Raw genomic sequence first — 144,179 nt, forward strand, 5'->3', positions numbered from 1 at the left:
CATGCAGAGCTGTTAGCTCCCACATTTTTTTCTCCTCCTATCGTATCACTATTTATGTTTAGACAACAGAGCCCAATGGCCATCCGTTGACTAGCACTCTGCATCTGCCTAAATATAGTCAGCCCTAAAGCTTCTTAGTGGGAGAACCCTCTTATAAGTTCCTTTCCTTGAATAGTAGCTGAGTATAGGCCACACAAATATACTTAAGCGAAAATCCCTTGCAGGTATTTAATTCTAAATGAGTAATTACTGGGTTGTCAGTGCATCTTGGTCTGCAGGTGCATGCGTCTTAGTGGCTCATTCGCGCCTTGGCTTCAAAGCGAGTAGCACACAAACGCACTGACCACTGGCAATAGCATCTTCTAGCCTGATAGAGCAGTGTGCGGAGCTTCAATTTCTCTTGGGCGAGTAACTTGACACAGCCGCCAAAATGTGTGACATGGGGGGACTTGATAATTTGGTGGCCAACACGGCCTACCTGAAAGCCCAAGGGGGTGATGACAAGGAGATGAAGAAACGTCGCCGAAGTCTGTCTCTGCCCAAGGCGGAACAATGTGCGGCACTCAGGACGAGTCTGGACTTGGACTTCGAGTCCCTCTGTGAAAAGCAGCCAATAGGTAAGAAGATGTTCCGCCAGTACCTCGATCAAGGGGGGCCAGAGTGCTCCACTGCTGCAGAATTTATGGATGATCTGTACGATTGGGAATTGTCTGAGACTGCTGCCAAAGACAAGGCCCGTACAAATATCATCAACAAGTTCTGCAAAGAGGGTTCCAAGACCTCCCTCACCTTCCTGACTGGAGATGTAGCAACCAAGTGCAAGGCGGTTACTGACAAAGATTTCGATGAGGTGATGGCACAGGTGAAGGAGGCCACCAAAGAATACTTAAAAGGCAAACCGTTTACAGATTACCAGACAAGCCAATTCTTCGAAAAGTTTCTGCAGTGGAAAGAGTATGAGAAACAGCCAATCACAGACAAGTACTTCTACGAATTCAGGACACTCGGAAAGGGTGGATTCGGAGAGGTAGGTTCTATTCATTAAGTGCAACCCATTAGCATGCATTTTAGATGATGAGTACACGTCTCGAAACAAAGAAATTATGATGTAGTCTCTCAAACTTGACCATGTTGACATTTACACTTTCAGGTGTGTGCAGTGCAGGTAAAGAACACTGGCCAGATGTACGCTTGCAAGAAGCTCTGCAAGAAGCGTCTCAAGAAGAAACATGGTGAGAAAATGGCCCTTCTGGAGAAGAAGATCTTGGAGAAGGTCAACAGCCTGTTCATTGTCACCCTGGCATATGCTTACGACACCAAAACCCATCTCTGCCTGGTCATGAGCTTGATGAATGGAGGTGATCTCAAGTATCACATCTATAACATTGGTGAGAAGGGTATCGAAATGGATCGAATCATCTATTATACAGCTCAGATTTCAACTGGGATCCTGCAACTGCATGCCATGGACATTGTGTACCGTGACATGAAGCCGGAAAACGTGCTCTTAGATAGCCTGGGCCAGTGCCGTCTTTCAGATCTTGGTCTTGCTGTGGAGCTTCCTGCGGGAAAGACCATTACCCAAAAGGTGAGTTGATCATCTCTATGCTGTGATTAGTGTGGGTAAAGGCATCGGATAGCACTTGTGTGAGATGAGAATGGAAGTATGGAGAGTGGTTCTCAAACTTCTTCAGGAGGTGGATATATATACATACATATATATTATAATAAACAAGACTGGATTAGACTACACTATCTGAAATTAGACTAAAAAAGAAAGAAAGAAAATAAATTAGCTAAAAAGCCTAAATAGACTATTCGCTAGCTAAGTTTGACCGAAGACTGACACAAACTTTGAGCTACATCATTGAAGTGAGAAAACAGCCAGTCAACATGTGGAACACTTGGATTTGAGACCACCGTTTAGTTGAAATCTTTAAGTTTAGCAGTCTTTATATGCCACCAGGACTTTAAAGATTTTCAGTAACACTATTAGCGACCTTGGATTGTTCGTCTTTTACACTGGATTACTGCTCTGTTAGTGACGTGCTCTGTACCTGTTATATAATTCCTAGTGATCTTCATCACCTTTAGTACAGCTATACCAGAAAACAGACCTAAAGACAGCATGCAGAAGCAATACAAGGATCAGTTAACTGCTGTGTCCTTAACTGCACCCTTGGCTCATTGTCTTTTTTAACTTTCCAATTTGTGGGCAACAGATCATTGTGACTGAGGGCTTCTTGAAATGTATTTTAATTAATTAAACTCTCCTATAGATTCCAACTAAACCATGCTAAAAATGGTTCTATGACACAACAATTCGATTTCAGAAGGCCCACAAGTGCTTCACCTCTACCCAAAATCACGACTGGGTCTCTATCTCACGCCAATAAAACAGTGTTATACAAAATAACCTGAAATCTTTTGCTATTGTGATGTTTTATTAACATAGTGCAGCATCAGTGATGGCAAAATGACAATACACCATTAGCAACTGGGAAGCTTCTGATAAATCCAAACATCAGGAGCATTTTTACTATTGAATTATATGAAACACTAAGTGAGTTTTTTTTTTTGTCTCAGCGGGGATTTGCGGAAGTATTTTCCCAATAAAATGTTCAGTTAATCAAACCTTTAACCTATTTCCAGGTTTAAAGGCATTTTAGAAAGTGGTTATCTAAACGCTGTTAAGACAGTTTACATTTGCAAAGATTCATTGTTGTTGATAAATATTATGAGGAATATACTAACTTCATCATGTCTTTCCTGAACTTTACCTTTTTTTTTGTTTGGTTTGGTTTTTTGCTTGTGGTAGTGTAAGCCACCCATTCATATTTTTCTCACTCACATTTGTGGACAAAAAGAGGTTGCATACTCAATGCTTCCCCACATGATGACTTGTTCATTTTTGATATATGTCAAATGTCAAAATGAACAAACACTAATGCAGTGAGCCTAAGCTTATTATCCAGTGCCCTTCTTGAGTCCTCAGTGCAGGTTGAAGCCCAAGCTGAACCCCCGGGGGTTTGGCTGGCTTTACACTCCTGATCCTCTTAGGGAGAATTACACAAATCTGTCTCTGATCAGGCAGCCAAAGGCAGAGGGAGAGGGATGCATTTTATATTTGTTTTATATTTTGACTATTATAAGACTCTGTGGTTATCACTGCTCTTTGCAGTCATTTATGTTTTTAATGAACATTTTATTGACTGTTATTAGAGCCTTAATCTTCTGGAGGTTGTACAACTTTAAAGCCATGGCCCAGCAGTTTGATTTATGTAACTACACTATATGCACCAACTATATCTTCAGTGGTCTCAAGGTCTAAGTCATTCTAGCTTAGGTAAACTGATTATGTTAACCTAGCACCATGATCTTTCCATGCAATCATTACATTTTAGCTTGACTGAGACTAACCCTGTCAATTACTATGTCTTGTTATAGTTCTTTGCATTTCAGGAGGGCTTTCTACTTGGACTAAGCCAGATGAATTACCAGTGTCTTAAGAATTCAACACAGTTTCTACTAAGCATTACTCTAGGATAAAACATTGTATACGATTATTTAGCCGATCTTAGTTTTTTAATATGATTGTGTTGTAATTATTATTGTGGTTTAAAACCAATTAAATAGGGTTTTTAAGTGCCCATAGTGATCAGTCTTAGAGCCATGCAAGTAAACTGAAGAGTTACAGTTGCTCAGGTGTTGAATTAGCCGTATAGTTATTAATGAATGACTCTAGGTGTAAGCATGTCTGTACGCAAAAGGTGCACATGTCCATTTGAACCTAAGAATGGTTGTCTTTATATAAGTCCACTTCATCACAGTGGATCGGCACATGACACCTGACAGGTAGTAGAGGATTAAGATTAAGCTTCCTCTTTCTGGCAAAGAGAGGAAGTGAGGTACGAGCAATAGATTGTTCTATTGTGGTTAAAATGCTCTACTACTACAGTCCTTAATCTGATGAACAAACTACACAAACCCTCAGAGTTTCATAAAAAGGAAACATTTTGCATCTTATCTAACCAGTTTCCACACAAGAAATAAAAAATTTACTTTTGAAATGTCTCTTTTCACAGGCTGGAACGGGTGCATATATGGCACCTGAAATCCTCACTGATGTCCCATACAGGACATCAGTGGACTGGTGGGCCCTGGGCTGCAGTATCTATGAAATGGTGGCTGGCTACACCCCCTTCAAAGGCCCTGATGCCAAGAAGGAGAAAGTGGAGAAGGAGGAGGTACAGAGGCGCATCATCAATGAGGAACCCAAGTTTGAGCACAAGAACTTTGACGCTGCCACTATAGACATCATCAAGCAGTTTCTCAAGAAAAAGATTGATGAACGTCTTGGCTGCAAGTAAGTCCCTCTATCCCTCTTAACCTCCTGATTCTTCAGAGTGATCAGAGGTGTTAAAGCAGGATTTTTGGACCCTAACCTATATGAAATCTGTCATCACAGTATCCTATCAGTCAAAGCTATTGTAGCAAATTTGTATGACTTGGCGAAGATGATTATCTAGGTCTTTTTGAGAATAAAATCTTATATGGTCAACATACTGGATATCTCTTCATTTGGGCCAAGTGTAATAATGACCAAAAGCTTTGATTTTTCTTGAACATGAAGGCAATATTGTGAAATGCATCAAACTCCTTTTCCCACGTGGTCAGGATGTATAATTGTTATTTGTACTATTTCCATAGGGATGATGATCCAAGGAAACACGAGTGGTTCAAGTCCATCAACTTTGCTCGCTTGGAGGCCGGCCTTATCGATCCACCCTGGGTGCCCAAACCCAACGTTGTCTATGCAAAGGATACAGGTGACATTGCTGAGTTTTCTGAAATCAAGGGTATTGAGTTTGATGCGAAGGATGATCAATTCTTCAAGGAGTTTAGCACAGGTGCTGTGCCCATTGCCTGGCAACAGGAGATGATAGAAACAGGACTCTTTGATGAGCTCAACGACCCCAACCGGAAAGAATCAGCCGGTGGTTCAGATGATGATAAGAAATCAGGCACTTGCACACTTCTGTGAGGGACCAATCCAGCCACCCAGCCCACTATTCACCAACAAATGCTTTCAGTGGCATTACTAAAATGATTGAAACTGTGCTATGTGTCGAAGAAGAGTGAAGTGTGATTGGAGAGAGATGGGACATTAGTCCATTGTAGCATAGAAGGACACTCTTATTGCTTCATCTGCACAGAAACATGGTCTGAGAATCACTCCATGAATCATCCATGATGTGGTGGCCTGAGCTTTGGACCAGTCAGGGAAGTTCTTCCCTGGAGTTCCTTTATGTCTAAGATAATAATAGACTAAGATTATTATGTAACTATAGCGACTCGATGTAATCGACAGCAGTTTGTGATCAGAAGGTGGAGATGTGTGGATATGCAACAAAAAAAAGAGTCATCCTCAAGAAGCAGTGCTTGCGTTCCAAACATCTCCTGCCTTGCCAAATCACAATTTATTTGTGGATTAGTTCACGGTGTACTAGTACACAATTGGCATCTACTGGATGCAAACCATAAGAGAGGCTATACTGAAGACCAGGCCCAGATGGATTCTGCGGAATACTATCTCAGAATTCAGAATTGGAATGTCCTACAATTAAATAAGACAAAATTTGTCCATCCATCCATCCATTTTCCAGACCGCTTGTCGTGTGTAGGATTGCGGGATGCTGGAACCTATTCCAGCGTCTTAAACCATAGGCAGGGAAACACCCTGGACAGATGGCTAGTCCATCCCAGATTAGCCAAAATATTTAATAAAATAAATGTGAAGGAAGCAAACATTTTGTGAACGATCGACGTTCCAATTCTGCGCAGCGTTCCATGCACACAGATTCCGTGTGGGCCTGCCTGTGACACAGGTAAACAGCTACATGCTAACAAAAGTGCATATGAATGAATTGTGTAACTGTCCAACAGAGCTCAAATGATCTCTGTTGTAGAAAGTCTTGCATGAATTGTTAACTCATGCTTGTGATCTTTGATAGCAGGTTATTTCTGATTTCACACCTAGATTTTGAAAGGATATATGTGTATAAATATGAAAATATAAATATGAATGAATAAATCGATATATATATATATATATGAATAGCTCTGAAATGAAATAAAATCAGAGCTTGATTATTTAGCATTTAAAGGTAACAATTCCTTTTATGTTTTGCTACTTCTTTACCTCACTGATATGATGGGATAGATGTACACAGCAGACAACCTTCCTTTACAGAAAAGTTCAGCTGAGTTCAATCTTCAAGGGCGCAAAGAAAGAGAGAGCTTTGGCACTGATACGTCTGCTCAATCCTCACTAGTTGAGCTACGTCACCAAGGTGCAGCTTGTGACCCCCCTTACAGTCTTCATTTGTGTTGCTTTTATAATGCTGAGCAAGAGCAAAAGAAAACTGGTTATTGTAAAAATAACAGTAAGTGACATAAAATGGACCAAACTACCTGTCTTCAAATGAATGATTTGATCTTTGTCTTTGCCAGTGTTGAGTTTTTACTTTTTGTCAGTTAAGTAATAATGGTTAAATGTAACTGTATATAAGGTTTGAGAATGATTCTAAATAGAAATGTCAGATATTCGAAATGGGTCAATAAAATGTCTCTTTCTTTTACAGATTTATTTCTGAGCTTTTTCCCCTCATAATACGGGTGCTTGGCGCTAATCAGTAAGCCTCTACTATCTTGGCCCTGATCAAATCACTAAATTTAAATGAAGAGTCACAGTTCACTTGCAGAGGTTAGTCGTCCATTATTTCAGGTTTTAATGTTTCCTTGGTTTTACTCATACATGTTCCTGAGATAACTGAATCTTAAGGTTAATCTCACACATAATGCTTGATGGAAATCTAACCGCACGTTGGTGCACGTAAAAAAAAACCCCACTGCAAGAGTCAAAACCTAAAAATATTCCCCAGATTAAGGAGTCAAATCACAAAGATCTGGGCTGAATTCAGTACACCACAGTTATCTTGTAAACCGATAATCTGGTTTACACTCACGTACTTAAATCAACCTCTAATCCTTGCAACCTCTAGTCTGATTTGCTAAACCAAGATGGCTCGCAACTCACCAGACTCACCAGTTTATGATCTCCGTTAAGATCATAGAATAGCAGTCTGTTTCAGCACACATGAAGGGGTCTGCTTCCTGCATTCAAAGACTGTTACATCACTCCTGAGCTTTATTAGGCAATGTACAAGTAGAGATGGTGAGCATAATACAGTTAAATATGTGCTCTGTTTATGACTGAGAATCCACAAGTAAGTTAGAAGCTGGAATTCTCCAGGTGGCAAAGCTAAAGACCCTGTTAAGACAAACAGATCCCCCTCCCCCTTATCCACTAATGCTTATGTGTGAAAGAAGAGTTAGTGAGAGTGTCAGGCAAAAGTGATCAAATTTTTTCCCCAACTATTAGAACGCAAAATTAAGCAGTAATAATAATAATAATAATAATAGTTATATTTGTCTTAAATTAACATGGTGTGACAAGTTTTTTAAATTTTTTCTTCATGAACCGCCCCAGTTTAAAGTCTCCAGGCTCTAACAAGTGACTTTAAGTTTCCCACAAACAGTATAATTGCAAAAGCTGGACATTCGAAAGTGTATACTAAACTTTCACAGGTGACTTTGCTACATTGGCCAGCTTAAAAGACCAACTATGTACATGTACAGACTGAAGCAGATTCTCGTCGCTGTGACTAAATGTGGTCAACTAATCAGTTGACGCAGACCGCTGATTTATTGATAGCTGCTGGCGGGAATACACAGTGCTATGTTTGGTTGAGCACTGTGACATGGTTAAGTTAAACAAATACAGCGTATGGCACCGTATGCATGTTTCAGTGCAGTAAGAGAATGGGTTCAAATGTAAATACAATCATGCTTGTATATTTCAAACAAATTGCTATTTAGCACAATTGTTGTCATTTTGAAGAAAGAAAAAGACAGGTTTATGTAACTCTATTTTTGTCTTGACGCCATCATGTGGTACATTCAGGATATAACAGACCATCTACAACCACTACTTTCATGTGTTTTCTTTTTATTTGTCAAAATAGCATTTTTTACCAAGGTGTTAAATGGCTCTGAAGGCATCTGCATGAATCAGGATCCATGCAGAGGTTACGGATATCATTTAGGTTAAAAATTTGGCTCCTTCCGTATTTCATATTTCAAAAACGTGTCAAATAATACCACTTTTTCAACAGTTATTACAGCAATATGACAATACGATCATTAAATATATTCACACAGAGCAACACAAACACAAAAAAACACCAACCAAGGATTAAGATAGCAACTAACCCGTCTCATCAAGTACAATGTAAACAAAATCCCTTTAAGGGTACAACGTAATGATGTTAAAGAATTCAAAACATCTAGGGAATGCAAGGCCCAGGGTTAAAATACAATTAAACGTTCAGAGACGCTCACGTCTTCAGCAGGAGGGGGTGCTTGGCAGGAGACTAAACGGGGATTCATTAACAAAAATCAATCAGTCATGCCTGTCTGTGGAGTGTTAAATTTAGGTCCTTTCAACCTGCTGAGGACCAGCAGGATGTACATGGGAGGGACAACAGGGAGTAAAGTAGTGCAAGTACCCCTTTATTGTCCTCATCAGCAACTGCTTTATTCGGTCACCAGGACCCGAAAGGTGACGCGGCCAAGAAACTTGTCACGCTCGTCGTTGTTCTTGAGGTTGGAGCCCTCTACCTTGCACTCTACAATCAGCTCAGAGTTATAGTCTTCCTTCTTAAGCAACAGCTTTACAGCAACCAGAGGCTGAACGTAACCCTTCTATTGATGATCGGAGACAGAAAAACAGAGGTGAAATAATGTGCACTTCACTACACACACACACACAATCAAATTAAGATCTAATACTATATTTTCTGAGAGAAATGTCATCATAACATAATTTAGAGTACCATCGTACTTGTCCATAATTCTTTCTTAAAAAAAACAAAAAAAACGAGGTTATGGTAAGACGATAAAGGGTTAGTTCACCCAAAAATACAATTTCTGTCATTAATTACTCACCCTCATGTCGTCCCAAACCCGTAGTTCATCTTCGAAACACAAATGAAGATCTTTTTGATGAAAAGCGTTCTGACCCCCCCTATAGACAGCTACGTTATTACCACTTTCAAGGCCCAGGAAAGTAGTAAAGACATTGTTAAAATAGTCCATTGTGACTTAGGGGTGGGAATCACGATTCGATTTGATTACGATTCAGAGGCCTGCGATGCTAAACCGATTATCGATGCATGTTTTTTTGTGTGTGTGTGACAACTCGGTACTTTTAAAGCAAAGTATTTATAATGACCCATAAAGAATTTACTTCCAATATATTTTATTAATAAAACAAATGGAAGTGATTTGGCAAGTCCACTGTAAGGTTACATTTGCCAGCATATGTCCCAACATTGCAAAGAACCAAGAGGAAAAGAAATGTGTGCCTGTGCTAGCAGCATACTTGTAGTAAATGAATACAAACTTCAGCATATTCTGAATCTCTAACATAAATAAAATAGACTTCTATCCAACATCCTCCTGTTATGTGCAATGAGCAATATAATCCTTCAGACAAAATAAAGAAATACATTTGCTTTAGCAAAATCACAAACAGCTTTCGTAGAAAAAAATATAGAATGATGTACCAGCAGCTCTCATACAAAAATAATGCTTGTGGACTTGCCAGCATATTCTGAATAATTAGTAACATACAAAGCTGCTCTTGTACACAAATAAATAATAAAGAGTCCAAGACTTATGACTTGAAATTGTTGCTGTATACCACAATCAAAAACAGCTTATACAAAAAAAGTAAATGAACATCTGCAGAGAGCACAGTCAAAATGTAACTTTTTGTGACTGGCATTGCACTGATACACACAGTGACTGTGGAGGGCAGTACAGTAAACCTACGTATAACGTACGTATAACAGATCTGTTTACATGCATCTAAGAATACATTTTTTCCCCCACCCCTATTGTGACTACAGTGGTTCAACTTTAATGTTATGAAGTGATGAGAATACTATTTTAACGATGTCTTTACTACCTTTCTGGGCCTTGAAAGTTGCATTGATGTTGCAGTCTATGGCTGGTTCAGAAACCGCTCGGATTTCATCAAAATATCTTCATTTGTGTTCCGAAGATGAACGAAGGTCTTACGGGTTTGGGACGGCACAAGTGTAAGTAATTAATGACAGAAATGTTATTTTTGGGAGAACTAACCCTTTAATAGGGCCAATTTTTGGAGGATTTAAAAGTAGAAATGTGAAGGGTGCTTAATAAAAGCACTTTTAAAAGGCACATTAATTCTTACACATAAACTTCTATATTTGATTACTTCAGGGTTTATGGCATTCCATTATGGCAATAAAGTTTTCCTTCTCAGGCGATTTCTTTTCACACAAAAATCATGTTAACACATTGTTTTGAACATTTTAACATTTATGAATTGACCCCATTCACTTCCATTGTATGTGCCTCACTGTAATCCATACTTTAACCTTCTTTCTTTTTTTTAAGAAAAGGACAGACAAGTGGAATTGTTTTAGTGGTATTCAATATTATGCTATAAATACTGTTAATAAAGCTTAGCTTGTATTGAACCTGGAATATTCCTTTAAGCATGTGCTGAGCGCCATACTTACATGTGTCTTTTTCCCATAGTAAGGGAAGTACATCCTATCAATAGTCCCCTCCTGGGGGAAATACTGCATCTGAAGAGGTTTCTCACTCTGAAGAGAAGCAGGAAAATACCATCAGACAACCGAAGACAGACTGTCACTGGGTGAGAGTGGATGATGCCATTTGATGTACACAAAAAATGGCTAAACGCTTTTAAATGGTCTTAACCACAAATGATTGGTCAGGAAATTAGAAAAGAAATAAGTAAATGCCTCAGAAAAACATCAAAGACAATTAAGTTTTTGGCAGAATAAGGGAAGTTGTGTGTGATGAATTACAATGACACACGAGTTGCATGGTGATGCTCCAGAGCGGTGTCTTCGAAAATCTGCTAAGAAATATAATAATAAATGCATCTCTACCACGGGAGCCTTTTTAGATGTGGCTTGAGAACAAGTCCATCAGGCTCATGTTTTGGCCTGGTCAGAGTCCAGATCTGAACCCTAGTGAATATTTGAACCCTAGTCTCACATTAAACTCAGTCGAACTGGGAGACATTTTTCAACTACTCATGAGCTGTTTGAACAACACTGACTCTTCTTCCTGTAAAAGCTGCCAGCAAGTTTACTCACACGGCTTAAAAATGTAAAGAAAACAAAGCGGAAGGCTATTCCATGCGGAGTTGCTTTATCTACAGTATTTGTGCAATACTTGTTCATTTCCTGACCAGTGATTAAAATGGTTAAGACCATTAAAAGGCCACTAAATAGTTTGCCATTTTTAGCTTTGCATCTCTAATATAAATCATCCATTTGACATATACAGCAGATGCGGCGTAATAACACATTTGAATGCAGTGCATAATTAATCCCAGCAGAAGAAGCAGACTCCTGCTTTGGAGAGAATAAGCGCTGAAAGACATGCTGCTGCGTTGCCATGCTAAATAAATTACAATTTGCCCCAGAATTAGGCATCCATCTTGATCAAAAGTAGCATTAGCAACTGATCTAAGAAAATATTCAAATGATAACTGCGAGAATGGTCATTTAATTGATTCTGATTAGGGATGCATGAGATATCAGCCGATATTACAGATTTTCTATTTATTTGAATTGGTTGATATTAGATATTTAATTGTGCACATCATTTCCTCTATTTTTACATGTAGATTACCTTTGCCACCATCTAACACGCACCTAAAGTTAATCTTTAAATCACTAATAATACAATAACAGTTCCCTAAATTCACCTGTAACATTTAAAATTATTGATCTTAGTTTTTAGTGGTTTATTTACAGTTCATTTTAGATCATATTTAACATATCGGCGCATCCCTAATTCTGACAAGATGTTATTTCTATGTTAAAGCTTGCAGAAATTCTGAAGTAAGGAATGACAGCATATACGTAAGAGACATGCTCAATCACATCGGTAGCAAACGACCGGGTGAATGAGAGAGACCATATATATACAGTGATCTTACCCATCACTTTACTAAGGAGTTCAACTGGCAGCATGCAATTGAGACATGAGAGGAAAAGAAAAAAACACACACACTTGAGAGAGGATGGACTAACAATTTGAAATTCAAGCAGGAGACACAACAACATTTAATCAAACCTTAAAGCTGAAATCCATAAGAAAACTGCAGAAAACACTGACAATTACAAACACCCAAGAGGTTCTGCTCCTACATTGGCTGCTTTGCAGAGCAATGAAACACCATAAAAGGGTTAGAGCTGTATGGGGACCAATCAGACATCTGCTTTGCTGACATCATACGCTATCATTGGTCACGTGATCTTTACCTTCTATAATAGCTTGGTGTGAGCGAACCGAAATGATTAATGATTAAGGAAAATGATTGGGTGGATAAGAAAGAAATTGTGTGACCAAGACCTAACAGGGAGGTCATTTGCAGGTTAAGTATGGACCTCTTTTAGTTCTTTAACTGTGATTGCACTGAGAAACAGCCAGCATGGGATTCTTAATATCTTTGGACATGGTTTGTGTTGAGGCATTTGTGCTTTTTTTAGTTCCATTTTCAAAATTTCTCTTTTAAATTGCAGCTTTAATCCACAAAAAACACCACAGATACAAACTTGTACATTTATGATCTTATATGGTCTACTATATCTTAATATCAGAAATGTAAATTCAATTCTTTAATCTACTTCCATATTAAACAGGTTTACAATTGTTACCTTTGATGTGCAGTTGATGTACGGATCTCCAGACGGCTTAAGACCAATGACCTGAGGGTTAAGAATAATACAGTATCAGCCTGATTCACCCTCAGTCAGTAAGTAGATATGAATACCTAGCCAATATGATAATGCATTCTTCATTTGGAATTAAATGTTTTGTATTCACCACCATTCAAATCTTTCACACTGATCCGCGAAAACGACTAAAAATGCTGTATTCTGCTGCCGGGCCATTAGATGGCGATGAAACACTACAGACTGAACACGTAATACGCACGTGCATGACGTCATAGTCTTCAGAGATTCGTGTTTTTGTTGTTTACACGGAGACCGTTTTCAAAAACATACACTTTGAAAACCGTTTTCAAAAGTTTTTGTTTTCAGGCACCCAAAACGCCATTGTTGTCTAAACGAACGTCCAAAACGCCGTTTTTAGTTGGAAACAATGTCGTGTAAACAGCCCCTAAATCCCAGTGTATCCCAATTGTCCCAGCGCTTCCAAGTCTGATAGTCCGGAGTCTAGTGGTCCCAGCGCACCCGAGTCCGGTGGTCTCGGAGGTCCTACCGCCATCGGCTACGTTTCCTGTAATGGCAGTCGCCATCTTATGTGTTTGGGCCATACACACATCTACAGCTCCTCCAGAGGCAGTGCCATCCACTCCAGCTCCTCCTGAAGAGGCGGCGTCCACTCTTGAACTTTCCATCTACCCTGACATGACCACAGAAGCCGTCCTTGAACTCACTGCCTGTCCTGTTACTGTCACAGAGGCTGTTCGTGACCTCTCTGTTACAGTTCTGCCTGATCTGCCATGGTGGGTTCCAGTTCCACCAGCTCCGCCTGGTCTGCCCTGGCTCTGATACTCCTCAATCTCCAGTACCACCACACTGGCCCTCCATAATAATTTGTTGCAAAAGCTGCTGCCTCTTGATTTCCAAATTTAGATCCATCTGTGTTAAATGGGATATGTTGTGGGAACATTGCTTTTATATCCAGAAATGGCTGGTGATAATCATTTGGATGAGTTTTTGATTTCTGGTTTCTTGCTAAATCCAGATGGATTTGGGGCTTTTTGAGATCCCATGGAGGAATTCATGGGAAAAAATGTGTCTGTTCCAAAATGTTTAAATCCACTTTCAGATTCTCCAGATGGGTTATATTGCATAGACCAAATGGACGGATGTAACTTGGCTTTCAATATTATTGAACGCTGAATTGAAAAACTGCTGAATAGGCTGGATTTTCCTAATTTGTTTTGAGGTTGGTGTGGTGGTTAAAACATTCATGGCTTTAAAACTTTTGTTTTTTAAAAAGTGTTTAATATGAGGAATAAAATACTGTTAGCTGTCAAGGGTGATTTGGAGCCAGGTCTCTTAAACAACTTTAATGGGGACTCCACATTACATCCACAAACAATTCTGGAACAACGAAGCTGACAAAAATGCACACAGATCGTTTTTGTTTATGAGTATTTGAAACAGTTCTGCATTGAACAGGACTGTATTTTGTTTATCTTCAGTTGGATTTTTCACTCCCTAGTATTCATGTATTTGTTTCTGTAGCAAATGCATTACTCCAGTCTTCAGTGTCACATGATCATTCTAGTAATATGCAGACTTTTGTCTGTACATTTTTTTTTTTTTATTAATATTATTATCATTAATTAAAACAGTGGTGCTGCTTAATATTTTTGTGGAAACTGTGATACATTTATTTTCAGGATTCTTAATGGATAGAAAGTACAAATGAACAGCATTTATTTGAAATAGACTAAACTGTCTTTAAACTGTCTTTACTGTCACTTTTTAACAATTGAATGCATCCATGCTGAATTAAAAATAATTAATTTCTTTTAAAAATTAAATTAAATAAAATCTTACGAACCTGAAACTTTTGAATGGTAGTGCATGTTAGGTTACTCACCCTATTCATCTTGACAATAAAACATGGCTGCCCTTTAGCATAGCCGAAAGTGGTGTCCTCCATCCCGGAGCAATGGTGGAGTAAACTCCTCTTAAACTGGCACACCTTCTTCTGAGGTTCCTCATCCTGCTCAGAGTACTGACCCGCCATACACAAGTCATTTTTGGCTTGCTCTGAGTCATTATACTCTGTAAAACGGAAAACAGACCAATTATAAATAAACAAGACTATAGTTTCCAAGTACTACTACGCAACCAGATGAGAATTTCTTAAAAAAGCAGAATGAGGGAAAGTGTAGAGCACTTACGATGCAGAAACGATTCTAGATGCTGAACGTACTTGCCATATTCAAGAGATTCTGATCTGTTAAAAACTATACTTAAAGAGTTTGGCCTGATAACCAATCCTGCGAAAAAGAAAAAGTTAGTTAAATATTAAATATATTAACTTTTTTAAAGGGGACCTTCTATGCCCCTTTTTACAAGATATTATATGTCTCAGGTGTCCCCAGAATGCATCTGTTAAGTTTCAGCTCAAAATACCCCACAGATCATTTATTTTACATTTATTATGTTGTAAATCCCCATTTTTGGGTGAAAGGAAAAACATACTGTTCTCGTGCATGTATCTTTAAATGCAAATGAGCTGCTGCTCCCCACCCACTTTTTCCAGAAGAGGGCGGAGCCTGTACGGCTACAGATACTCGAACTAACAAAACATCTGGGATTATCATTTCTATCCCGCTCACGTGACATTGCAGTTCTTCATCATCATGAAAGTTTATTATCTGCATGCGTCTTAAAGCCATTTCAGTCTAAACTTCAGATATGTGGTTTTCGTGTGAATATTAAGTTCACATTAACAGTCATTTTTATAGGGTGGTTGTGTACACACACTGTCGACACACATTCATGTTCAAACACCATGTAAAAGTGAATTTTGCATAATAGGTCCCTTTTAAATAATTCATAACTTGTAATATGTACATAATATGTACAGTAATGAGCATTTAATTTTCGCTTTTTAATTAACATTTACTGTCAAATTTACTAAAAATGTTATGTTGCACTATATACACAGTACAGCCTGATAATAAGAGCTACACACTGTCAAACTCACCCGGGGATGCGACACGATCTTGATACTTTGGCGTGTCGTCATTCAGCATCTGAAGCATCACCCACATAGTGAAGACAAACATGGCAGCCAAGAAGATATAGAAGACCAAGTAAAAGAGGAGGATGATGCCTGAAAGACAGTACCTTTGAAAATCATTTATTGCTAGGCAGAACTGAATTGATAAGACCCCTGTTAAAAAGCTTTAAAAATGTATATTTCATACATACATTTGAACAGTATAAAATATAAACATAACCAACCAATGCATTCATAACAGAACCAATCATATCATAACATTTTGCTGGGGTTTCATATAGAGCTCATTTTAATCTGACCGCATACATTACAAGCTTATCCAATTTCAATTTATTTCTCTCTCTGAGATACTTAATTCTGATTGGTCATTCACAGATTTTCAATTTTAGTCAATTATAGCTACACTATGCAGCTTTTTTTTAAATAATAATAAAACAAAGTTATGAGAGAGTCCAAAAATGCATTTTCCAAACCATGTCTTCACCCAAATATAGTTTGAAAACCCTATAATAAAGATTTGAGTCAAAATCTGCCAAGGGGCAATTAAATGTAACAAATATTTTATTTGAAAATGAAACAACATTTTTATCAGACTTTGATAATTGGCCAAGTTTTTTAAACAGCTTAGATTTTATACATTTTTATAAAAATCACCTGTCAAGTTTACAATATATATGTTAAATCAGCATATGAGAGTCAAATTGGATGACTACAGGGACTCATCTCAAGATCACGCATTTAACAGTTCATCTATTACCAAAATTATTGAAAATATTAAAATCATGAATGTCAGAATCAGAATGTGCATAAAAAATGTCCGTCAAAACCAACAAGTTAAACTAAATAATACTTCCATAGTATTTTTTTTTTCCTACTATGGAAGTCAACGGGGTCCATCAACTGTTTGGTTAAAGACATTTTTCTAAATATCTTCTTTTGTGTTCAGCAGAAAAAATAAATTCATACAGGTTTGAAACAACTTGAGGGTGAGTAAATGATGACAGAATTTTCATTTTTGGGTGAACTATCCCTTTAACCCGGCGAAGTATAAATTTATACTTGTGTGCGTTATGTATTATGCACGTTATTGTCTCTGACAGACAGCATGTTGAAGCCACTCAGGCTGCCATTTTCTCCCTCTTCTCGGAAAGCAATAAAGCATCAAAACATCTGGTAGTGTGGGTTTTACTGGAAACTAGTGTACTCGCTGGACCTCTCGCTGTAAATACTAACGTATATTGTGCACGTTATTTTTTGACAGACATCGATGTCGTGATATTCAAATTATGTGGATTTGAAAACAGATAGATTGTAAGGTAATACTTATTTTTTTCTTAGCCAGCAAGTATTCAGTGAAGTGACTGATTCCCATGAGTGTATTATGCCGATGTTTTTAGTTCTAATATTCCAACCGACAGCGAGCCTAAGTTTTGGACGGATGAGATAACGTGCATAAGGGAGGAACTATGTTTGATTTTTGGGTAATTATAAAACGTGCTAAAGACGTTCAAAATGCTTTTCACGTAGTTCATTATACTTTTTACGGAATGAAGTTTATTTCTTGGCTTAAATAAATTACATGTAACTCAGAGACTGACATGTCTGGCTTGTCACAATTGCTACATTCACTCTTATAACAAATATTGTTTATTTAAACTAGTGCTGTCAAATCAAAAGTCTGTGTTTATATAATATATGTGTATATATATAATATATACACATATACATGCATATATTTATATATATATATATATGTGTGTGTGTGTGTGTGTGCATGTATATACACACACACTCTGTATGTATATATATATATATATATATACACATACGCATACTTTAGTTTAACAAACTTTTATTTTAGAATCGATTAATCATGATTAATCGATTTGACAGCACTAATTTAAACCCATGAAAAATGCAGATCCTGTTGTAAATAATAGTGAAAAAACTTTTTTAAAACTGCTGTTTCATTACCCCTATGAAGATTTTGACTCATTTATATTTTAGGCTGTATGAATGGATTTTGTGAGAAACTGCGGTCAGTTGCGTGTCACAGCATTTTCCTACTCAGAGAAAAGTAGCTCTGGCTACTGTGGTGCTTGTATGGTGTAAGTGGCGTAAATTTCCCACGGATCATTCAAAACAGCAAACCTCCGGGGAGACACCAGCTGTAAAAACAAAAGCTGTGTCCCAAGTCAAGAGGCTTCATCCTTCGAAGGCTGCGTTAGAAGGCCAAATGTGTCACAGCAGAACGACAAAGGCTGTCCCAATTCAAAGGCTTCTTCAGATGCAGCCTTTAAATGAGTGGATTAGTGATGTTCAGTTAGTGAATGAATCAGTCTTTTGAGCCGGTTCTTTTTAGTGAACTGGTTGAACCAATTCACCAAACCAGACTGAACCATCTGAAACGGTTACGCAATCAAAAGTCACTCAATCAAAACTCACTTTCAGACACGGCAGACAGTCACTCTGACTCGAAATTAACCAATATCCAGGAGTGTATGTTCCTATGATGCCTAATTTTGCCAACCCATTCAGCACTCCAGTTAGTCCATCAGTACACAGTTTTTTTTTTTTTATAAGTAACTAGATAAGAACATTTGGGGTGTGAGTGTGCGCAGTTTACGTTGTAGAACGTCAAAGTGTTGTCAAGCTATGTTTACCACAGGCTTTATTTAACTCATAAAAAGAAAAAAATGATTTTAAAAGCCCATGGGAAAATCTCGAGAGAACCAGTGGTGAATTAGACTTCCGGGATTTTAAGTCATCCCTGCACCACGCTATTGGGACCATACTTCAAAGGACACAGTTAAAGAAATCATTATTTATGTGACCATCCGTTCTGATAAGATGTCCTGTGTCAGTGTGTACTCCGGTGCATCTTACCACATTCATCCAGAGCCGAAGCACAAGCAAAAGATTGCATGCCGTTCTGTTCAGAGCTTTAATTTAGAGATTTAAAATAAAGGTGAAAATAATTTAGTCATTTATTTAATATATATTCACATGTAGTAAAATAATGTTACAGTCCCATTCAGCCAGTGGCATACTGCACATCTGTGAGAAGAGAACACCCCCTCCCCTCCCCTCACACACACGTGCACGTGTGAGGCCCCTCCCACCAGCAGTGATGGCATGTATGAAAATCTGTTGTGCACCTCCTGCTCATGGCTGTCTCCCCCACTTACAGTAATTGATTTAATGGTATAAATATCTGATTTTGCACGCAGTGAATTATCATTGCATTGATGCATTCAAAGTTATTATTAATAACATTATATATAGGCCTTTTTTTGCTAAATAAAAATAATATAGCCTAATAATAATTATTATAAAAGTTGCCTCAGCAAAGACCAAGCCTAAAGACTGCATATTTTATTTAATCTATTTGTTAAAATAAGTTATTGGCACACTTCTGCAATAACGGCAACACAGCGCGTCAAGACCTGCGGGGCTGTCTATAGGCTACTTTACAAATGGACGACGAAAACAACTGTGACCTTATTTTTGGTATTTTAGCAATGTTTTCTATGATCCTCTGGGTTTTTTTTTTTGTTTGTTTTTTTTTTTGCTATTTTATTTTCATCTTTAGTCAATTGAGTTCAGTTCTAAAAAAAGAAAAAAAAAAAGAAAAAAAAAAGCAAACGCTACTGGTAAATAGGCCTAGATGTATCTGCGACATAGCCCATCATAGGATGGGGGCCCCCACACTGCATGGGCTGCGGGGGTGTCCCGTACGGCCAATCATTCAGCAGTTTATCTTTTTTCTTTCTTTTTTTTTTTTTTTTTTTTTGCCTGTACAAAAAATCAAAGGTGTCATTCGAACAGAAGGTTTAGTGAGGCGCAAAAACGGAAAGATTCCCCACAGGCCAGTCGACGTCACGGCGCTCAGCGACGACACTTTGATGTTACCGAGCGCTCTGACGTTGCCATTTAGGTCTATGATCTTCAAAATGAACGAGAATGAATGGGTTTTTGAATAGGGGTCATTATTTTGACTGACTGAAAGCGTCTAATCTCCTGCAGGCTTTTAATCATTTAGACGCGCACTGGTATCGTCAAGATAATCAGCTGAATTGACTAGGCATAATGGACCTTGGGTCAATAAGAACAAGAGTAGGTTAATCACACTCGCCTTTCTCTCGTTAAGCAGTGAACACATTGAGAGTTTATGTCAATCTCGTTATTTTTAAGACAAGTTATTTAATCAGCGCACAAAGGTTTTCGGTAGCTAAATAGTGTAAACATGAGCCTTGCTTTGATAAATAAACATGTACGTAGATTAAAACCACACTACTACAGTCTGGAATAAAAAGCTTATTTGGCCACTGAGCCAGTGTCTAATGACGTTTATTAGCATCAGGCTCCGTGAATTTTAACTGCGAAACACGGACGATCGTTTCGTTCCATTTTTAAACCTAAAAAAAATAAAAATACCAGGCATTAAAGAACTGCTGCCGCTTCTAATTTTTGTAACATTTAAATTCGCAACATCATTTTGTAACAAATATTGATTCCGAATCCAAAATGTTTGAGGGTTTTACCCGAGAAGACGTGCTATATAGGACCTGAAGATGTTGAGCATTGAGCAACATTATTTACACTGTAGATCATTCGAAACGCAGAGAGATGAGAAGACATTAAAATGCCACTGATGTCATCAGGGAACGAGTTGATGACATTAAGATGCCGGAATGCCTAAGATAACGATGCTTTCGTCATTTTCAATGCACACTCGTCTTCATTCATGACCCTAGGGGGTCTTCATGTTTAATAAGCTTTACAGTTTCCTTCTGTCAAAAAAAAATCTGCCCATAATGTATGCAAACTGCACATTTCATGAATGACGCCGTTAGGGTTTCTGTCAACTCACCCCAATTTCTACCAGTCCGACCGAAGAATTCTCCAGTTCTTGGATTGTAGATCACGTCTTTCCAGTTACTCTCAGGCTCTTTGCCCTCCGCTGGTTTTTCGCTCTTTTTAGACATTGTAATTTAGGCGCAACTTATGAAAATGACGCTGTGTGAGTGTGTGTGTGTGTGTGATGCGAGCTGTTTGGTGAGGCTGATGCGCTGGTGAAAGAGCGAAGAACCTCCGGCCTCTGACGTCTCCAAATGTTCCTGATTCTAAACTGGTCCAACAGACCTGGACCGACAGCAGCACGTTATGTTGTGGGGGAGGGAACGAAGGGGCAGCTGTTTCGCGCATGCGTACACAGTGCAACCCTGGAATTGTTACAAATTGATTGTGAATTTTATACTGGAGAATCTTGATGATCAGCGGCTCTATTGTATTATGCATGCTATGAGAAGGTCGTATCATGGTATTGAATTACCATATTCATATCCCATGCTTTTACATGCTATAAGTAGCCTACACAAGCTCATGGTGTTATGGTGCATGTTCAAATATATAGGCTATATATATATATATATGAAGAGTTAAGATGCAAAAGCCTCTAAGTGCCATCTGAAATTTTCTTCTAGAATGATCATTTTTATCAAGCTCGTATATTTAAGTTCAGTAATTTCACTTAAATGACAATAAATAGGTCATTTTCATTGCCATTTAAGTGAAATTACTGAATTTAAATATACGAGCTTGATAAAAATGATAATTCCAGAAGAAATTTTCAGATGGCACTTCGAGGCTTTTGCATCTGAACTCTTCATATATATATATATATATATATATATATATATATATATGGGTGATTCTTCAATTAGGGGAACTTTTATGTCCCCAGGTTATACATTCATGTTAAAAATACTATATTATAAAATAAATAGTTTAGTTCAAATAATATTTATTGCACCACCAAAAAATGTTATACACTAAAATCAGTATGATTTCCATTTTTAAAAATGTTTTCATCACTAATATTTGGCTACTCAGGCCTTGTCCCCAACCCAGACTTTAAAACTTATCTGCTCTGAAAATGTGATAAAATGTTATCAGTTCATTAAAAAATCACAATATATGTTTAAACAGTAACTTAAAAAGGCACTTGATGCATAATTCGGGTTCATATCTGTGCAATTTGTGAATATTTTTAACAATTTAGTATTGTCCACAACAATACTGTCATTACCGCGACAGTCTATGATTACAACAAGGATATTTTTGAGGGTAAGACTTGTTTATGCCGTAACCATGGAAATGAAGACTAGCAGGGGAGCACATGTCAGCCATGAAAGAACAGTGATATTTGATGTCTGAAAAAGTAAGTAATTTAATCATGAATTCCTTCTGATCATGGAGTAGACTTATTCAGCATCATTACCATAAATGCTGTAGCAGCAATATTTTGATTAAAAAAAAAATATATATATATATATTCACAAGATTTATGTGTATTTAAAGTTCTTTTTGTACTAGCTGTTGAGTGATGTTAGCAAATCCATGACCTAGCATCTTTTTTCCTGAAAAAAATAAAAAATGTCATTACCGCAACACGTCATTACCAACACACAACTTGTTGTACATATTTATATATATCTCCACATCTGTCCATTTCTTTCAACAACACTCACCAGAAGTCATTATTTAAGCCTTTAAATTTGCTTTATGTATCAGTGCACTTTTCATTTATGTCATTACCAAAACACTGTCATTACCAGAACAGTATGTCATTACCGCCACGTTGCTTAATTTACAGCAAACATACCTTTAAAACTGTTTTATGTTCAATCTTGAGGTGCTACATGAAAAGCCTAATGAAATACTCATCCACCTATTCAAAGAAAAACATCTCAAATTAATTTTCCAGAAATTAAACAAAAGTGTGCTTTGATGAACAAGAAAATATATGTAATTCGCTGAATGGAAACATTTTGTTTTTTTATACGTATTGTTGAAGGTTAACAATGTTTGCAAGATAAATGAGTTTAAATGATCTCCTTGATACATTCTTTGCATTATGAGACTTTTGGATGTTGTGATGGGAATGACGTTTTGCAGTGCCAGTTGGCAAATAGATATAAAATACTCAAATTATATTTAAGCTCAGTCGTGGCCATTATTATATCTTTACATCAAAGCATGTAAACATTGTCTTGACATAATTCTAACAAAATTCAACCAAATTTCATTCATCAAAATGTAAGATGGCAAAATAGCCCCCAATTGAAGAATCACCCATATATATATATAAATACACTAGCCTATTAATAACACCAGTAATACAAATTATAAATGTAGGTGTTGCGTGTTGGGATGTTTTTCATAATTGCCATTGCTGTGTGTTTAGTTTCTAATTTTAGTTTTCAGATAACATGGCACCAAATAAATGTTTACTCATGGGACTCAAGAATGGACAGACACTTATTCTGAGATTCTATAATGAAGAAATTCAACCAATGACTCCAACTGGCAAGATATATAACCTTTATGAATATGGTTTATTCCTAATAACAAGTGGGAAAGTTTTACACCTTTTAAAAACCAGTGCGCATGCATGTAAAGCTTTCATCTTTTGCACTTGGCTGATAAGCGGAATATTCACAAACCTGTACTAAATCAACCAGAACTTGATAGTAAAACCCCTTAAACACACAGGTAATAGATTGAGGTAAACCTCTAACGAGAATGGAAGAAATAAAAGGTAACAAAGTGAAGAACTGCAAAATGAATGCTATTCCCATCACTATTTTGTTCTGCTTTCTGAGCACAGCTGAGCTGTAATGAGGCTGTTAATTAGTGATGACCTCAGTAAACACAGATGACTTATGTAACACACACACACACACACACACACACACACACACACACACACACACACACACACACACACACACACACACACAAAATGAATTTGTTCAATGGGATGAATTATGAATTAAAAGCTAAAAAGTGTAATGCACTACATTTGTTAATTGAGGTTAGTTGAATAAAATCAGTCATTTCAGATCATTCAATTGAACAAATACTGCTTTTCATTCGTTTTTTTTTTTTTCAAATACCTGCCACCACATTTTTTTTACTTCATTGTGTGCTTCCGGAATGTTTGTTAGTGTTTAAGTTAAAAAAAAAAATAATAATAATCTCAAATCCTCAGAGCTCATCTTGCCTTATCAAATACTGCCACTTACTGGTCAATAGTTCAAGAAATGATGTGGGCAACAATGAATGCTACTGTAATGTCTTATTTTATATTGCTGTTTTTCAGTAGGCTATATTACTTTTTAACATCTTGAGTGCTTTACTGGTATTCTCATGGCTCCTATTGGCAAGAAAATACCTAAAAAGAACGGACAATTACTAAAATAACTCCTGTAGAAGATTTTTACCACATTCTATTTGGGTTAATCTCCCACATTTCATAACATTAAAGAGCATTTGAATATGGTTGACTGTTTTGGTTGTCTCCTTGATATGGTTGACTGTTGACTGTTGGATTTTTACTCTGCTAAGTAATATAGTAATAGTAATAATCGCATACTCTCTTGAGTAGTTATAGTTTTGAATAAGTATTACTTCACGACCACTAAAAAGGTAGGTATGAATGTGTGTATCATGAATGTATACTGGACGTACTACATTCGCCATGCTGTCATTATCATGTGACCTGCGTCAGTTACATCACTTCACTGCAATTCACAGCTCCTCTCCCGTGGCATCCTGGGATAGTAAAGTGTCCATGGAATGCAGATTTCAGAATATCGCCGGAAGTAGTCATCTGTACTTATTGCCGACTCTTTTATGAGTAGGCTACTGTGAATTCAGACACAGTAACTTTTATCACATACTGTTTTTTCGCCCAAGGTCTTCAGGATTAATAAGCAGGTGAGTTTGATCAAGGTTGGAGCTATACTAAAGTAGACCTCACGGGTCAGAGTTGAGAACTCTTGCTCTATATGGAGGAACACATGGGTAAACTGTTGGTACTGGTATTTTCTCCCAAGCTGATTTTTCCTTTAATCCTAAAACACAACACAATGCGTAATTCAAGGGTAAAACACTTAAAAATCAGTATGGAAAATTCAAAGTAACTGTCAAAGTTCATGTTTTTCCTTTATTTTACTTTGACTTCTTTAAAATGCCCTTCAACCTTCACTTTCCAATACAGATTTACAAACTGAATAATTATTTTTTAACTATGTGCAGTTTGTGTTTGCCAGAAAATGTGTTAGGTATTGTAATGATTTACAGGCATATGTGCAGCATAATGTTCTTGTTAAGGCAAAAAAAAAAAATTGGGTTTTAGACAAAATGAGCAAATACCATATTCAGCATTAGCCTGGGTTTCCCCATACTGCCTTGCTCGCAGCGCGATTTTATTCACGCTGCTAGGCAGTCTGGACACCATGGACCAGATTTTCCCCTGAAAAAGGGAACCAATCACAGAACGGGGAGAGAGCAACAAGACGATGACGACACTGAAGCAGTTTGTTTATATCTATGAATCCAACATGGCATCAGACTCGACGTTACCTTCTACCCTCATGTTTATCTTGCACAAACGGTAATATTCGCTAAACGCCATCGTGCACAAATAAATCTTTGACCCATCGTCTTTTTCCTCGTTGAATTTCTGTCACTCTACATACGTCATCTCATCTGGTATAATTGAAGCGATTGGTTATGAGCTACGTACAGGCGCATTTGATAGACATTCATAGCGCCCAATAAACGGCTCTGGGCATTCGTAAACCACGCCTCAAATACGAGAAAATGAACACGTGGTTCACAGACCAAGTCTCAAATGAGACTTGGTCTGACGTTAACCAGGCTAATTCAGCATAGTTGTTGTTAAATATATATTAATATTTTAATATAACACTAAAATTTCAGTACTTCGGGGAGAAAAAGCATATATGATTTGTATTTTATTAAAATGAAAGAATTTGAAATGTGAAGAGATTAGAAGTGTGTCATGTTTAAAATACTCCTAGGCTGAATCCTAAATCGCCCCCTATACTCTCAAATAGGGCGTTATTTGAGGGGACAGCCATTTGTAGTGGTGTCCAAAACCGTAGTGGACGTTATCGAGTGCACTTATTTAACCCCATATTGCACTTCAATAACGTGTGTACAGCCAACGTACACTCAACGGTTGTCCGAATTCGCTCACTCGTTTTCATTCACTCCTTCAAGTGAACAGTATAAGTGAACTAACATAGGGAATAGGGAATGAGGGTTTAGGGGGCCCCTAGTTGCTTCCAGGGGCATCTCTAGACCCTTTTTTGTTTTTGTTTTGCTGTGCCCCAGTAAAATTTTCCTGAAAAATCATTGTCTGATGAGGAGTAGGTAACATATATCTGAAAATAGGCTTTCCTATTCATTGAACATTATCATTTATATTATTTGAATTATTTAAAACTTTTTTATTTTAACAATTACTGTTGTTTCATTATTGAATGAGTTTGGGGTGTCCCCCTTGGTTGAAACTAGGGGGGCCCTAGAATCGTCACCACCTTTCTCCCAGTTAGCGACGACCCTGCTCTTAAAGGGGTGGTTGAGTATGATTTCACTTTTCTAACTTTAGTTAGTGTGTAATGTTGCTGTTTGAGCATAAACAACATCTGCAAAGTAACGCTCAAAGTTCAAAGCAAAGGGAGATATTTACTTTTAAAGAAATCGTTTTTTAAGGACTACAACAAATGGCTGGTAGGGACTACACGACATTCCTCCAGGGTTAGTGACATCACTAACCCTAAAATTCACATAAACCCCGCCCCCGGGAACACGCAGTCCATGTTGAGAAAAGGAAGAGTTGTTGTAGTCCAGCACATTTGTGAGTCCGCTCAAACTAGCATCCGTCTTTTCGTTTTCACATGCAATAGAAAGTCAAACTCACAACAGTTCCTATACGAGCGATTTATAGATTATCATGACAGAATATGCTAATTGAAGATAGTTAACTCCACATCAGCAACATAAATTCATCAACTAACCATTCAGAAACGTCATGTTGCTTTCTACATGTTGTCACTTCTTCTTGAGTCTCTCCATCTTTGTCTGACTCTGTTTAAACATAAAAGGCAGAACAGTTTCTGTCATTTTAGTGTGTGTTTGCGAGGTAATTGGAGCTTCTAACACACATGAGCTCTTGTAGCTCCGCCCTCTGTGCAGGGAACAGCAGCATATTTGCATTTAAAGGGCCAGACACAAAACGGTGCGTTTTTGCTAACCCTCAAAAAGTGACAACTTTAACATGCTATATAAAAATATCTGTGCGGTATTTTGAGCTAAAACTTCACACACACACACTCTGGGGACATCAGAGATTTATTTTACATCTTGTGAAAAGGGCATTATACCACCCCTTTAAACCATTAACCAAAAATATGCCCTGCTAAGTCACTGTTCTTTCACTCAGCTCATTCATCTAAACATTTGTAAATGTTGCAGCACTTCTTCTGTTACTGTCCTCTCAGGATGAATCACTTAACTCTTTATTTTTAAATAGCTTTGGATTAAAGTGTCTGTAATCTAAATGTAAACGTATATATACCAACAACAACAACAACAAAAACCTAAGAGCTTAAATGTGTCAAAGAGTATGTGCTATAAACTTCTACTGTCCTGAAAAAGACTGTAGACACCTATTATAAACAACCTTTGAGTTCATGGCTTCTCCAATGTTTGGGTCAAAGCAAAGGAGATTTTCAAGGGTGATATTCTTTCCATGGGAACAATGTGTTTTTAGGGATCTAGAACTTGCATGTCAAAGGTATTATCAGCTTCCATTTTTTTGCCATGACGTACATCATGCCATGTTATTATGAGTCCTATTTCTGTACATTGTTTAACATGGTTTCTGAAGGATTTTAAACCCTCTGCTCTTTCTTTTCAGCATAAATCCCTACCTCTACTTTTGTCTTTTGCCATATATGGTTATGCCTTGGTCCCACATACTCTCTCTGTTTTCTTAAATATGTAACTCAAAAGTTAAAAATGTCTTCATTTTAAAATAAACGCACAGATTAATTATTACCAGTTTCAGAAAATGGATTTTAACATATTATACTGATTGTCTTCCAAATGTTGCACCCAAAGATAGTTTGTTTTAAACTATTGCACATTATTTCCTGCTGTTGATGTGTGGGATTTCATAATACTCAATGAGATGAAGCTTTCGCTTTTAGTTTCCTATAGATAATTCGTGTCTGCTCTGCTCTTCTGGTCTTTGTTTACATTATCCTACCTCATCCCTGTTATTGTCATGTTTTTTCCATCACCGCCCTGGACTTGATAAAAAGTTTTCATTTCATGGACTATATGTTTAATATATGTTAAAGGAAAGAGCAACCCAAAATCAAAATGGTCAAAAAATATATATATTATAGGTATTTTTGCAGAATACGATGACATCGTCATTTTTGGGTGAACTGTCTCTTTAAATGCATAAATGTAAATGATTTGATTTATTTTCTTTTTCTTTCTTTCTTTTTCTGAATTCAAATGTGATGTAATATTTATCAGTCCCTGAACCTCTGGCTTTCTTCTCTGGTTTATGACCTTTCACTTTTGTATTTTGTAAGTAAATGTTTAATAAAAAATAAAAAAATGCATAAATGTGCGTGTGTGGTCTTATTTTGTTACACGATAGGCTACATAAAATCACAATCTATAACATTACAATGCTGGCATCTCACTTACTCTTGTAAATACAGTACAACAACAACAAAAAAAAACGTTTCCACTTCAACCACAGCAATGTTTTGAGTCGTTAAGATGGGAAAGTGACTAAACCGTCTCTCCAAGTAGGCTACAGATTCTATTCAGCATTTTTGTTTTTATAGCTGTAATGTCAACTTCAGGTCAGTGTTTGTATGTTATAGACTCTTTCCCCTGGAGTGACAATCCCTCCTCACATTTCCTCATTATACCAGCCAATGACAAGCAAGTGCTCTAGAGTCTATACAGTCTTCGACACGTTTTAAAGCCAAATTCCGGACGGTTTTTGCTTCGGCTCTTGCTTTTACACACTTCATCAGTTTAATAAAAACTGCGCAGTGTGAATGAGAATGACAAAAATAGAAACCGAGAGAAACAAACTGATACCATCGCCGCAGACATGCTCTTCATCGCCTTCGCGTCTCTTCTTGTAGCTTTATCAACGGCTCTTCCAAAGGGTAACGTTAAGTCTTTTATCCTGTTATACAGCATCCTTCCCAACTAATAATGTAGCCTATGTTTTGTTGTTCGTTTTTTTTTTTTTTTTTTTTTTTTACTCGCTGGATTATTCTCAAGCAATAAAGCCTCATATGTGTCTTGTTGTTAGATGCTCTGATTCAGTTCGAGCGCAGGGTGTTGGTGAACGGGACGGTCGTCGAGAGGATCCTTGTCAGTAATGCACATTTAAAGGAACAGTTCGACAACAAGCAACCTGTTGTCAGACCCATCCAAGATCAACTCCTGAAAATTATGGTGGAGAATGATCATCATACAGCAAGTAAAGAATATTAATGCAATGATTCATGTAGCTTTATCATCAACCGATAACGTCCATACTATACTTTTTTTCAGCGTTTTGACGCAATAGCTAAATAAATAATCAGTAGACTAAATTGCATCAATAAAAAGCATAAAGTGTAAAATAATTACATCGCAGTGTAAAAATGTAAAAAAATTAAAGGCTATTTATGCTAAGTAGACTTTAATCTAAACCCAATTAAAGCATTTTTTGTATAAACTAGCATACTCAAGCTTAAATGATTATTATATTAATTATTTGTCATTATTCATTCTATTCTATGTATTTATATCTAAAATATGCATGGGAATTTTTGTGATAAATATTGGTCTATCACAAATTTGCATGCAGCCACTCTGTGACAATAAATTCACCTTTATTTTTCAGGTTATGGCACATATACACGTTTAAGGGAATGCAAGATGCGAGGCTATCAGGTCCTGCAGCTGTACGACCGGTTTCAGCTCAACGGCAGAGACTGTCTGACCTTAGATCCTGAAACTGATACGTGGACCTTGTTGATGCCAGAGGCGCTGGATCTAAAGCAGTTATGGACGCTTGAGGCCGAGCATACAAGTCTAGAGAAGACTGACCTGAAAGAAGAATGTAAGGATTTCATCAAGCAGATGGATGACACCCAGAATCAAGAGGGTATGATGAATATTTGTTAGAATACTTTATTGAGACAACTCCATGAATGTCCTGCTGATTACAGTGCCCCTATTATGCTTTTTCAAATATTACCTTTCATGCAGTGTGTAATATAGCTGTTTGTATAATGTAAAACATCTGTGAAGTTTTAAAGATCAAAGTGCATGACAAATAAAGTTACTGCCTCCTAAATGAAACTGCTGAACTGTCATCAGCAATTCTAGTCTCACTTTCTGTTATATACCTACATAACAATGTCAAAGATTTGCATAAAAACAAATTGTCCTCAGACGTTCAAAGCAAAATGAGGAACTTTTAAAATAGCATTATAGAGGCACTTTAAATAGTGTATTAAATAGTGTAGAAAACCAGTTCTTGTCAGAATGAAGCATGACCACTCTTAGAAAAAAGGTTTTAATGGTTCTATATAAAGGCCTAGGGTTCTTGACTTAAATTTTTTCTAAAGAACTCTTTATGCATAAAAAGGTCCTATATAAGGAGAAATTTCTTAAATGAATAAAAAAAATGTTTAACAGTTGAAAAAATAATAATTCTAGTGATAAAGCATGTGTATGAGATGTTTAATTCATAAAATTAAATTAAGATTGAAAATTAATTAATACAAAATTAATTAATTAAAACTAAATCAATAAAATAATGCGATGATGGGAACCCCTAAAAGGTTCTATTATAGATATGTTCCATTGTTTCATTTTTTACAGTACATTGTCTACTTTTTACATTTTATAAATATTACATACTATTTGATAATAAATAACATACTATATAATATAATAATTTTAGATGATCAGATTATTAACTAAGAATATGGAGTTTATTTCATGTTTTTCAGGACGTGTTGGTGTGTTAAGAGTGATGGCTCCAGTTCTGGCCACTTTTCTCTTCATTGGATTTGTCTTTATAAGCCTCCTTATCTCCAAACGACACAGTAAGCATACTGCTGGAATCATGTGCTGTGTCACATGTGTGCTTGTGAATAAACACCAATGCTAACCAGTAAAGTCACTAGCAATGATTTTAAATGGATAAAAAATGAAATGATCACAATGAACATAAAATAATATGTTGTTTGTTCACTCTCCTTTCTTTGCCTTGCTCTTCCTCTTTTGTTTGATGCAGGTCAACAGCCAGGAGGTGAGATGTTTCACATTGTTTACCAAATGCATAATTGCTGCAATATAAATGCTGACAGAAGATTAAATATTGACGTTGGTATAGCTGTCCCTGTGGATTGGATGGCACTCAATGAACTAAGGTTCCCAGACACCCTAGTTAATAAGAAGTGAATTTCTGTTCACTTAACAGTACAACTTTGCTTGGTTTAGAAAATGCTGAATATTCATTTATTTAATTCAGAACTATTTAAGGGTGTATATTTAGCGTAAATGTTTGTAAATGCACTTTCACATTACAGTGTTACAGTGTGATTAAAAACATTGTGAAACTTTTAGTCAGATAGCACAAATATGTTTTATGTGATGTGATTATGTGATAACATCTAAATTAACATGTTTCATTTGTGTCAAAGAAATCATATCAACCTTACTTAAGGTTACTCTGGTTTCTGTAGATCTCACAGAGAGTAGATACAATCAATGAGCATTAAACTAACACCTAAATAAACCAAAAATAGAGAAGTCTTTGAAGTCTCATATCTGAAAAGATATTGGTAACATAGCCTACATTCCTTAAAAGATCAACACAGACAGACTAGCCCAGGTGGATATGCAAAAAAAACAAAAAAAAAACAATACAGACATACCAGACAGGTGCATCAGCTGGTTTTTTTTTTTTTTTTGTTTTTTTGCTGTTAAGCCTGTCAGATGTTGATAATTTCATGGCTTCCCTGTAGGTGTTATAGGCTCATTAATCCACTATTCAGCCCATCAATTTGATGTACCATTGGACGGACAAAGCCACAGGAACCGTACTGAAGAGTAATTGTTAGCAATCACCACCTAACCTCCCAGACCACATTAAGAATCAACTCTTTCTCCTGATTGCTGAAGTCTTTGGCTGATTTGTAAGTTCAGTAATACATTTGTTTCAATACTTTATATTCAGCGTATATAAGGAAATGTGTTTGCTCGAAATGATCTTGAAAGCTAACTATTCAAATTACTGTGATAATATTGTATGCACAAATTGTTAATGTTTTTGCACTGAGTAAACAATGGGTCTCATTCACTAAGCATGCTTACGCACAAATTTGTACGTGAAGTGTGCGTACTGTAAGAATTGATAAATTAGGAAATTCTGGACAGTCTGTTTCGGGGGTGACCAGACCCTGAGAGGACAAAAGGACCTCTCTGGAGATTACCATTTGAACTGGCCCTCGTGCACCATCGAGACGAAAGTCTCGCCTCCGAGTCATCCTAATCTACATCTCTTTCCCTCTCCCCTCACCCCCTCTCTCTCAGGCTCAGATGATCACCTGATTTCACCCAAGAAAATGTATAGTTTAATGTGAATGATTATTTATCACGGACTATTTTCATGTTTGGTATCATTTAAAATGTCACAGTGCGACTGGTACAGATGTCTCATTTCAGAATAAGTAAAACATAAGGTAATAAGGTTTTTAAGAGTTTATGGATAACTGACACAAAAAGGAAGATGGTCTCTCAAGCAAATGGTCACACACCCCCAAGAGGTGCTACCTCTGAATGCAAATTTCTATTGTTAGCACATGTTTCCAAGTGAAAGGTTTGTCTATATAAGGAAATGCAGCAGGGAGATCGAGGCCCTTTCTGTACTTCAGATTGGCCCGTGGTCACGTATTTCCTAAAGTTGGGTTTGCATCTTCTCTCTATTCCAGAGCATTTGATGTTTTGTATCGATTATCTTTGAATTGATTATGAAATTGCCATGATACATTTACCTGACATAATAAATTGTTACATTTGATTATTCTAACTGACTTTGACATTATTTTCATTGAAGAGTTGAAACGGAATAGTCAAACATTCGCTCACTTTTAGTGAGGCACAGATATTATTAAAACCTTTCATTTATGGAGTCAGATGAATTAACGAGTAAATACATATGATCAATGTATTACAAATTTAACCAACCAATACTTTGCATGAGTGAGGACAGAACACGTGATACCTTCCCCGTGTATTGGCGAACCGGCAGATTGGACCAATATAGCGGGCCTGACAAAATCGTACAAACGATTTTAAGAACAAATCACGATTCACCAAAATTTGCGTGATAAAATGTATTCTAAATTTATGGGGGGAAAAATAGGATCAAAAGAGATAAAAAGTGTTTATTGTGAGAACTGGTGAGGATGGCACACTTGCGAGAGAGAAAGGCTGTAAGGAAAGCGTTTGCAGAACCTTATATGGAGAAGGTTTGGGCGTGTTTATGCAAATGACTAACCTCGTGCACGCTGCCGCTCATTTAGAATACTCCGAATTCACTTACATCATAACGATGTTAAGAACAAATTCATGTGCGTATACGAACGTGTTGTGAATTAGGCAGAGATTTTTCGTGAGAAGTTCGCCTGCGGGTACAAATACGAAATAATCCACGCAATTTTTAGTGAATGAGACTTAAAGCCAGATTTACTAAACAGGGCAAATTAGCATGAGAGTGCAATTCCAAAAAAGCGCCGATGGGAGTGGATGCAGCCGGATAATTTCCATAATGACCAACACAATCTACCAAGAGCAGCGCAAATTAGCGTCTGGTTTAAAACGTGCTTCTTTTGGAGCAGTAAATAGTGGCGCAAATACCAGTAAATTGACTAGCGCAAACCTTAGTAAATCACCCTCCATGATTCCTTAGTTTAAAATATTCTCCTGCCAAAAATTTTGCATCTGAAAGGGAAACTCCTACAAATGCATATGCAATAAGGTCAGCCGCAAAAATAACTGTCTCCACGCCTTTTCAGCACAACATTTTTCACTGCAGTTTTTTAACGGCAAACAAAGGTTTGCGCTGGTGCAAGCTATTGGTAAATCTGGCCCCCAATGTCTTATGGTTGTTTTTAATGTAGTTGTGATTAATTGATATGCTACCCTTTTTTACATAAGAAAAACGAATTAATTGTCTGTAATGCCAGCTAGGCATACACATTTTTTTATGTTTGAAATGTTGTGCTTTTTACATTTTCCCTCATTGTGTAAAACAGCTTATATCATGTTTAAATGTATCTGTATACCAAAAGATTTTGTTGCATCTGACACTAGATGTAATTTTATTCTATATGAATATATTAAAATATTAATTAGTAATAGATTGAAATATATTGCCATTCCTTTTCAGAGATAAGCGAATAAATGTAAAATAAATAAATAAATGTATTTGTTTCTTGGACTACACACACCTCCACTGACATTGGAAAAGCACAACAACATCTTAATTTTCTGGGAAGATTAAAGAAAGCAAGTTTGCCTCAGACACTTCTTGAGAACCTTTATCGATGTGCAGCAGAGAGTGTACGGACATGGATCACATCCTGGTGTGGTAGTTGTGCAAGAGAAGAACAGAGAGCTCTGCAACGAGCTATAAAAAAAAAAAAAACTGCACACAGTAACCATCAATTGAGGACATTTATTTGTCCGGATGTCAGAGCAGAACCTCCAAAATTATTAGTGATCCCCACACACCTTGCACACTACCTCTTTGATCTCCTCCCTTCTGGTAGGAGATACAGGACAACTTACTCTCCTACAACAAGACTGAAAAATAGCTTTTTCTGCTAGAACTGTGCAAAGTACACTCCTCCTTGACTGGTTTCCATCTATAAATGATATTTCTAATTGCACTGTAAACTTTAAACGGTCTGCTGCTTTTTACTGTAGGCCTACTAATTGTTTTCTTATGTATCTTTTTTAACACTTTTAATCTATATTGACATTATTATCTTTATTGTTGTACTTTAGTCTATGTTTTGTGTTCTTTTTTATGCTGTTGTTTTATGTGAATGTTTGAGAACCTGGGATGCTATTGCTAACAAAACTGTTGTTTCGCACAGCAGTACAATGGCAATAAGGGCTTTAACATAACTTAATATGTTAGTATAATACTGTAGATTTACTATGATCAAACAATAGAAACCATCATACTAAAGGGCATTCAGAAGGAATATCAACTGTACGTTAAATGATTTGCAGAGGTTTTTAATGATTAGGGGTCTTTAATGCTTCTATTTCATATAACTGTCGCAGTAAGCACTAAAGGATTAGTTTCATTTACAGAATGTACTGGTGAACTACACTTAACATTGGTCAAGAGCATAGACTAAAAAAATAGGTCAAGAGAGACGGAATGTTGTCGTGTCAAATGCATAGGTCAAATGGCCTCTGTTTTTCTCACATTGCATCACAGCCCTAGTGGTAGATTTAGTTTCTACCGGAAGGGTGTGCTGGTCGTAAAGTTCTTGTTTATTTTCTTACAGTTATTAAAACGAGTTATCTATTGCTGTATAATTTTAAAGTTCTTGTACATTTTCAGATGACATATATTGTGCTAGTTACATGACGTTTATCTAATCTAATATTATGTCTCTATTGTTTTATGAGTATAGGAACGGTGTTACAAGATGTTACATCATGCGAGTTTCCACACGGACGTTTTTATTGGCTGGACAGTAACAGCTCATACAGAAACAAAACCGTCTAGCAAAATCCGTCTATGAAATTCTGCGTACATTGGCTTCTGCATAGGTTTTCTTTTCATTATTGTTATTTGAAGAGTTACACGGGAGGATGGGAGTGCCTAAATTTTATCGATGGATATCGGAGCGGTATCCGTGTCTGAGTGAAGTTGTCAAGGAGCATCAGGTGAGCTAGTTTGGCTAAATATAACAGGCCGCATAACGTTAGACCATTCACAGCTGTGTGAACAGAAGATCAAACCTGGCACAAAAAACCTTAGTTTTACTTTTCCCTCCACCATAAATATGTTATGTGTAGAGGAAAATTTATCTTTATGTTTTATCGGCATTGTATCTATGATGTACACTATGATGGTTGTGTCTTTAAATCTAATGAGCTGTGCTGTTTAGGCTAACTAGACACCAATTTAAGGATCGTAGGCGCTTTCGAACGAGCTACAAATGCTAAACATTCAGCTAACGTTAGCTGTGATGAGGAGTTACAGGTGCAAGTGATTCAAGTACCATTACCCAGTCTGCAACATTTCTGGACCTTTTTCGGAACGCCCCTTTGAAACCCAAATTTGTTCCCTATTTTTGGCAGCTCAATAGGTTTTGAATCACAACCTGTATTCTGCTAGTTACTAACAGCAATTGTTTTGTAATTTAATGCATTAATAATTTTGCATTTAATGTGACTAACTTAATAAAATGATAGCGGATTTGGGGACTTGTGACTTATTGGACTGTGTACAGTATATATATATAAAATCTGTTATTTATATGCTATTGTACTAGTATTCATTTTCAAAATGTAGCATTTATTTTTAGTTTTCATTTTTGATATAATTTAATTTGTAATAATTTTGTTATGTGCTTTTGTAATTTTTATGTTTATTTTGTAATTTTATATAGGCTATAGCTTTAACAAATTAATTTTTACTTAAGTTTTTGTAAGTTTAGAAGTTTAACTTAATTCAACTTAGGTTCTTCATCTAATATTTATATTTTATTTCACTTATCGAAAAACAGTTTTTAGTTTTAGATTAACAATTGAATTTATTATCTATCTATCTATCTATCTATCTATCTATCTACTTAAAGCTATTTCTGAAATTACATTATATTGTTCATGACATTAGTCATGTTTTGTCAAGTTTACACCAGCCAAATCGTGTTCTCTCCCTCATCGCAGATCCCAGAGTTTGACAACCTTTATTTAGATATGAATGGGATCATCCACCAGTGTTCCCACCCCAATGATGAGGATGTACACTTCCGTATTTCTGAAGAAAAAATATTCGCTGACATATTTCACTACCTGGAGGTGCTCTTTCGCATCATTAAGCCCAGGAAAGTGTTCTTCATGGCCGTCGATGGAGTCGCACCCAGGGCCAAGATGAACCAGCAGCGTGGGAGAAGATTCAGGTACAGCAAAAGACCCGTACAGAGCATATTTGTATATTGAATATAGAAGGCTGCTTTTACGATTTTTATTTACGGTTTAGTGACTGGTTATATAAAAGCATTTTTATTCAAATTCTTTTTGCATTGCTTTTTACATAGATTGATACTAGTGTACAACTAACTGACTGCTAGTGCAGATAAAGTTTGGGATTAGTAAGATTTAAAGAAAAAAGAAAATAAATAAAAAGCAAGGATGCATTAAATTGATCATAAGCAAAGCATGTGAGCTTCGCTCAAAATTCCGCTCTATACCAATGCTCTCCGCTCAATAGCTCTCCGCCCAAGTGAAAGCTCCACTTGTAATGAATTTCTTGAATACATGTCTCAATACAGAAGGCCTATAGATAAGTTACATGATGTTAAACTGCAGAGCTTGTGCAAACATAATCCACATCGACATGATCAGATGCTTTCTTAAAGGGATAGTTCACCCAAAAATGAAAATTATCATTTAATCACCCTCATGTCGTTCAAAACCCGCTAGACTTTTGTTTATCTTCAAAACACAAATGAAGATTTTTTTTTTTATGATGTTCACTAGCAGTATACTGGTATTTCAAACTTATTTTACTTATTTCTCCACGCTCCCATTCAATTTCATCTTCTTCTTTCTTAACTTTGATGTTAACTGTGCATTTGTGTATAAGGTTCAATATTTGAACTCCATTATCTTAGACCTACTGATTATTTCACAGATTCTCGAACCAGCATATCACAAAGGGCATTTTGGGTCAAGTGAGTGGCCCAGAGTGGACTGAGCGAATATTACCGCTCCGCTCACATGCTCTGAAAGACCTTTATAATTTGAAAAAAGATTTCTATTTCAAATAAGTGTTGTTTATAAGCTATATTATAATAAGAAATGTTTCTTGAGCACAGACTCAGTGTGAAAAGAATAATATGAAAATGTAATAACTTTTGTCTGTGTTTTAAAGGTCAGCGAAAGAAGCCGAGGATAAAATCAAGAAGGCCTTGGAAAAGGGTGAAGTTTTGCCCACAGAGGCCAGATTTGACTCTAACTGCATCACTCCTGGTTCGTGTGCATTTTTATCACTCTCATGCTGTTGTCTTATACATATCTTTATCGCTCTCATGCTATTGTGTCTCATGCTAGTGATGTTATATAGCATTATTTGTCTATCATTGTACAGGATGATACATAAGAACCTTAAAGGGATCAAATCAAGAAGATTAAGATCTAAATTTTATGTTGTGTTGGGTTTGAAATATGGATTGGTTGGTCTGGTGTTTTGTTATGGGAGGTTCACTGGTGGGCCCTGATCTGTAATGTTCTGAGAGATCTGTTTCTCTTGCTTGACCACTGTAGGAACGGATTTCATGGCCAGGCTACAGGAACAGCTTAAATATTTTGTTCACAACAAACTGTCCACAGACAAATCATGGCAGGGAGTGAACGTGTATTTGTCTGGTCATGAGGTGAGTTACAAGACTCCAGAGCTTTGTGTCGTGTGTGTTTCTGTGAAGTTCTTCTGATTCCCGTTTCATCACAGACCCCTGGTGAAGGAGAGCACAAGATCATGGAGTTCATTCGCTCTGAGAGCTCCAAACCGAGTCATAACCCGAACACAAGACACTGCCTTTATGGTCTGGATGCTGACCTGGTGAGCACAGTTGTGTATAATAGAGAGAATTCAGCCATAATCGTAACGATTTTGTTTGTATTGATTTTAAGCTGTTTCTTTTTTTTTTTGCTCTCTTTTTTTGTAGATAATGCTTGGCTTGACCAGCCACGAGCCTCATTTTTCTCTCCTCAGAGAGGAGGTGCGCTTCGGAGGCAAAAAGGCACAAAAGAGGTATGTGTGGCATTATTTTCACTGTGTCAAGATGAAAGTTTATTGTGTTCCTTCATAATGTGTTTTTCTGGTCTGTAGGATAACAGCTCCTGAGGAGACAACTTTTCACTTGCTCCATCTCTCCCTTATGAGGGAATACATTGACTATGAGTTTTCAGAGCTCAGGGTGAGAATATATATATATATATATATATATATACAACTCCTTTAGCGTGACGAGCACAAATCATGCCAAAACAAAGCTAAATGATTATGACAAGTCATCATAAACAACATACTGCCTCAGTTGGCAAGCTGTCAAGTGTAATATCCTGTGAAAATGACCTGCATTACGCTGAATCATGTCATCATTTATCATGTATTTCCATCAGAATAAGATCTCGTTTGAGTATGACCTGGAGCGGATCATAGACGACTGGGTTCTGATGGGTTTCCTGGTGGGGAATGACTTCATCCCTCATCTTCCTCACTTGCACATCAATCACGATGCTCTGCCGCTGCTCTATCGAACTTACATCAGCGTGCTGCCCAGTCTGGGGGGTGAGTCAGTCCACCAGCCAATCACAGCGCATGTGACTTTGTTATGGTACTGTAATACTAAAATAGTGCTGATCATTGTCGTCTCCATCAGGCTACCTGAATGAAAACGGTCATCTCAACCTTACCCACTTTGAGAAGTACCTCGAGAAGTTGTCAGAGGTGAGTGTTTGGTATTTTTTCCACAAAAGTGTCAATGTATTATCAGTAATGCACACCCAGTATTATTTTCACAGTGCAAGAAAAGACAAGTATTCTTACTATACCATATGATACTATATTGTGCTGTGTATATATATGCTGTAATATGCTCTAATAGGGCTGTGCGAGATCACGGAATCACGGAGATCGTGATCTTTTATGTCCTTCTAATAGCGGGACTTTTATTTTGATTGCTCTGAGAACGGCAGCGCCTGAGAACACAACGCTCTGCCTCACATTCTCCGTCTTCATTAGTTATGGTCTCTGTTTAACGGATTTGTCTTACTGGAAAGATCTGTTAAACAAAGAAAGGAAACTGTATACGAAAGAGTATCATGGCGTTTGCTTTTAAATTATAAGTAACAGAAAGGCAAACACTATTAATACTTTCCCATTTACCGTCAGCATTCAGCAAATGTGCATTTATATAATTTACAAATCTTTGAAAATCTAATAAACATTTAGCCTAGTTTCACAAACCTTGCAGACTTAGTTGAATCCAGCTGTCAGATATTCTGAAGTGTGCATTTGTAACCTGCATGAACATGTTACTCGTTATTCATATTTTTTCAAACAATTTCTTTATTTGTGAAACATACTATAATATGATTATAAAATCAAGAAGTTATAGAAATCTATATGTAATTTGAAAATAATATTATTGCATTAAACAATCAGTTGTCAAAACAGTCATTAAACTAGTGGTCGATTGTTTTTTGTTTGATGCCGATATCTTAAAGCGCACGGTGGCCAATATATATATATATATATATATATATATATATATATATATATATATATATATATATATAAACAACAACAACAATAATACAAATACAAAAAAAACCAGCCATTTCAGTTTTATGAAATATCATTGAAAGTAATTTATATTTTATGTGTTGCCCACCCTCTATGTTGTGCTACACACTACCATACTGTGTTGTATTGTGTTTTACTACACTATACTTGCACTGTACTACACATATTCCACTCTGTTAGGGAACACGACTAGACCTCATAAAGATACTAATATGCTGAAAAGTTGAAGTTCAAAAAGTTTTTCAAAAAGAGAGAGTTTACTGAAGACAAAGTTCTCCACACTTCCAAAGGCCGTAGAAATGAGTAAGAGGATCCAACCTTGAACTACTTATAGGCATTATGGATAATCAGTTGACTTCATTTCTACAGGTTCTGATTGATTAGCAATTCAGATAATTCTAGCATCTTCTGTTCTTTATGCTAATGTGGACATTATCTTTGACACACTATGTTCTACATTTGTAAGTGACTAACGTGGGTCAGACCCTCAGATGCCAAATACAGACATCGCCTGCCACATTAACACCAGACCAGATGCATCAGATTTAAGAAAATATAAAAAAAAGAGGAGGGGATTGTAAATCCACCTCTTCAGCTCTTACTCCATGTCATTATCCTCTTCTCTGTTCTCAGTTTGATCGTGAGCACTTCAGTGAGGTGTTCGTGGATCTGAAGTGGTTTGAAAGTAAGGTGGGGAACAAATACCTGAACGAAGCAGCCGGGCTGGCAGCCGAGGAGGCTGATGTCAAAGCCTTGAAGAAGAGAAAGGTGAATATTAGCAGCATGCAGCAGCCTGACGGATGGCACACCCAAACACACTGCCATGGTGTTTAAAGTAACCTTGCAGTAGAATAATGTGCTGCTCTGCTGCATTTGTCCCATGAGTCAAATGCCGCTGTTTCTGCTTTCACCACTTTTGTCTCCTCATGAATGGGGCTTTAATGAATGAGTGCTGACTGCTCTTTTCGGGTTTATTGTGTAGCTCTCTAGCTGATCCTTCCTTAATAACCATTTTTAAGAAAATGAATATTTGTTAACCTTTTACTGTAAGGTTCTATTTGCTAACATAAGTTAAAGGGTTAGTTCACCCAAAAATGAAAATTCTGTCAGTAATTACTCACCCTCATGTTGTTCCAACCCCGTAAGACCTTAGTTCATCTTCGGAACACAAATTAAGATATTTTTGATTAAATCTGAGAGCAGTCTCACTTCTCCATAGGCTTCTAAAGGAATGAAACTTGCTGGCCCAGAAAAGTTATTAAAGAGATCGTTTATATAGTCCAAGTGACTACAGTGGCTCAATCTTAAGTTTATCAAGCGACGAGAATACTTTTTGTGCGCAAAAAAACAACAAAAATAACGACTTTATTCCACTATTAATTTCCTTCTCTCTGGGCCTCGAGTCTTTTCATGTTGTGTTTTAGCGCAGCGCGTCTGTGTTGTAATTTCACACAAGAAAGAATGTCATACAGGTTTGAACAAGATGAGGATAAGTGTCAGAATAATAACAGTGTCATTTCTGAGTGTTTCCTTTGTTTTTAGTCTTCAGATGACTCTCTCTGTCTTTCCGCTCTTGATGGAGTCAGAGAATCTCACAGCACTCCAGGAAGAGGTACACAAACCCACACCCCAGATTCATTACTCTTAAAAATTGGTCTAGACACTGGTTAGCGCTTTATTTTATAGTCCTGTGTATGGACTTACTATAAAACCTAGGTACTAATCCTGAACCCAAACTTGAACCTAACCTTAACTCATAGTAATTACCTTATATTCCTCAGTACTGTACTGTACTGTACAGTACTGTAAAAGGACGTGCAAGCAGACATTTAAACACATTTTAAAGCATTGAGCTTCTAAATAAGGCTTAATATTTCCCACAATGCACTAGAAGGCACAGAGGAGGATGGTGAGGATGATGACATGTTTGAAACAGAGTTTCGACAGTATAAGCGCACCTACTACATGACCAAGATGGGTGTTGAAGTCGTCTCAGAGTGAGTCTCCATTCATTTTAAGTTTGGATAGGATGGAAGATGTATGATTTCTCTGTGCATTTGAAAATGGACGGTTCTGAAAAGTCTAATTTTCTCTGTGTTAATCTTGCAGTGAGTTTTTGGCCAATCAGGCTAAATGTTACGTGGAGGGAATCCAGTGGATCTTGCATTACTACTACCATGGAGTTCAGTCTTGGAGCTGGTGAGCTAAGAGAGAGTGAAAAAATGTAGTGAGTCGTGCTTAAAAGTAGTGCTGCACGATTTAGGTAATAAATCTTAATAGCAATTTTTTCCCCTGATAAATAATGGGATTTAAAATGCGATAATAAAAAAAAAAAAACAAGGAATAAATCAAAATAATCCAGGTTTATATATATATATATACACACACACACACACACACACACACACACACACACACACACACACACACACACACACACACACACATATATATATATATAGCTATAAAATAAAAATAATCAATAATTACAGCAACAATAATAATTATTCTTTTTTATAATTACTATTACTTAATAATAAATATACAAATTACTAAAACCAATATTTTAATAATTTTCTGTAAAATAAAAACTTTAAGAGAAATAATATAATAATAATTATTTTATTTTACTTTACAACTGTAAAATTACTATACTAATATTTATTCATTCTTATCTTAATATTTAAACGTGAAACCATCAAACCTTTATTTTGACAGAAAACCGCAGGGAGCCCTTTAAAGCTTCTCTTTTGATAAGTGCTTCTCATTACAAGTTTGGGAAGATGATGGGTGCATGTTGTGTTTCCAGTGTTATAAATGACCCATACTCAGAGATGAGTTTTTGTGGAGCAGAATTTACTGTAAACTGAACTGTTCTGAGACGCTGCAAACCCCGATAGTGATAAGGACATTATAAGGATAATTAGCTAATGAGCTGAATAATTCACAGCCTTTGCAATTTAACAATCGCACAAAGCCATATTGCGATTTCAATTTTATTTAGAATCTAAATTTTAGATTAATCATACAGTCCTACTTAAAAGTATTAGGGAACATGTATTCATGTCGGCATGAAACGGAAAAGTCTATTCAGATAGTCTATTATTTCCTGTTGTGATGTATATCCCAATGAAACGGCTTCCTGAACAAGAAAAAATGTAGGGGGGGGGGCTTGATTTTGTCCATTGGGAATTGATTGGATGGTTGTGGTTTGCTATTGGTGGATCTTTAATGTGAGTGACAGGTTGTCTCGCCCTCACACCAGTAAACACATCATCAGAGAAGAGAAGAGATGACGCTGCACGAGGGAGAGAAAGTTATTCTGATTAAAGATTATGAGGGAGGGCACATGAATTGTAAAAAAAAGTGTGCATGAATAAATCATTTATTATAAATACTGCAATATTCCATAAAAAAAGAGAGTGGTCAATTTTGATCTGTTGGCTTTAAAGGGAACTTAGTGCTCCTCTCGTATCTCTACAGGTATTATCCGTACCACTACGCTCCCTTCCTTTCTGATGTGAGAAACATCTCTAGTCTCAAGTTGACCTTTGATCTGGCCAAACCCTTCATGCCATTTGAGCAGCTCTTGGCCGTCCTGCCATCAGCCAGCAAAGACCTTCTTCCACAGGGTTACCAGGTGACACACACTTCACGTCCTCGTCACATTCATGTTTGTTTGAAACTTATCGTCATTCACTGACAGTATGTCCTTCACAGCATCTGATGACATCACTGAGCTCACCCATTGTTGAGTATTACCCACAAGACTTCAAAACGGACCTGAATGGCAAACAGCAGGAGTGGGAGGCCGTGGTGCTCATCCCGTTTATCGACGAGGTGCTTTAAACATCTGCATTCTCTGTGTATATTGCCATAACATCTGTGCTGTAAGTGCACTTTCATGATATGCATGTGTTTGCGTTCAGAAATGCTTATTAGCTGCTATGGAGCCCTACACTGATAAACTGACTCCATCGGAGAAAGCCAGGAACAGACATACTGAGTGTGCCGTCTACTGCTTTGATAAAGAGCTGGACTATGCCTACAGCTCCTCTCTGCCACAACTCTTCCCCAACATTGTTCACTGCCATGTCAGGTATGTCCTGTCGCCCACTCTGATGTTGAATCTGCAAGCCGAGGTTACACGCTTTTGTATTTGTGCTTTACACTTGACACTTTATTTTTACCATATTCTATTTATCATTTCTAATTATTATTTATTTATTTATTTATTATTACTGATAATAATAGTAATAAATGATGCATTCATTTTAGTATGGCACACTATTGTATTTACATTTACTCTTTTAACTTTACAATTAACAGATCAATTCTAGTTATTTATTTTGTAAATAATAATAATAAGCTATGCATTTAAATGTGATGTCACTTTTTTACACTTGATACTTTATAATTAACATACATTTTAATTATCATTATTTATTATTATGTCACCCTTTTGAATTAATTTACGTTTGAACATTTTCAAATTAATAGATACATTCTGATTATTTCTATTTATTATTTGTTAGATTCTATTGATTATTTTTGATGATGTTGATAATAATACTTATAATAAAATTATGCATTCTTTTTAAAATGGTGTTGCACTTGTATTTACATTTACACTTTACAATTAACAGATACATTCTAATTATTATTTATTATTACTGATAATAATAATAATAATAAAAACAGTCATGATCATTGCGTTCATTTTGATATGTCACATTATTGTACTGTATATACATTAAACTTTACAATTAACAGATAAATTCTAATTATTTGTAGTTATTTATTTTGTTAATAATAATACCTCATGCCTTCATTTTATTTGGTTTCACACTTTTGTATTTACATTTATACTTTACACAGTACAATTAACAAAATAAATAAATAATTCCTAATTAGTTTTTTTTATCATTGTTAATAATTGTAATAAAAATAATATAAATATTATTATTATTATTATTATTAATAATAATAATAAATGCATTACTAGTATTTTACTCCAGTTAAGACATCCGCTTCACATCAATTCACTCTTAACAATGTCGACACTTGACATATTTATTTGTTATCTTTTGGAAATCTCATCCACTGTGTTTGTGTTTTAGGCAAACACCAATCCCGATGAATGCTTGGCGTGTACCTCTGGATCACGTAGGGCGCAGGATTGACAGAGGAGCGCTTTACTTCTGCGGCTTCCCCACCTTACAGCACATCCGTCATAAAGTAAACAACCCTCAACCCCTCTGTCTGCAGCACTTATTATCCCAATAAGGGGATCATTGTCATGTCATCACAGGATTAATGCAGATGTCCTGCTGTATTTCTCACAGTTTTATAAGAAGAAGAGTGGAGTTTTGGTGTTTCAACAAAGCAGCAGAGGAGAGAACATGATTCTGGAGATTTTGGCCTGTCAGGAGATGGAGCAGGTGGGCAGTTTTTCCCCTCAGATGCCTTGTGTCGGACTGTCTCAGACACTGAACTACACTTTAAAGTTCTGTTATTTCATGGTTATGGTAATGTGGTAATATGTGTGTTTTTCTTTATTGCAGGTGGAAGATGTTTCAGCACTGGTTCTTGGAAAGTCTTTGTTTGTGAACTGGCCCCATTTGATGGAAGCTCGAGTTGTAGCTGTTTCAGATGGAGAAACAAAGTAAGTTTGTTTGTTTGTTGTGTTGATATTTCAAGATTATATGCTGTCAGATAAAGCTAACTCAAACTCTCCAAGTCTGTTAAGAGTGCGTCCCTCTTGGTCTGCAGGTTTTTTTTAGATGAACCCTCAGGATCACAGGTGTTGTATCTGGAGAACACTGTACCGCCTACTAAAGTGACCCATCTGACTGATAAAGAGCAGAAGGAGTGGGTCAAAGAAGTGCAAGGCCTCACAGAGCAGTATGCTGCCCCTTTTATTTTCATTATTTCTCATTTGTAATGAGTTTATTAACAAGAATATTGCGTAAGTAATGAAACTGATTCATTCATTGATCATATGATGTACATACTGGACACAGAAATGGCAATTGCCAAATCGTAAGAGATTAGCTGGCTGATATGTGACTTCCAGGTGTGAGCTTTTTATCAGTCTACCCAGAAACAAAGTATGGCACTGGAGAAGTTCTATACTCATCAGTGGATTTGCCCAAGTTAATTTGATTTAGATATTTGAAAGATGCACAGATTTTAGTTTGAGACTCTTAGTAGTAAGTAAACTAGATATCCATACAAAAATATCCATATAATAGGCAAAAGTCTGTCTCTGATAACTATACTGTATAAACTAATATTTTTCAGTAACAATATTAGCTTTGCATGTTCAGAGTCTTAGAAACATTAGCATTTTTTGAATTCTGTCAGGTTGAGCGTGAATGTGGTGTCCATCTGTAAAATATCTCTGTGTCTGGTTTACAGCTTCGGCAGACGTAAAGGCATTATGATCAAAGAGACTGAGGTGGTGGTTTACGTCCAGCTGCTGACAGGCAGGAAGTATGTCATTGGTCAGAACGGAACGGTCCATCTGGAGAAGCAGTTTGCAAAACAGGTCCTGCCCTTTCCATACCAGACCATTGTGAAGGTAAATATTCACACCAGCCCAAAAATATACAGTATATACACTAGTCAAAAGTTTGGAGTAATTAAGATTTTTTGTTTTTTATTAATTCTTATACTCACCAATTCACCAATAGTTAAATAGAATTCATTTGATTAAAAAAAAATAATAAAAAAATTTGTACAAACGGTAATATTGCGAAATATATAAAAATTCCCAATTATTCAGCTTTGCCATGACAGAATTAAATTAAATTTTTACAAATATTACAATTGAAAACAGGTATTTTTAATTATAATAACATTTCACAATTTTACTGTAAATTTGATCAAATAAATGCAGCCTTTGTGATCTCTAATGGCCTCTGATAGTATCTGTCTTGATGGGTTTTTTTGCACTCTAGGATATCAAAACCTTTGATTCGTCATTGGCGCGCTTCAAAACACTGGAGGAGCTGTTTCCCCTTGGAACCGCTGTCTTTATGGTTGGAAATCCATATTACGGTGCAATGGGAGATGTAAGTACAGTTCCTTTTGTGCTCTCCAGTCCAGACTATCTCCAGTAGTTAAATGCCAGTAATGAAGGATGTTTTGTTTGCTTAGGTGCAAGATTCTAGTGATGTCATCAGTGAGGGACGAGTCAGAGTGGTCTTTTCTGTACCATGTGAACCTCAACTGGATGCCTTAATACAGAACCAGCATGTAAGTCTTGAGTCTGTAAAGCTTCCCCACTCTCCACTCTACTCTCTGACTGAATCGTGTTGTTCTTTAGTTTATTTATATATTTAACACTGTACCTTTGGTCTAGGTCTTCGTACTGCTTTTATTTTCAGATTTTACCAATAGTCTTTTGTTTTCATTCAGAAATACTCGGTGAAGTACTGTCCCGGGTATGTGCTCGCCTCTCGCCTTGGTATCACCAGCTACCTCGTCTCAAGGTTCTCCGGTAGCATCTTCATCGGACGAGGATCCAAAAAAAAGTCAGTGGAATTCAGGTTTTGAAAAACAGTGCATACTTGGTAGTTTATATGTTATTTATTTCATAATACAGGGCTTTGCAAAAGTATCCAAATCTTTAACCAATTATAGATCCTAGGTTTACATTTAATATCTGCGTTATTTGTCAAGCAATTTTAGTTAATCAAAGCATCTGGGATTAGTTATCCATTAGATACATGCACACGCACACACACACAACATTTTTGACATTTAATTTGTGCAGCTCATTTCCCTTATTATTACATAGATGACCACTGATTTAATAACGCTGTTAAATGTAATCTTTAGCAGATCTCAAAATGAATATACATTTTTCACACTCTATAATATATCAATGTATGGTGTCTATATTGAGTTGCAGCATTTAAAAGGATTTTGGTTTTTAGTGTTTTATTATTTATTTCGACAATAGCATACAATTACAAAATCTGTCATTTTATTGGTTATCGATCACAATTTTAATATCCATCCACAGAATTGTATTTTCATTATTTAATTAACAATATAATACAATTTAGTCTAAAAATGAATGGCTTTTGAATGAATTTTGCACTTTTCAGTCCTCATGGAGAGCAGAAAGTCAATGTGGGCCTTAATCTCAAGTTCAACAAGAAGAACGAGGAAGTTCCTGGCTATACCAAGAGGACAGAGAAGGAGTGGCTGTACTCTGCTGCTGTAGAAGATCTCTTGGCTGAATACTTAGAGAGGTGTGTATGCGTATTTGAGGCCATGTGTGTGTGTGCCTGTGGTTGCATCTGTTTGAATACAATTTCTTGTCTTTGTCTCTCAGATTTTCAGAGGTGTTTGACTTCATAGCACGAAACAGTCACGATGACGTCTTTTACGAAGATGACATCTGGTCTGGAGCGGATGAGAATGGGTGGGGTTTTAATCTGTTTTAGACAAGCAGTAGTACTTACATTTTCAGAATGCCGGACTTGGTGGTGACTGTTTATCATTTGTGATTCTTTGAATGAAAAGGGCTGAGAAGATCCAGGAGATCCAGGGCTGGTTGAAAACCCATCCGGTCAGCTCCACCTCCCGTGCGTCATGTGATCTGCAGATCCTGGACGGTGGCATTGTGGAGAAGATTGAGGAGGAGCTGGAGAAAACGAAGGTGAGGATCACATACAGACCTCTAGAACCTCAACAATCACTGTTGTTGTTCCTGTTCTCATGTTGTTGTGTTGATTTCTCTGGGTGACAGGCAAAGAAGATGAACAAGAAAGTGCGGGTCACCGTGAAGCCCCATCTGCTTTTTAGGGTATGTGTGTCACTGTATACATGTTTGATAAATGTGACACGTGCATGATGGCTGTATACATGTATGACGTATGTGGCATCAATGTTATGTATATGACACAAATTTCATTAAAATCAAACATTGAAGTATATTATTATTAGCATGAACTGCAACAATATAGCAGTTTGTGCCTAAAATAGCTTATAGTGAATAAGGTAATATATGTATGTGTGTGTATTTTGTGTGTACCTATTTAACCATATTTTGGGGACAAAATTTACCCAGAAGTGAGGTAAACCTGACAAAACCTCCCAAAACTTCCTTTTGAAGACTTGTTTGTAGAAAAAAAACAGAAAACTGAACTTTTTTTTTTTAGGTGTGGATTAGGATTAGGTAATCATAGTATGTATAACTAGCTGTATATAAAAACAATAGACCTCTATGGAATGTCCACATTTAGATAATATACAAGTAAGTGTGTGTGTGTGTGTGTACAGCCTCTGGAGCAGCAGTTCGGTGTTATTCCAGATCCTGATGCAGAGTATCATCTGTTTGACCGTGTGGTCAATGTGAGAGAGAGCTTCTCTGTTCCACTCGGCCTTCGGGGAACTGTCATTGGTATCAAAGGAGGTAAAAGCCAACACAAACTTTCTGGCATCCTTCTGCATTTGGTTTTTGTTCTTCATTCTTTCTTTTTCCTGGTCCATCAGCTGAACGCGAGGCTGAAGTTCTATATGAAGTGCTGTTTGATGAGGAGTTTGCTGGAGGACTCACTGTCAGGTACAGAAGCTCTGAATGGACAATGCAAATTTGGAAATATTCTTTATATAATGCATACACATAAGCCGCTTTCCGACCGGAGGAACCTTTTCACAGTTCCTAGAACTATTGGCTAAAGTACCCGGATGTCGGCGTGTTCGCACCGCAGGAACTAGGAACGATTTTAGTTCTAGGAACTCCATTTGGAGGAACTAATTTAGGTCCTACTTCAGAGTAGGGTCTAAACCAGCACTATAGGAACTACCCGTGACGTTAGTGTACACTGATTGACCGAACGCACGCGGAACACCAGCACCCGCCATTTTTAAAACAGCTAGAATGTAAACACACAGATTATAGCCTTTATATTTACTCCAGAAACTAACTATACAAACATGGAAAACAGTGATAGATGGGCCTCCAAACCTTTATGCTGAAGAGAAAATCCAACGCAACTTTGAGGGGACCAAGCCAAACATGATTAAATGTTTATCTGCCCAGCTAGCAACACTGGACATCAACCACACGGCATAGGCTAATAACCTTTTTTTAATATACTGTCTACTTTCTATAACAGTTCTATCTAATAACATATTAATCAGTACTGTTAGACAGATCGCTAACTAATAAACACAGAGAATGCGAGCATTGTTTGCTCTGGCGTTCTCAGCGCTGCCAAAATAAAGGTCCGTCGCGCCGTCAAAATAAAAGTCACCGTGCTTGCGTCACGCCCTTACCCCTCCTACCAGTTCCTATGGCCACTTGGCCAGTGCGAACGCAAACAGCAAAACTGAGTTTGGGGGAGAGTAGTTCATAGAACTGTTTAGAAGTGGACAGTTCCTAGAACTAAGTTCCTGTAACTACTTGGTCGGAAAGCGGCTATTGTCTACTGCTCAAAAGTTTTGGGTTAGTAAAAAAGTGTTTTTATTCAGGGTTGCCACATTAATTTGTTCAAAAGTAACAGTAAAGTTAAATAAATGCTTTTGTTTTAAATGCTCTATCATCAAAGACTTCTGAAAAACGTATCACGGTTTCCACAAAACATAATAAGCAGCTATTAAACTGCTGGAGACTAGAGTAATGGCTGCTGAAAACGGTACTGTAGGAAAGTGATTGTACTGAATCATAGACACCTGGTATAAATGGGCGTTTTGGTCGCTCAGATCACAAGTGGACGACGCTAAATACAGGTGTAAACTGGGTGTAAAACATTTTGAAATTAACCACTTTTAACCACTTCCAGAGGTAGCCGAAACCGCATTAGACCGGATTGCTTTCGTAGTGTAAACGCTCATGTGATCGAATGCCTACTCTCCGCCTACTGACCTAATGTGTAAACATTATGGGAAGCGCGCTAGTGTTGTAGCAAATTCAAAGTCCTCAAATCGGGTCTCAAAGAAATCTCTCAAGAGTCGAAGCTCCAGGTCTCAGAAGAATTAACTTTATTGACAAGCAACAAAGTGAGATGCCAACTGGCCATCTGGGCATCTGACTTGCAATGGTCAGGCTTCAGGTTTTATACCTTTTTCTTATCACTAGGTAGCCAATCAGCTATCTTTTTCTTTTTTTGCTCCGCCTCGAGATCTCGTTACCGTTAGAATCATTTTTCCTGGAGACATCTTTTTATTGGTGAGAAAATCTTTGGCCACACCCATTTTAAAAAATATCTCAGGTAACATGACTCTCTGCACCTGCAGTGTTCTAGTGCCATCCATCATTTTTAATTAACATGTTTTTAGTACCATCTTATCAACCACCTATACACATCTTCTCTCTGAGCTTGTTAGGTACTTTTCCATCCTCACAGACCCTTTGACCTGATTTAACCTGGTTTGACCTGATTTAACCTGGTTTGACCTGATTTAACCTGGTTTTGACCTGATTTAACCTGGTTTAACCTGATTTAACCTGGTTTCTGTCTGAGACACAGCAATACAGACTTTTACATGAGGCAAAGGAAAATCTCCAACACTGGCCAGACAGGATATTAACTTTGTTGGCTTTTTGGTTGGAAAACTTGCCAAGCAAAATGTTCTCTCACCATGCCCTCACAGCATTCGATGTGGTCTGGTGGCTGTCAAATGAAACAAAAGCTGCTCCTCTGTGTTTTTCGGTTGTCTACGGGGACGTTCATATGTAAATTACGCAAGCTTATTTTGTCCATTAGATCGAAAGATCTGAAAAAATCCATACATGTACCCACCCATAGACCCTCTCCTCGAAGAAATCAGGACAGAAGTGGTTGAAAGTGGACAAAAGAGACAGATTAAAACACCAGGTGTAAACAGGAATGTGTCTTCCTCGTCTACTTCTGATCTGATTGACCAAAACGCATTTTAATACCAGATGTAAACGGAGCCAAAGGCAAGTAATTTCACTCGGCGACCATCTTTGAAACGACTCTCGGGCAGCTATTTCAGTCATGCAAGTACAGCTTTTTGAATGGAGAAACATCAAATTCTCCAAAGCTGAATAAATTTCACATTTGAAATCGGCAAAGAAATCTGACAGCAACTTGTTTCTAAATTTTGTTTCTAAATGCTCAAATGATGACAAAAAAATGCATTTTTCAGGCTGAACCAGCCAATACGCAAATGCATTCATAAGCACGCATCTCAGAAAGGCAGCTGCAGTGACACAATGACTACCGATTGGCTCTTTTATTCCGCAGTATTGCGTGTTGCACTTTCTCCCATTTATAGTAATATGAGCTCTGTCTTTGTACATCTAAATACTGAATGTGTGTGCTCTGTGTGTAGGTGTTCTCCTGGACGTGGCTATCGACTGCCCCCCAGTGCCTTAATCAACCTGAGTCATGGCAACAGGAAGGAGCAGGGCTCACACAAACTCACGGCCATCGTCAAACCCCAGCCCTCGTCCTCATCTCATGTCACACACAAGAGTCAGCTGGGCGGCCTTAATCACTCGCCACGCTCACCGTTTATACCTACGCAGGTACTGGCCAAACATCTATCTCTCATAAGCAGGCCCTCGTTGAATCTCTGCTAGCGAATAGGCCACTCCAGACTAACTAATAGATTTTTAATGGGTGAAGATCTTACTTTATGCTCCTTGTGCCCGAGTCCAATATCTCTGAAGCATGGTTTTAACTCCTCTAGGTTTTAATATTAAGGTGTAATTATATTAAAGTCATTAGAAAGTAGAAGTAAAAATCTGTGCAGTGCCAACAGGTTCCTCTTCAATAATGCAAAGAGAAGTATGTTGTTCAAGTGAGGACAGTCTGACTGTTGAATTTCCTATCGACAGCAGCAGAATGGCCGACAAAGTTTCAATCTCAGGACTGACTCTCAGGGCAACAGAAACTCTCCTCACAAAGGCCTAAACCAGAAAAACCAACACAAGGTATGAAGGGTGTGAGGTTAAAAGGGCTTTCTGCTCTGGGGATTGTCCGTAATGCATTATAACATCGTTGCTTGTGTGTTCCTGTAGGGATCTGGTAATGAGAAGGAGTTCAGTAATGTATGGCAGTCTCTTCAGAGTTCAGGAATGCCCCAGAAACCACCAGCTCACTGGCAAAATAATGTAAGTACTCTCTCTCTTACTCTGTGTGCATGTTTGTGATCAGTGTTATCGTTAACTAAAACTAAAAAACATTTACGTTACTTCAAATAAATTAACAGAAATAAAATAGAATACAGAAAAACATAAACTTGTTCGCACCAGAGGAACCTTTTCATAGTTCCTAGAACTAATGATGGAAGTTTTCTCTTTTTGGCATGTTCGCACCGCAGGAACTGGGAACGATTTTAGTAACAGTAACCCGCCTTTTGGGAGGACTAAATTAGCTCCTACTTCAGATAAGGGTCTAACCCAGCACAATAGGAACTACCAGTGAAATAAGTGTGCACTGAATGGCCGAACGCATGCAAAACACCAGCACCTGCCTTTAAAATAAATTAAGATTTAGAGATTATACAGATTATAGCCCATTTACTATACAGATTATAGCCCATTTACTCCACAAACTGACTCTACGAACATGGAAAACAGTGATAGATGGACCTCTCAACCTTTACGCTGAGGGGACTGTCGTAGATTTTTCCCTAAACCTAAGTCCTATCTCATCTGACCTAAGTCTACCGGGGACGTCTTCAATCGACGCGAACCCTAACCTCTCCAATCGACGATCCCCCTGGGCCGTCTCCAATCGACAATCCCTAACATCTCCAATCGAAGCTTAATATATAGTCTACCTAACTAACTTGCTTCCCTAACTAGCTTACTTCCTGCGCAGGAATAATCGACCTTAGACCTTAGCAAATGTCCTTTAAATGCTTTAATCACGGCCGGAGGATCTCTCGAGCAGTTCTCAGAGAATCTCCCCCAAGAAGAAGCAAGCCCGGAGGATCTCAGACAAATTCCATTGAGAATCCCACCAGCTAAAAGAATACAACCGTTTTTATAGAATAAGGAGGTATGGCAAAAATGTCATGCTGCATTACATAATTTCCCCACAATTTGATTGGTTTTCATAGACAAACCCTTCTGTTACCAGGTAAAGCAAACTTTATTTTAATGATTACTTCATTGTTAATCACAAGGTTCAAATTTAGTCATCTGTCTAGTTTCAATTCCTATATTTGTTATTTTTACACTCACACAACCAAAGTCAAAGGGGTATGGCAAAAATACAACATCCAAAAACACAGGACAGAGCGTTTTAGTACATTGTTTCAAAGTGTTATCATGTTAGGCCTGAAAATGAAAGTAAGGTTAGATGTTAGAGACATGGTTAGTTTGATATACAGTTTACTATTTTATCTATTAAAAATCCACCACAGGACCAACCGAAACACGATTGTGAATTTCTGCTCAGCTAGCGACATTGGGCATCAACCACACGGCAAACGCTAATACTTTTTCATATACTCTCTTCTTTCTTTGTATAACAGTATCTAATAACGTATAAGACTGTTAAACAGATCATAAATGAATGGAGAATAGGAGCACTGTGTGCTCAGGCTCTGGCGTTCTAAGCGGCAAAATAAAAGTCACAACAACAATCGCGGCTTACGTCACTTCAGAGTTCCTACTGATGGTGTGAATGCAACCAGGAAAATGGCCCTTGGGGAACATTCAGTTCTCGGGGAACCACACTGGTGGCTAGTTCCTATGACTAAGTTCCTATAACTACCCGGTGTGAAAGCCCCTGTTGTTTGTTATATATGATGCATGACGTTTACCTGGTGTTATTTGTGACAGGATGGGAAAAGCTGTGGACCAGTGCCACATCAGCACCAGCTAGAGGGACAAAATAAACAGAGCCAAGGCAGCGACCCGTCCAACAAACTTGTATGTTTGCATATTTCATACACAACACGCTGTATAATTCAGCTGTCAAGCACCATCATCTGGTCACTGTCACTAGTTACACAATATAGTCTTTTACAGTTCACCTTTATACAGTATATTTTATTCTGATGTCAGTTTTTCTTTCTAAATGAAGTGTAAGTCTAAATAAGTGTATTAATTTTGCAGGCCTCAGGTGGCAGTATTAGACTCCTGAAGAGAAATGAGGATCTGAATACAGCTCTCGTACAGGGCCCTTCAAATAAGGTACCGTCATTTGTGGTTTCTGAGTGGAATGTTGAAGGGATAGATAGTTTAGTCAAAATAGTCATACAGGCCTGAGGATGAGTATATGACAGTGTTTTTTCTGTCCATTCAATGGAAGTCAATGGGGTCCAACATTCTTCAAAATATCATCTTCCGTGTTTTGCAGAAGAAAAATTAGTACAGATTTGGGACATGAGGGTGAATAAATAGTGAAAGAATTTCCACTTTTGGCCCGGGTGAACTATTACTTTAATGACCTTGTATACTGGATTGAAAAATCTGAAATATATTGTAAATCAAAAAGCCACCAAGACCCAACTCCATTATCCGTTCTTGACTGCCCATTCAACTCGGATCTAAATTAAACCAACTGCTTGACTGACGATTACTGCCACGACCATCTAAAATAAATACATATTCCTCTCTCACACTATGAGTCATGCAACAGTGATTATCCTGCATATCAGTTGTGCCATGCCGGCCTAATATTGCAGACTGTGAAACGAATATGAAGCATTTACGTTTCTGTGTATTTCATTAGCTATGATAAATGTAATTAATTTATTTGTTTACAGGCACCTACTGAGTTTGAGGAGCTTTTAGCCAATCTAAAGGTCTCAAAGGATCCTGAGCCCACCCAGCACCATCTGCCTAAAGAGCCCAAGAACCAATCAGGAGAGCCTCTTTCACCACAGTCTTTTGCCATGGTGCGCAGTCCATGTTTCTCACATCACTATTTTGGGGAATTCTTCTGCAAAAAAGTTTATTTAATGTTTTAAAATGTTTTTTCTTTTCTTTGAGCAGAAGGGAACTCTGGTATTGAAAGAAATGTTGAAAATTGACAGCTCTGGAACCAGCTCTGCCCCTGATGCCACTTCTGATGGCCAGAATTCAGCAAACCCCAACAGCCAACTGCAGAGCAAGAGACGCTCCAGCAAAAAACTAGGTACTGCATGTGTCCAATCAGAACGAGAATCAATCTCTAAGATTTTGGGCTGTGGAACTGTAATTCAGTAACTAGATGCTTAATTCTTATACTTTGAGATATGCACAGGGAATAATTGCGGGCATTCTCTGTCCCTTAGCTGCTCGGATAAACACTCCTCAGGCTGACGCCCCAGCTCTGACTGCGGCTCCTCTTCCTCCTCCTCCGGCTGGACAGCCGCCCCTCCTGCCCAGCATGGCCACTGAGCTCGGGCGTGCATGCATGGGGCTTGGGATGGGACCGCCAGAGTTTGCCTTCCTCCGCAACAGACAGGTTAGTCCATCTCACAAACTTCACCCACATCTGTCTAGTCTTAAGGATTGTGTCTTCAAGTAGCACAGGGATTCATGAAATGAGGTTAAACTCAAATAGAGAAAGAATGAGAAAGATTTAGAGAAATTTGCAATATAGATTAAATTATAATAAGTGTGCTGTTTACGGATTAAGAAACAAAAGAACATTAAAATAGATCTGCAAAAAAAAGAAAGCCAATCATAATTCAGTTATATTTTTAATTTAGATAGATCTTTACAATAACTAACCATAAATTTGGAGAAATTATAATAAAAAATACCTAAGCCATATATTTTCATAATTGACATAAAACAATGGGGTCTGATTCACTAATAATTGCTTATATTATTTGTATTTATACCCACTGGAGAACTTCAGAAAACATCAGTCTGAAGGCCTGTTTACACAAAGATGAATGTTCAGTGCAAAAATTTGATGCGATTCAAGTTAGTGAACCTCCCATCTCGTTTGCTCTTTTTCTTGTTCTTAGAGTCTGACAGTGTGTCAGGTGAAGCTGTCTAATGGTCTGCTGGTTCACGGTCCACAGTGTCAGTATGAAACTGAAGCCAAAGAGAAAGCTGCTCTCTTTGCCCTTCAACGATTGGTAAATGTCACTGTCAATTGTCTCATCAAATTAGCTCATCAAAACATTTAAGAATTCAATATATGATAGTACTACATGTCTTTTCTTATGGTGTGATCAAGTATATGCTTCATGAGCAGGTGCCTCATGGAATACAGTATTCATTTTAAGCGCTTGTCGGTCTTTGCAGAACTCGTTGGGTTCATTCCCACTGCCTCCTCCCATATTCCCTGGAGTCCAGCAGATGAGGCCTCTCGGGCCTCATCCCTCCATGTTTGGTCAGCCAGCAGGTCTGAGTCATTGCATTGTTGGTTTTCTGCTAAATCCTGTTCTTTTAATGCAGATGTCCTTGCATTTACACTTGTTCTGATGTATTATTTACACAGGTAGTCTTCTGATCCCCCCACAAGGGTTTGGACCTCTTCATTGGGGAATGCAGTTTCCTCACCAAGGGCAGCCGTTCTATGGAGGTACTTTTCCTGGAGCACGGGCCCCTGTGCCATCAGCAGCCAGTGGATCCCACAACCAGTTTGTTCCCCTTCAGGTGAGGTCTTCTTAATAGCGTTGTCAAAAACAAGAGATTTTTTTCATACATCTTGATTCTGAATATTTGAACATTAATAAAAGCTGCGCTTTCTCTTCTCTCTGTCATCAAGTTGACTCGCATTGCAGTTTAATTCATTTTAATTAAATGATTTATACAGTTTGTTGCACACTGTGTTTGTAAGCCTGTTGTCACAGACCCTTAAAGTTCTCTGCAGTTTTCTGACAAAATAAAAGCTTGAGGGTTTAACTCTTGCAAGTGAAGAAATTAAGTCAAAAATATTGTAATTTTACTACTCTAAAATAATTAGGTTGCACTTTATTTTACAGTCCTGTTCCCCATGTACTTCCTATGTACTTATTATAGTTGTTACAATAACTAGGTACTAGCCTTGAACCTACCCCTAAACCTGACCTTAACCCATGTAGTTACCTTTATTACCTGTAGTATTTTACTTTGCAGTTGTATTATAATAGTAATATATTTCTTTCTTCTTGTTTTTATTATTATTATTATGTAATCCACCTCAGAGCTAATCCGTTTCAGTTGATTAGGAAATACTGTTCAAATCTGTATTCTGACAGAATAATTTCTACCTGCACACCATCTCTTGTCCATCAAATGAAAGTCATGTGGTTCGACCAAAAATCATGTGGTGCAACCAGCATGCAAAGAAAAAAAAAAACACGTAAAACCTTGATATTTTCAGAGGCTTTACCTTGACACATATGAAGTTGTTTGATCTCTTTTTAGTCTGGGTTCAGGTTATAAAATGTCATGTGGTGAAACAACCCAAACAATTAAATTTATATTTCTGAACGAATAATTCCTAATATTTGTTAAAAGTTCCCATTTACCTTAAACCGTTTTTTATAATCGTATCAAGATCAAGTTCAAGTTCAAGTTACTTTATTTGTACCCGGAGGTAGATTTTGTTTGCAGTAGAGTCCTCATACATGCATATGGAAAAACAAAGGAGCACATATCACACATCATTCAACTTAACAAAAATAACATTTAAAATAAAAATGTATATATAAATATATAAATAAAACTAACATGAATACAAAGAGTATCATGGACACACTTATTTGTCATTGACCCCTTTTACCCTCATATACCACTTTAGCTATAACTTGCCATTGTGTCTTTAGGTGACCAAGAAGCGAGTTTCAGGCAGAACCAAGAACCAAGAGGCAAAGCAAGTGTCAGGCAGCTCAGCCTATGCTGGTCAGACCCCGGGCGGTGGACCGGCTGCTTCTGCCTCAGTGACCTCATCTGCCCCCAAGACCCCCCCACCCATCAGCACCCATGAGCCTGCAGATAAGCCCACACCCAAGACGCCCAGGCAGAACGCCAATCCTCACACGCCTGGCTCGGCCTCCAAGCGGAAACACAGGAAACTGGCAGTCAACTTCGAAGCTGCTAAAGTGACAGACTGAAAACATTTACACACACTCTCCGTCTCTCTCGATCACAGTTAGAGGAGAAAGAGCGATATGAAACCAGACATTTCATAGCAAAAACAAGATGCAGTTGTCAGTATTCATGGTGAGACAATTTTATTTGTCGCTGGCACCAAATTAGTTTTGTATTTGTTTTAGTTGGCATGTTTTGAGTGGAGGAAGTGGTGGAAAACATTTTATTGGTATTGATTAACTGCACCAAAATGATCATAGAATCATGAAAGGGGTTTTACATTTACCTCAGCTTTTTTTCTTTCTTTCTTTTCCCTGTTGTATTTTGACCCAATTTCAGATCTTCAAGCTTTTATCATGTTCACTGGTTACTTTCTGATGCTGGATTTTAATATTCAAAGTGCAATAATTAGTTTTGTAGGCGGGACATTATGCACAAGGAAGGAATAGAATGTGGCAAAATTGCCGCAATACACCATCTGTACTGATATTTAAGTTTTTTTTCTATATTACATCGTTGTGCAGTCCAGCATGGGAGGCTAGATAATGTTATCTTCTTTCGGTGTAACTCAGAAAGCAGTAAAACTATCTGACTGAACCCTTGGAGCTAGTTTCAGGGGTTCAAAATAAGCCCTGTACTAAGCTAAAGATTTGACGGAAGCACTAAAGCAGGTCTTAAAACCAGCCCATTATGTTCACCCAGCCAGGAAGCACACTGATTCAAGCAAATGTAATATCTGTGGTTTATTGTGTGTACATATTAGACTAAATGTGGTCAGGCAGGGGGCGCAAACTTAAACACAATTGCCTTTCTAATAAGATGTTGCTTGAATTGTCTTTTCAGATAGATTGTGGACATTGGTTTTATTTTTGTATTAGCCTACCTTTATTTCCTGGGGAGATGTTTAAGTTCTATGATTTTAAAATGAATTTTGTGTATTTAGATCTATGGATTTTATATGCACCATTTTACAAAAGGGATAAATAACAATTGTTGATATTTCTCTTTGGAACTTTGCTGGCACCTTTTGTTTTCATCTTCTTTGCATATTTGTATCCTACCAGATCTCTTTTGTCTGAGTTTTAAAATGTTAAAAGTATGTAAGTAAAACCTTTTATTTTTAATGACATTTGAGTTGATTATTTAATGACTTAAAATCAGAATGACAAAAAAAAAAAATAGTGCACCTCCTAACAGGGGTGTGTGCTGTAAATAGACATTTTGTTATCATAATAAACATTTTGCTATCATATTGCCTCTGATATTGTGATAATTATGGTTTCTCAGTGGTGTTTTTTTATCATTTTAAAATTGCAATTGCTTTCTTGGCTTATAAAGCTGTTCAGTCATGGCAAATTATTAACAAGTTTAAGCAGCTTGTTAGAAAAAAAACACTGCAGCTTCTAAATTCATGTTTGAGGCATGATTGTAACTTGTGTCTCTAATGTTAGTCTTTTCCAGTAATATTAACAACAGACCTTATTTTGCTCATAACAAATCATTCTGAAGTTGCTCAGGGAACACATGGCTCATAAATGCTAATAACTGCATAGCTTTGATTTGTTATAAGAACATGCAAATTTATTCACAAATAACGAGGTGTACATATGAATCAATCATTAATCAAATACTCTAAATTCATGAAAAATATTACAAGTTGCCTTTGATTTTTTTATTGACAGTGTTCTCTAAACAGGTGCCTTGGTCTCCTGGAAATGAATTAAATTCAGCTTGGACCCCAATAAAAGTTACATATCCACCCAAAAAAGATATGTGGAGTTTTAGAACCGCATACTAGTTTACTACACGTACTACCTTTATCATATCTTTCTATGGCAGAAATAGTAAGAGTAGTATGCGGTTCGCCCCCTTTTTCAGTGGCGCTGAAATATAAAACGACTAATTTACAAATGTTGATTATATATATAAAAACAATATATTTCTATTTTATTGTAAAATATGCATATATATACAAACATTTAAGTATTTAGAAAACGTAGAGAGATCAACTCAGAGCTCAGAGCGGAGCTAAAGAGCTATTTTGACATTAGTTGCTTTTCTCGACTCTTATTGGTGTGATTTTCTGTAAAGTATCATAGGTAATGTAGTTTTTCCAACAGGAATTCTGCTGTTAAACATGATTATTTTAAAAAATACAATGAAATAAAGCGGGCTGATAGCTCACAGTCAGGCTTATAAGTTATATTCAAAATCAAACATTTTCACAAACTACTCCACTACTAGTCTAGTTTATTTTCTGAACACATTTCCGTTTTTTTTCGCAGCGAGCGCACATGGCGTCAGCAGGCAGAGAGTTCAGAAACCCCCTCGTCCTCTGATAATGGTGCACTGTCTCTTTAAGAACTCAGTATCCACACCACACCTATCGACTGATGTGTGACGTACAGATTTACAATCGTACTACTTAATCGGCCGACCGCTGCTTTTATTTTTTTGTTGCCTTCTTTACCGAGGTTCACGCGTGTACTTCTAGTTTTTGTTGGCTTGTATCATTCACTAATGAAAATAAGAGAATGTTTTAGGCTCAAAACGCAACTGTTGATATTTTATTTGCCGATTTAAAGTAACGTTAGACCAAAGTTTAGGAAAGTTGTGGGACAGATATGTTTTCGATTATTGTTTGTCCATTGAAAATATAGCTTCAAAGCAATGAAGTGAACACATTCAATCGGCTTGCTTAACGGAATAAAAATCTGCCCGAGTTTGGTTTTTAAGTCTTTGGAGGAATGAAACTCAAATGGAGAAAAGTTGAAAACGGGATAATTTGACTAGATGTTTGGACACAGCCATGGCGACTCACATAACTTTGTGGCTCTCTGAATAAACGCGTTGTGCAATGGGGACTCAGAGAAACGGGTTCTGCAAACGAGAGACTTTCATTCTCTCTGTTGATGTGGGAACAACCTCCATAAGGTGCCATGTGTACGACAAGAGTGCCAATATCAGGGGGTCCTGCTCCTCGAAGGTAAATGACAGCTGGTTGACGTGACATGATTGTGCCAGTGCCTTCCAATGTGTGAAATGTTGACAGCAGCTTCCTTGTTGCAGGTCTCCCTTCTGTATCCTCAGCCTGGATGGGTAGAGATTGACCCTGATGAACTGTGGAAAGGGTTTGTCACTGTAGTCAAAGGAGCAGTTCAAGGTCAGACTTCTTTATTCTGCCTCTAATATCACACAAGCATCCCCCCAAACACTATTTAGACTTTTTTTTTTAAAACATGTATGAATGTCATTGCATCAGATATCAAAGCATCACATCTAGTGGCATGCATGCAAACAAAATCATGCTAGACAGATGCTGCAGAATAAATAGCAAAATGCAATCATTATGTATTTAAAAATATAGCCTATATATTGTAACCTTTATTTTACCAGTAAAAGAAGCACATTGAGATTAAGAATCAATTTTACAAGAGCGTCCTGGCCAAGACTGACAGACACAGCTCATTTGAGTTTAACAGATAACATCCATCAATACATACACACAGACACACAAGCAAATCCAATCAAATTTCAATATCAATACATCGTTAAAACATCTACAGCCCGATGTTTCATTCTCCAAATCGTTTAAAACTACTTTGAAAATGTCCAATGAAACCAGCTCCCTAAGTTTCAGCCTACTTTGCATATTATTCCAGGCAGAGGGAGCAGCAAATTGAAATGCCTTTTTCCCCAATTCAGTATGTACCACTGAAACAGACCATAAGAATAATTCCTGGGACCGTAGGCTATAAAGATATGAAGGAAGTAGACCCAGGATAGCTTTATAAATAAAAACATGCCAGTGTATTTTTCAGTATCAAACTTGAATTTTATAATATTTGATTAATCAAGCACAACATGCTTACTGTGTCTTCTGCATGTACTGTATGATTCTGAACCGTTTTATTCTATAAATATTAAAATGATTGTAAATAATGCATGTTTAACTCTCTAATTCGCTCTAAAACTATTGAACAGCATATTTATTTTATAATTACATCCTGGACCAGCTTACACATTATTATAGCCTTATTGTATATGTTTAATATGGACGCTGTGTAAAATGTATACTGTATACTGGAAGTTAAAATTCACTTAAAATGGTTACATGAAAATAAGATACTGGATGTTTGCTATGAGGAGGCATTCATGTACTCTTTAGGGTCACTGTAATTCATTTTGATGTCCAATCTGATATATCAGTGGTTCTCAACTCCGCAAACTTCAAGGAGGGCCTCAATAAGTCTCAATTATTTTAATTTAGTTATAACATAATATTAATTCAAATTCAAATACACACTAAAAATAAAGATGATGAACTGTCATTAAACTGACATCATATTTTTGGGTTTATTTATATATTTATTTATTTTATATAACAGAAGTACCATTGGTATATATCAGCTGAAAGGTTTTAGTTCACCCAAAAATGAAAATTCTGTCATCATTTAGGCTTACTCACCTTCATGTCGTTTCAAACCCACAAGACTTTCATTCATCTTCGGAAAACAAATGAACATCTTTTAATGAAATCTGAGAGATTTCTGTCTCTCCATTGCTATTCTCGTGTTATGCAGCATGTTTGAGCTTCCTCAAAAACCAATGAGGTTCGTTCTCGTGCGTCAAGCGTGTTTGGTTGAGCTTCTGTCTATGTTTGCTGTTCGATGTTTATATGTGAATAAAAGCCTAAATTAAATCTGTTCATCATATAAATCGATTGAGCCTCTTCAGAAAATTTGGATTAAAGGGCTATATTCAAATAGATTCGGTTTATGATCTCTTTATGAACTTTTTGAAGCGACAAATTTGTAGTTGAGTAGTTCCCAACCTTTTTTTTAAACCACGACACAGTTTTGATAAGTAAAAAATTCCACCGCATACAACTAAGCACTGAAATATAACAAAATTGCACAAACATGCATTTCTTCAAATGGCATATTAAAACTGGATATACTATTAAAAGTAGCCTAGTACTCATAATTAAGATGAAACTTGAGCTTATCTCTCAAATTTTATTTAAAATATCTTCATTTGCGTTTCAAAAATGAACAAAAGTTTTACGGATTTGGAACGACATGAGGGTGAGTAAAAGATGACAGTTTTTTTGTTTTTGGGTGAACTAAACCTTTAAATAGGAGGCCTTTGAATATTGTCTTGTACAAAGGGGGCCTTTGTTGTCAAAAAGGATTAGAACCACTGTGGTAAATGTTGTTGGTACATGAATTTAAATGTCTGATTAAGGTTATAATAGAGACTGGTACCTCTCCGTTCTCTCTGTGATTTAGACTCAGGCTTGCAGATGTGCCAAATGGAAGGTCTTGGCATCTCTACCCAGAGGGCAACGTTCATGACCTGGGACAGGTTAGTATATGTTAAATCCTGTGATTTCTCAACAGAAAGCACCGTGGACAAACAGAAGTGACTTTCTTTGTTATTATCTCCAGAAACACAGGAAAACCATTTCATAATTTCATCACCTGGCAGGACATGAGGGCAGCCGAATTGGTGAGTTCGTGGAACAGGTCCTGGACTATGAAGGTAAGGCTGCTGTGGATGATGTCATCATCTTGTCAACATATTTGTTCATTTCAGACTCTCATTGAGCCAATCACTGGAACAGATCAATCTGAACAGACATAATTCAAATGACCACACCCTCGCATTGACAATTCATACATTATTATTATTACTGTTCAAACATTTGGGGACAGTAAGGTTTTTTTTAATTAATACTTTTATTCAGCAAGGACGCATTAAATGAATAAACAGTAAAGACTTTTATAATCTTACAAAATGGTACTATTTCAGATAAATGCTGTTCTTTTGAACTTTCTATGCATCATAGAATCCTGAAAAAATGGATCACATGAATAAATTACATTGTGAAATATTATTACAATTTGAAATAACATTTAATATTTTAAAAAATCTACTGTTTTTATTGTATTTTTGATCAAATAAATGCAGCCATGGTGAGCATAAGAGACATCTTTCCAAAACATAAAAAAAATCTTACTGACTCCAAACTTTTAAACAGTAGTGTAATTTTATTACAACAAATGGAAATTGTTCACAAAATTAGGGTTAAATTAAATTAAAATTAACGTTTATACAATTTCTGTGCAAAACAAATCAGAAATGATGTATTATTGGTGTTGCCAAGCTGTTGGTAGATTTTTGGGAGTTGGTACAGTTAATGCTGATCTCCAAATGGCTAAACAATTTCTTATACAATTTAAAAACATTCAATGCATAACAGTTTACAGCAGTTTATTACTGCAAACAAAGTGCGTATTGTTTGGACTGTGGCAGTTTGTAGTGTTTATTATTCATTGTATATGTGAATGAATGAGTATTTCATTCCAAGTCCTGTAAGCTAAATAAGCAATACAGCAGTGAAACGAGAACCTCTGTGACTTCTCGAAGACTTCCTTTTGTGTAAGGTGCTGACAGTGAATATTTGGCCTGTGAGTATCTTTTCTGACGCATGCTAAAAGTGTGGTCAGTTAATGCTCCTATGGTTTGCATCATTCACATTGATTAGTTTTTTGTCCCATCATTGCAGAGACATATCTTGTCAGTTTGAAAATTATGACCCATGTTATTGCAGCTTGCTCTAAGCATCACTGACCCCGTATTTGTTGTTGCAGATAAAACTAGGTCTTCTTGAACAAGTTTCAACAGAGGAAAATGTTTTCATTATCTTATCATAGAGGGCAGAGGTCAAGCTGGAAGTTGGGGCTCGTCTTGTTTTACTGGTTAAGTTCCTGTAAGGGTTTTTTCTTGTCACAGCTATTGGAATGCTGCTTTAATATTTAAAATATTTAAAGTCAGCATGAAATGGCGGTTGTGATCGTCTATTCTTCCCTATTGTGACGCTTATACGAGTGAAATGGCTTCTTTAACAAGAAAAAAGTATGGTGGTGTCCCACATTAGGTTGCAGCAGAGACGAAGTGAAGCAAGATCTAAATGCAGCAGTCTTTATTTTCAAACTAACTCAAATCTTTACAAAACCAAAATAAGCAGGATAATAAACAAAATAAACAGACCAACCTAGAATATAGATGTCGACAGACAAGGAACAGACTGAAACACAGGGGCTGAGTCCCAATTCGCATACTATCCATCCTAAATAGTATGCGAAACTAGAATTAGTATGTCCCAAATCGTAGTATGTTGAAATGAGTATTCCAAAGATACCCGGATGGCCTACTATTTCCGGTTAGAATTCAAAGTGCAGATCAATGCGTGCGGGAGGGAGGAGCTTTGTGGTGATGGTGGTGATGTAAACATGGAAGCCGGTGTGGTGAACAATCGAGTCCGATTGAAGAGATGAGTCCGAGCTGCGTCAATAGCAGAGGAGAAAGACCGCGAAATGTAAAAATACGACTGTATTTTTAACACACCGGATGCAGCAGCGGAGATGCACCCTCAGTTTTTAAGTGTAAGAACTCAAATGTTTAACCCTAATTAAAGTTATATTTTATTGTATCGTAATATTAATGGGTTTATGTTGTGCCAAAAAATTACCGTGTTTATCTTGTAGGGTAAATAAAAAGGCTCTAGTACAGTGTCATACAAGTGTCTTTTTTTTATGTATTTCTTTTGATGTTTCTGTCTTAGATTTATACCTTACTATAAACTCTTATGAAAATAAACACCTTTTACTACACTAACCATAGTTTAACCACACTGACTTATTTGTAGTAATACTGTGGCTGTACAAATGTTAACTTTATCAGTCCAACCAAAGAAACATGGTTACTACACTTTTACTATAGTAAAAGCATGGTTCATTTTCATCTGGGTATTTTTGAGTATTATACATAAGTATAAAATTAAGTATAAAATACGTTAAACAATAGTTATACTATAAACTTTAAATATTTTAACTCAGAAAATAAGTAGCTTTCGTTACACACATTGCACATGAATGTCAGAACCAGCCTCACAAACGACCTGCGTTTGGTTGATCTACGACGACGCCCTGCTTCACTCCTCAATTTGGTAAAACACATTGTAAATGTATTGTGGAAAAAATGATGAGGAAAAAAAGATGGGAATAGTAAATAAAATTATATTGGACATATAAGAATGAATGAAATGTAAAGTGTTTTGTTAACAGTCGCGGTGTGCGTAACTAGGCAACCACGTTCTCGTTCACGTTGCATGACGTCATCGAAGTATGTCCCAGAACGTGCATACTCTTTTGCTACACACTCAAAAGTATGTACTTTATCCTCACAAAAAAAGTACATACTTTTAGGTCGTAGTATAAGTAGGCGAATTGGGACTCAGCCAGGGCTTAAATACACAGGGAACAGATCAGGGAAACTAGACACAGCTGGGACAAATGAGCTCATAACGACAGTAATTAACAAGCCAACAGGTGATGGATTAAATCAATGAAACACATGGGCAAACTGGAGGTCACAGGCAAACACATGAACATGAACACAAACACTAAACATGACAGGCGGGACTTCATTTTGTCCATTGGGAATTGATTGGACTATTGTGGTTTGCTATTGCTGTGATCTCATGTGAGTGACAGACAGGTTGTCCCGCCCTCACGCTAAAAAACTCTGTCAGAGAAGTGATGTTGCAAGAGGGAGAGGAAATTATTTTGATTAAAGGGGTCCTATTATGCCCTTTTACGAAGTCTTGATTTTGTTTTTGGGGTGTACTAGAATGTTTTCATGCTTGATTGTTCAAAAAACGCATTATTTTTCACATATTTTACATTATTAAAGCTCCTCTCTATCTCCAGTCTGGTTGAACGCATCATTTTCGATGAAGCCCCTCCTTCCGAAATACGAAATGTGCTGTGATTGGTTAACTGGCCCAGTGTGTTGTAATTGGCAGCGCTTAGCGCGTGTTCGGGAAATTTTCCGTCCCTTCATAACCGCGAGCTCTACTCAGATGTAAATATTAAGGATGCCGTCAATTTCAAACGATTTCGAGGCCCGATTCAGACCCTGACAATGTTTACAAACAAGAGGATTGTGCTGAATGGATTTCAAGCATAGACTTTGCAAGCACGGATTTCACAGGTTTCAGAGTGGTCATTTTTTTTTTTTTTTTTTTTTTACTTTTCTTATAGATACAATGTTATCCACCATTTAATCATATTTGTTGGAAAACTATGGTAATACAAACAGTAATCAATTACAAAATCATGGACAATATTTCCAGGGTGGAAAAAACAGCAACATTATTCTTTAGCGCAGCTCAACCAGGCCTCGCCAACTTTTTTGCGTATTCCGTGGGCGGAGATTATTTAAATGAGGAACAATATGACTTCATAAGATCCTGAAAAAACGCGTTGTAGTCCAAACGAGCCGTTCGTTGTAGTTCTTGAAAAGTGGATGCTGTTAAATAAAATATCTCCCTTTGGAGTGGACTGCAGATCTTTGTTATGCTCAAACAGCAACATTAAAGGGGTCCTATTATGCTTTCACTTTTTCAACTTTAGTTAGTGTTTAAAGTCAAGGGCACATGCATTAAAAAAATTATGATGTGAACGGATAAATCATTTTTAATAAATACTTGTCAATTTTGATTTCATGGTGACTTTAACAGCATACTGTATTTATTTGTATGTATGTGTTATGACAGACTATACATGGGGTAACGAAGATGCTGCACTACCTGACCAGACAGAAGCGGTTCCTTGCAGCCAGTTTGGTTGTTTTTACTACCCAGCATGTGTCACTGCGTCTTGTCTGGGCCTTGAACAATATCCCTCAGGTAAACCAGAATTAGTTCAAATATGGCATTCAGTATTTGTCAGGTATTGACAGGTATTTTTAATCTATCCTTCTCTCTCCTCAGTTGCGGCAGGCAGTCGAAGACGGCTCGTGTTACTTTGGGACCATAGACACCTGGCTGCTGTACAAACTCACTAAAGGTGAGGGATCTTATTTACTAGAAGTCACCTGAACAGTGGAAATCAGATCTCTATGTGCATAGAATTCTAGCTGGATTCATTTGGCTATGTTCACACTGTCAGTCCAAATCAGATTTATTTATTCATCCGATCGAAATCTGATCTAAATGATCGACTCTCCAAACTGAGTATCGCAACTGTTCGGATCCGATTTGTGTGTCCTGTAGCACGCTTTCATTTTCCAGAATATCTTCATTGGTTTCTACTGCAGTGATATTGCGTTAGTAGGCATATGCCAATTACAATATACTAGCAGTATATTGTAATGTTCCACTCAACCTGCTCTTTGCAACAACAAAACCTTGTGTCTGCAACAACTTTTAGCATGCTTCCTACAATAAGGTCTGTCATGTTTACATTTTACTTGCCGTGAGAATGTAACATAGGCAGAAAAGTTAAGCGAAATCAGATCAGAGCAGTCAGACTGAAACATATGTTTATGAAACATGTTACATATGTATGTAGCTTGAAAAAGATTTGTAAAAATTGTATGTTTGTTTTTTATGTCGTTCACACTTGCTAAATATCATCGGATTCCAATCAGAAATGCACAAAAATCGGATTTGGACTGACTGTCTGAACAAGGCTTTTAAGAGCTTGCAGAAATAAAATGAGTTAGTGATCTGTCAAAAGTATGCGACAGATCTGATATCTAACATCACTGACTGACACTATTCCTAGAAAGCAGTTTCTTCACAATCCTTGGCAAAGGTGAATGTCACAAACCAGTGTTAATGAGTAAAAAATCATATGCAGTCAGATTTGCAGTGATGATTATCATTTTACAGTACTTATTTTCCAACTTGGCACATCATTGATGAGGATGGCCTGGAGCCAGTGTGAGAGCGTTCGTATTTGGTTGTATTTTGCATTCTCTGACCACATACACTACCATTCAAAAGTTTGGGTTTGGTAATATTTTAATGTTTTTGAAAGAGTCTTTTATGCTCACCAAGCCTGCATTATTGATGTAAAATATAGTAAAAGCTGTAATTTTGTGAAATATTACAATTTAAAACAGCTGTTTTTATTTTAATAATTTTTTTAATGTAATTTATTCCTTCAATGACACATTTCAGCACTCCAGTCTTCAGTGTCACATGATCCTTCAGAAATCAGTCTAATATGATGATTTGATGCTTAAGAAACATTTCTTATTGTTGTCAATGTTAAAAGTAGTTGTGCTGCTTAATATTTATGTGGAAACAGTAATACTTTTTTTTTTTTTTTTTAGGATTATTTGATGAACAGAGAGAAATGGGAAGAATTTTTTTTTAACTGACACCAAACTTTTGAATGCTATTTCTTCATGCTCATTTTGGTTTCCTTGATGTGTTGCAAATTGTACTTGCATAGTAACAAAGATACATTTGTCTTTGAAGCATTAGTTATAATGGCTTGCAAATTATAAACGGTCATGTTTAAAAATGTATGGCTGTCATGGAGATACATTAGCTTTAACATTTAATGGAATATAATGGAATATATATATCACAGTTAAAGTTAAAATGTTGGCAGGGTGAGTACAAGTCTGAACTACTTGCAAGACCAGGAAAAATCTCTTATTATAGAGCTCAGTACATCTTTTAAAGTTCTGTTATGTTTTATTGTTTGTTTGCAGGCCTGGTTCATGCTACAGATTACTCTAATGCCAGTACAACAGCAATATTTGATTCCTATCAGGTCAGTTACAGCTGTTCGATTACTGTATTTGTGTAATTGCTGTTATCTGATCATTACCTTTGGATTGTGGACTTGAGTACAAACATGCGTGCCTTGAGAGGTAGACAAATAGACAGTTAAGGTATAGTTCACCCAAAAATGGACATTCTGTCATCATTTACTCACTTTTTTTTTTTTTTTTTTAGCACAATATAGCCTAGCAAATAACAAAAAATTTAAATTCCAAAAATATCCAACAGGGCTGCCCAAGTTTGTCTTGTTTTTTTTATTTGTCCATATAGTGTCTTGTAATGTGTTTCTGTAAGTGGTGCTTGTTCATAGATACTGTCTGTGTTCATAGTGTGTGTTTGTGTGATCATCAGATGTGCTGGAGTGGATTTATTTGCTCACTTCTTTCTATACCTCTCTCCATCCTTCCCAGGGTGCAGAACACGAGGTACTCATGCACCGTGAATTGTTCCAATACTTCCAGAATACTTTTTAGTGCACTTTGGATGAAATAATTAATGCTCTCTTTTCTTGTATTTAGTCACAAATTTGGATCAAGTGATCCATCCATATTTGGAGTGCCCATCCCAATCATGTCTGTTGTGAGTATAAACATTGTCTTGCAGTTTTACTTAATTTTTTATAAAGACAATACACCTTAATTAACATTTTTGTAAATGTGCCCGCTTTCCATTTTTTTAATGACATGTGCTCAATTGTGTTTGGTGCCACAACCCTATCTGTAATGTCTTTGTCACAGATGGCGGACCAACAAGCAGCCATGTTTGGAGAATGCTGTTTTGACACTGGAGATGTGAAAATTACTATGGGCACAGGGACCTTCATGGACATCAATACAGGAAACAAACCACACACATCTGTAGCCGGTATGACGTTCCAGTGCTGATCTTACCTTGACTAATAAGCTCACAATATTCAACTGTAAAAGGACTACTAATAATCCACTAGAACTATTACTAATCGAAACCAGTAACACAAAGTTGAAGTTTTGTGACTTTTAGTGTGCACTACCATTCAAAGTGAAAATAATTACTGACTTACTGTTTTTTAATACTAGTATTAATACTTTTATTCAGCAAAGATGCAAATTGATCATAAGTGAGCGTAAATGCTGAATATTTGAACTTTCTATTAATCAAAGAATCCTGAAAAAAAGGATCACGGTTTTTCACAAAAATATTAAGCAGCAACTGTTTTCAACATTGATACATAAATGTTTCTTGACCTGCAAATCAGCATATTATTGAATTGATCAGCGATCATTCTTTAAAGTTCTTTATAAAACTCATAAAAGACAAAAGAACAACGGGAATACTGGATTCTAAAGAACAAAGTGCCACAATTTATCAAGACCTTGAAGCAGATAGGAGGGAGAAAAACCTCATATGTGCCGCTCCCAAGTATAAGGGGCTTTTCTTGCCATTAATGCTTGGATAACACGCCTACGTCTCCTTCGATTAAAAATAATGACTAGTGCGCTGGCAGGGATATACATAAACCTACTAACATTTGTTGCCATGATTTTTGGAATGACTTATCGCGAGAGAAAACAATTACAATTTAGTCACATACCATTGGTTAATGGAAACGCCGTCATTTCGCAATCGTTTTTTATCGACATTTAGAAAATATAGCAAAAGTTTTGAGCAAATCTGTAATGGAAACCAGGCTACTGGAGACTGGAGTAATGATGCTGAAAATTCAGCTTTGCCATCGAAGGGATAAATTACATTTTAAAATATATTTACATTTCACAATATTACTAATTTTACTGTGTTTTTTTTATCAAAAAAATAAAGCCTTGGTGAGCATTCTTTCAGCACTTCTTTCAAAAACAAGAAAAACTTACCGAGTCCGACCCCAAACTTTTGTATAGCAGTGCATATTACTGGAAACAGCAGGTTAGGGCATGATATGACTCATGATGAATCACAGTGTGATCAGTTAGAAAGGAGACACTGATGTGTCCATTTCATGTGGTCTGTATCATGTGTTTTCTGAATAGGCCTTTATCCACTGGTGGGCTGGAAGATCGGTGCTGAAGTTGTGTATCTGGCTGAAGGTAACGCCGCTGGAACGGGTGCTGCGATTAAATGGGCACAGGATCTAGGTGAGGAGGATGACCAATGTGCATTTACTTGCAAAATAACAAGCCCACACATATACCTTAACTTCAATATGTATTTTTCACTACATAAATACAGGGTTTTTAAGGGATCCTTAAAAAGTCTTAAATTAGATTTTTTTAAAATGTAAGGCCATAACAAGTCTTAAAGTCTTATTTTTTCTTATGAAAGGTCTTAAATTTTCGATGGCAATTTGACTTAGACATATCTAAATGGTTTCCAAATTAAAACTAATTAGAGTACTTTTTTATTTATTATTCTTTCTTTATGGATTTGCTTGATCACATGACATTTCACGTCACATCTGTCTCGCGAAACAGGAGGAGAGAAGAAGCAAGTTGTTGAATGTCCGTTCAATTGTAAGTTCATTCTTTATGTGCGTAGTGGTGTGCGATGTGTATTGTCATGATATTGACGCACTGTGAGCTGACATCGCTTGTGTCTCTCGTGCTTTCACTGCGTGATGTGTGCAGTTATAGGTATGTTCCCAAATGAGTTTTTGTCTTATATTTATATCATATTTTGTTGTTATCATACAATATCACATCAGCAAGAGTGTAATTTTCCTGTGCACAATTGCAAATGTGATATTTATTTTATATAATAGTTAAATGAACAATAAATGAACATTGTGAGTTACATTTTTATAAACAATATTGTCAGTATTGTTTGTTTTCCCTTTATTTCGCCACTGAGAATTTCAAAATGAAACCGTAGCAGAGTCTCAATGCAACAGACAGCATACATTTTTTTTAACTGAAATCTGTGTTTTGAACGAATCAATTTAATGATTCAATGAACAATCACTTGCTTCTTTCCCGAATGAATCAGCGAATCAATTTAATGATTCAATGAACAATCACTTGCTTCTTTCCCGAATGAATCAGCGAATCAATTTAATGATTCAATGAACAATCACTTGCTTCTTTCCCGAATGAATCAGCAAATCAATTGAATGATTCAATGAACAATCACTTGCTTCTTTCCCGAATGAATCAGCTGTTTGAACAAATCGGTTGAATTAATGACTCCCTCAACTCACAACTCACTAAGACAGTGACTTGCCGACACCTACTGGCGGTTTTAGTTTCACATTTAAAGTACCTTTAGAAATCAGTTCATATTTAAATATTGAATAAAAAAAAAAAAAATCTCATTGCTTAATTTATGAAATTGTAAATGCAGTGTAAATATATTAATGCCAGTTCTAATGCTGCTTCTGTGTCACCTGTGATTTAATTTGACTGGCAACAATGGTATTGTGTTATTATTCTAAGTAAGTGAGGATAGGAGCAGGCTTCACTCAATGCATATACTTATCAACTTTAAGAGTGCTGGCCTGGATAATTACCTACTTTACATTATTATTCTAATAGAATTTAATTTGAATGTTAGAATTTGACACAAAAGGTGATGCATACATCTACAAATGTCCATATATAGGTGAAAATGCCCCTGGAAATCAATTTAAGGTGGCAAATATTACCCCTTAATAAAAATAAATAATTTCTGTCATTGCTGTGAACTGACCACTGCATAGAATAGAATATAAAAAAAAAATATGAATATCTTCGTGAGTCAGCTGTCAACAACAGGCCTAAACCAGCTATGGCACCAGGCACAAAAACACAATCAGTAAAATATTATCTAATTATTATCAACAAAACTTTGAAAATATCGAGACATATTTTTGTCAATATTGCACAGCCCTAATGCATGGTATTAATTTAGATTTTTTCTTAAAAAGCCTTAAATTTGACTTTAAAAAGTGTGCAGAAACCCTGAAATACAAAAAGAACCATTGAAGATTGTAGATGCACACTCAACTCCATTATGATAATTTATTTAACTTGAATAAAACAACTTTTGTTGTTGCAATTCTATTATTGTCGTGTAATTTCTTTGGTGCCTGTCTTACAGAACTCTTTTCTGATGTGAAGGAGACAGAAGCCATAGCCAGTAGTGTGGAGGACTCAGATGGCGTATATTTTGTGCCGTCTTTCAGTGGCTTACAGGTGTGTTTAAGTGCATCTGTGATATTTTGCCTCATAGACTTTCATTGTTGCCTATACAGGCTGGTCTTTTTTATGTCTACATGTTTTTAACTCATGGTTCACCTCATGGATTTGTTATAAATACAGCAGATTTTTAAATCATGTCATTTGATTAGAGATCCATCAATCTGTTCCACTGTCTGAATGAACTGGGTGATGATTCACTTATGAACTTGGGTGAGATCCAAGATTATCTGAAATCTGGAAGATTATGATTGTGTGTTTATGTGCCACAGGCCCCTTTGAATGATCCTAAAGCTTGTGCCTCTTTCATGGGCTTAAAACCTTCCACAACTAAGAAACACCTGGTCAGAGCCATTCTGGAGTCCATAGCGTTCAGGTGAGCTGAGCAAAGCTGCTTGCAAGATCTGACTGTATCATCAAAAGATCTCTCATGAACCAAAGAATATGATCTGTTAAAGTTATAAAAAGGCAGAAGGGATGGATCTTATCAAGGTCAGAAATTAACCATGGCTTTGGGAAAATATCAATTTTTTTTACTCCTTAATAAAAACTGAAGTTAATAATTACTGACACTATTACTATTATTACTATTACTATTATTGACACTACACAATAACAACTGAAACACTGTGCTAGCCAAATCAATCAATAAGTGCTCGTATGCATAGTGCTGAATTGCTTCAAATCATCTGTTATTGTTCCTGTTCTGATAAAACACAACATAGCCTACTTAAATGATTAACTAACTAAAATATTTCAGTTCACTGCTGGGCAGTGTAAATGGACTTTGTCCTCAACCGTATGTATTTTGAGGCATGTCCAATCCTTTTCTTAGAATTTAGCTTGGTATTTAACACTGTTTTCCCACTGATTCATTGAAGTTGTATTAGTATTTTTTTATTCTCTATTGTGACGTATATCCGAGTCAAATGGCTTCTTGAAAAAATGTAGGGTGGGACTTGATTTTGTCCATCTAGAATTGACTGGAAGGTTGTGGTTTTCTATTGCTGTGATGTGTCGTAGATTTTTCCCTAAACCTAACTAAGTCCTATCTCATCTGACCAAAGTCTACCTGGGCCTATAATATTTATACTCTAGCACGTCTACACATCGACGTCGGCTGAGTACAACCCTATACTCTAGCGCGTCTACACATCGACGGCGGCTGGGTGCTAATACCTGTTCCCGTAACTAGCTTACTTCCTGCACAGGAATAATCGACAAACAGACCTCAGCAAATGTCCTTTAAATGCTTTAATCACGGCCGGAGGATCTCTCGAGCAGTTCTCAGAGAATCTCCCCCAAGAAGAAGCAAGGGCCGGAGGATCTCAGACACATTCCATTGAGAATCCCACCAGCTAAAAGAATACAACCGTTTTTATAGAATAAGGAGGTATGGTAAAAATGTCATGCTGCATTACATAATTTCCCCACAATTTGATTGGTTTTCATAGACAAACCCTTCTGTTACCAGGTAAAGCAAACTTTGTTTAATGATTACTTCATTGTTAATCACAAGGTTCAAATTTAGTCATCTGTCTAGTTTCAATTCCCAAATTTGCTATTTTTACACTCACAAAACTAAAGTCAAAGGGTACAGCAACACAACATACAACATTCAAAAACACAGGACAGAGCGTTTTAGTACATTGTGTTTCAAAGTGTTATGTTAGGCCTGAAAAAGGAAGTAAGGAAGTAAACTCTGAAATCTGTAGACAAAAACAAGTTTCTCCACAGAAAACCTGACAATTCTTAGGGCACAGCTTCTCACACAGTGTCTGCAGGGATGAAAATGTCACTTGAGTTGTAAAGAAAGCATATTGGCCTGTTGAGACCCCTGATGATGCTTTTCTTCACACATCATATTCTCACAATCAGTCATTGTTGTAAAAAAATGAGTTCTGAGTCATGAGTCATGAGATGACTAGGTTCTTCCACTGCACAATCAGAAAAAAATAAATGAGAAGGTGTTTGGATGCAAACCACTATCCCTTGGCATTCTCTACCAATCTAAAGTAGTTAATCAGGACTATAGTAATAGGGACCCATTCCTACTTGCTTCCCCTTTTTCACCTTTAAGAAAAGTTGTATCCTTCAGATAAATGAAGGCTGAACTTTACTCAACAGCCCGGGTATTCCAGGAAGCAAGGTTAACTTCCTGTCACACATACCCTGAACTCTCGGTTGATTAACCCAAACCTTGTTTACTCGTGGTATGCAGGTTCCAAAACCTGCTCTGGAGCAGGTTATGTTCTAAGAATAAGCTTCTATAGCAACTTGCATAACCTGGAATTTACCTCAGGTTTTGGAACTGAAAGTTGAGGTTATAAGTTGAGTAAACTTACCCCGGTAAGTTGCATAACCTGCTTTCTGGAATACCCAATGTTTCTACTTTACTCCTCAGCTGGTGATGTCTTTGCCCATTGTAATAATTGACTTCTCCAATCCCATCTCGTGAGAAAACCTTACAAGTTTGTGTGGAAGAAATTTGATCTTTAAGATGTGTGTTTGTATAAATTTAAACATTTTAATTTAAGTAAGTAGGGTCCAACACTGTAAACCAAACCTTCAGTGGGCCATGAGAAGATAGTGTGAAAATGTACGGATGAGTTTTTTTTGTACTAATTCATACAAATGGCCAACAATTTGCCAAAACATAAAATATTTACAAATTCCCAATAGGCTGTAAAGGACTTCTAGGTAACGACCAAAGTTTTAATAACCGTGCATCTCTAGTCATAACCCCCTTGTGTACATATAGGCAAATAACAGCCATTCTTATTCTGATTTTCAGGAACAAGCAGCTCTTTGATGTCATGCTTAGGGAAACGCGTATTCCCATCACTAAAATCAGGTGAGGGTTTCAGCCCAGTTCTGTCTTGTGGCATAGCCTGATCCCTCCTTCCTGTCTGAACTTGCGTGTATTTCTACACATTTATAGGGCAGATGGAGGTGTATGCACCAATGATTTCATCATGCAGATGACCGCTGATCTATTGGGGCATAAGATAGCACGTCCAAGTCACTTTGACATGTCTTGCCTTGGAGCCGCTTATATTGCGGGACTAGGAACAGGTAAGGAAAAACACACATTATAGTGCAGCAAATAAAGCCCCATAAAGCCTTCTGTATTGGATTTGATATGCACATTTCTAAGGTCTCTTAAGTAATCAACATGATCAAATATTTGCTGAAAATATTGTGTCTGTCATCTGATTGATAGTTCATACTTTTTTTTAGCAAGTAAAAGGCCTTTTGAGATATTTGTGATAAGCTTTGCTCATAAAACATTAGCATTTAAATATTATCTCAAAGCCTAAAGCCTGGGACACACCAAGCCGACTTCAAAGAAAACCGACGGTATTGTCGCCTCGCATCATATGTATATGCTTTTAGATTTTAAGTAGTCTGCTGTATTGTTATAAAGATCTAATGATATTACATACCAGAATTTCATATTTTTGCTCTGTTTGGGCCTCTGAATAAAATGTAGGATTTTTTTCCTTCCTCTTATATCACACTATATGAGCCATAAAAGCCTGATGTAACAAACATGATACTCAAAACTTTTGTTTTATTGTATCTAAAGGTTCAATAAATTGTTACATTTGAATAAAAACTGACTATTGTTTCATATACCAGGCTTTATAGAGTTAATTTGCCCATTTTATTCTGATTTGTCCTTTAGGCTACTGGAAGAACCAAGAGGAGCTGAAGAAGCTTTTGACCACTGACCAACATTTCCTTCCTCGATGGAGTAAAGCAGAAGGGGACACGGGAGGCCAATACAGAGGTGTCCTGCAGAGCTGGGAGAGGGCTCTTCAGCGGTCCATGCACTGGTACAACCAGCCCTGATTTACCAGCTGTGGGGTGATTCTCTTTCTCACTGAGAAAAACACTTGGAACAGTATGATTTCCTATATAGAAGCTTGCAGATCAGTGGTTTGAGTACAGTTTATGAGTCTTGCCTAATCACGGGGAGCTTTACAGATTTACAACTTGTTTGTGCAAATCCAAGTCACTCAGTTGTGAATCCCGCAGTATTATGACGAGGTGGCAGGCTGCAGCACAATTCCTATTTTAAAATAAGATAGATGTTGTATTATGATTTTGTCAATCAATACTTTAGCCATTAGGGCACTGGAAATCAATCAGTGCCTTTATCTAACTACTGTTTTTTTGTTGTTGTTGTTTTTTAATAAAACTGAACAAATACATTTTGTAATTATATGTGATTCATGTTGTTTACATAGATGGGATGGGAGTAATCAGTGATACTTGCTGCTCTTTCTCACCTTTATTAATACACTGAGTTCATACACATTGTTTATCCATTGGTAGTGTATGGTAATTTATACAATCATTCAATAATGCTATTGTAATTTTAGTCAATATTTTCTAATTGCACATATAGTTTTGATGTTGTATAGGTTGTAACATTAAATTTACCTCTTAATATAAAGAGAATGCTGCAAACATGGAAAACTTGTTACCTTATTTTCTTTTTTTTTCTTCTTTTTTTTACTTGATACTATCAACAGTGGCTAATGATATAATGCCTGATAATGATCAACTGTAGTAAATGAGTGACTGTGAAACTGTAATATCGTAAGCTGTGATCAGGGTTTAAAGGAAATAGACATATTTGCTATGAAGAAAAGTATTTTATGAATAGACTGTCAAAGAACTCTTAACATTGTGCCATGTTTCATGTCAGTATGTGAAATTATGTCAAATTGTGTGCTTTGTCATGCAAATAAATCAATGGATGTATATATTAAATGGGACGTTTTTAATGACTAAAATGAACTAACTAAATACATAATAGGCATATAATGTATGTGGCTAAATTGTTAGTTACAGTAGTGATTTAATGAAAATAGTTTGCTGAAGATCTGGTCTTACATCTGTGCCGGACAATAAAACAGTGCAAATCGCACAAAGGTTATACATGTAAAGGATTCTTTGAACAAATTGGTATGAATGAACACGAAATAATGCTTACAAATGTATAATCTCATAGCATTATTTGCGTTTGGTTTTGTCGTGCATTCAATTTATTATATAATCGTAAGTATTTATAGTCCACGGGCGTAGGAAACAGCCTCCATGTTTTCTATTGGTCGATCCAGGTGTCAATCATCTAGCGAAGTGGGCGGGTCTAGAGCAAAAATGGCGACTTTATCTGTCGGAGAGCCTCAAGAGATGGAAGGTGAGCGGACTTGTCTATTTTTAATGATTTTTTCAAAGGAGCATTTCATAAAGCAGCGATTCTTCTTCTTGCACTAAGCTTTTGTACACGCGCTGAGTTTTTATTTTTAATCAGTTCATATTTTAGTGTCCTCTTACCATTCATTCAGACTGCAATGTGTGATTGTTTACGTTTATCACACAGCTTTCTAAAGATACTCTTATAGTCTGCACGCATAAAATGGCGATGAAAGCTGCTTCGTTTCTTGATTATTTATTTTCAGTGTATTTAAAAGCCATTATTTACTACAGACCTCTTTTTGCTGTTTGTATAGTTGTGTACAGGGCGTCAATGCCAGCACATCTTACTGGTTAGCTAATGTAGCCCACCAGCTCGCATTACCTGTCAAAGTCTCACCTGGTCGGGTGGATAGTGTAGGAGAACATGAATGTGAGCTATCAGACGTCACAAATCGAGCTTTTCTCGATGCCTCCATTTGTTTCCAACTGCTGTATCAGCACAGTTTGCTAGCATGCTGCTGCTGTGGGATGAGGGTGTGTGTGTGGGATGGGCTCATTTAATAGATGGAGGCTTTCCTATTAGTACGGGCCATCAATATTTTTTGACCCAGATAACAGCAGTGGTATTTTGTAAGCAGGTTGGTACTGTGGGTGTGCCCTAAAATGATTAAAAAAAAAAAAATTATAAGCTGTGATTTAAAGTTGACAGGAGGGGTGAGTCTGAGGAATCTGGTGATGATGAGACCAAGAGGAAGAGTCTCAATGGAGAGGTCGACTCTCTGCAAGCCCCTTCCACTGGTGAGTGAGACCCACCTTGGTTTTGAAAGAAGTTTGAGGGAAACCATTAAAAACGTTCTTTATTCCACAAATCTTTTTTCTTACCACCTCTCTCCCTTCCACTTAAGTACCTGAGGAGTCACCCGTTGACATGGACACCATAACCTTAGACCCAGATGAAGAGGTGACTGAGGAGGATGTTGTTGTTTTTTTAGAGAGTTTAGACAGATGATGTTATTATTAGCACATTCATTGCATCTTATTTATTCAGGATGTGGATCTGGTCCACTGTCGCATTGGAAAGATTGAGGGTCTGGAGGTTCTCCTGAAGGCAAAGGTGAGAGTATCAAAGGCTGTTTCTTTAGATAATTGATGTAGTAGAATTAGTTACTGGATGAAGATTTGTGGACAATTATTTATTTACAGTATCAATTATGCCTAATTACAAATCTTAAATGAGTCATTTTCTTTGTTTCCACCATCAGACAATTTCTCTCAGACAAAACCTCATCAAACGGATTGAGAACTTGGACAGCCTCGTCTCATTAAAGGAACTTGATCTTTATGACAACCAGATCCGTAAACTAGAGAATCTTCAGGCCCTAACAGAGCTTGAGTAAGTCAGATATTATTTTGTCCAGACCTTTTTTTTTTTTTTTTTAAGTACATACAATGTTTTATTTAAACATTACTGTTCGAAATCAGTAGAAATTATAAGACTTTATAGTTTAGTATTACAGTTTTTTTTTATGTAATTACTACTTTTATTCAGAAGGATGCATTAATTTGAATAAAATTGACAGTAAAGACATTCATAATGTTACAAAAAAAAATTTGGTTTTAAACTCTCTATTCATCAAAGAATCCTGAAAATGTTTTTCGAGCAGCAAATCAGCATATTATAATGAGTTCTGGAGGATTATGACACTGTAATGATGCTGAAAATTCAGCTTTGACATCACAGGAATAAATTGCATTTGAATAGAAAATGGTTATTTTAAATAGTAATAATATTTCACAAATTAGGCTACTGTTTTTACAAAACAAATGCAGAGTTGTTGAGCATGAGAGACTACCAACCCAGAACTTTTGAATGTTTGTGTTCATACATACAGTGTCTTTAATACCCCTCTTTTATGATGAGCGTGTTTTTAATTACTTTATTCAAATTCCTTGTGATATTTTTGGGGGGGACACGGATGATATCACAATGAAGAAATAAAAGATTTGTTACAAATGCAAATCTTGAAAAAATAACCTCAAGTAGTTTGGCATAATCTTTTAACATCGTTTTTTGAAGAAACAAAAAACCTGATTATTCATATTTTTTAAAATGTTATCCTCCAAATCAAAGTCATGTGGTGCAAGTGACATTAAGGCGAAAAAAACAAAAAACAGAAAAAATATATAGAGTTCCAGAGAATAAATATTTTTCAAAACCATATGAAACCAACATAAATTCAAAGAGTACATTTCTAAGAGCTTAAAAAATTGGATTTGTAAAAAAAAATGGGTTTTTTTGTATTTAAAGAATTAACAAAGAACAAATAATAAGCTTTTAAAAGAGTTTCTGCATGCAGTTTTCTCATTTGTGACTGTGATTTGCAGGCAGCTAGATGTATCGTTCAACTTATTGAGGAAGATTGAGGGATTGGATTGTCTCACAAAAGTCAAGAAGCTCTTCTTGCTTCATAATAAGATTACAAGCATTTCCAACCTCGATCAACTGATGAGCCTCCAGATGCTTGAGCTGGGCTCTAACCGCATCCGGGTGAGACATCCAAGACCAAATCGGTTATGCTATATATATATATATATATATATTCCCCTTTGCTTACTTAAAGGGATACTCCACTTTTTTTGGAAATAGGCTCATTTTACAACTCCCCCAGAGTTAAACAGTTGAGTTTTACCGTTTTCGAATCCATTCAGCCGATCTCCGGGTCTGGCGGTACCACTTTTAGCATAGCTTAGCATCTTAGCATCTCTCTCAAAAAAAATGACCAAAGAGTTTCGATATTTTTCCTATTTAAAACTTGACTCTTCTGTAGTTACATCGTAACTGATATGACGCAGCGCCTGAAAATAGGTCTATAGGTTAGACAAACTTAGTCCCGGTCACGTTGGAAGTTACCGAGCTGGGGACTATTTTCAGGCGCTGCGTCATATCATTACGCCTGCTGGACTCATGGTACGGCAGCAAAGTTTCTTGATTATTACGCAGGAATGAGAGTAGTTCCTAGCCATATCAGCCTAGAAAATCGCAACTTTTCATTTTCCGTCGGTCTTAGTACACGATGTAACTACAGAAGAGTCAAGTTTTAAATAGGAAAAATATCGAAACTCTTTGGTCATTTTTTTGAGAGAGATGCTAATGGTCTTGTCCGATTCAATTATCTATGCTAAGCTATGCTAAAAGTGGTACCGCCAGACCCGGAGATCGGCTGAATGGATTCGAAAACGGTAAAACTCAACTGTTTAACTCTGGGGGAGTTGTAAAATGAGCCTATTTCCAAAAAAAGTGGAGTATCCCTTTAACATTTCTCTATTCATATTGTGAATGTGTTTTCAAGCTGTAAATACTTGTATGTTCATTTTAGGTTATTGAGAATCTGGATTCTCTTAGTTCTTTGGAGAGTTTGTTCCTTGGCACGAATAAAATCACTCAACTACAGAACCTTGATGGATTGCACAGTCTGACGGTCCTCAGTATCCAGGTGCGTTTGCGATTAGAAAGTGCTTTTTCTTTTAAGCCATATTTACCTTCTCCGTTGATGTTAAAACATCTGTTCCTGCCTAACAGAGTAACCGCATCACGAAGTTGGAGGGACTCCAGAATCTTGTGAACCTGCGAGAGCTTTACTTGAGTCATAATGGCATTGAAGTCATGGAGGGCCTGGAGAACAATGTAAGATCTACCATGGTTGTTCATGGATGCAGTACTTTTTCCTCTCAATTCAACATTTATCCATAAGATACTCTGAAATAATAACTTGCATGAAATATTTGTGACTGAGTGGTGGTTTACAAACTTCTGTAGCAAATGGCGAGATAAAGAAGTCATCATAAGAAGCTGTCTAGCATGCTTAATTTCCCTATTTCTCCAGCTATTTTGTTTTGTTCTCTTCACTGCACCTTTACTCCACAGGGTCTTTCTTTGTGTTCTGATCTGTCGTCTCATTTAGCAGTGGTTTTATTTTTATCCGTCCCAGAATATTTTAGTGCAAGAATATACAGATCTTTCATCTTCCTCCCTTTCTTTTTTTAGAAAAAGCTAACAACTTTGGACATCGCTGCAAACAGGATAAAAAAGATTGAAAATATCAGCCATTTGACTGATTTAAAAGAATTTTGGGTAAGAAGAAAAAGGTTTACTTTTTGTACATAACAAATATACACTACTGTTCAAAAGTTTGAGGTCAGTAAGATTTATTTGAAAGGAAATCAGTCATTTTACTGATAGCTCACGAGAATGGATTAAATTGATCAAAAGTGGCAGTAAAGACATTTGTAATAAATAAAATTATTATTTAAATAGATGCTGTTCTTATGAACTTTCTATTCATCAAAGTTGCCTGAAAAAAAAAGTCAGGTCACACTTTAGATTAGGGTCCAATTCTCACTATTAACTATCTATTAACTACGGCTTTTGCCTCAATAAACTCCTAATCACTTCTTATTAATAGTCAGTAAGGTAGTTGTTGAGTTTAGGTATTGGGTTGGATTAAGGGATGTAGAATATGGTCATGCAGAATAAGGCATTAACGTGCTTTATAAGCACTAATAAACAGCCAATATACTAGTAATATGCTTGCTAATAAGCAACTAGTTAATAGTCAGAATTGAACCCTAAACTAAAGTGTTACCAAAAGTTTAAAAAAAAATTCCACACAAATAGTAAGCAGCACAACTGTTTTCAACATTGATAATAAGAAATGTTTCTTGAGCAGCAAATTAGAATATTAGAATGATTTCTGAAGGATCATGTGACACTGAAAACTGAGCAAATTCAGCTTTTCATTTCATCATAGGAATAATCTGAGTTGTAGTAATATTTCACTGTTTTTGGTGTATTTTTGATCATGTAAATTCATCTTTGGTGAGCATTAGAGACTTTCAAAAACACTACAAAAAATCGTACCGATCTTAAACTTTTGAACAGTAGTGCATGTAAACCGCGTACTCCAGAGTCTCAATTTATATTGCTATTATCATTTGTAACAATTATCATTTTAGTTAATTCTAATATCTACTAAAAAATACATTGCCATTATGCTAATATTTCTTTTTTTCTTCCTCTAAAAAGTTTCAAATTTGTTTTCTTATTCTCTCTTATACAGATGAATGACAACCAAATAGATAACTGGGGAGACTTGGACGAACTCAAGAACGCCAAAGGTCTAGAGACTGTCTATCTGGAGAGAAACCCCCTGCAGAAGGACCCTCAGTACAGACGCAAGATCATGTTGGCGCTTCCCAATGTCAGGCAGATCGATGCCACCTTCATTCGTTTCTGATCATCCACTTCACTTGCCCAGCCATCCACTGCACATTACAAACACAACACCACCATATCTCCCTCATGCACCTCATGGACACCTTCTGCCCTATTTACCTCTTTTATTTAACAAAAGATTATCTCACACTCCAAGTGTTGCCATTCCATGTGCCAGCACCTTTTACTCACACTGAGACTATATAACTATGCTCTGACTTATACTATAGCGTGAATGCTTGTTAATTTATTTTCACTTTAAGACCTGATCAGTGTGAGCTGAGAGGAGCTGATGCCTATCGCTCAGAAAATATATCAATGCTGACCCTTACTGCCCTTAGCGTTTTGGCTAGGGCATGATTTCATCCTAGTCCCTTCAATCTTCCTCCATCCTTGTAGGTGATAGGCTAAAATCAGACATTTCTACCCTGTATGATTTACATCAGGCATCTTGCTTACTTTAAGAGGTGGTAAAAAAACGTCACATTGCATTCAGGGACTGAAGACGGCTAAGAGGAAATTCTTATTCTTGCGTGATCAGGGACTATTTCCTTGAGTGATATGTAAGGCTACACTCATGGATTCAATTTGCATATCAGTTCTGTTTCTGGTTGCAGCAGTATGTTGAAATATTAGCTGGTTGAAATGTGACAACGCATATTGTTCAACCTTCATTAATACTGAATATATAATAACAGCCTCAATGAGAGATTAATTCCATTTTAAAAGGTTCATGGCATTTTAGATGTTCTACAGAGCAAGGATATATTAGGTGATCGCTATTTGGTTTTTTTCGACCTTTTTTTTGAAGAATTAAATATCACATGCACTCAAAATATTCACACAATTCATATTAATGCATGACCTGAGAAGTAATTGTGTCCCCCCTAATAGGAGGTGAATGGAGGAGGCCACATTGTGGTGACTGTGTTAGGCCACTCCCATTTGACCAGTGGGAGGGGGGTTTGAGAGGGCTCGGCTGATGCTGTATAAAATGAACCCAACCCCTTTTAAAAGGGTCAAAGAACAACTGCGTAGGATTGCTTTTAATTTGCTCAAATTTTCACTTTGTTTTACAAGCTTGGTTGACTGTTTCAGAATTGAATGTACTATAAATAATAAACTGAATTTGAACTGTGCTCATCCTTCAGACATTTGTTTTGCATTCAAGAAGACACACAGGTTACCTCTCATTTCACAATGCAACTCATTATACATTGGCAATTACAGCAATATTGGATTAATTTTGATTATTTAATTAATATACAGAAGAATGTATATTCCCATAAACACAAAAGTGAATGGAGTGAAAGATCCAACCGATTACCATCTCATTTTACAAGAATAGTCTTGTCAGAAAGTTCTACATATTGCAGATGTCAAATTCAAACATTAAGTGTAAACTGGTCTTGTGAATTATATTGATCAAATAAAGAACAGTATCACAGCTTTAAGTTTATAATAAAAATGGTAGGACTACTGATCAAATGGGTTGAATAGAGTAAGTCATAAATTTAGTGATCCAAATAATAAGTAAATGGTTTCATATATATATATACACACTGCCGTTCAAATGTTTGGGATTGGTAAAAACGTGTATGTTTTTTAAAAAAGTATCCTATGCTCACAAAGGCTGCATTTATTTTATTAAAAATAAACAATATTTTTTAAATATTATGACAATTTAAAATAACTGTTTTCTATTTTAATATATTTCAAAATGTAATTTATCCCTGTGGATGCAAACCTGAACTTTCAGCATCATTACTCCAGTCTTCAGTGTCACATGATCCTTCAGAAATCAGTCTAATATGCAAATTTGATGCTCAAAAAACATTAATTATTATTATCAATGTTGAAAACAGTTGTGGATTCTTTGATAAATAGAAAGTGACTATTGAACTATTAAACTGAGATATTAAAAAAATTGCAGTAAGCATAATTTAAACAATTAATTAGTAGTCTGATTATTTATGTTTTAAAATACATATTTAACTGAGTTTGAGAGATTTAATATGTAACAAAATCTGTATGTTTCCTCTACATCTATGTTACATCAAAGAGGTATCCTGGGATGTAATTGGAGAAATATAATAATCACAATTTACTCATAAATAAAGTGGTTATATTGTAAATATAGATTTTTATTTAGCATACAATTTCATTAAATTGTTTAAAAATACACATCTTATTATATTTTAAGGAATTCTGTTTGGGCTATCTCTGTGTGTAAAAGTCATTGCTGGGTTGATCTGAGGTGTTCATGGTGAGTTCATTATAATATTTCACAAATTTTGCTAGATTTCTGACAATTTAGCATGTATAGCACTTTATTGGTGTTACACTGACAACTTATATAGATTTTACATACTTTAATCTAAATTGCAATAAATGAACCCCCGCTTTCACATACAAGGCTTAAGTAGTCTCAGACTAAAATGCATGTTTGAGCTGTTTTAACTGAAATCAACTTGCACGGATATATATCTTAAAATATGTCAGTTGGTTTGTCTCAAGATGCAAACCAGTAAGGTTTTTTTTTTTTAAGGCACTTATAAAAGCTACTTAAAGGGTTAGTTCACCCCAAAAAGAAAATTCTGTAAGTAATTACTCACCCTCATGTTGTTCCAACCGCTTAAGACTTTCGTTCATCTTCGGAACACAAATTAAGATATTTTTGATGAAATCTGAGAGCTGTCTCACTCCTTCATAGGCTTCTATGTAATTTCATTCTGCCGGTCCAGAAAAGTTTGTAAAGACATCATTAAAATAGTCCAAGAGACTACAGTGACTCAACCTTAAGTTTATCAAGTGACGAGAATACTTTTGTACGCAACCCCCCCCCCCCGCCTTTATTCAACTATTCATTTTCTTCTGTGTGGGCCTCTGACGTGAGTTCATGAGAGCGTTCAGTTCATGAGGGAGAACTGGGAAGTAGGCCTGTCATTACTGCATAATTTTCATTTTTGGGTGAACTAACCCTTTAAATGTCCTAATTGAACTAAGGCAGGGGTGGGCAAACTACGGCCCGCGGGCCACATACGGCCCGTTAGGCTGTTTAATCCGGCCCGTCGAGTATTTAAAAAAAATTCTAAAGATCGTATTCATTTAGCCTTTTTCTTGCAATACTTTGCGTTATATAATATATATATATATTGCGTTGCATATATTTGACAATCGGAATATCAGATATTTCATGCCATAGCTAACAAATGTAAAAAAGGAAAAATGACATAAAAGCAGATCATCATTCATTCAGCGCTGTTGTGGCTGCGGTGTGTCACGTAACAAGCTAGACGCGTCACCATGGAAACCAAACAGACAGCAACTTAAGCGCATAGACTTGGTGCACGTTAATGTTTTTTTCTTTTTTTGAAAACTCACAGAGAAAAAAAATGTTTGGTAACCGCTTGCACACATGTTTAGTTTTTCCTTTGATTTGTCTGCTATTTAGTTTTGCTACTCTGGATTTGTGGATGTATCCTCCTTTATCGCCCGGCTTTCGACTAACGTTACGCTCCCCTGTCTGCCATGTACAGAACCCGGTTTTGTTTATTAAATGTTCTGATCTGCCTTTGCTTTTTATGTTTTATCTTATTATACTTAAAATAAATTTGTATATTCGCTTATTTCCACAAATGTATGACTTTTGGAAGTGCAAATTGATTGCCATGCAGTTTTAATAAAGTTGAATTAACGTAACCTTCTGTCATTTTTACTCTTCTAAGTGTACACTTAGGTGTTTTGTTTCTAATTTACGGTTAGGCCCATTAAATAATAAGGATAAACAATATTTAAAAAGTATAGGCTATAATTATCAAACATCTTACTAATTAAAAATTAACCTCAAAACATAACATGCTAAATGGGGGATATCTATAGCATAAAAAAATGTATTGTCAGAATGTCATCTCTCAGTTGTTGAATTTCGCGCAGACGTTGCCACAACGTAAATGTGTTTGCTCAGCCCGATCTCATGAAAGTGCGAATACGACGAATTGTATTTGTAGTTCTTATGAAACGCAGTTTTCGCGTGCATATGATACGCACTTAAAGGGATAGTTCACCCAAAAATTAAAATTCGGTCATCATTTACTCACCCTCAAGTTGTTTCAAACCTGTATGAATTTATTTTTTCTGCTGAACACAAAATAATATATTTAGAAAAATGTCGGTAACCAAACAGTTGATGGACCCCATTGACTTCCATAGTATTTTTTTTTTTCCTACAATGGAAGTCAATGGGGTCCATCAACTGTTTGGTTACCGACATTTTACAAAATATCTTCTTTTGTGTTCAGCAGAAAAAAGAAATTCATACAGGTTTGAAACAACTTGAGGGTGAGTAAATGATGACAGAATTTTCATTTTTGGCTGAACTATCCCTTTAATGACGTGTAATAGGCACGCACTCAGCACCCCTAATCCTAACCAAGGGGTTTACAGTGCGCAGCATATGCACGCAAAAAAATATTTTTTGGCGTATAAATGGCACGAGAAATAAAATTCGTGGTATAGATACGCACTTTCATGAGATCGTGTTTCATAATCTGCTACTGGGCCGGCCCTCTGTCAAATTTTAAAACCCAGTGTGGCCCTTGAGCCAAAAAGTTTGCCCACCCCTGAACTAAGGCCTAATCCTGGCTTAATCTAAACCCTCTCTGTGAAACCAGGCCATAGTCTTATTGATATTCCCAAAATGTCCAGTGATGTTGAAACTATCATGATTCATGACGGCAGTTCCCATTTTAGAAAAGTCTGGATTGTGGCTAATTTATCTGTGCTTTTACTGTCTCCCTAGACAGAAATAATGGTAACACCACAGGCATAAGCACTTAGCACCAGTATTTGACTAAATTAGTAATTAGGCCTAGAAATTCGTACTAAATATAGGCTACTTGTATTAAATATGGTATATAAAACCAAATTTAAACACATAGGCAGCAATACATTTTTTTATTTAAAATTCTTGCATTTTTACCAGTTCTTGTCCTTGTTTTTCTTGTTCTTTTGGGCATTTTTACAAATTCTTGTTTGCCACTAAAATGAAGAAAAATAGCTTTAGAAAAATAGTAAACTCATGGCAAAAATAAGGTTCTTTACAAAATGAATGTGTAATGAGAAACATGCTGGATATTTACACTCACGCACTCAATTTATTACATAATTAACTGTGTCCACGCAAAAATCAGTTAAGTAAGCGCATAGTGGCATCTCGTTCATGAAACATTTCGAATGAACTACATTACCCAGAGATCCAGTGAGCTGACGCACGGAGTCAGACGTAGAAAGAGATCCTATTGGTCGATGCCGTGCATGCGTTCAGTCGTGTTGTTGTCAGTGGCGGCAAGATGGCGACTCTCGGAGACGCATCAGCCCCGGGGGTTAATGGGTTAATACAACAGTTTACAGCCATAACTGGTAAATATTGACATTTTGCATTTGCGGGAATTTTTGCACTGGCCATTTCGGTTGAGTAAAACATGGGGTCTTTAGAAATGCTGTATGTAGGGAAGAATAATCGAGAGGCATCATCATTACTGCCCCCTCTGTCATGCAAAGGAAAGGGACTAACGAAAGAGCTAGCTGCTATCTCCACTTGCTTTACTATGAATCTACATGCAAAAGAAAAGAAATCAGAACAGGAAAGGGGCGTTCAGTTGTAGACTAATTACTAAAGTGTGCCGATGGACACGTAAAACTCCCTCGCACTGAACTTTGAGCATGTGATTGTAACGTTACTTGTGTTATTTCACCATCGCTACATGTAACACCTTTAAATTTAAACCAGATTAGTACTGCAGTAGGATTTTCACTCTACGATTATAATCCCCATTGCCAAATTTAAATGCTACAGGTTGATAATGTGTGTTTGGATGTTTCCAGCCACCGCGAATGTTTAACAACTTCAGCAAGTGTGTCTGTGAATATGAGCCACAGTTCTCAACATGGCGGGTTGTGTAGGCTGATTCTCAATCAGTTATCCGTTTGGACTGTATGCCTCTCACAACTCACATCTAAGTGAAAGGTACACACAAAACTGTGATGTTCTACACGGGCTGGGGCTGTTCAATTTAACTGTTGTTAGGAGTGTACACACAGGTTGCTTTAGAGCCTCGCATGATGGTGTGTATAATTTGATAGTTTCGGTTCTGTTGGTCAGAAATACAAGCCATGGTAAGCAGCTCGATACTTTTTTTGTGAAAGGTGAAAGATGCGGCGCTTGTGCGCATGCGCGCTCTGAAGGGGCGGGGTTTAAGAACTGAAGCGAGCGAGAGCAAAGAGTATAGAAGCCCAAGAGGCGAAACTCTGTTGTGTTATGGGTAACAGTCTGTAGATGGCGCTGCGGAGGCGCGTCCGCCATTATGGACTGAAAGCTGCTGAAATCGTTAGCGCCAGTCAATGGCAAAATCCATTTTAGTAGGTGTTTATAGTTCATATGTGCACTTGCTAGATTGCACATCTTTTTTTGTACCTTTCCGCCTGTAATAGGATCTCATAGATTGTTTTTTTCTTGCCATTGAAACGTTCACTGTGTGCACTTTCACTGAAGATGTTGAAAAAACAAGTTGTTAATATTTTTGTGATATTCTATGTAAAATATTAACTGTTAGAAATGTTCATTTATAATTTATAATTTTTTCAAATCATATATATGGTGATGTTCACTAATTTCAAAATCAACATTGAATACATATCTTATTACTTATATCTAATTACTGTGTGTCTGCCTATAGCCTAGCCCTAGCCTAGCCTATATTATTTCATGAATTTCTGTTAGTCATATAACAAGGAAAATGCATAATAGTAACATAAATATTGATAGATTCAAGTTTTGCAGTAATTTTATAATTGTATCTTTGCAAACCGTATAGGCTAATGAAGCCGATTCAGTGGGGGACATACCCTTACTAAAAAGTACTATAGGAATCTTATAGTATTTTGGGACAAATTATTATAGTAATCTTATAGGAATACTATAGTAATTTGGGACATACTACAGAAGTACGATAAGACTACTATATAAATACTATAGCAGCTTTAAAATATTATAGAGGTATTACAGAACATCACAGAAGTATGTTATGTTCTGTAATACCTCCGCTATAGTATTTCTATAGTAGTCTTATAGTACTTCTATAGTAATATTTTGTCCCAAAATACTATTTTCCTAAGGGTAATTAGGCCATGCATAACCAACACATAGACGAATATTTTCTGTCATTTAACGTCATTTAACGTCGGTCATCCTCATTAATGTATTTTAATTTGTTTTCATAGTTAGATATGACGGCCAGAAAAAATTACGTTATGTTAAGTTTTTGTTATGTCAAGTTTTTCAGTGCCATTGACTCCCATTATTTGTCGGCGTTTTCCTTCAGTTTTCAGTCCATAATGGTGGCCGCGCTGTCACGTCATGGGGGCAACTGTTGCTATGGAGCGTTCTATTGAGTTTCGCCTCTTGGGCTTCTATACTCTTTGGCGAGAGAGTCCAGCTGCAGCTCGCGCCGCTTCTATTACGCGCTTTCAACGTCATATTTCAGATTTTACTAATTTGCGTATTTTGTTTAAATCCTCCGTGCTTTCGCGTATTGTATTGCCATCAAGCGGATAACGTGACCTGCATTAAACTATAAGGTACTGATCAAACGATATTTTTGTATAAGTATTGAACAGTTTAATTTCTTAATCTCGGCTTCCTTTGCAATGTTTCACATATACCATATATACAAGCCTTATTACACAAATTGTATCTTATTTAATTGTTTTATTTCGCTCCAGAATTCTTCAACCTTTTTCAGACCAGGAACCCTCAGCCTCATATCAGTGTACCATTCATATAAAATTGCATTTTAAACCGGTCAAAAGGCTGGAAACATTACTATTTTTAATGGTTTTGAAAGAAGTCTCTTATGCTAATCAAGTCTGCATTTATTTGATCAAAAATACAGAAAAAAAACATTAATATTGTGAAATATTATTACAATTTAAAATAATGTTTTTCTATTGTAATATACTTTAAAATATAATTTATTTTTGTGATGCAAAGCTGAATTTTCAGCATCATTACTCCAGTCTTTAGTGTCACGTGATCCTTCAGAAATCATTCTAATATGCTGATTTGATACTCGGCTATTATCAATGTTGGAAACAGTTGTGTTTAATAATTTTTTATAACCTGTTATACTTTTTTCAGGATTCTTTGATGAATAAAAAGTTTTACAAATATCAACATAAAAAAAAAAAATAGAAATCTTTTGTAACAGTATACACTACTGTTCAAAAGTTCAAGGTCACTAATTTGTTTCTTTCTTTTTTTGAAATAAATTAATACTTATATTCAGCAAGGATGTGTTGAATTGAGAAAAAAGGTGATAGTAAAGATTTATATAGTGAGAAAAGATTTCTATTTTGAATAAATGCTGTTCCTTTAAACTGTTTCTTCATCAATGAATCCTGAAAAAAGTATCACTGGTTAAAAAAAAAAAAAGTAAGTAGCACAACTGTTTCCAACATTGATAATAACTGAGTAGGCCTATCAAATCAGCATATTAGAATGATTTCTGAAGGATCATGTGACACTAAAGACTGGAGTAATGATGCTGAAAATTCAGCTTTGCATCACAGAAATAGATTATATTTTAAAGTATATTAAAATAGAACACCATTATTTTAAATTGTAATAATATTTCACAATATTATAATTATTTTTTTTTTTTGTATTCTGCAGCTAGGGGTCCCTAAAGGATATTTTATTTAAATCGAAAGCGGGTCTTTAGATAAGATATTATATCATATTTTTTCAGACTTGAACCCTCTCAATTGATGGAGCACAAATACATAAATATATATATTTTAAATTGAAAACAATTCAAATATGTCACTTCTTGATGAGACATCATATGTTTTCAACACAAAGAAAAACAATGCTGTCACTATATAATCAAATCCTTGTAATTTCGTGTCTAACGGTGAAGATATTTGGAACAGCAGTGCCCGTAACATGTATTTCCAGTCTATTTTTTCCTTCTTTTTTTCCAGTGTGTTTATGTTTCACTTCACAAATCTTTAAATGCATATGTTTGTTTGCAGGAGCCACAGAGAGTGTAGGGAAGCATATGTTGGAAGCATGTAACAATAACCTAGAGATGGCCGTCACCATGTTTCTAGATGGAGGGGGCATCGCAGAGGAACCCAGCACAAGTGCCAGTTCAGCCGGAGCCTCCAGCAGCAGACACCCTCCTGCAGAGTGAGTGGTGGTCTTATGGTGTTTGTAAGTCACTGCATGCTCTGTGCTTTGAGTTTGATTGTTGTGTCCTCCTCTCTGGCAGAGATGATGTGCGAGCACCCATTCCTCAGAAGCAAGACATTCTGGTGGAGCCAGAGCCCTTGTTTGGAGGTATTACAGTTCACATTTATACATCTTTTCTGCCTAACTTTTTTTATTCAAAGAATATTTTCTTGAAATACCCCTTGAGATTTTAAGTTAATACTTCAATAACAATAATAATACTTCAATAACAAATTTGCATGTCCACAGTTCTCTGATGCCAGTTAATGGTCACATGACATGCAAGTAAATGGAGAAAATTGTGTTTTGTTTTGACTTTGTTGCTGAATTTAAAAGTAGATAAAAAAAAAAAATATATATATATATATATATTTGTGTTAGTGTCTCAGTCCGCATTACAGTCACACTGGTATTTTAGGAACCCAATCCAATTGAATATTAATAATAATAATCATTATCATCAAAATAATAATAAGAGTTATTATTGTGTTTTAACTCTAATCATAAAAACAAAGACAGAAATATATTACTGTTGTAAATTATAATTGTGCTGTAAAATAAATTAATATTTGATAACTATATTAATACTTTCAAACTTTACAATGTTTGAACTGTCAAGCTTTTAACTAGTGATGCACCAAAATGATTTTTTTTATAGAAACACAGAAACCAAAATTAAAGTTTTAATTTAGCTAGAAACAGATATCACTATATAAAATATAATGAATATGTAATATACTGCATATACATGTATTTAGCAAAAGTTATTTTTTTCTTCTAGTTGACTAAGGCTATGGTCATTGAATGGCTTTCCTGAGGTAAATGTATCATTACGTGACATTGTTTACAAGCTGTTTTATGGACGTCTTCACGCTGTTAAACACTGATCAAGCGATTACACGAGACATTATACATTTCGGTTTATTTTGTGCTGTAACTAGTAGTAAAACTGAAGAGATTAGCAGTTTACATAGCCGTTTTAACTACAACGATCTGTAATTGTTTTGATTTTCGTTATAAAATTGACATCATTTGAAAGTTCAGACTTTGTTTCATATCCAAAGCACTAAGCTTATTGCGATTATTGGATGGGAGGCACGCTACAAATAATGTTTTGTTACTAAAGTTTTGTTCTCGCAGATCTCAGTTCATCAAAATGAAGATCTATTAAGAACGAGGGATTGATATTGTCAGCTCAGCCTATAGTTGACTTTTACCTGTTGTAGTTTATCCACTTTGTGCGCACAAAATACGTGCCATCAGAGAAGAACTAATTAAATGACACAACAATAAAGTTGCGTTCCCAAAAGTTTGAATCATTAATAATTAATGATTCGCTTTTCATCAAACCCCCTGCAGTTCCCTTATGTACTCTCGGGGGGTTGTGTTTACATACGCTAATATATCTCTCTTTCACAGTACCAAAGAGGCGTAGACCAGCACGATCAATCTTTGATGGATTTCGGGATTTTCAGACTGAAACCAGTAAGTATATGTGAGGCATTCTGATGGTTCATCACATTCAGCACACATGGTCTGGTTCATCCTCTGAAACCCTGCTGTTGTGCTGTGAATCTTTAGTCCGACAGGAGCAGGAGTTGAGAAACGGTAGTGCAGTGGACAAGAAGCTGAGCACTCTCGCCGATCTGTTCCGTCCTCCCATTGAACTCATGCACAAAGGCAGCTTTGAGACGGTAAGGTCTATGACTGCTTTAGTACACCTATTAGCATTACCACTAACGCTTCCAGTAATTGGCTAATTCACGTGTTTCAGTCCTCTTTGTCATTAAGTTCAAACTTTGTCAGCATAGTCATGTTTTTTGTTCCTGGCAAAAGAACAAGTCAAGCCCTGCAAATCAGGGAGTGTCCAAACACAGGTTCGGGATGTTGTGAGCCTTACACAAAGGAAAGGACTGAAATCGGGCTGGGTGGAATCAGTGGACAACTTCTTAAAGGAATGTTCCTGGTTCAATATAAGTTCAGCATCTGTGACTGACAAACTTTGCAAATGAGCCAAGACTATCAAAATACACGTTTTATTTACTTTTTAAAAAATAGTTTTTATTTTATAATAATTTTATAAAAGTTACAAGTTTGTGTTTGGGTCCATTTATCCCCAGGTGTCAACTGAGTCTTTACACGTATACCCCCGGTTTCACAGACAAGGCTTAAGCCTAGTCCCAGACTAAAATGAATGTTTGACCACCTTGTTTTAACTGAAAGCAACTTGCACTGACATACTGTATCTTAAAATATGCCACTGCCATTGTTTTGTCTCAACCAGTAATGGCACACCAGGCATGTTTATAAAATCTACTTAAATGTCCTAATTGAACTAATTCAGCCTCATGAGTGCTTTGCTTGCGAAGGACATACGCAACGTTATAATGGGTATACTTTTTTTTACAATAAAACAAAACATTCATATTTATGAAAGGCCTATTTAATTACATATTTTAAAAATCGGTTCTTTTGTTTTTGTGCATCGATGCAGAATCGTTCACATAAAAACATAAGCTTAATTTTTCTGCTTTTTAGTTTGTATTGAATCTGGAACATTTCTGTAAGTCAAGCCATTATTTCCCAGTATTTGTATGAACTCTTTCCCACAATTTCTCACATCAGGCAAAAGACTCCGGTCAGCTTGAAAACAAATGGCTGATGATCAACATTCAGAATGTCCAGGATTTTGCCTGTCAGTGTTTAAACCGAGACGTGTGGAGCAATGATGCTGTGAAAACCATCATCAGAGAACACTTCATATTCTGGCAGGTAAACAACTCACACAAACACGAATGTCTTCTGTCTCTCTATCTTACATGACGTGAATATGAGCTGTTGAATTGTTTAGGCAAGCTGTGTTTTCTCATAGGTTTACCATGACAGCGAGGAAGGCCAGAGGTACATTCAGTTTTACAAGCTTAACAAATTCCCCTATATTTCTATCTTGGACCCCCGTACAGGTGAGACACACAAAGCATCGCTGAATCACTCCTCAATGTATCTTTTTACTAGATTTATTACATAATTTTTTGACAAAATGTTTGGATCAAAGACATGATGCTAATTTTGTCTGGATGTAATCCTTTATTTAACAATTAATTTCATAAATACAATGACTTGAAAAGACCTTTTCTATAATGAGCCTGTTTTTGATTCCTGGTGTAAAATGAATTTTAGGGGGCATAAAGTCAAAAATGCATCATAAAAAATGTGACAATGATATTATGATATATGCAAGGTTAGTTCAGGTTGTAAAATAATATAATGATATTTATTAATAATTAGCAAAAATGGTAAAATATATTTTAAAACTATATTGCTTGTACTATATTTACATGGCATTTTTAAAGTCATTAAATTAAAAAAATGATTGAAAACGGAAAATCTTTTAAAACCATATGAAACCAACATGAACTCCGAGAATGTATTTCCTAGAACCTGGAATGTGTGTTTTAAACTAGATGTTTAATTAAATCCATTGATTACAATGGAGTACTGGTATTGATAAGTGTTTTTCTCGCATCAGACTGGTTTTGCTACAGTTCAGGTGTAATTTGAATTTTCAAAGAATTTCTCATTTAAAAAAAAAAAAAGTGGTAAGCATAGTAATAACATTGTAATAACATGGTAACATGCAAACCTTTTAAATGTTTCATTCATTCATTAATGAAAATTGTTCATCAGATAAAAAATGGCTTAAGTTGAAAAAATATTAAGGTATGACTATTACATAAGCTTATGCATGGTCAAAACTGGGTAAAACAAAACAATTACAATGTATTTAAGTGCTTCTGATTACTGTCTGAAATTCCGAGTATTTCAGTGTTTTCATCTCTGACAAACACAGGACAAAAGATGGTTGAGTGGAACCAGTTAGATGTGTCTTCATTCCTGGATCAGGTCACAGGCTTCCTATCAGAGCACGGGCAGCTGGATGGGCAGTCCAGTCAACCTCCGGCCAAACGGGCTCGTTCTGTAAGTGTCCCCTTTAAGGTTCTGGAGCTTCCTCGAAAAAAAACATATTTTCTTTACATTGCAATCCTTTATCTGTCTATACAGGAGAGTTTGATAGATGCCAGTGAGGACAGTCAGTTAGAAGCAGCTATCCGGGCCTCTCTTCAAGAAACACACTATGAGTCCGCCCAGGACAAGGCAGAGTCACGCTCGGATGATGATTCAGATGCCGAGCCTTTCTCTGACAGCGAGGGCCTGATCTCAGTTGACGGTTCGGATAATGAAATCGGTGGTGGGGAGGATTCTTTAGATGGACACATCTCTGCAGAGGTAGCTCCTCCCACCAGGCCGGACAGCCCAGCCCATCACAGGAAGTCCCCACACAAAGAGTTGTGCCACAGGAAAGAGGAGAGCAAGAAGAATCACCTAGAGCCAGTTGGGCTCAGTCACAGTCAGACAGGACAAACAGAGTCCCAACTGCGGCTGGGAGAAAACCACAGATCAACATCACACCAGCCCTCAGAACCTGCCGGCACCAGCACAGCAGATCCAGACGACAACGGTATATGGCATCTCTGTCTGTCAGGTGTCTGTTTCATCTTTGGGTGAACCAGCCCTTTAAAGGGTTAGTTCACCCAAAAATGAAAATTCTGTCAGTAATTACTCACCCTCATGTTGTTCCAACCCCGTAAGACTTTCATTCATCTTCGGAACACAAATTAAGATATTTTTGATGAAATCTAAGAGCTGGATCACTCCTCTATAGGCTTCTAAGGGATCGAAACTTGCCGTCACACGCATCACACGCATCACACACATGACCAGCATCGGCCAATAGTGAGCGAGTCTACGTGGTGACGTACAACACAGACTGTTACACTACGTGAATTCATTCAGACCCACACAGACGAAAATGAATAGTTGAATAAAGTCGTTCTTCTTGCTGTTTTTTGCACACAAAAAGTATTCTCGTTGCTTGATAAACTTACGGTTGAGACACTAGTCACTTGGACTATTTTCACAATGTCTTTACTAACTTTTCTGGGCCGGCAAATTTCGATCCCATAAAAGCCTATGGAGGAGTGATCCAGCTCTCAGATTTCATAAAAAAAATATCTTAATTTGTGTTCCGAAGATGAACGAAAGCCTTACGGGGTTGGAACAACATGAGGGTGAGTGATTACTGACAGAATTTTCATTTTTGGGTGAACTAACCCTTTAAGCCAAAGTAAATAAAATTCTCTGATTATTTACTCACCCTTTTGTGGCAGTTATATTTTCCACAGCACATAAAAGGATATTGTTTATCATAGTGGATGTAAAAGCAGCTTAAAAGTAGTTCATATGACTTGTGCATCATATTCCGAGTTCTCTTAAGTCAACTTTGTGTGAGAAACCCACTGAAATTTAAGTCGTTATTCTCTGATCATTTGTGAACCTTTATGAACTTATTTAGACAGTGAGCTGAACGTGAGAACCGAAGCAATCCTATTTGTGAATGAGTCGATCCAAATGAGAACTAGTCGATCCAAATTCCAAATCGGACTGAAAGATTCGTTTACAAACCTGTTTGCGAGTTTAACTCTTGATTCAGTAATCCAATCAAACGTATATCATGTCATCCGTTGATTAATGACTTAAATTTCAGTCTGATCCTCATACAAATCTATTGGATGGCTTTAGAAGATTTGCATTAGATTACACAAGTCATAAGGTTAGCTTGTGTAGGTTTTGTTCTGTCATTTTTGGAGCTGTCATTTATGGAAAAGAGCTGATCTTCAAACATCAGTCCTTTTGTGTTCTGCAGAAAAAAATAACATACAGGTTTAGAATGACGTGGGGTAAATAATGACAGTTTTTAGGTGAACTGACACTTTTAAAGGATTTGAACTTTTATACATGGTAATAATTTTCAGAGATAATGCAGAAATAAAAAAATGTACTAAAATGACTCTGTCCGCAGGTCCAAAGGCCCGCTTAATGCTGCGATATCCAGATGGCCAGAGGGAACAGATAGCATTGTCTGCTAAAGCTAAACTTATGGTGGGTACAGCGTTTCACGATTTGTATAGTTCAAAGTTGTCACTCTTTTCGCCATTGCCAACTTATCCCTTAATTACACTTAATCAAATTACACAAACATGTTGAAAAGATAAACAAACTTCAGTGTTCTCCTTTCAATTAAAGGAGCCGTATGTAAGATTGTGGCCAAAACTGGTACTGCAATCACTTTCAAATTACTGTAAAGCGGTGTATCCCCTCAAAATCCATTCACTCCTTTTTTTTTAATCCTCAAAAAGCCTAAACACTCTCAATAATCAAGCCGTTTGGATTTTCTGAGCAATATGATGTCATATTTCTCATGCTCCGCCCATGACCGCTCATTATCATTTAAAGAGACTTGCACCGAAACGAGTCGCTGTGAACAGAGCTGTTTTTGAGGAGGTAAAAAGGACCATTGAGGAATTTTAACCAAAGTATGTAAAAACTTTACATGAAGACCCTAAAGAATCATACCAACTTGTGGAAAATGGGCATCTGATGGCACCTTTAACATTTAAATACAATTAAACTGTATAAAGTAAACGCATGCAGTGTTTCCCCTAGGTTTACAGGTTTGGGGGGGGGGGGGGGGGTGGTTTGGGGAAAATTGACACAGACACCTATCTATCTCTATCTATCTCTATCTATCTATCTATCTGTCACATAAATTGGTTGTCTGGGAGGGTAATGGTTTGTAAAAGTTAAAAAATGTTAACATAAGATATCTCTTTTAAAAAATAAATAAACATATTTAAATCTTTTTAAAATTGACTTTTGCAAATAACCTTTGTTAAATTTATAGAAGTATTTGTTAATATTAATGGACCAGAGCTTAAATAGTTTTATTTTTTAACTAACAACTAAAAAAAGATTTATAAATACTAATCAATATATATATAAATTTTAAATGGGCTTTTTTTATGAGAAGTTTTTATTTCTATGATGCATTTATTGGAGAGAATAATCCTGTCAGACGCACCACTGCTGTGAACGCGCGTTCACGTAAACACAATTTAAACAATGTATTATTCAATACATTACTTCTATATAATTATATATTAAGTTGCTCAAGCAAGTGGTAAAATATTTAACCATGTACTTATATTAAAATCTTTTGTATTTAAATTTTAATACAATAAATCTTGCATGTCACAAAGAACTTGTTTTTCCACCTCCACGAATAAGACGAGTGTTGTTCATTATGTCGCCTTGTTGAGGTAAATTGTAGTTTTCCTTGCTTTAACTCAGTCTTAAGGCCTGTTCACACCGGGACGAATTTCGCGCGCGATATTCGCCGACGTTTAACGCCTCATGACTAAACAAAGGGCGCCAATGTGAGTGTGCACACCGGCGCGAAAAACGGCACGCGTAAAAGCGTCATTTTTTAAAAAACGCCTCGGGTTCGTTTTTTTGGTTTGACGCGCCGCGTCAAAAACGATCCAACCAATGAGATTGCCGCTTTTGCTCACGTGTCTGGAGCTTCTGAAGTTACAGTTAAACCAGAGTAAACACAACTTGGGGGCGCTCAAACACAAACGGTCTTGCCGTGCACACGTACGTAACGGCGAAGAAGATATACACAAAAGCGTCTACACTGCCGGGAAGAAATGAGACGAGGAAGATGCAAGGCAAGATTAATGTAGAGCTGCTGGTCTCGTTGGTGTCGGAACATAAAGAACTATATGACAAACGCGACAGCGACTACAAAAATCTTGATAAAAGAGAATTGTTATGGAGTGGTTTCTGTTTTACATTAAGCGCCATCTAATGTCAGGGAATGAATTTGCATGTTCACTCGGCACATCGTCAGCGAAAATCGCTTGGGTGTGAACACAAAAAACGCGTTGAAAAACGCTGGCGAATAACGCGAGCCGATATTCGTCCCGGTGTGTAGGGCCCTTTAAAGTGAAAAAAGTAGTAATTAATTAAATAAATTTATGGTGAGATTACTACATTTTATTTAATTAATCGCACTTATGGTGAAATTACTACATTTTCAGGTCAATCGGTGTTCATTTTGACCACGAAACATGCGCTGTCACTTTAATTCAGCGTTTGCAGCACAGCAGAAATAGACTCGGTGCAGAAACGATCTCTGCACTGCTATATACGCATCGCAACTGGAACAGATCGATCATCGACGGACTGCGTCCTCGTGCAGTGTGAAAGCTCTGTTAACATGGGTACGAAAAAAAAATACTCACCGCAAACGAAATATATGTGAAACGGGCGTTAGACTTGGAGCAGGAGAGCTACTCCGGCTGCTACTCGCAGTAGAGCGAGTGTTGCCATCTTCAGTTCAGCGACACATTTCCAGCCGCGCGCTCTCTGTCCGCTAGTGCTCAACTGTATGTGACGCAAGTGTTTGTTTGTGTGTGAGTGTGCACACTCATTGGGATAATTGTAAACACAGACAGAAAAGACATGCCATCGTGGAAATAAGATAAATAACATATTACTTAAGTGCCATTTAGGTTTTTTTTTTATAAAATAACAAATTGTAATCTGTCGCTATAAAGAAAATCAAATCAAATTTACTTGACCTCCAAGGGGGGCGGGGGGAGCCGTTAGGAGGGCGGGGCGCCCCCCTTATATAATGGTAGGGGAAACACTGGCATGCAAAATAACGATATTTTAAGGATTTTTAACCAATATCTAGATATCTTGTCTGGGCTGGCATGTTTTGGTATAAGTGTTAAACAAATGTTTGAAAATAATTATTAAAGGGGTCATATAATGCCATTTTTGTACAAGCTAATATGATTCTTTAGGGTCTAAATTAAAAGTTTGTAATATACTTTAATTAAAAATTCTCATTAGTATTGTAAGAAAACACTAATTTTACCTGGTCAAAAACAGCTCTGTTTTCAGCACGCCGTTTAAGTGCATGTGTCTTTAAATGATAATGAGCTTTGCTCACCCCGCCCCTCTGTTCTGTGTGTACACCATTTGTAACACAATAACCATAACGCGTTGTTCATTATAAACATGGGATTATGAATTATATTGAGAACGTCGTACATAGAAAACATGCCGTAATGTACCCTGAGTGTAAACAGCCGCATTCATCGTGAAGCGTGCAGCAAGCGATTTGCAAAGATTAGTATAAAGATTAATATAAAGGTTAATAAAACGTTACACTCACTTCTTCTTCTGGAGGTGCAGCAGGAACACGAATAGTTGGTACCAATCCTTTTTTCAGGAGCAGCTTCTTAGCAAAACAAGCTTCATACTGACCCTCGTTTATAAAGCAGTCTGGTGTGAAATGATTCGCGCAAACATGAAAGCATTGACGTTGATCGTGGGGAATATTCCCTTCGAAAACAAACTCAGATTTAGGAACATCAAAATGACTGCTGTGTTCGTTATTACACCCAAGAACAGAACACCACAATCGCTTAGACTCCATTCTGCTCCAGCGCATAGACAATAACCGTGCCGGTCCGCGCGGACTATGATTGACAGCTCGCTCACGAGCGAGGGCGTATCTGTGTTGAAACGCTGCTGTCAATCAACAATCGTGGGAGGGGCGTCCGACCGTGTGACGTCACTAGGTCGAACGGCTTGATTTGAGAGATTGGAAAACATATAAGAAGATTTAAAAAAAAACACTGGATGGATTTTTTTCATTTTATGATGGTTGTGTACAGGCATTGCCAACACACATTTCAGTACAATCAACTTGTAAAAGTGCATGTACCATTATATGACCCCTTTAAGACTAAGTATTTTTGAACTTGACTTGAATACGAAATATAGTAAATACAAGAATCAAATAAAATACTAAGATTATACAAAAATCTAAATGGCCGTTTGAAAGCATGTAAATACAGTTTGACTTCCTCTCTTCCCTGTGACAACTTCAAGCGGTTGTCAGAAACAGAGCGTTGCGCAGTGTCGCTTTGTGTACTGGGGTATATCTGTAAGCGCCACAAACTGTTAGAAAGCGAATTTGCATTTTCAATCCAGTCAATGTGTACATTTTAACCAGGCGATGGATTCGGATAATAAGGTATCTGGAATTATCCACAGTTTTGTTTTTGTACCCTTCATTTTCTTCCTTTGTTCTTTTTTTTTAGGCACTGGTGAGACACGTTCAGTCTAAGGGATTCCCCAACGAACGCTTCGAACTTGTCACCAACTTCCCCCGCCGAAGACTCGCTCATTTGGACTATGACATCACACTGCAGGAAGCAGGACTGTGTCCGCAGGAGACTGTGTTTGTGCAGGAGAGAAATTAGCCCCTCCCCTTGTAGATAAACCACACCTCCTTCTATCCTGTCACTTGTGCCCTAGAAAGACTGAATTGACTGTGCCCTGTTACCACTTGTCTTCTTTTTTTTTTTTTTTTATAATAAGTCCAGGATACACAGAACATTTGGTAGTTCATAGGGACCGTCCCCTGAGCTGCATTTGTCAACGTATTTATTTACAAACAACTTGGCACATCCCATCCTGTCTGGGTCTATTTCTTCAAGACAGTCCATGTACACGAGTTAAGCTCATTTTGATATGGAATTTAATCCCTAAAAGCTTTTACAGATGGCCTTGATATAAGAAAAACATTGTGTATCATGTGTATGCAAAATTTCTAAGGATTGAACATCAGTTCCAAAAATGTCTACCAGTTCCTGACAAAATCATTAGAGCAGGTTGGGATCCTGTTGAACATGGGCTCAGGTGATAAATTGGGGCGGATGCTTATTATTTAGAGGTAAACCCTCACATATCTCATCTGCAGTGTGCAGGGACGAATGGAGTAGAGTGACATTTAGCTATAGTAAGTTTCTGTCTCCTTTTTTTATATACTGCATCATTTCCACAAAAACTGATTCTCAAATATAATCATTGAAACAAAAGGGACAGCTGGTCCACTTGAGTATTTCTTCAGTAACTGATCTAACGGTATCCGGTTTTGTGGCGTGATTCTTGGTAGGAACATTGTAGTTTTGAACTAAATGTTCTAGAAGGTGCTTGAACATATAAGGCTCGTGTGCAATAGATCTGGTTGTATTTATATGTATTTAAGGGCAAGCTTTTATTTTTGCATACAGATCTTAAGTGATTCAACGTGACACAGATTCTTAGTTTAGCTTAGTAGTGCTCCAACATTATGAACAGTATGAGCACAAGGATCCAGCCACTGGGGGCAGATGAATACTCAAAGTAGCTGATGATACTTTTATTTTTTCATGGAAAACTATATGTTTATTTGCCGCTAATAACTTAAGACGTCCACTGTATTGGAATGGTGCAACCTTGATATTCACATGACTGAATATCTAATTCTGCAATAGTCTTAAGCAGGTGATTTTCGCAGGATTTACTTTAACATTAATGTTAGATAATTATGTTTAAATTAAATTAAAAAAAGAATATTAGTTGAAGCTCTTAAAAATATTGATTATCAGAGAATCCTACCATGCAACTGTATGCTAAACTGTATGCTATTCATCAAAGAATCCTGAAAAAAATCACGGTTTCCACAAAAATATTAAGCAGCACAACTTTTTACAAAATTGATAATAAGAAAATGTTTCTTGAGCATCAAATTACCATATCATTAGCCTCATAGCATAATTGCCTAAGTAATTTTTTTTTATTTTTTTTAAAGGACTTAGGCAATTATGCTATGAGGCTAACGATATTAGAATGATTTAATGTGACACTGAAGACTGGAGTAATGATGCTGAAAATTCAGCTTTGCATCACATGAGTTATATTTTAAAATATATTTAAATAGAAAACAATTATTTTAAATGAATAATATTTCATAATATTACTCTTTTGGTATTTGCCTCGGTATCCCTGTGCTCTTTTATGCTCATCGTAAAGGTAAACAAGAAATCATGACACCAGGCCTGGAAACAAGACAACGGCGCGGCGTTTAAACATCCCCTCTGACGACTGACATCACAGAATTTACCGGTACACAGCTGCAGAGTATCGGTCGATACTCAGAATTTTTGGCATCGGATCGGTTCTGAAAAAATGGTATCCGTGCATCCCTATGAGGGACTAATGGAGTGAACTTTGTTTCATGTGTCTATTTTAAATTTAGAGAGCGTTTTAGAAAACGTGACGTCAATAACAGAAGGAAAACCGCACACGTTTGTAACAACATGAAGGTGAGTATAAATACCAGATTTTTTTTTTGTTGTTGTTATTTTGGGAGCTGTTCTGTCGAGAATTATGTGACACCCTCATGATTCATGTCACAAATTGATCACCAGAGGTCACTGCAGTTTAGTTTTAGCGCAATGTCTTGGAGTGACACAGAGCCGTTGAAATATAGGCTATTTAACGGCTCTGGAGTGACAGCTTTTCTCAGGCTTTGGCTCAAGTCTCAGAATAAGATTTTTTTTTCTCTCTCAAAACAATATAATTTACTAAGTTAGTTTCTTGTTCATCAATATCTGTCAGACATGCATGTTTGTATATTCCATAAATATCTGACATGGAATGTTTGTAATGTCTGCTATGGTCTGCCTTGTAATGAATAGGAATCACAGTTTGGACATATTGTTTATCAAGCACAATCACTACCATTTTTGAACATGGAGGAATGTCAACACCCTAAATATAAAACCCTGTATAAATACATTTGTATTATTCGGTAGCCTACATTTAATTTAGTAGAAATGTATTACATGTAAACTGGAAATTCACTGTTGCTTGTTGTGGAAGAGCAATAGGAAGATGTGTAAGAATAAATGGTGGTGGTAGTGTTAGGGGAAGACAACAAGGAGTGTGTAAAAATGAACAAGCAACTGTGAATTTTCAGTTTACATGTACATACATCTCTGTAAAAATTAAATATACTGTATAAATACATTAATTTTCATTTTATGTACTGAATTTTCCAGGTACATTTTGTCCTACTGTTAAAATCTGTATAAAAAAAAGCTAATACACAAGAGCATAGACAAAACTGGCATTCATGTATTGTACTGAAAGCAGCGTGTCAACAAAAAAGTAGAAATACAACCATGAAATTTCTATACTATAACAAATATTTCCATTTTTTGACCAGTGTGGCTCACACAATTGGCCAATTTATTGACACAATAACTAGCTTTTGAAGAGTGGATTAAATGTTTTGGGTGAGTAACTAGGTCTACATTTTGCAGACATGCAAGAGTTCTGATGTTAAAGCAAACAGTTGTGAGACATTTACACTTACAATTCAGAGAATGTTAAGACATTATTTGGAAAAATGTGCCAAAGCGATTGAGTAAAACAACCAACCCCCTGTTAATAATTACGGTACTTTTTGTGTGTTCACAGTTCATAATTCTCATTGTTTATTCTGATTTTACTTTTATTCCCAATTTTAGATATTATTGATAAGATGTTGATCTGTAAAAAAGTATTTTGAATGTCACACCATGTGGCCATATGGTCATAATATAACCATACAAACCATGCCATATGATCTCGTTTCTCTAGCCCATGTATTGATTATTCCCGCCACCACCTGTGCTACCAGCTCACATATTTACCCACTGTGCTCCCACTACCCACATGCTGACAGCACGGTTTTCCAGGCAAAGATCACAGAAATCTGTCTACTATGATCATTTCTACTATGTGGGTTGCAGTTCTTTATCTAAGGAACCGCAGTGAACACCATTCCCTTATAATCGATAGCCTACTTAAAAATGAACCCACAATCTGCATTAGTGGCCAAGATGCTTCACTGTTAGATTACTATCACCAACACCATAAATAATAAAAACCTGAGGCAATAATGTACATTTTTATATTACTCTGAATTTCTATTGGGCATTTTCATGTTATTCTATGACTTTATTAACATTTTGCTAATGAGTTCAAATAAAACTGCGTGGTAGCAAGCGCAAGAGAAGGCGAGAGATAAAATAGAGCGCTTAATCATACTATTGTGTGGTTACAACACTTTTTGATGTTGAGGTGTGCAGGGTGAAAAGGGACAATGTGAATGAGTCACATGAGGTTCAAAGGCTGGTAAATGAGGTTACAAAAACAGAATTCCAATGAATGTCCCGAGATATCTTTATTTACCTGTGTGACGGGATCTCCAGAGTTGCAAAAGCTTATTGTAAATATTATGTGGCCAAATTAATAAAAAATCCAATTATATACTGTACAGAAATACTTTTTTAGTCACTCAGAAATTTAATTTTAAAAGAATAAATAGTAGAAAGCATTGTTTGGTTGTAGCCTACTTTGTTGAATATCGCTGTGGAACAAGAAACATTAAAATAACCCAACAAGGTGCAAATTAAAGCTTAAAAAAAAGCTCAATGTCACTGTCAGGTTTTTGTTCTGTTTTTGTTTAGTTTTATGTGTTCCCTGTCTTCTTTAGTTGATCCAGGCTGTGTCCTAAAGCTTAAAAATGCTGCCTTTGGAGGATGCATTCCAAGGGAGGAAAGTACGTCTGAATCCGATGTTAGCTTCACTTCCTGTCTCCTGAGATACCTTCATCTGATGGATTTTGGAAGGCAGCATAGATGTATCCTTCGCTGCCCTATATGATATCCCACAATCCTGTGCAAAATGTCCATTCTGTTACCGTTTGACAGTCTGAAAGTTGCGGTTGGTGGTCAGTTTGTGTGCAAATATAAATTTTTGAACATTTACCCACTTCTGATGTCATTTCTAGCGAGAAATTACTATTGTACTGATTGCATATTCATTTAGTTTTCACCAAAGCTCGCTCTATTTTGCTGTAGATCATTAAACCGTTACGCTGCCACAGAAGTTTGTCCGAAATCAGTTTCGTGAGGTACCTTCATGCACCAACGCTGCCTGCGGAGTCATTTTCGGACGCAGCCCTATAGATTCCTATAGGCTGTGTCCGAAATGTCACTGTTTGAGGGAACAGCCATTTATGGTGTTTGAAACCATTGTGGATGTTATCAAGTGCACTCATTCAGTCCAACAATGCACCGCAATAATGAGTGTACAACTGATGTACGCTCAACGGCTAGAGAATACCCATAATGCACTGTGAAAGTCGAACGCCGAATGAATTCCCAGGTTTGGCCTGAAGATTGCGCCCTCAGGTCAATCATCCATTCATCCTTTTTCCAAACCGCCGGTCCAATGTAAATACAGCCTAATATCATACAGGTATACATTCATTTTTTATTTTTTTATTTTAATTTTACTACTGGAGCTACCAGTTTGCTTAGTTTCAAATAATTATTTAACAGCAAGCACAAACTATGCAAAAGCGGCTCAGTGTCCTAATTTGTTCACTCGTTTTCATTCACTCCCTCAAGTAAACTATTAGTGGGCTAATGTAGGGAATGAGGGTATATGGGGCGATTTCGGACCCAGCCCTAGTGTGCGCCTGTTAGTTACCATAGCAACCTGTTGTGTCCACATGCCCCTTGTTAATTCACTCTGATTAGGTCTGTGTATATGTACTCCCTCCCTGTACAGTTCAGTGATTATGTCTGTACATCTTTGGTTAGTGGCTGTTTCTCTCCTGCGTTTTATATTCTCTTGTTATACTGAGGGTTTGTTATTTTGATTTATTTTTACAGTTGATTGCTGCATCTAGATCCTGCCTCACTGTGACAGTCACAGAATATTTCTGAACCTCTCTTAATTAAGCCCCCTCTTCGCCAAGGGCCCCTGTTACTCAGTTCCACTATTACCCCCTGTCTGACGCCCCTGCTCAGATCTCGTAAAGTGCTCCAGTACACTATCTAAGAGCGGTTACATAAGGGAGCTGAATCTCAGTCACCTTTGTTCATTCTCAGAAACCAGTTAATGTGCTGCTAAATGCGACCGCAGTCTGCATGAAACAAAACGATAGCTGTTGAAGTATTAGCACAAAATTCAAGATCATGCAATGTCGATCGAGAGACTGTATACATTTTCCTTTTGAAGTACTGCAACCTTGATTTCCTAGTCTGACATGCTTGAAGAGAAGGACATGTATATGCTTTTAGTATGTTTTCAGTCAAATACATGTTGCCATATTTTTCATGATCTGCCATTTATGAGCATATCATTGTATGGCACATGATCTCTTCAAACAGTGGCTCTGTATCCCTGGAAAATGTTTCATTATCTCCTTCAGATAGTGGAGTGTCCGAGGTTAGAGTTCATAGACAGCTGGACCTGGTAAAGTCAAAGTTTGTTGTCTCCAAAAAAAGTCTCCAAAAAGCCAATTAAAAGAATGAGAATCTTAATAATATTGTGAATAATAATATTTTAATTTAACCGATTATCACTGCTTATTAATATTTGAAAAATGCATGTCAATCAAATCAAGGTCATGTAATGCAATTAACATGCAAGTAAAAAACAAAACAGGAAATGGTTTTCATGTTACATTTACATATAGGTTTAATTTTTTTTTTTGTATTTTTTTAAATTAGTTATCTTAAACTAATTGACAATGTGAAATGTTGACGTGTCAAGCTGTAATATACAGTGAGGAAAATAAGTATTTGAACACCCTGCTATTTTGCAAGTTCTCCCACTTAGAAATCATGGAGGGGTCTGAAATTGTCATCGTAGGTGTCCACTGTGAGAGACATAATCCAAAAAAAAAAATCCAGAAATCACAATGTATGCTTTTTTAACTATTTATTTGTATGATACAGCTGCAAATAAGTATTTGAACACCTGAGAAAATCAATGTTAATATTTGGTACAGTAGCCTTTGTTTGCAATTACAGAGGTCAAACGTTTCCTGTAGTTTTTCACCAGGTTTGCACACACTGCAGGAGGGATTTTGGCCCACTCCTCCACACAGATCTTCTCTAGATCAGTCAGGTTTCTGGGCTGTCGCTGAGAAACACGGAGTTTGAGTTCCCTCCAAAGATTCTCTATTGGGTTTAGGTCTGGAGACTGGCTAGGCCACGCCAGAACCTTGATATGCTTCTTACAGAGCCACTCCTTGGTTATCCTGGCTGTGTGCTTCGGGTCATTGTCATGTTGGAAGACCCAGCCTCGACCCATCTTCAATGCTCTAACTGAGGGATGGAGGTTGTTCCCCAAAATCTCGCAATACATGGCCCCAGTCATCCTCTCCTTAATACAGTGCAGTCGCCCTGTCCCATGTGCAGAAAAACACCCCCAAAGCATGATGCTACCACCCCCATGCTTCACAGTAGGGATGGTGTTCTTGGGATGGTACTCATCATTCTTCTTCCTCCAAACACGTTTAGTGGAATTATGACCAAAAAGTTCTATTTTGGTCTCATCTGACCACATGACTTCCTCCCATGACTCCTCTGGATCATCCAAATGGTCATTGGCAAACTTAAGACGGGCCTTGAACCTTCCGTGCCATGCATGATTTCAAACCATGACGTCTTAGTGTATTACCAACAGTAACCTTGGAAACGGTGGTCCCAGCTCTTTTCAGGTCATTGACCAGCTCCTCCCGTGTAGTTCTGGGCTGATTGCTCACCTTTCTTAGGATCATTGAGACCCCACGAGGTGAGATCTTGCATGGAGCCCCAGTCAAAGGGAGATTGACAGTCATGTTTAGCTTCTTCCATTTTCTAATGATTGCTCCAACAGTGGACCTTTTTTCACCAAGCTGCTTGGCAATTTCCCCGTAGCCCTTTCCAGCCTTGTGGAGGTGTACAATTTTGTCTCTAGTGTCTTTGGACAGCTCTTTGGTCTTGGCCATGTTAGTAGTTGGATTCTTACTGATTGTATGGGGTGGACAGGTGTCTTTATGCAGCTAACGACCTCAAACAGGTGCATCTAATTTAGGATAATAAATGGAGTGGAGGTGGACATTTTAAAGGCAGACTTACAGGTCTTTGAGGGTCAGAATTCTAGCTGACAGACAGGTGTTCAAATTTGCAGCTGTATCATACAAATAAATAGTTAAAAAATCATACATTGTGATTTCTGGATTTTTTTTTTTAGATTATGTCTCTCACAGTGGACATGCACCTACGATGACAATTTCAGACCCCTCCATGATTTCCAAGTGGGAGAACTTGCAAAATAGCAGGGTGTTCAAATACTTATTTTCCTCACTGTAAGTTTTTATTTTTTGTAATATTTCATTTCAGTTAATGTTTACTTTATTTCAAGTAATGAAATTTTTTATGGTTTTAGTTTTAGTTAACCATAATAACCCTTTTGTCAAGGTCAATAAGTCTGTTAAAATATCATATAATTTGACCTTTTTGCGACAAGAAAAAGGATAGATCAATATGTAAAATGTCACGTGATGTGATTAATGAAAACATAATCATATTTATTAATAATTCATGATATTTGTAACAACGTTTTATCTTGAAATTATTAAGATGTGTGCACTACTTTTTTCCACATGACATTTAAATTTTAATTACATTTAAACTGAAAATGGTTGAGAAGTGCATATGATACCAGCAAAGAGTACATTTCTTATAACTTGGCACCTGTAGATTGTAAAAGATTTTTCCTATTCTTTATTGTGCAAAAATTCATTTGTCATTGACCCAATACAGGATTTCTTTCCCAATTAGGACCAAGGTTCAAATGTGGGATTATATTCTGTAGGCCAGTGAATCCAAGTCAATGCATTACCAAGATTGAAAATCACTGCTCTAAATTCATAATACTGCCTTTTATAAACAAACGTTTTCTTTTTCTTTGGGATAGAAGACTGAAACTAAAAAGAGTCAATGTTGATAGTGCAAATGACATGCCAGATAATGCATTTAATTTTAGTCATTGTTGTATGTCAAATTGTAGTCAAAATGCATTTATTGTATTTCGCAATAACTATAACTGGCACGGTTTGTTGTTCTCTTACGAGAGGTTCTCTCGTATTGCGTAAGTTGCTTACGCATCGGGAAAGTCTCCTTTCTCGAGATACTGAAGCCAAAAAATTATCCTTAATTTTTAAAAATCTTGTCAACGCAGTGCGGCAGCCTGCAGACCTAGGGCAGGCGACTCGCGTGCCCATTGGCTGCTCTGCGGCAACTGCAGCAGCCTATCGCTGAGCCCTAGGCGTGACGTCGCGTCCAATGAGCGCGCTTGGCGCGCTTAATGCGTCACAGCCCGTCATTAGGGGTGTGGCTTAGCGTATATAAACAGGGCTCAGAGGCTGCTTACACTGATTTCTGTCTCTTCAGCGAAGCTCTTCGCACCGCTGATCTCTGAGGAAGCCGCCGTCGAAGCTAGCGACCAGCACGCCGAGGATCTCAGCCTGAGGACGCCGGCCGCTTTCGCCGCCTTCAGCCTTCCCTGCCTGCTGTGCTATCCGGCACTATATCCTTTTCTGCTCTGTGTTTGTGTGTTTGTGTGTTCGCCCCGCGACACACCTGCATCTAAAAGAGCGCGAGGCGCTGTTGCAAATGCCTCGCTCATCCTGTAGCTCGTGCAGTTCTCCTTCTCCCCCGCCATTCACCGACGCGCAGCGGCTGGCTTCTGCCCGCACTGCCGTCGTCCTGGGAGATGATGCAGATGACACCGCTGACAGCTGCTCTCTGCTTGCGTCTGACAGCGAGGATTGGTCGGGCTCTCACCGCTCCGCCTCCTCGACATTAGAGTCTGGCAGATCCCGCGCCAGTGTCGACGTGGAGCTTCTCCGCCTCCTCACTCAAGCGGTCGAAAGGATGGGACTGGATTGGTCCCCACCTAAGGAGCCGGCGCCCAATCGTCTCGACGGGTGTTTTCTACCTAGCCGCCGCCCAGCGCCTGCCTCTAGGTCAGCACCCTTCCTGCCTGAGCTCCACGCTGAGCTCTCTAAATCCTGGAATGCGCCATTCTCCGCCAGACTCGCCAGTTTCCTCGGCTCTCTCCCAAGTGGACGGAGCCGCCGAAAACGGCTATTTTGGTATCCCCGCCGTTGAGGAAGCTGTGGCAACGCACCTTTACCCGCCGTCTGCTAGATGGCGCTCAAAGTCTGCCCTGCCGTCCAAAGCCTGCAGGACTACTTCAGCTCTCGCCGGCCGCGCTTTCGCCGCCTCCGGCCAGGCTGCTTCCGCCCTGCACTCAATGGCTATACTTCAGATCCTACAAGCCGACCTCCTCCGTGATCTGGACGAGAAGGGCTCGGATCAGTCAGCTTTAACGGATCTGCGCAGCGCTACGGACCTTGCGCTCCGTGCTACCAAGACCGCTGCACAAGCCATCGGCAGATCTATGGCCACGCTCGCCGTCATCGACAGGCATCTTTGGTTGACGCTTGCGGATATGAGTGAGTCAGAGCGCTCTGTGTTTCTCAATGCCCCACTCTCGCCCACCGGCCTCTTCGGCCCTGCAGTCAGCGGGATAGTGGATCGCTTCTCAGAAGTACAGAAGGCGTCGCAGGCTATGAACCTCTTCCTGCCCCGCCGCTCGAGCCCAGCCACAGGCCGCTCTCAGACTCAGCCTCCTGTGCGCAGCTCTACACAGCGCTCTTCCCGGCCTCCCAGCACTTCGCAGCGACGCCAGGGCGGCCGCCCTAGGTCGCGCTCGACCAGCCGTCACAGACCGCCGCCCTCCCGGGGCCCGCGGCCCAAGATTGCGTTGAAGTCGGAGCCCGCGAAGTCCTCCTAGCATCTCCAAGGAGGAAGAGATGGTTAAGTCCCGCTACGGCCGGACCGCCATCAAAGCGCCCAGCTCTGTCAGTCCCCTCTATTCAGGCTACTGCAGCAGCTTACACCGCAGCCAACGAGCCAGTAATACCACTCGCTCGCCTGCACACAAACGCCGTTTTCACGGCGACCCAGATAAATCTCAAAAAGAGTATAAGTGCTTTAAGTGTAGAAAATGTGCCCACACCCATGTGCTCACTGCTTCACACAAGTACGGTTCCCATGGTAACGCGCTCAGAGCGCTCTCTCATAAAGCGGACACACGCCGCTCGAGTATTAAGTGTAGTAAATGTGCCCACAACTCTGTGCTCACACCTACCCGCTGCTCGCTCTGCCACTCAGTTACCTCAAATTGCTACGGCTCAGGCCGAAGGGATGTTAAGTGTAGAAAAAGTGCCCACTCCCGCGTGTTCACTGCTTCACACAGACAGGGTTCCCATGGCAACGCGTCCAGAGCGCTATCTCTTAAAGCGGAAACACTCCGCTCGAGCAGCAAGTGTAGTAAATGTGCCCACATCTCTGTGCTCACACCTGCCCGCTGCCCGCTCTGCCATACGGGTTACAGACCCTCTAAAGCTCCCAAACACTGGCCGTGTTATAAGTGTAAATCCTGCGCCCGCTCACGAGCACGCGCACCCACTTTCAGACACCATAATCCCCACGCCGCTCTCGCGCCAGGGGTGTTTGACAGCAAATCGCGCTCCATCCTCCGGGATCGAGCTACTAAACGCTGTTCAGCTGGCCAACTCTGTTTATCAGCCCCCGTGTCCGAGCACCGGCGGCCTCTCTGATACAGGTTCCCCATCCCGCGCAGTGCGGCGATCTGAACCCAGAGACCATTCGACCCCTAGCTATGCGTGCAAAAGCATGGGAAGCTATTCAGGGCGCGTCAGAATGGGTGCTGAACACTATAAGACACGGCTATTCGCTTCAATTCGCTCGTCGCCCTCCACGCTTTCTAGCACAGACGGAGACGAAAGTGAGTTTAGAAGCAGCGCACCTGCTTCATGCAGAAATAGCAAAGCTGCTGCGCAAAGGGGCCATAGAACAGGTTCATCCTTCCCTGAGCGAGTCAGGCTTTTACAGCCGTTATTTCCTCGTTCCCAAGAAGGACGGAGCATTAAGACCTATTTTAGATCTGAGACATCTGAACAAGGCTCTCGTGAGACGGCCGTTCAAGATGATTACAACCAGACAGATCCTTGCGCAGATCCACCCAGGAGACTGGTTTATCTCTCTCGATCTGAAAGACACGTATTTCCAGATCCAGATAGCTCCCCGTCACAGGCCATTCTTGAGATTCGCCTTCGACGGTCGAGCTTATCAATACACAGTCCTGCCGTTCGGCCTGTCTTTAGCACCCCGTACATTTACGAAATGCATGGACATGGCTCTCGCTCCCCTGAGAAGTCAGGGAATGCGAATTCTGAACTATCTGGACGATTGGCTTGTTCTAGCACAGTCAGAGACAGAACTTGTGTCTCACAGAACAGCGCTTCTCAGCCATCTGGAAGGTCTGTGTCTATCGGTCAATTGGACCAAGAGCTCGCTCTCGCCCCGTCAGTCAATTTCCTTTCTTGGAATAGAACTGGACTCGGTGGCTATGACGACCAGATTGTCGGAGCAGCGCGCGCGCCGCATCCGTCTCCTCGCCACATCCTTCAAAAAAGGCAGCCGGGTTCCGCTGAAAGCATTCCAGCGCATCCTGGGGCATATGGCCTCAGCTGCGGCAGTGCTTCAGCTGGGCTTACTGCGCATGCGCCCGCTTTAACGCTGGCTGAAAGCGCACGTACCCCACCGAGCCTGGGCGGCCGGCGGCTCGCTAATCAGAGTGACTCAGGGCTGCGTCTCAGCCCTGCAGCCCTGGCTAGCAGCCGAATGGTATCACACTGGAGTGACTACGGGAGTGATCTCACACCGGAAAGTTGTCTCGACAGACGCATCCAACCTAGGTTGGGGAGCGCTCTTCGAAGGCAGACCGGTCTGTGGCCGCTGGTCAGACCAGGAGAATCTCCTACACATAAACTGTCTAGAGATGCTCGCGGTCGAGAAAGCGCTCAAACACTTCCTCCCATTCCTCCATGGTCACCATGTTCTAGTTCGCACGGACAATACATCAGTAGTGGCCTATGTGAATCGCCAGGGCGGTGTCAGATCAAAGATGCTCTGCGCCCTGGCAGAACGCCTCCTCGTTTGGGCTCAGCACTATCTGCGCTCTCTGAGAGCATCGCATGTGCCTGGCCATCTGAACGAGGGCCCCGACAGACTGTCCAGGGACAACGTTCCCCCTGGGGAGTGGTCTCTACACCCCCAAACAGTCCAGTCACTGTGGCGCCGCTTCGGCAGAGCGAAGGTCGACCTCTTTGCGTCAATAGACAACGCTCACTGCCCAGAATTCTTCTCAAAGAGCAAGGACGCGCTGGCCCAGACATGGCCCAGCGGCCCGCTATATGCTTTTCCCCCGGTCTCTCTGCTGCCTCAGGTCATCAAGAGAGTCAGGGAAGCGCGCCACACAGTGCTCCTCATAGCCCCGTTCTGGGAGAACCAAGCTTGGTTCCCGGAACTCATACAACTGGCAGATTCAGCCCCTTGGCCGATTCCGGTGCGGAGAGACCTTCTCTCTCAAGCCCGCGGCTCGATCTGGCATCCCCACCCAGAGCGTTGGTCTCTGCATGCGTGGAGCCTCAACAATTACACGCTGATCTACCAGAAGGGGTGATGAACACGATCATACAGTCTAGAGCTCCCTCCACGAGGCGGCTCTACACGTCTAAATGGTCGGTGTTTAACAAATGGTGCACTGCCAAAGGGCTCGATCCACAGACATGTGGGGTTTCGCAAGTTTTATGCTTCCTTCAAGAGCTGCTGGACGCGGGCAGGTCCCCCTCCACGCTCAAAGTTTATGTCGCGGCCATTTCAGCGCTCTCTGTCTCAGAGCCGGGCCGCGCATTAGGAAGGAACGAGTTCGTCATCCGCTTCCTTAGAGGAGCGAGGAGGATGAACCCCCCGCGACCCCCTTCGGTTCCTATGTGGGATCTTTCACTGGTCTTAGAAGCCCTGAAAGCACATCCCTTTGAACCCGTGGAATCTGTGGATATGAAATACCTCACGCTCAAAACCGTTTTTCTGATAGCACTGTCTTCAGTCAAACGTGTGGGAGACCTTCACGCGTTATCCATTAACGCCGCGTGCCTCGAGTTCGGACCCAATGACTCTGAAGTTATTCTCAGGCCGAGGCATGGGTACGTTCCCAAAATATTGGGCACTCCCTTCAGAGCGCAGGTCATTTCTCTCTCAGCCCTGCCGATTTCTGGCAACGAGGCAGATAGTAATCTCCTCTGCCCGGTTAGGGCGTTGAGAAACTATATTTCTCGCTCTGCCGCCTCCAGGCGCTCAGAGCAGCTCTTTGTTTCGTTTGGTGGGCGCACCAAGGGTCTCGCCGCCTCGAAACACACCCTGTCCAGATGGATAGTGGACGCTATCGCGGTTGCTTATGCGTCTAAAAACCTGCAGTGCCCACTGGGCATTCGAGCGCACTCCACCAGAGGCATGGCCTCATCGTGGGCGTGGTCCAGCGGGATTCCCATTCATGACATTTGTGCAGCGGCAGGCTGGGCCTCCCCCTCCACATTTGTTAGGTTTTACAACCTGGAAGTTCCCGCCCTGCAGGCTAAAGTGTTATCAGTCTAAGTCTCACGTAGCCAGCCCACTGTCTGTGCGCGGGTTACGTTGTATGATTTAGCTCTACTGGTTGAGCTGCACTACGTGGGAAGTGTCAGTTTGGACCGGCGAATGTGCTTGTTTACTGTGCTATTTGGCCGCCCAGCTCCGCTATCGCGTTCCCCGGGCTTTCCCTGGGACTCATTCAGAGGATGCTGGGCGCGCGCACGGCGTTGACAAGGGAGTTCCCGATGCGTAAGCAACTTACGCAATACGAGAGAACCTCTCGTAAGAGAACGTACTCGGTTACTGACGTAACCTCTGTTCTCTCTAGAGAGGGAACGAGTATTGCGTAACCCGCCGTGCTCACGCCACGAGCTCATTTCGCTTCATGCGACAGAAACCAGTGTAAGCAGCCTCTGAGCCCTGTTTATATACGCTAAGCCACACCCCTAATGATGGGCTGTGACGCATTAAGCGCGCCAAGCGCGCTCATTGGACGTGACGTCACGCCTAGGGCTCAGCGATAGGCTGCTGCAGTTGCCGCAGAGCAGCCAATGGGCACGCGAGTCGCCTGCCCTAGGTCTGCAGGCTGCCGCACTGCGTTGACAAGATTTTTAAAAATTAAACACTGGTGTGATTTCTGTGATTTAGTAGCAATGTTTAATCTGGACACCATCACTCTTCTGACATACCCCCCCAAAAAAAGGCTTTTTGGTTTATTTGCTGAACTTCTATCAGTTTGTACTTTACACTTTTGCATTGAGTAATATTTACAGTGTACAAAAGTCAAATACAATCCAATCAACTGATTGTATAACTTCTCAACTGATCAACTAATTGTCAACTTCTAAGCACACACATGCAACGGTCTCTGAACAGAGACAATGTTTACTCTGGGCAAATGTCTTTACAAATGATGGTATCCACCATAAGATGAGTTAATCATGTCAAGGAGCATGTAAGGAATGTGAATCTAGACTGTGTTTGGATAAATCAACACACACTTTTATGCTGATGCATACAGCAGTAGGGGAGACTTTACCTTAACTATAAGTTTTGAGTTAAAAGTCCAGTTGCATAAATGTGGTTTTGCACTCAAAACTACAAACTACAATTTCAATAATCATATTTTTGTTGTGCATGTTAAACTAAAAACAATAAAATCACACTAACACACTATATTGGATATATAATGAAGGTAGATTTTAATGAAAATGTGATTTTCTAGGTGAATGTACAGTATAATTGTACCGTTCTACTATTTATTTATATAAAAGAGAAAGCTAATGTTTTTTTTTTTTTAATTGTTCGACATTAACATTAGCTGCACCAGGGAATTTCCATGGAAAAAGAAAAAGAAAATGGCCACTTTGCAAATGTGAACTGGCTCACTGCCTGCACAAGCAGATATTGAGAAATGAGCAAACGATGATGATGATGATGATGATGTCTTGTGTTTGCCTGACCCAACCCACTAGTGCTTCCAGACCTCCTATAAAAAGCCTGTTCTCTCATGTTTCCTCCTACCAGAAATCCCTGGTGACGGCCTAATATGAACATCCTCCTCATCTCATTGCTGGGCTGCCTTGGTAATTCTCATCTTTGATGTTGTTATTTTCATCTTCAGTTCTTATTTAATCATTGTGTTTATCACTGAATGTTTTCTTTGCAGTTGTGGCACTGCCCTCAGCCAGTGCTCAGAAAGTCAAATGGTGTGTGACAACACAGAAAGAGCTGGATAAATGCAAACACCTTACAAGCAAATCAGCAGATCTTGAGTGTGTTCAACAGCCTTCTATAACTGACTGCATAAAGAGCATCGAGGTAATAAAACGTGTATTGTTTTACCTCACTCACCCTTGGGGGTTTTGTTCAGTCTAAACTATAGCATTTTCCTTAAATTGAATATATAATTCACAGAAAGGTGAGGCAGATGCTGTAACTGCTGATGGACAACATGTTTACTTCGGTGGACTCAAACCTTATGAACTCCGTCCTATCATTGCAGAGAAATCTAAAACAGGTAAACATTTTATTGTGGTGTTGATGAAGAGAATATATACACACACAAATGTTTATTTTTAATTTTTCATGAAATAATTATTATAATTCATAATTCATGGAGTTCAATGAATTAGATTTCGAACATCTTCATTTATCATCATAACCTATAGACCAACTGAGTATTATATTTCAATCTAAATACAAGGTTTATTGCTAATTGACAATCAAACGAATTAAAAATATAAGTAAAAAGATGTAGCCTATTGTGTAATTCAGATGGATCATTAACAATGAGCAATGCATTTTTTACAGTATTTACTCATTTTTGTTAACGTTACTTTACGTTACTTTAACGTTTTTTTTTTTTTTAAATGCAAGAGTTTATAGAATTATAGACAAAATCTTTAAAAAATCTAAAAAAATCTTCTTGCATATGTGTTTTTTGTTGAGCATCATATTTGATACATAAGGAGAATATGGAGCTCATACTTGAGGAGGAAAAAAGTGCAGTAGCTGATGTTAATATGCAAGAAGAAATTCCGATAGCTTTTAAAGTTAATCAGTGAGATCTTTATAACAGTATAGCTTAAAATGCGCACACACACACACACACACACACACACACACACACACACACACACACACACACACAACAATCCATCAGACAATAGAATGTTGTAGATTGTGTTCAACAGGTTTTTCAGCACAGTTTTGAGCATGTTGATTATTTAAATACCTTAGAAATGTGCGTATCAAATATGATTCAGTTGGCTTTATAGAGGTAATAAAATACAATTCATTGTTAGTTCATGTTTGCTCAGGCCCATTAAATAATTTGAACAGACACAACTTTTGAATGTAATAATGCATTAGTAAATGTGGAAACAAATATTAACTAAGATTAATGAATGCTTTAGACATATTTTTAATTGTTAATTCATGTTAACTAATATAGTTAATGTTAACAAATGGAATCTTATTGTAAAGTGTTACCAATATTTGATTTAGTATTTCACATTAATGACACTTCTTCAAATAAATAATAATGACACAATGATGGTCATGGTTTTCATTTGTGCTATAACAACTATGTTAGCAAATGTTTCCATTTGTTTCCTTTAATAATATATTGTATAATGCGTCATCTTCCTGTACATGCTGAAATCTTTTCTAAACATGTTTCAATTTAGCAGTGAGTGGTTTCTGTCAGATGTGTTTTTGAGTCTGTTCCCCTCCTCTCTGCTTCACTTCTTCTCTAGAGCCCTGTCATGCTGTAGCTGTGGTAAAGCGTGTCACTGACTTCAGTATCAAAGATCTCAAGGGAAAGACTTCCTGCCACGGTTGTTATCAACGGCCTGTAGGCTGGGATTTACCTATTGGACGACTGGTTAGAGACAGGATAATTGACTGGGATGGTCCTGATGACATGCCTCTTGAGAGGGGTAAGTTTGGCTCTATTTGGAGATCATATGTGGATTATTATTATATGGCTCTCTGAAATACTGGCATTTAGTGGCCTGGTATTTCCTGATATTGACAGTTGTCCATGGTAACGCTGTATATCAGTCCACTCATCCATGGAACTGAAACCAGCAGCACTTACTGTATGTGTCTCTCGTATCACAAAACTGCCGCCATCTTGAGTCTCATGTATCTATTGTTCTAACAATAGCCTTTAGAGGGCTTCAGTATGCTGTAATATTGGTGCAGTGTTCATCTTGTTGCTAGACCAATTGTTTTGTACATGGACTTTTTTTTCTTTTTCTCAGAGACAGCTTTTAAAATAATATACAGGAAAAATGCTAAAATAATTAAAAACTCAAATCAATATTTTATCATTTATTTAGGCAAGTAGTCGTATGATAAGCTGGGATAATAACGGTAAAAATAAAAAATATAAACATTAGATGAAAACCTTAAACTTAAAAAGCTTAAACAAAAAAACGAACTGAAATTAAAAAAAAGTTGAAGTTCTAAAATACTTACGAAAAGTGAAATAAAATTTAATTACAGTTTTTCTGAATTGCTAAAACACATTTCTTGAAACCATCACTCACTTTCTCAAAACCTTAAACACAAAACCAAATTTTCAAACCACATTCAGAGAACATCTGACGACTCTGGCAAAATCAAAACCATTTTATCTGTGCTCAAAATCAAACAATGCTCTCAGATCATACACACAGCGTGTCAATATCATAAACACTACAGATATACACACTACATCAAAAATGGAGAACACAGAATCCTAAGCATGCAGTTTACAGAAAAATTATTTATTATATTGTAACAAAGTAAACAACTTTTGCAATTAACGTAAAAAAGTATAGTAATGACAACTTGCAGTAGTAAGGTGAATAAATTGTATACTGTATGCACTACAAGTATTGTACTGAATATTGAATAGTATTGAATGTCTGTATATTCAGTACTTGCATACTGTGAAAATACAGTGACCCAACTGCAAAAGACAAAAAGGTTACAGTAAAAAACTCTAAATGAAAAGCATGTTACAGTACACTAAGGTCAGTGAGAGAGATTGATTCTGCTTCAGCATCGTGTCTTCATGTTGGTCCGGCCGGAGGAGTTTCTCCAAATCTCAGACAATGTCATCTCAGGCAAAGGGAAAAACCCTAAAGCCAGATCTAGCCTTGACAATACTGTCCGCACCTTGCTCGTTCTTGTCCTCATCCTCTTCATGCGTGTTCACCTCCTCTTACTCATCTTCTTCCTTCTCTCCCTCTTATATTGTTTCCATTGTTTTGGTATCAACATTCATTGCAACATTTTGAGTAAATTTTGGGACTCTGAACTGACTTGTATTATGTACAGTTTGTTTGGCCACATCATTAGAAATAAGTGTGAACAATTTTGAGTCGTTGTGTGTAAACGATGACAACTGTGTTGTAGTTGTGTTTAACTTTTGCCTGCCTGTGTTTAGCGTTTTGAATCAAAAGTGCATCACAGTGCAAAATGTGTTTTAGTGAGTGAGAATGTGTTTAGAGTGTGTGTGAGATTTGCAAACAGTGTTTAACTACCTGAACTTGTTAATGTTTTACAGAAAGAGTGATTTATTCGACAAATTTGTTTAGGCTATTGAGAATTTGGTTCAGAGAATGGGGTTTAGTGTTTTAGCAATTCAGAAAAACTGTAAATGTGATTTTTGGAAAAATTGTTTTGTAATTCATGTATAACTGAATAATGGGGCACTTTTTTTGTGTTCTCCAGCTGTGTCACAGTTCTTCAAAAGCAGTTGTATTCCTGGAATACCAAAAGCCGTATATCCAAACCTGTGCTCAGCTTGCCAGGGTGACTGCAGCTGCACACAGGGTCCACCTATAAACTGCCAAGAAGCTTTCCAGTATGAGCCTTCCACACTAATACACTCATATTTCCATTGTCTTCTCTCTGTATAAACAAAAATATAACTCTTGCATCCTTTCCAGGTGCATGAAAAGGGGTGATGGAGACGTTGCCTTTATTTGCCATGTAATCCCAGGTGAGTGATATCTTTTGCCAAAATCTAAAATATGATCGACTGTCACAAAACTGTTAAAGATATTAGAGTTGTTGCAGGAGGTTATGATTCCAAGGTTGCTGATTTTCTTGTCTTATCCTAAGTGAGTGAGAGTGAGAGACAGGACTACCAGCTGTTGTGCATGGACGGCACTAGGAAAGATGTTGAGCAGTACAAGGACTGTCACCTCGGCAAAGAGCCTCCCCGTGCTGTCATCGCCCACAAGGATGCTGATTCACAGCGCATTTATAAAGCCCTTACACAGGTTCCGGTATGTCATTGCAATAGATGCTGCATCAGTAACTTTTAATTTCTCCATACTACATTATTACTAAAGAAAGACTCTGTCATTGTTTTAAGAAAGTGAGAAATATTGATCTAAATCTAGATATTTCACCCTGTAACTCAGGAGACAATGAAAGTCTCTTGTTATGTTCAACAGGATTCAGATCTTTTCTCTTCTGATGCTTTTGGGGGTAAAGACCTGATATTCTCAGACTCTGCATCTGGCCTGGTGGAGCTCCCAAAGATCACAGACTCCTTCCTCTACCTGAAACAAGATTTTTATGAGGCCATTCGTGCTCTTAAAGGTGACACAATTATACCAAAAATACATGTGAATGTATACAGTGTGCCAAAAAAAAAAACATTGGGACAATGAAGCCACACATTAACATGCATTAAACAACATTTATTTTAATTATTTAGCATGCATTGAAGGGAAAAACAATTGTCATCAGTTACTTACCCTCATGTCGTTTTAAACCCACAAGACTTTTGTTCATCTTCGGAACACAAATGAAGGTGTTTTTAATGAAATCTGAGAGATTTCTGTCCGTCCATTGACACTTTGGGCACTATTTTAACGATCTGAAACGCAAGTATCAAGCGCGAAACGCAAGTAACTTTGTGGGCGGGTCTTGGGCGCTGTTGCTATTATACCGGCGGGATAAATGACTCTTGCGTCCGACGCAAATCTAAAATGGGTTGGTCTGAACTGAAGTAGCTTCATTATTCATAGGTGTGGTTTGGGCGTAACGTGAAATAAACCAATCAGAGCGTCATCTCACATTCCCTTTAAGAGCAGACGCGCTTTTTCCATGGCGGATTGCTATTGTAACGGCAGATTTGCCAGGCGCACGCCAGGAGCGGTTCACAGCCAAGGAGACCGACGTTCTCGTCACGGCCGTAAAAGAGAGAGAAGTTACATTGGGGATGGAGAAACACACCCAAATTAACTTCGGTTAAACAGGCGTATGATAATTTAGGTGAATGTGTAAGCTAGATGTATGCTTTTATAATAAATTGTGTATCTATCTATCTATCTTTTGTAATAATGTATGATTTGCAAAAATGAAAACTGCTGCGTCTGTGTAGATGAGAGAATCAAAGTGTATGCGCGTTGTGCACACGCTACATTGATTATGGCCAAGCATGCGCCCTTAAAATAGCATATGAATAACATGCGCAACGCGCCACTGACTTTAGACTAGGTTTTTCCTGGTCAGTGGCGGAATTGTTTTCTAAACCTGCAAAATAGCCTGAGGGAACGTTTGCGCTGGAACACGCCTCCTCTTTGCGCTGAACCGCCCCGGGGAGCGCAAGTGTATTTCCGAGTTTACCGACGTGCGTCTGTGGAGGGAAAAGTCCGCTGTGCGCGGGTGCAAAATAGGAATGATACATGCGTCAGTGTACAAAGTCAATTGCGCTGGGTGCAACATAAGGCCCTTTGACACTTCAAAAAGTTCATAAAGAGATCAACAAACTAATCCATATGATCTTTTTCTGAAGAGACATGATCGCTTTATAAGATGAACCGATTGAATTTAGGCTTTTATTCACATATAGACATTGATCAGCGAACATAAACAAGCTCAAATGTACTTGCTTGACATGTGAGAATAAACCTCATTGGTTCTTGCTGAAGCTCAAACAAGCTTCCTGCGTAACACATGAGAATGAACCTCCCTTCAGAAAATTTGGACAAAACAGCTCGATTCATATTGATTAGTTTTACGATCTCTTTATGAACTATTTGAATCATCAAAGTGGTAGTTGCGTAGGCTGTCAACGGAGGGACATATATCTCTCAGATTTCATTAAAATATCTTCATTTATGTTTCAAAGATGAATTAAAGTCTTACGGATTTCGAACGACGAGGGTGAGTAAATGAAGACAAAATTTTCATTTTGGGGTGAACTAACCCTTTAAATGCTAAAAATATATTTTATTTAGGATTTTTGGTTACACTTATTTTAAAGTGTCTTTGTTACACTGTAAATAAACATTTAAGTACTTATTATAGGGTTAGGATTATGGTTTGGTTTGGTTTAGGGTTAGTTGCATGTAATTATGCATAATTATTACTATAGTAACTATATGTAATTATGTAACAATGACACTGTAAAATAAAGTGTTACCACATTTTTTGTGTGAACTTTATGTGTACTACTGTATCTGCACACACACTAAAAAATGAGTTCTGAGAAATGCTCTAGCATCATGTGTTTGCAGATGCCCCATTTTAAGGCTGACTTAGGTGTCAAGCACTTTTGGGGCCCTGAGTTTGTAGTTCTTGACATTTACTTGAAAAGCATGATTGTATATTGTATATATGTATAATTTCTCATCAGCTGGGAGCCCGCAAGCACCGGCTCCGGACCGTAAAATTCAATGGTGTACTATTAGCCACGCAGAGCAACAGAAGTGTGACGGTTTACAGATTCCTCGTTTGGAGTGCAGAAGGGCATCATCTGTGGAAGAGTGCATCCAGAAAGTCATGGTATTGTTGGGTCACATGGATGAGTGCTGAGGTTGATGTCAATCATCTTTACTTGCTGTCCACCTGTAGGTTAATATTCTGTTTTATTTTCACTAAAGCGTGGAGAAGCAGATGCCTTTGCAGCTGATGGTGGCCAGGTATATATTGCTGGAAAGTGCGGTCTAGTTCCAGTCATGGCTGAGCAGTATATTGAACGTAAGAATGAACGCTACCTCATATTTCATGAAAACCTATTAGTCAGAATTTACATGTTTGATGAAATCTAAAATGTTATTCTCTCCTTCCTTGCAGAAAGCTGTCCCGTTAGTGGAGGCAAGTATTACATACTTCCACTTTTGTGAAGCTCTAGTCTGCATTTTCTCATCAGTTGTCTGACAACAGTTTTCTATACTTGATCCGATAATCCTGCAATGAACATTTCTGTGATGTGCACAGAGGCCTCAAGTTACCATGTTGTGGCGGTTGTGCGTAAGGGCTCGGGTGTAACGTGGAGTAAACTGCGAGGAAGAAAGTCCTGCCACACTGGCCTGAACCGCAATGCTGGTTGGAAAGTCCCAGATTCAGTCATATGTGGCAGAACACCTGACTGTACCCTATGTGAGTATCACTGAGTGTGTATTCTCAGCTGGTTACTTCATGTTTTCTATTGATTCCTTCAGATTTAGTTCATGTAATTGCATAAAATGACATTTTTGTCTTCATTTCTCAGACACATTCTTCAGTAAAGGCTGCGCTCCTGGTGCTGATCCTGCATCAACCATGTGTGAACTGTGTAAAGGAAGTGGAAGGTTAATTGGAGATGAGAGCAAGTGCAAAGCCTCTTCTGCAGAGATCTATTATGGCTATGACGGGGCTTTCAGGTAATGGACCGTAGACTAGAATGGAAAGGGAAATATGTTTTTTAGATCTGTATGCTGACTCCAATCCATAATATAAATACACCATAATCTCACTCTTCTTGTAGGTGTCTTGCAGAAAAAGCTGGTGAAGTTGCTTTTATCAAGCACACAATTGTTGGGGATTACACAGATGGTTAGTGTGGTTTACGTCGATTAATAAATCTTCACACTTTTCTTAGTGTCACATTTTTAAATATGGATTTTTCTGGTCTGGTTCCTTCTCTATATCTTTTTAGGTAAAGGACCAGACTGGGCTAAGCAACTGAAGTCAGATGAATTTGAACTGATCTGCCCTGGATCACCTGACAAAACATTCAAATTCTCTGAATTTGCTGAATGTAGCCTTGCCAGTGTGCCGGCTCATGCTGTGGTCACTAGGGAAGATGTACGCGATGATGTGGTGTCCATTCTGGACGAGGCTCAAGTGAGTTCATTGCAGTTCTGTGTAGATTCTCCTGTGGATCTCATTTTTCCTCTTTCACTGATTCTGCATTTTATCTTTTGTGATGTTGAAACTAGCACAGGTAGGAGATGTCATGTAAAGCTCCGGTCCTGTTCACGTTTTATCTACTTGTATTTAAAGCAGCATCTTTTGTGTTACTGGACCTGTTTTGAAATTTTGTCTTATCGTTAAATTCTCTCCCCCATGTTTCAGACATCAAAAAGCCTGTTCAAGTCAGAGGGTGAAAGAAACCTCCTTTTCTCTGATTCCACTAAATGCCTTCAAAAATCTACTAAATCTCTGGAGGAATTCCTGACTAAACCGTACATGGACATGATTGAAAAGACCTTCGAGACTGGCCAGGGTGTACCAGGTATAGAATGTGTCTATGATTTCCTACAATGATTTTGTTAAAAATGTGAAGATTTTATAGCTGTGTCTTGTTGCTTTTGACTTATGAAATGATGCCCACTTAGTTATTTATTCTAATGTTTTTCTTCACAGATCTGGTGAAGGCATGCACTTTGGATAGTTGAGTTCCTAAAAGAAATACACATCAACTTCAGGCCATATGAGCGTTGTCTAACATGTTTCCCCGACTAAGAATCTACATCTCTGAATCACTCTATTTCTCCTTATAAGTTACCAGTATGAGAGAAACATGATGTTCATATGTTGCAGTAGTGTCATTATAAATTATCAAACACAAGGGTAGCATTGCTGGTAAATCTCACACTCAAGAACAGAGATTGATGTGATTGGGTTTCTGTTTTATTACAATAGAGGTGAAATACATTTTTAAAAATATTCTCTGAGTATGTTTCATAATTATTGTAAGGCAAAGTACTAAGAGACATCAGTATAACCAATATAGGGATACAAAAAACATGTATGTGTAACGTAAGGATCCACTGGAGGCAAGTTGTAGAAAACCCAAGAGCATTTTATTACAAAGAAAACCAAAAAAAAAAAAACATGGTGTGGCATGAAAACTCTGAACATGGAACATGGAACCACCAAAGATCTACAGGAAACAATACTTGATGAAGACACATGGCAAACATGAGGGCTTAAAGGGACTATGTGTAGGAATTTCTCCCATCTAGTGGTGAAATTGTATTTTGCATTCAAACATATAATCAAAGAGTATAGAAGCCCAAGAGGCGAAACTCTGTTGTGCAGGGCCGGCCCGAGGCATAAGCGAACTAAGCGGCTGCTTGGGGCCCCCAAGCGAGTTTTTTTTTTTTTTTTTACATATTAATTAACTTAAACAAGTGACATAAATGAATGAATGGATTAATAATTCAAGACAAAGAAAATTCTGATTTCATGATCAATATACCTGCCTACAACTGCTGCTGTGTCTGCCAGTGTTTGAGTCATGCGCATAACCCGCGTGCATAGACAATTCGTGCGCAAAGTCACGGTAATGTTAAGCCATGTCACAAAATTTTTATTTGATCAATGATTTATCCTTTAAAATGAATGATATTCAGAACAGAACAAGAATAAAAAAATAACTATAAACAAGCCAAAACGAAATAATTTAAAGCGAAAGTGAAAGCGGCGTTGGGCTCACGTATCTCTCTCATTAATCAAAATGTTTCAACATTCGCAATGTATTTGGATGGTAAACTATTCTTTATTATAGGCTTCTTTGTACTTCACCCACGTTCCAATATCGAGGGAAAAAAATCATTCTCTTCACATGCGCAAAAATGTGCTTGGAAACATCACAGTGGAGCGGTGCTTAGGCTACGCAGTGCTGAATGGTACGAATTGTAGGCTACTACTGACTATTTAAACAGAGCAGTGTAATTTTTATATGTTGGGTTGACTATTTTATTATTATATTTTATTACGGCTATAACGAACAGGCTGCGATGTCATTGCAATGCTGGAATATGTTGTGTGTGTGTGTGTGAGGCGCGGGCGCGATCGAACAGTGGAAACATAAAAACATACTCTGTCATGTTCAAACAAGACATCATTCAAACTGCAAAGTGTTGCAAAACGTTGGAGGATATTTTGCAAATAAATTTTTTTTATATGTTTTGTGACAATTTGTTTTCAGAAGTTTCAAAGAGTTAGTAAAAGAGTAAAGAAAAAGTTAAACATTTTTATTAAGTATTTATTTTGTATTAATACATAACCTCATTGTATTAATTTATAATGTAACATTATAGACTGACATTGTGTCAATAATCGTCAAGCACAGGTGACTCCGCGTGGTGGGAGGGGGCCCCCAAATCAAATTCTGCTTAGGGCCCCCAAAAGGCTCGGGCCGGCACTGCTGTTGTGTTATGGGTAACAGTCTGTAGATGGCGCTGCGGAGGCGCGTCCGCCATTATGGACTGAAAGCTGCTGAAATCGTTAGCGCCAGCCAATGGCAAAATCCATTTTAGTAGGTGTTTATAGTTCATGTGTGCACTTGCTAGATTGCACATCTTTTTTGTACCTTTCCGCCTGTAATAGGACATTCACAGATTGTTTTTGTTCTTGCCATTGAAACGTTCACTGTGTGCACTTTCACTGAAGATGTTGAAAAAACAAGTTGTTAATATTTTTGTGATATTCTATGTAAAATATTAACTGTCTTTAGAAATGTTCATTTATAATTTTATTTATTTATTTATTTTTCCAAATCATATGGTGATGTTCACTAATTTCAAAATCAACATTTGAATAAATATCTTATTACTTATATCTTATTACTGTGTGTCTGCCTATAGCCTATATTATTTCATGAATTTCTGTTAGTCATATAACAAGGAAAATGCATAATAGAACATAAATATTGATAGATTAAAGTTTTCCAGTAATTTTATAATTGTATCTTTGCAAACCGTAAGTGGTAGGCTAATGAAGCAGATTCGGTGGGGGACATACACTTACTAAAAAGTACTATAGGAATCTTATAGTATTTTGGGACAAAATATTATAGTAATCTTATAGGAATACTATAGTAATTTGGGACATACTACAGAAGTACGATGATCATCATGAACTCAACACATGAATATTGGAAGCTGGATCATTCAGAACAGATTAAGGAAACTACACAACACAGATACATATGCTGCTGAACTTGAATACATTTCCGAACTCACTATAACCATAGATATCATATATAAACGCTAGATGTCTTATGGCGCAGTCACTTCCGGCATCACCGTTCGGCCATCTTGTGTCAGTGCTCTGTGCATTAAGGTGAATGATCAACATGCACACAAATCCTCATATCTCGCTGAAATATTGACGGATTTACAAACGGTTTGGTTTCTTACAAACGTTATTAACGTGGCTATAATTCCGAATGCTTGAACATGTATGTTATAATTTTTCATATGTATGCAGTGTATGAATGTAGTCTCATAACTACATCTCTGACGTTTATAACAAACCAAACCGTTTGAAAATCGGTAGAAAATTGAGCAAGTTATGGTTATTTTAAAGTATTTGAACCATTAAACAGTGAGCGAGTACACTGTTGCAAGATGGCCGCCACGTGCGGACGTCGACCTCCATTGGCCAGCAGCGCGCACGAGACATCTAGCCTTTATATACGACAATTCACCATGACGTCACAACAGTAATAGACGTTCTTCCGGGTGGCAAAAGCCAAAGCGTTCCTATGACAACGCTAGTAAATTGCTTGGAAAGGAGGCCCACCGTCGACAGTAAAAATGTAATAAAAATTAAAATTTGTATTAAATATAATGCATTTTTTTTATCATAATAACAACTGTGTTTAATGATATAAGTAAAAAATATAATAAATATGTAATATAGTAGGCCTACACATAATTAGCAAAATACTCTCTATAGCTCTTTTTTCTAGCCAAAATAACGTGCTATATAGCCTATCATGGTCATTAAATGGCTTTCCTGAGGTAAATGTTATGTGACAATTGTTCTCCAGCTGTTATATCGACCTTTGCGCGGTTGAAAAACACTGATTGGTCGATATTATGTATGAGGAATATACATTTAGGTAAGTTGCGTGAGAAAATGGATGTGTAGTGAGAGCGTGTGAAAAGTGACAATTGTATGAGGCGCCGCGCCAGTTAGGATTTAAATCAAACTTCGCTTATCAATACATACATAACACAATACAATTATAAATTACTCGCATATACATTTATTGGATGTTCAAAATACATATGAAATACTCGTGCACACTAATATGAAATCCATACCAATACATATTATGTTATAAGAATGCTTGTGAATAACTTGCATATAGGCTACATATAAACTTGACGAACGCATACACCTATAAATACTTAAACTTCCATGCATATACACCTATAATAAACACTCGTCTCGCACATACATATACACTCGCAGCACGCAGACACACCTATAAACACTCGCACATACATAAACTCGATGCGCATACACATCCATAAAATACTCGCGCATACAAAATAAAACGTGGATGCACGCTTTAGTTGTGTAGGCTATGTATGCGAGTATTTATGCGTGCGTCAAGTTTATATACAATATTCACAAGTATATGCATTTATTACTAACATTGGTATGAATTTCATATTAGTGTGCACGTGTATTTCATATGTATTTTGAACATCCAATAGTATATGTATATGCGGGTAATTTATAGGTGTATATGCACGTGTGTTATGTATGTATTGATAAGCTAAGTTTGATTTAAATCCTACGTGGCGCCTCATACAATTGCGTGAGTCTCACGGTCAGTTGCTATAACCTCCTCACCCACAGGAAATCGATAAAACCCTACACCTTTTGCTGCATATCTGGCAGCGCAACAGGGCCGTGCAGAGACCTCTGGAGGGGCAGGTGCTCAAAGTATAAAAGGGGGGCACATGGAACAAGGCTTTAAATGGGGCTGTGTTTTTCCTGGCTTAAAAAGAGGCGGAGGTGGTAAAATCCTAATAATGTATTTTAATAATGAGATAATAAAATGTGTATTTTTTTGTAGATAAATTTTGTACATTTTAAAGATAAATTCGTTAATCTGGTGCACTTTGAGTCACCCGAATCTGCCCGAATCCACTGTTAAAAATAAATAATCCACCCGCAAACCGCACATATTCTTTGATTTAGATATCTGCATCTGATCATCACATTACAATTATTCAAATTCTTAGTGTTAAGCATGATAGTATGGTAACATATCACACTGAAGTAGGCTGATTTAAAATGAACATTTATATACAATAAAAGTTCTTCTTTTGGCAAAATTACATTTCCTTAATAGCCTAAACAGAGGCTTTTCTCCCTTCAAACTTAAATTGTCAATGTTTCATTACATCACTGTTTGAAATCTCACATTTTTTGTATCTTTTATAAAGGGCATCTTTCCCCTAATTTTATTAAATGTATGCTCCAACTTTCATTTCAAATTCTTAAATTTGATCATTATATTATAGTTATTATATTATAGTTACCAATCACATTAAATAATTTACATTGAAAAATATAACTGTATTAAATTAGATTATTTTAAATATTTTTGAATATACAAAAATAAGGAATGTTGAAAAGAATGATACTTTATGAAACTAAACCGCCAGTAGGAGGCGGCAGGCGACCGTTTTAATGAGCGAGTCATTGAGTCATTCATTCAAACGATTCGTTCAAATGGCTGATTTATTCAGAATGAGGCAGTTTGTGAATGGGTAATTGAATCTTTGACTCAACCGATTCGTTCAAAATGCTGAATCATTCAGTAATGCAACAAGTGTTGCTGTGAGATGCGCTATGGTTCTGCGGTGATATTGTTTGGAACTATTTTCGCTGCTGAAACAGAACAAAAACAGTCATTGCGTCTAAAATGTAAGTGACTTAATTTTAACTATTTGTTTATTGACCTGTTATGAAATCAGTCTCGGTTTATGGCATTCAGGAAAACAGTTACTTCTACAGCACAGCCTACACACTGCAATATAAACAACATCTCTGCATGCTCTCTTCACGTCGTCCTTGTAAAATAATAATAATAAGTAAACAAACATCAAAATCACTTCGCTGAAAATTAAACGCCACTTACCAGCAGCCGCAGATTTTAAGATATCTTCTGGTAGTGCGCGTAGCCGCGCGAAATTAAAGAATGTGCGTGCAGCGTGAGGAATCGTTCGGGATGAGGTCGTCAGGTGAAAGGTCATCATGTGGATCATTTCATTTACGGCTAAATTATTATTTATTAATTTTACTAATAGTTAGGTTGGGGGGCAGGCATCCACAAAAGGGCCTTTAATTACAAAAAAAGGAGAGGAAATTTTGCCTTGACAAAAGGGCACTTTGGGCACCAAGGGGCAAAGGGGCAGGTGCTCGAGCACCCAACGCCCCCCCCCCTCTGCACGTGCCTGCAGCGCAACCCCAAACACAACACGTTTTCATCATCGTTTCAACTTTGATCAACAACAATGTTTTTAACTATGTAACTGTTGCAGTCGCCGGCTGGATCTCTTCAGTTAGTCAGTGGAAGCCGCTCGCGTTCTGCCACCCGGAAGTGATCGGCGCCTATACATACAACAGGTGTGGTGAAGTATACGGTAACTCCAGAGAATGTGGTAACTCTGAAGTATTCGGTAACCCTGAGGACCCAATTAGTATGCCAGTAGTATGCCTGATCTAAATCTGTTCTCGCGATAACTTGTAGCTAACGTGAGCTGTTTTAGTGTTATTATGTGGTAGCTTTATGTAGAATGCTAAATCCCGCTGCTATATGCAAGGTAAGATTAAATTAAATTGTATATTGTATATGTAAATTGTGTATATTCTATAGCTAATATTTAAAATCTCAAGTTGCGTCAATAGCAGGAGAAAGACCGCGAAATTTAAAAATACTACTGTTAATGTGTCACGAAATGTAGTTTTAAGAGTTTTTCAGTCGATAATGTAGTTGTTTCAATCTCAAATATGTTGTTTGTTTATACAGATAGCGACTATTTAAAAATTTGATCTGACGTTTTCGGAGATGTGAGATCGAAGGGATCACCGGGTGCTCAGCGCTCATGTATCCCGCTTGGAACAACCATACCTCGGCTGATGAGATGCTGAAGTCTGCCGCTGGTCTTGTGTATCGATCGTGTACGATCTTTGATATCATTAATCTATCATTTGTTCCCTGGCAAATCGTTTTGGCTGAGGGCAAAGTTTTAGTTTCATAATTTTATATAACGTTAAATTATTTAGGCTATTTATCTTTAACGTTGTAGCCTGCTGACTTATGTTTGACTGAATCGTTTTACTTCATTTATTTCTTGACTTGTATAGCTTCTTATACCTTTTAGGCTGCTTTTATAATGGGTATTATTGATCAATAAAACTGAAATTATAGGCTGCAACTAATGCAACCACACATACACACAAGTTCACACATAACTATGAAAACAATCTACAACATAGCGACACTTTATAGTTAACTTAATGAATTACTAACGTAATGATAGCAGTAGCACCAAAACATACTTTGCAAGATTAAGCGCTGTTTTATATGGATTAACCCTTTCATGCATAGTGGTCACTACAGTGGACAGCTATTAAAAAAACATTTGCTTAAATTTGCACGGGTTTTGATGGCATAGTTGCACATCAGCCTCTTTATTGGACCCGGGTGCATCATCCTATACATTGCAACCAAGTGGCAAGCCGTTGTGTTTCGATTTTTTTCCCCTCCAAACCAAGATGGTCAATGGTCAGTCAGAAATGCCAAGTTGCTCCGGAATATTCAACCATTCCTTCTTTCCTAGGAGACTCTTGTAGGTAAAAAAAAAATTGCAGCATCAAACAATATCTAATGAGTCATATCACAGTTAAAATTTTCAAGTTTTGATTTTAGATTGGGAGAAAAATCTGATCAATTATCTGTCCACTGTAGTGGACCTCATGCATCAATGGCTATATTTCAGCTACAATTCATACTTATACTGTGAATAGTGTTTTTGAAAATACTTAATCTGCAGTGACATTCATGTAAATAAATGTATTTGTATTATTAGAATGTAACGTGCTTACATAATGTATGTGATTTTATTGCATTTATTTACTCATAACATCAAAAAGTGATCTGATTATGTAATGGATGTTACTTGTAATGTATTACTTTGCTTGTAAATGAGTTATAAATGAGAAGAGTTGTAAATGAGAGAAAACTTCTTAATGAGTTTGTCTTAAAAGCCCTTAAAGTGATGGAAAAAAAAAGAATGCAATAAATATTGTTTGCATTAAAGAAGAATATGATTTACAAAACAAAAACACAACCAGCCCCTTTAACCTTTCAATCTTTTTTGTTTAATACTATGATAATTATTTTTCTTGTTTTATTTGTATTTCTTTTATGCACCTGTTCTGTATATTCTAATGCAAAAAGTAATGAAATTGCCATTCCGGTTGTACATGACAGAAAAAAAAAAAAACGTATTAGAGATAACGTTTTTCACCAATACAATATTTTTGCACACATCGAAAGGGCAATTTATAATATATATATGTTACACAGGTTTAAAAAAACAAAACAATGTAACGCAATTCATCAATAAAATATTGTCATTTTAAAGACACTTGAAAATGACCAATGAGAATGTCTCATCACTTTTTTTTTTTTTAATGGGGGACTATATATACGATTGCCATGTTTCACAGGTCCCTTTCGTCAGAAATTCTACAAAGTATCTCTGTGAAAATTTCATCTTTGGACATCTGTGCATCTCTCTGGACAGTTTCATCTCTGTGACCAAATATCTCTGGACAATTTCATCTCTGCGACCAATACATTTACCTTACTTAATTCAAAAATATAATTTAATTATCAATTTAAATTTACATTAATTATTGTGTTTTTTTTTCTCATCATCCAACATTTCAGTAAGTATATCCATCACCCGGTGTATTTTAATAATGTTTAATTGTAGTTATATTTTAATAAAAACGAAATTATCGGCCTGTAATAATTTTTACCGTTATAGATACTTAAGACACAGTTCAACATTATTGCATTATTGCAGTTCAAAAATTGCATTATTGCATAAAAAAATATTTGCAATGTTATAGGCCTAATACAATTTGGACGAAAGTCTTTTTTGCCGAATGAACAATTAAAAATTAAAGGCCTCAGCTCGTGCAGGCACTTGCATAAATACATCAAAGCGAGTTTGAGCACCTTGGCACAGTTGCATTGAATATATTAATAACTCGTGCTATCAAAGTTAACGCATGCGATTATTTTAGTCCAGTTTAACGCGATAAAAATAACGCAGCATTCGTTTTTTTTTCTGTCATTCTTTAGCTAGCTTTACATTTAACATGCACTTAAAGCAAATGGTTTAAAAACATTCGAGCGCGAAAAGACACACACATGTCCTGACAGTCACGCGCACCGTATGGTGCGCACTGCGCAGCAGTAATTGGCAGTCGGCAACTGCAGGTCTTAAAGGGACAGCACCCAATATAGTTGTCTCACACGAGGTCAATCAAATAACAATGGGAACAGAGAAAATTACTCACTGCTCCTAACTAAAGAACTTTTGTAGCTTTAATAAGGATTCATTTATATCTAATTTATAAATTATGCAGTGCAGAGTGTTTTACGTTTTATTCAATTTCTTTTTATTTCCCATATTTATCAAGACATCAGTAGCTGTATAATATCAGTGATACTGGCCTTCATTTATATATATATAAGTTATTAAACAAGTATTTAAAATATAATGTCTTTATTTAGTTATTTTATGTTTTTCTACATTAATCTGAAGATTAAATGTGAAATGATTAAATTATAAAATATAGTAAAAACGTATAGAGACTTGGGTAACACTTCATAATAACGTTCAGTTGTAGGTCATTAATAAGTGCTTAGTTAATGATGAACTAATCATTTACAAAACATGCATAAATGATTAGCATGTGATATACTAACATTTTATGTATGCTTTGTAAAAAAAATTTTTTTGAGTGATTAGTAAATGAGTAACTAATTATTTATGAAACATGACTATGCGTTCATAAATGATTAATAAGTAATATACTAACATTTTATGTATGTTTTGTACATTTCGTTACAAGTAATTTACAAATGATTAGTTAATGATTAACTAATCATTTATAAAATATGACTATGCATTTCATAAATGTTCATTATGTTAAATTTTTCTGTATGTTTTGCTCACATCAGGTGCACAGTGGTTAAAGACTCCATGTGTTTCAGAGAAGACAGCTGTCTATACCCTCACCAGTCAGCACTTACACTGCAGTGCACACTACACTACACACGACACTACACACTACAGTGTTCAACACCTGTTATAGATGTGTAAACGCATGAATAAATCATTTACAACACTTTTTGCATCCCCTAATCTAAAGTGTAAAATATTCATTACTTGTAAATGTGTTACACTTACCTGTTACAAATGATACTTACCTGTTACAAATGATCTGTATGTGTATTCAAGCCATTTACAACACTTTCTGAACCCTCTAATTACTACATACATACAGAAAAAATAACATTATTTATTAAACATGTATGAAACGCATATTCATGTTTAGTAAATGATTAGTTAATCATTTACTAATCATTTGTAAATGACTTGTAACGGAATTTACAAAACATACATAAAATGTTAGTATATCACTTGCTAATAATTTATGAATGTTCTGTAAATGATTAGTTCATCATTAACTAACCACTTATAAATGACTTACATCTGAACGTTATTATACAGTGTTACTGAAACTTGAGTGTTTATGATTGTGATCAATCACGCTTAATCAGAAAAAAAGTGTATTTAATCGAGTTAATTTTTTGGATCGATTGACTGCACAATTAATACGTTTAATCAACCTAATATCATTACTTTTGCTTTGCATTAAAGTTATGTTACAGTTTGCGTTGCATGCTGAGGTGAAGGAGTACCTGGAGCGTGGAGTTTACCAAGGGAACGCCGACACCGGACGGAAGAGAATTGTCAGGCGTTCTGCTAAGAAGTTCATTGTGCAGGGGAAGTAGAAAAATATCATTGCCTTTTAATGTGTTATGTATTATGTAATTTACAGTATCCGCTACGTTTGCTTATGATAAAACAACTAATTTTACGTAATATTTTCTTCAATAAATAACATGATTTACTGTGTGTTGCGTTCCCTCACATTACCTCTTTATGTCTCTAACACAGGTGGACATCTTTATTACAAGACTGCAGACGGATCAAACCGTCTAGTTGTCATGGATGAGCAACAGAAGGAACGAGTCCTTCGGGACTGTCATGACAGCCCAGCTACAGGTGGGCATCAGGGGATAACAAGGACATTTAATAAGATTGCAAGCGCATACTACTGGCAAGGCATCTTTCCGGACGTCATGAAGTGGGTAAGATAATTGTAGACTCAAATTCTTGACCCACGAGATGGTTTCATACAGCCCCTCAAGTGTAAATAATTAACTCATTGGTACGTTATGTTGAGGCCACGACATATTATATTGAGGCCACAAGATCATATTATAATAAATACTTAATGGTGTTAAGTCGTGTCCTCAAAATCCTATGTTGAGTTTGAGACCCCTGATGTAGTTGTACAAAGTAATGTGTTTCTGTTGTTTGTAATGTTACAATCACCTACAAATTTTTTTTTAGATTGCCCAATGTCCACAGTGTCAGCGCACTGATACTATTAAAACAGTGGCCCCAGTGTTGCACCCTATCAAGGTCACTAAAGCCTGGACTGTAATAGGAATGGATTTGATGGGACCATTTCCAACCAGTCCTCAGGGGAACATTTATGTCCTCACAATGACTGACCTCTTCACCAAATGGGTTTTCGCCAAATCCCTGAAGTCTAAGACCGCAGTTGAGGTGGCTACAGGGGTCTTACAAGCATTTAATGCATATGGACTGGTTGAAAGAATAATCACAGACCAGGGGAGGGAGTTTGTGAACCAGGTTATTATTATTTAGTTAAGAAGATTTTATTATAAAATTTTTGGGCTATATGTTATAAGAATCTACCATGTCTTTGATACCTTTTTGATAACAGCTAAATGCGGACATATTTAAGGAATTGGGTGTGAAGCAGTGTGTCACGTCAGCTTACCACCCTCAGTCAAATGGACAGGATGAGAGGACAAATCAGACTATAAAGAGGTCATTGTCAAAGTACTGCAATGACATGCAGAATGACTGGGACGAAAAACTGGAGGATGTGGTGCATGCCATCAACACCTCAAAGCAGGTGATTGGAACTGCTTTAAAAAGAAATGATTAAATGCAATTGATTATGTAAATGTAATTTGTTGAAACACTTTTTTTAGGGCTCTACAAAGTATACACCATTCTTTTTGATGTTTCACCGGCACCCAATCACGCCAGAGCTTCTAAACACAAAGGTAGTATCTGAGACAGATTGCTTTGTAGGAGAGGATCCGAATATTGTAATGCCCACAAGGATAGTAGAGGTGACAGCAGTACAGGCAAAGGTAATTGTCTGTAGTATGAACTATAATTAAGCAATAATTCACATTATTTAAGGTATTCTATTAAATCTGTTTATTATACATTATTTTCATAAGGTGCGGGGTCACATTGAAAAAGCACAGGGGAAGCAAAAGGCGGAGTTCGAGTCCCGGAAAAGAAAAAATGTGAAATCATTTCACATCCACGAAGGAGAGGAGGTACTCAAAGCAAACAAAAGAAAAGAGGGACGCAAAGGTGGGCGTTTAGAGGGGAACTGGACAGGCCCTTTTGTGGTCGAAGACATTACCGAAAAAGGGGTTGCTACACTTGCAGACAAATCAGGCAACATTCTCCGCCAGAAAACCAATGTGTCCCAACTCAAACCATTCCTGCGGCGTGACATTAACCTGAATGGTGAGAAAGGCAGTACATTACAGTAGATGGGCCACTTTTTGAAGTAAATGTTTATGGCAAATGTAAAATATTACATATACAACCTTTTTCAGTGAATATTCATGATGACCATGATTCGTACTGCCTGAAGACAGACATGGCAGGAGGTGATGCATCACGCACAGGTATGCTTTATTTGATTTGCTTTTGAAAAAGTACAATTAGTAACTTTAACAAAGATTTGTGACTGATCCAAATGTGTTTACAGAAATTGAAAAAAAAAATCAGTTTTCAGTGGATCGCTTTCACATCTTGGAGCTAGAAGAGGTAAGATGTCAAATAAATGGAAGTCTGTTATATATTATATAATATTATATATGTAAGACAATTACAAAGCATTTTTTTTTTTCTAGGAAATGTATATGCGCATTTTGAATGAGGAAACCGACAGGAAGCGGCCACTCATTCAGTTTCCGAGATGCCAGGCCACAGTTGAAGATTTCGAGACACTGTGTCCACAGAAAAAAAGTTTCCCATGGCTGAATGACGACGTTAGAATTTTAATTTGATAACATTTTTGAGACATATTTGTAATAGAGTGGTGTTTCACAGCACTAAAGACTGCAAGTGTTCAGTTGCACGTGACGTGTTGTTTGTGTGTTTTTGCAGCGTTCCCTCAAGTCAGTCCATCCATGACACCTCAGGTTCAACGGGCTAGCTGCGTCTGCTGCTGCGTTGCACCTTTGGGCTTGCATATCAAAGCAAAAACAGTGAGTGGTGTTTCACAGCACTAAAGACTGCAAGTGTTCAGTTGCACGTGACGTGTTGTTTGTGTGTTTTTGCAGAGTTCCCTCAAGTCAGTCCATCCATGACACCCCAGGTTCAACGGGCTAGCTGCGTCTGCTGCTGCGTTGCACCTTTGGGCTTGCATATCAAAGCAAAAACAGTGAGTGGTGTTTCACAGCACTAAAGACTGCAAGTGTTCAGTTGCACGTGACGTGTTGTTTGTGTGTTTTTGCAGAGTTCCCGTCTATTGCGATCTCAAAATTTCCGGCCAGTTGATAATTCCTAAAATATCAAAATCGACTGCTGGCGGTAGATCCTTCTCCTATTTAGCACCAAAACTCTGGAACAGTCTTCCTACCATTGTCCGGGAAGCAGACACACTCAGTCAGTTCAAAGCTAGACTAATAACACATCTCTTTGACCTAGCATTCACATAACACATTATAGACTTCTATAATTCCATATTAGGCTGCATAGATTAGGCCAGCCGGAACCGGGAACACTTCCCATAAATCCTGATGTTCTTGTTCCATCATAAGAAGAATGGCGTCTACGTTAATATTAGTCTCTCTGCTTATACCGAGGTTTACCGCAGTCCGCCGGATCCAGGCCGTATCCAGATCAGATGAAGGACCTACGCCTGGACGCGACGACAACGCAGTGCTGAATTGTCAACCAGTCTCTCCGTTTCTGAAGTGAGGTGGACTCCGGCCGTATCCAGACTAGATGGTGGACCTGCACGTGGACCCAACCATGACGCATCCCTGAAGTGCCGACCTCATCGACACAACCAATCTGACCTCTGACCTGTAATGTTGCCTGGATCATAATCATACACTGTTCGCTGGTTGGCCAGAGGAGAACTGAGCGACTGAGCCTGGGTTCTCCCAAGGTTTTTTTCTCCATTCTGTCACTGATGGAGTTTTGGTTCCTTGCCACTGTTGCCTTGGCTTTGGCTTGCTTATTTGGGGACATTTAATATTCAACAATATTATTGATCTGTCTAATTTGGGTGGACAATGATGCAATTTTCTTCTAGAAACAAACTTTGTTGTATTATTTTCATTTTATCAATGTGAAGCTGCTTTGATACAATCTGTATTGTAAAAAGCGCTATATAAATAAAGGTGACTTGCCTAGACAACATGAATTTACTTCAAACTAAAGATTTGACTTTTCATACAGCAAAATACACTGCATCTATTTGTCTCATTAGCTCTCAAAAAACTTTAACCTTACAGTTCATTAAATATTTTAACACAGCTAACTCAACATTAATGGTTTTTAAATCTTCACAATCTATAGCCAGAGGACTATCACAAAAGTGTTTAGGAAAGTAAAGACATACTAGAGTATGTTTGTTTAAAGCTGCTTTGTATTGTTGTGTATTTTAAAAAGCTCTATAAATGTCCTAAAACGATGTGCATTTTGCTTGTAGTTTTGTGTTAATAAAAATGTAATTTATTACATCTCATAATTCAGTTTCAGAATTCATTATGTATTGTATTGTGTAATTTAATACAATTTTTATATAAGTTTTGATTCTCTAATTTAATTACATTAAATGTTATTGTGTTGTATGATGTTCTGTATTAAGAATTATTATGACATAAATCATATGCATTAGTACACAAATTACATTTGTTTTTATAAAAAAAAACATATTATGCCCTATTTCTTTAAAACAAATAATTTCGTCAC

General features: G+C 37.5%; 8 protein-coding genes across 9 annotated transcripts; 7 read left to right on the plus strand and 1 right to left on the minus strand.

The window, feature by feature from the left end:
* Positions 1–256: 256 nt before the first annotated feature.
* On the plus strand, positions 257–6,644 carry grk7a (G protein-coupled receptor kinase 7a). The gene is made up of 4 exons (XM_084410217.1): positions 257–1,027; positions 1,151–1,588; positions 4,086–4,366; positions 4,711–6,644. Exons 1-4 carry the CDS (start codon positions 431–433, stop codon positions 5,042–5,044), a joined length of 1,650 nt encoding a protein of 549 aa, XP_084266343.1. The 5' UTR covers positions 257–430; the 3' UTR covers positions 5,045–6,644.
* An 893-nt stretch (positions 6,645–7,537) lies between these two features.
* On the minus strand, positions 7,538–21,125 carry atp1b3a (ATPase Na+/K+ transporting subunit beta 3a). The gene is made up of 7 exons (XM_084410229.1): positions 20,825–21,125; positions 15,916–16,044; positions 15,104–15,202; positions 14,797–14,984; positions 12,873–12,923; positions 10,692–10,778; positions 7,538–8,826 (listed from the first exon to the last, which is right to left on the minus strand). Exons 1-7 carry the CDS (start codon positions 20,937–20,939, stop codon positions 8,659–8,661), a joined length of 837 nt encoding a protein of 278 aa, XP_084266355.1. The 5' UTR covers positions 20,940–21,125; the 3' UTR covers positions 7,538–8,658.
* A 7,697-nt stretch (positions 21,126–28,822) lies between these two features.
* Positions 28,823–32,950, plus strand: LOC311291296 (uncharacterized protein). The gene is made up of 6 exons (XM_084410231.1): positions 28,823–29,030; positions 29,180–29,350; positions 29,759–30,022; positions 30,876–30,971; positions 31,163–31,177; positions 31,896–32,950. The coding sequence occupies exons 1-6, from the start codon at positions 28,973–28,975 to the stop codon at positions 31,982–31,984; spliced, it is 693 nt and encodes a 230-aa protein (XP_084266357.1). The 5' UTR covers positions 28,823–28,972; the 3' UTR covers positions 31,985–32,950.
* A 2,671-nt stretch (positions 32,951–35,621) lies between these two features.
* Positions 35,622–60,703, plus strand: xrn1 (5'-3' exoribonuclease 1). 2 transcript variants are annotated; one of them, XM_084410232.1, is made up of 42 exons: positions 35,622–35,841; positions 36,850–37,082; positions 38,057–38,154; positions 38,449–38,558; positions 38,633–38,743; positions 38,850–38,935; positions 39,014–39,101; positions 39,307–39,475; positions 39,567–39,634; positions 41,126–41,260; positions 42,035–42,104; positions 42,384–42,489; positions 42,602–42,691; positions 43,976–44,132; positions 44,213–44,332; positions 44,422–44,591; positions 45,613–45,730; positions 45,838–45,933; positions 46,057–46,157; positions 46,265–46,396; positions 46,913–47,075; positions 47,455–47,568; positions 47,654–47,752; positions 47,915–48,030; positions 48,610–48,756; positions 48,840–48,929; positions 49,031–49,166; positions 49,257–49,313; positions 49,790–49,922; positions 50,003–50,072; positions 52,811–53,006; positions 53,319–53,414; positions 53,502–53,594; positions 55,275–55,364; positions 55,551–55,628; positions 56,204–56,335; positions 56,433–56,574; positions 56,714–56,886; positions 57,398–57,511; positions 57,681–57,780; positions 57,877–58,034; positions 59,189–60,703. In XM_084410232.1, exons 1-42 carry the CDS (start codon positions 35,767–35,769, stop codon positions 59,474–59,476), a joined length of 5,118 nt encoding a protein of 1,705 aa, XP_084266358.1. In that variant the 5' UTR covers positions 35,622–35,766; the 3' UTR covers positions 59,477–60,703. The 2 variants fall into 2 exon arrangements, with proteins under 2 accessions (XP_084266358.1, XP_084266359.1); XM_084410233.1 differs by having other exon boundaries at positions 35,629–35,841; positions 53,322–53,414.
* A 1,138-nt stretch (positions 60,704–61,841) lies between these two features.
* On the plus strand, positions 61,842–79,497 carry gk5 (glycerol kinase 5). The gene is made up of 16 exons (XM_084411807.1): positions 61,842–62,439; positions 62,523–62,616; positions 64,745–64,820; positions 64,904–64,997; positions 69,079–69,210; positions 69,295–69,370; positions 71,031–71,092; positions 71,455–71,528; positions 71,622–71,682; positions 71,841–71,967; positions 73,107–73,211; positions 75,148–75,242; positions 75,518–75,621; positions 78,040–78,099; positions 78,187–78,320; positions 78,934–79,497. Exons 1-16 carry the CDS (start codon positions 62,311–62,313, stop codon positions 79,098–79,100), a joined length of 1,590 nt encoding a protein of 529 aa, XP_084267933.1. The 5' UTR covers positions 61,842–62,310; the 3' UTR covers positions 79,101–79,497.
* An 859-nt stretch (positions 79,498–80,356) lies between these two features.
* On the plus strand, positions 80,357–86,867 carry ppp1r7 (protein phosphatase 1, regulatory (inhibitor) subunit 7). Its single transcript, XM_084411808.1, has 10 exons — positions 80,357–80,457; positions 81,159–81,254; positions 81,362–81,417; positions 81,505–81,570; positions 81,719–81,849; positions 82,842–83,004; positions 83,834–83,950; positions 84,037–84,141; positions 84,502–84,588; positions 85,574–86,867. The coding sequence occupies exons 1-10, from the start codon at positions 80,418–80,420 to the stop codon at positions 85,748–85,750; spliced, it is 1,038 nt and encodes a 345-aa protein (XP_084267934.1). The 5' UTR covers positions 80,357–80,417; the 3' UTR covers positions 85,751–86,867.
* Positions 86,868–91,045: 4,178 nt separating this feature from the next.
* Positions 91,046–105,883, plus strand: ubxn7 (UBX domain protein 7). The gene is made up of 11 exons (XM_084411834.1): positions 91,046–91,149; positions 94,822–94,978; positions 95,061–95,128; positions 96,440–96,505; positions 96,602–96,714; positions 97,646–97,792; positions 97,893–97,983; positions 98,871–98,998; positions 99,083–99,539; positions 100,941–101,020; positions 105,100–105,883. The coding sequence occupies exons 1-11, from the start codon at positions 91,080–91,082 to the stop codon at positions 105,259–105,261; spliced, it is 1,539 nt and encodes a 512-aa protein (XP_084267960.1). The 5' UTR covers positions 91,046–91,079; the 3' UTR covers positions 105,262–105,883.
* Positions 105,884–120,691: 14,808 nt separating this feature from the next.
* LOC311292443 (serotransferrin-1-like) lies at positions 120,692–131,566 on the plus strand. Its single transcript, XM_084412112.1, has 17 exons — positions 120,692–120,806; positions 120,890–121,041; positions 121,138–121,240; positions 122,481–122,663; positions 124,450–124,582; positions 124,668–124,720; positions 124,843–125,009; positions 125,181–125,328; positions 127,373–127,521; positions 127,620–127,716; positions 127,813–127,833; positions 127,957–128,118; positions 128,231–128,381; positions 128,486–128,553; positions 128,657–128,844; positions 129,076–129,235; positions 129,367–131,566. Exons 1-17 carry the CDS (start codon positions 120,770–120,772, stop codon positions 129,396–129,398), a joined length of 2,004 nt encoding a protein of 667 aa, XP_084268238.1. The 5' UTR covers positions 120,692–120,769; the 3' UTR covers positions 129,399–131,566.
* Positions 131,567–144,179: the final 12,613 nt, after the last annotated feature.

The sequence above is a fragment of the Rutilus rutilus genome (genome assembly GCF_951802725.1).
Source record: "Rutilus rutilus genome assembly, chromosome: 6".
Lineage (NCBI taxonomy): Eukaryota > Metazoa > Chordata > Actinopteri > Cypriniformes > Leuciscidae > Rutilus > Rutilus rutilus.

Coding starts and splice junctions, on each gene's coding strand:
- LOC311291296 (XM_084410231.1), top strand. CDS start 28,973: ATGCTCTTCATCGCCTTCGCGTCTCTTCTTGTAGCTTTATCAACGGCT. Junction 29,031..29,179: donor ATCAACGGCTCTTCCAAAGG/GTAACGTTAAGT, acceptor TCTTGTTGTTAG/ATGCTCTGATTCAGTTCGAG. Junction 30,023..30,875: donor TGACACCCAGAATCAAGAGG/GTATGATGAATA, acceptor CATGTTTTTCAG/GACGTGTTGGTGTGTTAAGA.
- grk7a (XM_084410217.1), top strand. CDS start 431: ATGTGTGACATGGGGGGACTTGATAATTTGGTGGCCAACACGGCCTAC. Junction 1,028..1,150: donor GAAAGGGTGGATTCGGAGAG/GTAGGTTCTATT, acceptor TTACACTTTCAG/GTGTGTGCAGTGCAGGTAAA. Junction 1,589..4,085: donor GAAAGACCATTACCCAAAAG/GTGAGTTGATCA, acceptor CTCTTTTCACAG/GCTGGAACGGGTGCATATAT.
- gk5 (XM_084411807.1), top strand. CDS start 62,311: ATGGGGACTCAGAGAAACGGGTTCTGCAAACGAGAGACTTTCATTCTC. Junction 64,821..64,903: donor ACGTTCATGACCTGGGACAG/GTTAGTATATGT, acceptor TATTATCTCCAG/AAACACAGGAAAACCATTTC. Junction 64,998..69,078: donor ACAGGTCCTGGACTATGAAG/GTAAGGCTGCTG, acceptor GTGTTATGACAG/ACTATACATGGGGTAACGAA.
- xrn1 (XM_084410232.1), top strand. CDS start 35,767: ATGGGAGTGCCTAAATTTTATCGATGGATATCGGAGCGGTATCCGTGT. Junction 38,559..38,632: donor TGTATTTGTCTGGTCATGAG/GTGAGTTACAAG, acceptor GTTTCATCACAG/ACCCCTGGTGAAGGAGAGCA. Junction 38,936..39,013: donor GGCAAAAAGGCACAAAAGAG/GTATGTGTGGCA, acceptor TCTGGTCTGTAG/GATAACAGCTCCTGAGGAGA.
- ubxn7 (XM_084411834.1), top strand. CDS start 91,080: ATGGCGACTCTCGGAGACGCATCAGCCCCGGGGGTTAATGGGTTAATA. Junction 96,715..97,645: donor ACAAAGGCAGCTTTGAGACG/GTAAGGTCTATG, acceptor TTCTCACATCAG/GCAAAAGACTCCGGTCAGCT. Junction 97,984..98,870: donor TATCTTGGACCCCCGTACAG/GTGAGACACACA, acceptor TGACAAACACAG/GACAAAAGATGGTTGAGTGG.
- atp1b3a (XM_084410229.1), bottom strand. CDS start 20,939: ATGTCTAAAAAGAGCGAAAAACCAGCGGAGGGCAAAGAGCCTGAGAGT. Junction 16,045..20,824: donor TCGGACTGGTAGAAATTGGG/GTGAGTTGACAG, acceptor ACTGTCTTTCAG/GCATCATCCTCCTCTTTTAC. Junction 10,779..12,872: donor ACATCAACTGCACATCAAAG/GTAACAATTGTA, acceptor GCTTCTCTTCAG/AGTGAGAAACCTCTTCAGAT.
- ppp1r7 (XM_084411808.1), top strand. CDS start 80,418: ATGGCGACTTTATCTGTCGGAGAGCCTCAAGAGATGGAAG. Junction 80,458..81,158: donor AGAGCCTCAAGAGATGGAAG/GTGAGCGGACTT, acceptor TGTGATTTAAAG/TTGACAGGAGGGGTGAGTCT. Junction 81,850..82,841: donor CAGGCCCTAACAGAGCTTGA/GTAAGTCAGATA, acceptor TGTGATTTGCAG/GCAGCTAGATGTATCGTTCA.
- LOC311292443 (XM_084412112.1), top strand. CDS start 120,770: ATGAACATCCTCCTCATCTCATTGCTGGGCTGCCTTG. Junction 120,807..120,889: donor CTCATTGCTGGGCTGCCTTG/GTAATTCTCATC, acceptor TTTTCTTTGCAG/TTGTGGCACTGCCCTCAGCC. Junction 125,329..127,372: donor GGCCATTCGTGCTCTTAAAG/GTGACACAATTA, acceptor ATTTCTCATCAG/CTGGGAGCCCGCAAGCACCG.